General features: G+C 36.4%; 2 protein-coding genes across 2 annotated transcripts in view; both read left to right on the top strand.

Moving 5' to 3' along the window:
• Positions 1 to 4,408: 4,408 nt before the first annotated feature.
• On the top strand, positions 4,409 to 74,987 carry Rsrc1 (arginine and serine rich coiled-coil 1). The gene is made up of 2 exons (XM_051157274.1): positions 4,409 to 4,566; positions 74,805 to 74,987. The coding sequence occupies exons 1-2, from the start codon at positions 4,427 to 4,429 to the stop codon at positions 74,980 to 74,982; spliced, it is 318 nt and encodes a 105-aa protein (XP_051013231.1). The 5' UTR covers positions 4,409 to 4,426; the 3' UTR covers positions 74,983 to 74,987.
• Positions 74,988 to 137,891: 62,904 nt separating this feature from the next.
• Positions 137,892 to 144,179, top strand: part of LOC127199018 (serine/Arginine-related protein 53-like) — a 162,908-nt gene continuing 156,620 nt past the window's right edge. The window contains exons 1-2 of the mRNA XM_051156909.1: positions 137,892 to 138,088; positions 138,892 to 138,928. Of these exons, the coding sequence (XP_051012866.1) occupies positions 137,892 to 138,088; positions 138,892 to 138,928 (234 nt within the window). The remainder of the gene's footprint in view (positions 138,089 to 138,891; positions 138,929 to 144,179) is intronic.

The following is a 144,179-nucleotide window of genomic DNA, read 5'->3' on the forward strand; positions in this document are numbered from 1 at the left end:
TTTGTATAATTTAGATCTGGCTGGCCTCCAACTTGTGGAAATGTTCCTGCTTCTATCTGCCAGTGCTGCATTACAGGCATTCTGCCACCATGCCTGACACTTCAGTATTTTTTTTAAATAAATAACAGTGTAAAATCCTGCCATTTCAGTATTTTCTAAATGAAAAGATCTACTAAAAAGTCATTTTTGTTTAAACACTTGTTTGTGAAAAAGAAAATGTACACCTTTTTTGTTTTGTTATTGAGACACCATTGCACTCTGCAGCCCTGGCTGGCCTGATGGCCTGAAATTTATTATGCAGGCTAGGCTGGTCTTGAACTCACAGAGATCTGCCTGCCTCTGCCTCCTGAGTGTTGGTATTAAAAATGTGTACTACCACACATACCAGCTTTGTGTAAGTTCTTGAGATGAAAACAATACAGAGGGGGAAAAAAAGGAAGAAAAGGCCAAGAAATGGAAAAAAAAATTACTAACACTGAAGTGGATATATATTTCTTATATTTAAAAAATATTTTTCAGGGATATCTGATATAGATTATATATATATATATATACACACACATATATATGCACACACATGGATATTACATACACATGTGCTTGAATATATGTAATATATATATACACACATAGTTTCATAAGCATTTTTGTTTGTTTGTTTTTTGTTTTTCGAGACAGGGTTTCTCTGTGTAGCCTTGACTGTCCTGGACTCACTTTGTAGACCAGGCTGGCCTCGAACTCACAGCGATCTGCCTACCTGTGCCTCCCAAGTGCTGGGATTAAAGGCATGCACCACCACCGCCTGGCCCATAAGTACTATTTTGAAATGGAAAAGCTCATGGTGATTTTTTTTTTTTTTTTTTATTCAGGGCTGGTTTTCAGCTTGAAGGTTGATTAAAGGATATTAGTGGTTTACTGAAAGTTTGAAATCCAAGGTTTCCCAGTGTTTTGTTAAATTACAATATGTTGGACATGGGAACTGAGTGCTTGCTATGAAAGCTTAAGGACTTTGAGTCCCACAGTCCATTCTCCTTTAACCACGAGGGGAAAGTCAAGTCCTCAGAAGTTGCCCTCTGACTTCCACATGTACACCAAGTAAATACTTGGCCACACATATTACAAACATAATACAACGATAATAAAAGAATTTAAAGGAACTGTATTTACAAATCTTTCATTCTGATTCTAGGTAAATTGTTTAACCTTTTGAATTAGTCCTAACAGAAATATTTACACTGAAATTGCCTTGGAGGTCCTGGATCATCTGGTAATTCTAAAAACAAATCGGTAATTTAACACATTATTTTGTTTATAGTCATGATATTTAACTTATTTTGAATAATTACTAAAGAAAGAGGTAACTGTGACATTTGATTTAGATGATTGCACAGGATGAATCCTGTTTTAAGTAACTAGTAAATATTGTATCAAGAAAGCATTGCCATGAGAAACTCTAGGCTACCTTTCTGATTAGCTAATTCCTAAATATCAAAATCTGACATGTTTTTGTTTTTTCCATTTGTATACAGCTGTGACCATAACTATGTAGAAAATCTTCAGAAAAGTTGTGTTTTTTTTAAACAAAATATTTATTTCAATTTCAATTCAGTACTATTACTTACATCTTGGAAAGGAGGGATTAGGAATTCATCTTTCAGATCAATGTAGTGAAAACAAAGTTGAAACTGTTAGTAGTGGCACTTGCCTTTAATACCAACACTTCGAGGCAGGGGCAGGGGCAGGGGCAGGGGCAGGGGCAGGGGCAGGGGCAGAGGCAGAGGGATCTCTGTGAGAGTTGCAGGCTAGTGTGGTCTACCTAATGAGTTGCAAGCACCTTAGGTGACATAGTGGGAAACTGTCTAAAAAAAAAAAAAAGGAGCAAAATGTAGAGTCTGGGCTGTGGAAGTGGCTTTTTTGGGGGCTACCCCCCATGCAGTTTTCATCATGCAGACAGGCAGTTTTGATTGTTGTGATGTTGGGTGGGCACTGGCTTTATAGTTGGGTAGGTCTGTGGTCCCTGGCCAGGTGTGGTTAATTCTCATTAGCCACATGTAGCTATGCTGTTATGCTTGCTTGTGTCTGGCCTGAAAGGAGCTGCTATTTTCTTTTAGAGGGATGCATTCTGAACCATATTGTATTCTGGAAATCTTTTTATAAGGATCTATTTTCTTTTTGGTTTTTTAAGTACTCTTTGCATGTCCATTCTATTTTTATTTCTATGTATGTGTTTTCTTATAGCTTCTCCATAGATATAATAATAGTAATTATAAATAATGATAATAGCAATAATGCTGTAATAAAACTTTCATGAATTTATCTTTTCTTCCTTTTATTCTAAGGGAGGATCACATATCCCAGGCTACCTAGCCTTCAATTCTTATGTCTTTGTGTAGCTGAGGAGGACCTTAAACTTCTTACTCTCTTGCTTCGACCTCCCAAGTGCTGGGATTATTGGCATGCGCCAACACTCTGAGTTTGTGTGGTGCTGGAGAACCTACTGCGTCTTGCATGTAGACAAGCAGTTTTCCAACTAAGCTACATATCAAACCCATGCATTTATCTTGTCCTAATAAAAATTTCACATATATTTCTAGAAGTAGGATTGCACTGTCAAAAAAGCATCAGCATTCTTTTTATTTTTTAAATTAAATTGGTGAATGATTTCTGTAAAACTCATACCAAGCTAGCTGTGTAAAGAGCTGATTGTCTGCCCAGCAACCATCAAGTTTGGCAGTTCAGTTAACATTACTTCCCTCAGTTTCACAGGAGAAATAATAGTGCATTGTTTCACTCATATCTCCATAGTGACTGATGAGGTCTTTCCATTTACATATTAGCACTAAGGGTCTGTAGATATGGCTCAGCAGTGAAGAACACAACTTTTCCAGAGGACCTGGGTTCAATTCCCAGCACCTACGTAACAGTTCACAGCCATTTATAACTCTGGTTCCAGGAAATCTGTTACCATCTTTGGCCCTTATGGGCACTGCATTCATGAGGTGAACAAACACATTCAGGCAAAATTTATACATATAAAATAAAAATAAAATTTCAAAAAAACTTTAAATAATTAGAACTCATCTTGAAAAATATGACTCTAAAGTATCTATCATCTTTAGGGAGTATAAAAATGGAGGTCTAGGGGCTGGAAAGATGGCTCAGAGGTTAAGAGCATTGTGTGCTCTTCTAGAGGTCCTGAGTTCAGTTCCCAACAACCACATGTTGGCTCACAATAATGAGATCTACTGCCCTCTTCTGGCCGGAAGGCAGACATTCAGGAAGAATGTTGTATACATAATAAATAAACAAATAAATAAATAAATCCATCCTTTAAAAATGGAAGACTAATTACTACTAGTTATTACTTAGTAATGGTTAATTACTAAACGATGTTAGACAGTTAATGATAAGAACGACTTAAAATGTCAGAAAATTGATATAATGAATTTTTTTTTTTTTTTTAGGATTGGTGCAAATTTTAAGTTGGTCAGAATGTGTAAAAAAGACATTGATATGATAGAAGATAGTGTTAAAGCTATTTCACTTGGCTAGTTTAAAAAGCTAAGCATGTTTTACTTTGTAAGGTTTTAAGATGTAGCTTGGTACAGTGGTGTGTGCCAGCAGTTCCAACTACTCCAGAGGCTTGGGAGAAAAATCAGTCGGATCCAGGAGTTCACAGCCAACTTGAACATAGTCAATTTTCTTTCTTAAAAAGTTTAAAATTTTGTGTCTTGAATTTCATTTATTGTGTTAGTAAGTTTGGATTTTTTGTTGTTGTTGTTGAACTCTTATAGAGATGGGACGCCGGTCTTCAGACACGGAAGAAGAAAGTAGAAGCAAGAGAAGAAAGAAACACCGGAGACGGTCATCTTCAAGCAGTTCTTCAGATAGCAGGATGTACAGCCGCAGGAAGGGTGGGAGGACGCCAAGGTCTGAGTCATGGTCCTGGTCTAGAGACCGTCGGCCTTGTTCACATTCTTATGAGAGAAGCTTAATGCTCATAATTTTTATGTATACAGTAGTGAGAGTTCAGTTCTTAAGGCTTGGTCTTGTATTTTTAATTTTGTTGGATAAAATAATTTTCTTTTAGTAATTATGTGCTTAAATCTCAACCCAAAGTTGTTTTTGTTGTTTTTCTTCTAGTCAGGCCCAGGGTTTTCATCCTTTGTCTATATCTAGGCAAGTGGATAGACAGTGGTATACTTCTTGCATTATCTGATGATATTTGGAAAGATCAGATACTACTGTGAGCCATGACGTCTTAAATAGGAGCTAGTCCAACTGCAGGTCATCTCTCTGCCTACTGGAGGTCAGTAGTGTTTTATTTATCCTGCCTCCTTTGAGGAAAGAGTGGAACACAAGAATGAGGCTTGGATCTCCCCTCAATGCTCACAACCAAAACGTTTCATGGCAGTGATGCTTGATTATGGTTTGTTTCAGGCGCAGGCACAGGTCAAGCAGCAGCTCCTCCTACGGCTCCAGAAGGAAAAGAAGTCGCAGTCGTTCCAGGGGCCGAGGAAAATCCTATAGAGTTCAAAGGTCTCGGTCAAAAAGCAGAGCCAGAAGGTATGCATCTTAGTGCCCACTGCTGTGTGGCGGACTCCCCACCCAGGGCCTCACAGCAGCAGCTTCTTTTCCCTTGAGTACTACAATTCAGCTTTTGTCACTGGAGACTGCTCATGCAGTTTTCATTATCTGATGGCTTTGTAGGCGCTGGATGGTCCAGTGTAACCTCACTTGTATAGCTTGCATTTATTTCTTGCTATGGCTTCTCATTCTCTGGATGCTGGTGGAAGCATTTGAAGAGGGAAGCACAGGAGTTGCAAACCCTCTAGGTTTAGAACTAACATGCTGTGCTATGGATGGAACATTTATTTATGTCTTTCCAAAATGTGTTAAAGCTTCTACCCTGGTAATGTCTGTTTGTAGATAAGGCTTTTATAGAAGCAATGAAGGTTAAATGAGGTTATTTCGGGGGTCCCTAATCTGATAATGCTGATGGCTCTATAAGAAGAGGAAGTGAGGGGCTGGAGAGATGGCTCAGCAGTTAAAAGTGTAGCTCACTACTACCTGCAACCCCAGAACTGAGATACTTACCCATATGTAGCATATACAAACACAGACACATACACATAAATAAAGATAAAAACATAAATCTTAAAAAGGAAGAGAGAGCTTTCCATTTGTGCTCAGAGGGTGTCATGAGAGGGCACAGTGAAAGGCTGCCATTTTCAAGACAGAGACGAGTTCTCACAGGGAGCTAAACTATGTGGCACTTCAACCTTAAACTTAATAGTATGAAAAACCCAAGACTATACATTTCATGTTTATACTGTGGTACTTTTCTGTGGCAACCTGAGCAGACTAACGTGGAACGCATCGCTCCTGCATTGTCCAGCTTTGCGTAAAGGCTAGTGTAGGGAATAGTGCTTTTAAAAGCTGCCTCTTGTCTCTGCTTAGCTCTCTATGGCAGTTGGCTCTAACTGGGCATTCAAGTTAGCATAATGGGAATGAAGTACATAAGCCTCTTTGCATACAAAGCTTGACTGCAGTAAGTTCTAAATGCTTAGCTTTTCTGGATTCTGTTATTTGACGTTGACCCCCTGTGCTTCTTATTCATTCTGTGTATAAACTGCTCTGTATAATACACTATTGTTTTTTATACATGCCCCAGAGTTTTCAAGGTTTTTTTTTTTTTTTGCATATATTTTTTCCAGTTTTTAGAAAATTTTCATCATCTCTACTTTGAAAATACTTTCTGCTCTTTAATGTTCAGTTTTATATAACTCTTAATTTTCTCTCTATTTTTTATTGATTTCTATCTTTTCTCTCCAGGTCAAATTTAACTCATCCTTTTTTGAACATCACATATAGTTTTTGATTTGCAACAACTATGAAAATTGTGATCTCAGTTTAAATTAAAATGCATGGGTGTTTTCTTGGCTATAACTATCCTGCCCTAGGTATTATACTTGTAATCATAGAGACTTTAAAGCATAATTCTAATTTTGAGTTGGGATAGTCTTCCTTTTCTTTTACCTGTTCTTTTCCAGTGATTACCTGGTTATGTTTCATATGAATATAAATTTGCTATTAACTCACCTATTTCTATTATTATAAAAGTTTGGTGTTATTTTTAGTCAGATTTCATCAAATTTACAAGCTAAGGGCAGTTAACACCTTTCCATCATGCTCAGTTCTATTTTAGAGCACAATCTAGGTTTTATTTAATTATCATAAGGACTGTTTTCCTCATACAACTTTGTGTTTATTTCATGGTAAATTTACCCCAACATAGTTTAACTTGTTACTGCTATTGTACATGGGCTTCTCTGTACATAGCAACCTAACTACTTGTTAGTTTATCTCTGAAGCCTACGCAACTCACATTACTCTTGTATTCCACGCTGCTCAGTCCTTCTATTGTTCTAGTTCACATGTGCGTCTCCAAGGCTTAACTACAAATACAAGTAGTTTTGCTTTTCTAATCCTCATTCTTTTACTTTTTTCTGTTATCTAATTGTATTGCTTTTAACTTCTCGGATAATGTTGAACAGCATTGGAAATGATATACATTTTTTTTCTGTTTCTTTATTGAAGAAGAGTCTTATATTTTTCTAGGCTTATAGCATGTATATTTTGCTGTTTTAAGAGAGTGCTCATCCCCCGCTTTTCCCCACCAGAAATGGGTGCTATGTGTTGATTTTCTTGAAGCATTTTCATCCTGTGTAGAAATGATGCCGCTCCACCCCCACCCCAGTCTTTTGACAAACCAGTGTTGCATTTCTGGAGTAAACCTCAGTTGATTTAGATTTGTTATTTTCTTGGTGTGATATAAGATTCTATTTCCTAATTTTTAAACTTTGTACTTTTATGTTGATATTTATATCTCATATTTGTCTTCTTTATATTGCCCTTATTAAATTTAGTATCTCCATTGTTTTCCATTTTTTCACAAAGAGAACTTAAAAGTATTCCTTCATTTTTAGTGCCCAGGAACAATTTTGGGTTATTGGGACTCTTCTCTTTGAAGCTTTGGTGGATTCATGAAACCCTCTAGGCCCAAGTGCCGTGTATGATAACTTTTGGTTTTTATAACAGGATTTGTATAGCTTGAATATTCTAATTCATATGACTTACTTTTGGTAAACTTTTTTTTTTTTTTTGTCTAGGACATCATCCATTTCATATGGATGTTAAAATAAATGCCTAGAAGGCTACAAAGTATCCTCTAATGACTCCAGGCTTTTCTCTTATTTCGGGGCTTATTTTCCTTTTGTCCTTTATTAACTTACTTATTGTAACATTTTTTCTTACTTAAATTATCTGGCATGTTACCTAGACTTAAAAGAGAAAAATTCCAGGCATGATTAGTACATTGTCCCAGCATAAAGGAGGCAGAGGCAGGAAGGTCAAGAGTTCAAACTCATCTTCAGCTCTAGCAAGTTTGCGATCAGCCTAGGCTACACAGACAGTGCTCCAAAGAAAACGCAGATAAAAAGTAGACTTTGATTAGTTACTGTTGCCTATATTCTAGTTTATAAGTTATTAATTATTGCTTTTGTTCTTATTTCCTATTTGGTACTTTATTTACTTATTTTTCTAAATAAAAATTGATGCGTCTGTCTGTGTGTGGCCACGTTCACCCTGGGGTGTGCGTGTGTGTAGAGGGCAGAGAACAACTTACAGGAGCTGACTGCTTCGTTTCCCTTTATGGCTTCTGGGGACTGAGTGCAGGCTAGCCAGTCAGCACCGGCACCCACTGAGCCATCTTGCCAGCACTTCTGTTTCTTCACTTTTGAGCTGGGAATTTATTTATATTTGTATATGCCACCTCTATTAATAAAAATGATTTAGGTAGCCAGGCATGGTGGCACATGCCTGCACTCGGGGAGGCAGAGGCAGGCAGATCTCTGAGTTTGAGGCTAGCCTGGGCTACAAAGCGAGCCCAGGACAGCTAAGGCTACATGGAGAAACCCTGACTCAAAACAAAACCAAAACCAAAAGACCAAAAACCAACCAACCAAACAAATAAAAACCAAAACCCCAAAAAACCAACAACAAAACAAAAAATAAACAAAATCCCCCAAACCAAACCAAATCAAACAAAACAAAACAAAAGTGTTTAATGCAGGCCAAGCGTGGCGGTGCACAGCTTTTATCCTAGTTCTAGGAAGGCAGAGGCAGATAGATCTATGAGTTCGAGGCCAGCCTGCTCTACAAAGTGAGTTCCAGGACAGCCAGGGCTATTCACAGAAACTGGTGTCATGGAAAAAAACAAAACAAAACAAAAAAAGAAGAGTTAGGTCTACAAATTTTCTTGAAATCACTGCTTCAGTTATATTCAGTGGACTTCCTGCCCCCCAAGATAGCAAAAATTTCAAGTATATAGAAAAATGTATATAATTTTCTATTGAATACTCATCCACTACCTAGACATTTCCGTTAACTCTCTATTTAACACACACCTACTCATTTTTTCTTCTCTGTCCATTAGTTCATTCTAAAGTTTGAATCCATAGTTTCAAACATCTGTGTATATTCCCTTAGTATCTAATCCCAGAGTTCAATATTTTACAAATTTTTTCTTTTGGAAAAAAAACCACTTTAAACATTTTTCTTCTGTGGTAAAATCCATATATATTACAGCATACAATTCTAAGCATACATTTGTGAGCTTGTCAAAGGCATATACCTTTCAAATCAATAGACCATTAGCATTTCCTGATAGTTCACATCTAACTTTTCTTAATTCCTGCTTGCCACTGAACTGAAACCACAGTTTTGGCTTCTTTTTGAGTAGATTGATTTCACATAGCTGTAGTCATAAACCATGTTTGCTTTTGTGAAGGCTTCTAATTAACCATAATATTTTTGAGATTTATCTTATATATGTTGATAATCATGTTCTTGCATTGCTGAGCAATATTTTATACTATGAATCTTATTACATTTTATTGGAGAGTTTTGTGTAAACGTAATCATATAGTAGTAATATTTTACATATACCCTCTACTTAGCTAAATGCTATTAGTTCTATATTAGTACTTGTTTCTTTTTAATTGCTGAATGGTAAATATATCATGGTTTATTTCACACATATACTTATACATACATATTTATTGAAAATGAGGCATTAAAATCTCTGACAGGCTGTCAAGCTAAGATGGCTTACCTTGTAAAGGTTAACTGTCAAGTCTATTGTCAAGCCTGAGGACCCTGAGACCCACATGGTGGAAGGAGAAAACTAACTCCATCCAGCTGTCATCTGACCTCCTCATTTGTACAGTGTCGAGTACATGCCAATACATATTCACACAAAATAAGCAAATAAAAATGTAATACAATCTCTGATATTATTGTTCCTAATATTTTTCATGGCTTCTATGTTAATATTTGTTTCATATATTTGGGTGCGCTGATGTTTAATGAATATATGCTTAAAACTGGTCTACCTTTCTGCTGAATAGGCCAACTTACTATATAATTACCCTTTCCTCTTGTGACAGTCTTTGACTTATAGTCTGTATTGTTTTATTGTTTGATCTAAGTTTTGCCACTTCTTTTTCTTTCTTTCTTTCTTTCTTTCTTTTTTTTTTTTTTTTTTTTTTTTTTCGAGACAGGGTCTTTCTGTATATCCTTGACTGTCCTGGACTTGCTTTGTAGACTAGGCTGGCCTCGAACTCACAGTGATCTGCCTACCTCTGCCTCCCAACTGCTGGGATTAAAGGCGTGTGCTACCACCCCCTGGCTAAGTTTTGCCACTTCTATTCTTTTTTGGTTACCATGTATATTGAATATGTTCCCGTCCTTTGTTCAGTATGTCTTTGTAGTTAAGGCTTATTTTTTTATTTTATTGATTACATTTGTTCTTTGACAATTTTATACTTATGTATAATGCATTCTGTTTCTTCTCACTCCTGCCTTCTATTGTCTTCTTTCTACGTCTGTCATCCTTCCCTTCTCCTTACAAATCTAAGTCCCTTTTCCGTAGTCACATCTTCTTGTTTTTTGACCCATTGATTTTTAACCAGGATTGTTTTTTGTGGCCAGGGGTTTGGAAATATCCACAGGAGCTGGTAGGCTCACAACTGAGTACACAGCTGAAGACAATTCCTGCTGTTCCCTAGGATCTATTAGTAGTAGGTAGTTTGGCACAGACAGGTAAAGTGTCATTAACTCCTTCCAGTCAATGAGTGTCTGCAGACAGGCACAGCTTTGTGACGCCCAGTGTAAGCAACTACAGTGGCGGTGAGATGGTTGTCGTGCTGTGTCATGCTCTGAAGACAGTGTTTTACAGCCGTCCTTCCAATCTTCAGGCGCTCCATCCTCCCTGTTTCCTCTTTTGTGATGTTCCCTGAACATTAGAGGGTGGTATAAAAACCCTGTTATAGCTGACCTTAGGATTGGTGTTTATTCTTTGAACTTTGAGCAGTTATGAGTCACCTGAGTTCATTGCAGTTCAGTGTAAAGAGAGGTGTCTGTGGTTAAGGCTTAGAGTAGCCTTGTGTGCTTATAAACATACATATTTAGAATTCAGTTTGGTTCTGCAGTGGGTGAATGAAAATGGCCCTGTATGCTCATAGGGAGAGGCACTGTTAGGAGGCATGGCCTTGTTGAACTTGCGTGGCCTTGTTGGAGGATGGGCTTGAGGTTTCAGATGCTTAAGCCAGGCCTGGTGTCTCTCTCTCTTCTGCTGGTCCAGATGTAGAATGCTCCTTCTCCTTCTTCTTTTCCAGCACCATGTCTGCCATGCTTCCTGACTTGATGATAATGGACTAAACCTCTAAACTGTAAGCCAGCTCCAATTAATAGTTTTGTTTATAAGAGTTGCCATGGTCATGGTATCTCTTTACAGCAATAGAACACTAAGGTTCCATTTTAATTTATTTAAAATTCTATAATAAGCCCCCATCCCCCAAAGCCTGTGATCTCCCTTCTCATGACTCTCCTTCAATTTCAAGTTGATCACCTCCCCCCTCCACCCCCTTCTATTGGAAATAGACAGCCAGGCCTACACAGAAACCCTATCTTGAAAAAATAAACAACAGAAAAAGATTCTTTTCTCATACAATATATCCTGGTCATACTTATCCCTCTCTTTACTCTTCCCAATTCCTCTTCGCCTCCCCTCCCATCCATGTCCACTCCCCTTCTGTCCTTCTTTAATAAAGAACAGGCTTCTAAGAGCTAATGACAAAATATAACAGAGTAGAATATAACAAGATAATACAAACCCATCACATTGAAGTTGGAGAAGGCAAACCAACCAAGGAAAAGAGCCCAAGAGAAGGGAAAAGAATCAGAGACCCACTCGTTTGTACACTCAGGAGTTTCATAAAAACACTAAGCTAGAAGCTATAATACATAGGCAAAGGAGCAGGTGCAGACCCATGCAAGTCCTGTGCACACTGCCTCAGCCTCTGTGAGTTTACATGAGCTTTGTCCAGTTGATTCATAGGGCCTTGTTCTCCTGGTGTACTCCATCACCTCTGGCTCTTACACTCTTTCTGTCTCTTCTACAGAGTTCCCTAAGCTCTAAGGGGAGGGATTTGGTAAAGACATCCCACTGAGAGCTGTGTGTTGTCAGGTTTCTCTCTCTGTGCAGTGTCTGACTGTGAGTTTCTGTATTTTTTCCCATCTGTAGCAGGAGGAAGCTTCTCAGATGATGGCTGAATAAGGGACTGATCATATTCATCTTTCTGGATATGGGTTACCTCATTCAGGATGAATTTTTCTAGTTCTATCCAATTGCCTGTAAATTTCACGATGCCTTAAAAAAAAAAAACAAAACAGTTAAGTAATACCTCCATTGAGTAAACGTACCACTTTTTTTTTTTATTGTATTCTTCTGTTGAGGGACATCTAGGTTGTTTCCAGTTTCTGGATATTATGAATAGAGTAGCAATGAACATGATTGAGCAAGTGTCCTTGTGATAGGGTAAAGTGTTCTTTTGGTATATACCCAAGAGTGGAATAGCTACCTCTTGAGGTAGATGGATTATGGCTTTCTGGGCAGCCATCACACTGATTGCCATCATGACTGTACAAGTTTGCACTCCCAGCAGCAGTGGAGCCATGGAGGAATGTTCCCCTTACTTCACAGTCTTGGCAACACAAGCTGTCACTTTTTTGTTGCTGTTGTTCATCCTAGCCATTCTGACAGGTGTAAGATGGAATCTCAAAGTAGTTTTGATTTGCATTGCCCTGATGGCTAAGGCTGTTGAACATTGCTTTGTTTCTCAGTCATTTGAGTTTCCTCTAGTGACAATTCTGTGTTTAGATCTATGGGCACACCTTTGTAATCCCAGCCCTTGAGAGGTAGAGCCAGAAGGATCAGAACTATGCAGTGAGGTCAGGGTCAATGTGGACTATTTGAGACCCTGTCTCTTTAAAACAAACAAACAAACAAACAAACAACAACAGAAACCCAACTGGACATGGTGGCGCACGCCTTTAATCCCAATACTCAGGAGGCAGAGGCAGGTGGATCACTGTGAGTTCGAGGTCAGCCTGGTCTACAAAGCAAGACTAGGACAGCCAGTGCTACACAGAGAAACTCTGTCCGGAAAAACAAAAACAAAAACAAAACAAAACAAAAAAATACTGTTGCCAGTTGGTTAATTCTTTCTTGTCTTACTGTATCTTGATCCTCTTGTTTTTTGTCACCATCCTTTGTGTCCATTTTTGGTACTAGTATGCTTTTATTTTTTTCTTATTTCCATTTGTGAGTCTTCTATAGGCACCTTTTCTTGTAACCAGCTTAAAACTCTAGCTCCTCTGTTAGCACCTACGTTTGGTTTTAACATGACAGAAGCCATTTTTGTTTTTAAGTCTCCATTTTGATTATAAAGTCAAATTAAGCTCAGGTTCTCAGACTCGACCTGCCTGGATGCTTGAACAGCCTTTCACTTACAATTCCATACTTGTTGAACGTTCTGCTTGAATTAATGATGTATGTTCTACTTAAGCAAAACCACAATACCCTGCTATGTTCCTTTCTCCCAGGACAGTGGGGAACTGGAAGGTCCGCAAGCCAGTATCCTAGCCAATCAGCTTCAAATGCTTTGCTTAGCTACCTGGATACATTGTACTCAGAAGAAAATCTATTCTTTTTGTGTTTAGCTAATCTGCCCTCCTGCTTTGCTTCCCACCTGGTTACCTGGTGTTTTTTTTTGTTGTTGTTGTTTGTTTTTGTTTTTTTAATTAAAAAACTTGCCTTAGAAGCAGACCAACATCACAGCTTGGCTTTGTGAGTCCACTGTGTCCCTGGCCATAGTCAGTCTTGGAGTGGGGCATTCTAATAAACTATCAGTTTCCCACTGAGATTGGTGCCCGAGAGTTTTGTGTGGTAATTCTTGTATTACAACACTTTCTTTGCAGTTATCATGGAGTGTTTATGAAAGTCGTATAATATTGTAAGCCAAAGCAACATTAGTTGCATACAAATACTTTACTCATAACTGCCTTATCTGTTGAACACAGTCCAAGAATAGAGGTGTGAGAATTCTGAGTGCTTATGAGAAAATTCCAGCAAAACAAGTGTCTTGTGATCTCAGTTTCTTCAAAATACAGAATTGTTCTTAGAATGTGTTTTTCTGTTCCTTCCAGGTGTAGGGATAGGAGTGAGTTTACTTCAGCTGTGTTACTCGTGTGCCTCTATTGAGAAATGTGTTTTTGCCACGAATGGCTTGTCTTTGGGATTGAACACCTTATGCATGTGACTCGTTGTTGTTGTTGTTGTTTTGGTCAGGATATTTGGGACAGGGTTTTTCTGTGTGGCTCTGGCTGACCTGGAACTCATTCTGGAGATCAGACTCACTTCAAATTCACAGAAATCTGCCTGCCTCTGTCTTCTGAGTGCTGGGATCAAAGATGTGCGCTACCACTGCCTGGTTCATGCGATACTTCTTAGCCCTCAGAGTAGAAATTGCCTGATGCTTTGAATAAAGCTTGGCTGTTGTATTCTCATAGTCCACCTCATTTATAGGCCCAGCTCTCCCAGGATAATGCTGCCAACTACAGCAGTAAACACTTATCTCTGCCTTATGCTTTTTATATCACAGTTTACGTATTGTATATGTATCAACGTGGCTTTATACTTACTTGCTTTAGTTTTTATGATTTTTGTCATTGAAATTTTCTGCCAGAACTAAAAGTGCTTTATGAAATGTGGGGATATAGCTCAGTGGTAGAGCTATGTCTAGCATGCAAGAGGCCCTAGGTTCATTTTCCAGAATAAGAAAACAAAACAAAATGCAAAAATATAAAACACCAACAGTACATTTATGTATCATAGTTTTCTAGCATCGTGCTGCTTGACTATTTACATTTCCACTGAGCTTTTTTCCCCCGTATGTTCTTACGTTGTTGTCCATGATTTTCCTGTTTGAACTTGCAGAGCACTTTTAGTATTTCTTGTACTTCAGCTTTTGTTTATTTGAGAAATATTTTCTCTTTTATTTTTACAACACAGTTTGTGTATTTTAGTATATTTAGTTGGCAATTTTGTCTTCTATGAGATGCTTTTTTTTTTTTTCTGTTATACTTAGAAAAAAATGTAGTCATTATTTCTTCAAATAAAGTTTTGTTTTGGTTTTGGTTTTTTGAGACAGGATTCAAGTAAAGTTTTAATCCTTTCTTTTTTTCCCCCTCCCCCCAGAACTCCCAAAGTACATATATTTAACCAGCTAACAATGTATATGCCTTAAATTTTCTTCATTCAGTTTTTTTCTTGCTGTTTAAGTGAGTGACTTAAAAATAACTGTGTCTCACTGTTACTTACTGGCTCTCTGCTGGATCCATTAGTGTTTACCTGCTTTTTGAGTAATCCCCTATAAAGGTCAAATCCTGAATGTATGTCTCATTGTTTCTTCTCCACTATGGTGCTTTCTAGAGCCACTGAGCTGAGGTTTGCTAGCTTGGGGGAGTGGCAGATGCAGTGAAATGGCTTGTGCCTGTTTCAGAGCTTTCTGTATTCATTTTTCACACACCTGGTTTGCTGCCACTTAGCTTTCTCTCCAGTTCTCTAATGGCAGTTTGATTTGCATGTTGCTGTTCTGACAGTGTCTCTGTTCAGCCCCGAGGCCTGGGACTTTTGGCTCTGACATCTTGCTGTCAATCATTGTCAGATTATTACTCTTCTTAAATAGTCATTAAAAAACCCTAATATTAGACTAACCGACAAGTTGCAAAAAATCACACCAAATTTCCATATATCCTTTATATAACCTTACTATAGTTAGGAAGTAGGTTATTAACAATGTAGCAACTAGCCCATACATGTCATTTAAGTCTCATTAAGTTAAATTAAAACACGTTCCCAGCAATGTGTTCTTTGAGTTGCAGAATTCTATCCAGGGTCCTACTTTACAGCTAGGTGTTATCTCTCCTTAGTTTATGACAGTTCCTCAGCCTGCTAATGTTTCATACCTTTTAAAGAATATTCAACTCTTTATTTTGTAAACTGTCCCTCAGTTTGGGTTGTATGAGGTTTTTTGTTTTGTTTTCATGATTAGAATGAGTTATGTGGTTTTGGTAAGAATGTTAACTGGTGATTGTTACTTCATGTATATACCAAGGAGTTCATGATATTGCTGTCATTGGTAGTGTCACCTTATGTGTGTGTGGTGCCAGGCTTTGCCTACAGAACTACCATCTTTCCTTTTGCAGTTGAGAGTTTTTTTTTTTCAGATTGTAAATATGTAACTTTGTAGACATTAGCTTTTGAATTTTTAAAGTATATCTTATCTGAAATAATCGCTTGACATTTGCTTAATGATATTTATAATTTTTGTGGATGGTAGGAGGTAGAGGTTTAGGTTCATTTATTTTAATATTAAGGTCTAATACCATTTTACTAGAATTTTAATTATATTTTTTAATTTTTTATTTTCTATTTTTTTACCTGAATGCATGTATGTGACTGGTGCCTTGAGGGCCAGAAGAGGGCATTGGATCTCTTGGAACTGGAGTTACAGATAGTTGTGAGCCTCTGTGTGGATGCTGGCAACTGAAACCAAATTCTCTGGAAGAGTAACAAATGTTTTTAACCACCAAGCTATTTCTCCAGCTTGAGTTTCACTTTTTTTACTGAATAGCTTGATGTCTTAAAAAAATTAATTGACTGTATGAGTGAGGTTCTATTTTTGCATGGTTGGTTTGGTTCAATTGCTCTATTTTTATATCAGTTTTAGACAGTTTGAATTATTATGTGAGGGGGTCCCTGCAGGTGTCATAAAGGGAAGTGAATTGCACAAAGAGATGAGAATGAAAACCCCGTGCAGATTGACTTCGTCAACCCACATCAGACTTTAAGGAGTCTAATAACAGGCAGTCTATCCCCAGTGTATTTAAGACTTGTATAATTTGGAAAAAGGTCTCCTGATGTATGACAGTCTCCATAGCACAAGGACGTGTAATTACATTGAAGCTCAACTCAGAGTACATGCCATTTCTTCCAATAAGATGGGCCTGGCCTGGTCTTGGTCATAAAAATAGTATGGAGGTCATTTGGGCTATTAGCCACCTCTGGTCCCTGTTGTGGGAGCTTGGGGGAGCCCCTAGCTATAAGGGTCATTTAGATTACTAGCCACCTCCATTCTTGCTTGTAGGAGCTTGATAATATGGCCTGGCCCAACAGATAATGCAGATCACCAGGCTGTTAGTCACTTCCAGTTCTCAGCTTTCTGGATGAAGAACAGTGTTTTCATCTTTCACAGTGGAAAGACAAACCTGTGTGATTAACATTCCTGGTTTCTCTAGAGATCTGTAGGCTCAAGGACCTTCATGCTATGCTTCTAACAATTATGGTAAATTAGGCATTATCGTTTGCATATCCATATGCATTTAGAGTCAGCTTGACAAGTTCTTCAAGCAAGTCTGCTGGAGTTGGGGAGGGTGCAGTTCATTGAGTCAGTAGCGTGGAAGAACTGACATAGTAGTATATTGGGTCTTCAGCCTATGAGCATAGTATGTATCTCTACTCATTTCTTTAGCTTCTTGGAGCAACATAATAAATATTTTTGTTATTTTACTTAGTGCTACTTTGACCAGGTAACTAACAAATGGCTTAAACAACATAAATTTATTTCTCGTGGTTGGTTGTTCTGATGAGGGCTCTTTTTGTGGGTCACAGATGACCATCTACTTTCTTTGATCTTCTTCCTGTAGTGGAGAGTACTGAGAAAGGAAGCAGTCTTTATCTTGTCTCTTTCTTCTCAGGGCAATAATCCCATCGTCAGGATCTCATTCTCTGGAGCTGATCGCTTCCACATTTTTCATGCTGTTGAATGTTGACTATATCTGCTCTTTAATAAACGATATATTCTGGGCATGGTGGCATATACCTATGATTCCAGCACTTGCAAGGTGGAGGCAGGAGGATCAGGAGTCCAAGATCATCCTTGGCTATATAGCAAGAAGTCAGAGGCCTACCTGAGATATAGGAGACACTGCCTCAGAAAATCCACACCAAAAATACAACAAATACAAAAGGATATGGATGTGTGTAGGCATATATATGAATTTATATATTGATAAGAATAAAAAGAAATAAAGGCTGACCTCAAGTACATGGTGAACTTGAGGCCACTTGGCCTGCATGAGACCTTGCCTCAAAACAAATAACAAGAACAACAGCAACAAGATGTTACCAAGCCTGTTACAGTGGCCATCTCTGGCATAGGATTGGAGTTCATATAGGGAAGGATTCATTTCTAAAATGTATTTTTAACAGTAACTTGTAAGAAATGCAAGAGATTATAGTTGTTATTAGTTTGCAATTTTATACATTTTCTACAGTTTATGTGATACTTTTAAAATTATGAAATAAACCAAATCAGTATTAAAAAGAACACTGAACTATTTTCAAATTTACCTTTTCAATTATTCACCAATATGTAGACATACAATTTTTATATTTTATAGTACATATTATATACTTTTTGCATTTTATGTTTTGTGTACTTTCTACTTATTTTATGATGTATATTCTTGCCTCTTTTATTAGGTCCACTAGATTTCTTGAAGTGTCCTTAGGATTTTCTCTGAAAACAGTATTATTGTCTGATAAGTAAGGATTTTATTTCTGTTTGAATTGTTTATTTCCTTTTCTTGGCTCGTTTCTATGTGTAATATGTTCATGTTGATGAGAACTGGTGAGGGTGGGCAGTCCTGAACTTTTCTCTGTCTTAGGGAAATAGCCACTCTTTTACCTTTAAATACAGTGTTAACTATAGTCTTATTTTGTGTTTTTACTGGTTGCCTTTTAAGACTGAAGGAAAATTTTCCATATATCTTACTTGCTGAGAAAAATTTTAAAACATTAATTGATACTGATTTTTGTTAGTCATCTGTTGAAATAAAGTTTAGTTTAGTTTCCAATGTATCTTCATCTTACCTCTTGATGATTTGTCTGATGTTGGTAGTCATTTGTATTTATTGTGGATTAGTTACACAGTTACTTGATTTTCTGTTCTTCATTTTTGAGAAGATGTGTCTCCCTGTTGCCCAGACTGATCTCAAACTCTTGAAGTAAAACTCTTGAAGTGCTCTTGTCTTAGTCTCACGGGTAGTGAGATTACCTTCTGCTTCAATTATAACTTTTTTTATTTAAAATTTGTATCTTATTTATTCAGTGTGTTTGTGTGTGTGTGTGTGTGTGTGTGTGTGTAAAGATAACATAGAGAAATCAGTACTCTTCTTCCACCATATGGAACCTGTTGACTGAACTCAAGTCTTCAAGTGTGGCAGCAAGTACATTTATCCTCTGAGCTATTTGACCAGCCCTGACTTTCCTTTGATTTCCTAATTGAGATAGAGCAATGTTATTACTACATTAATTGCATTAGTAATGCAACTTATTGAATTATATTCAGAAGATACATTATGTGTATGTGTTCTTTCAGGATTTAAATAAATGTATTTTACCATAAACTAGGACCTCCCAGACAGATATTTTCTATTATTCAGTTCCTAAGCTTATTTGCATGAGTCATTTTCTTTATTAGAGGTATATGTTGCTTTTGGAAGTGAGGATAGAGAATTCCCCTTGAACAAGCTGGATAGAGACACTAGGTGGGCTCTGGGTTGACTGATAGATTGTGCACTACTAAAAAAGGTAGAAAGAACAACTATGGAAAGTGAACCCTGACATCAGCTGCTGGCCTCCACATGCATGTCACCCTCCCATATGTCTACATATGCTAACATGTATACCCCACACATCCATGAAAAAGGAGCAAGAAATAAAAATGTATCCTCTAGACTATGCATATAAAAGTTATTAGGGAAAATATTGATTACTATGTACTAGAGAAAGTCCTGAAATGTTTCTTAGTAATATGAGTTAATAGAACAAATAACAAATATTTACTAATTGAAAAGAGTGCAACATATTTTCAGGAAGTGTATTTATTTAAGATATGTTTCAAAAGCACTTTGTAGCTGGGCTTATTGACATATACCTATAATCTTAGCTTTCTGGAAGGTAAGGCTGGAGGGTCACATGTTCAAGGCCAGCCTAAGCTAAATAGGCTGTCTTAAAAAATGATCACTAGCTACCATCACACACACACACACACACACACACACAGTGATTTGTAAGCTGTAAAGCTGCTGTAAATGGGAGATTGTAGTTGTAGTGCTGTTTGCAGTTTTATACATTTTCTCAGTATATATGATACCTTTTAAATTATGAAATAATAAGCTAAATCAATATAAGAAAGAATATTGAAGTATTTTCAATTATTTACCAATATGTAGACATACAATTAATTTTATATTGTATAGCACATATTATATGCCTTTTCTTCCTACCTATTATATTAATGAATTTACTTCTATTTCATTGGGTTTTAGTATTTTAGCAGAATTTAGAGAAGTTCTAATTCTCGTATTCCCCATGTCTTTAAGGAAGAAAGGACAGCATTTCCGATTATCCAATTTTGTCTATATTCTGTTTTGGAATATTACAAAGAAAGATTGGATTACATATTAACAGAATAATCATTGTCTTTTCTTAATTTGAACAATACATTTTTCAATTTAAAATTAGATTAGGTCCTTTAAGATTGTAAGATTATTATTCTACTTCATATGAAACAAATTATTTTTATTCACATAAGCTTTAAGTAAATATCCAGAAATCACAATTTGATATTGGATGATCTTTTCTTGTTTTTGTAATATTTCTTTCATAGTTTTATTGATTTTCCCAATCAGTGAATAAAGTCAAGCCTCTTTTGCATTTTTTTTAAACAACCCATTACTATGTCTAGGAACAAATATCATAGAGGCCCCTTTAGGAACTATCAAGTGTTTAAGATCATGTGCTGATGTCAGCATAGGCAAAGGCTTAAATGTGGATTTTATTCTTGGGAGGCCTTTGGTTTTGAAATGAGTAGAGCTTGAGCTCTGGGATGCACATGTACCTGCAAACAGAAGATGACGTGAGGAGAGAAGTTAAGCGACATTGGACTTTTATATTTATTTCTTCTCATTCCTGCTTAGTTTTTATTTTGAGTATATTTAAATATCCACTTAGATCTTTTCATAGTTTAAAGTACCCCTGGAATAGTTATTAAATTTAAAATAACATTTAAATAAGAATATTTTAACATCTAATTATGAAAATTTTAGAAATGACACAAATGGTTGGTTTCCCAGGTTTATCCTTTTTTAACCTATTGGCTTTTGTTTTGCTTATATCTGAAAATAGAAAAAAATGTGTGATTAGAGAGCAATTATTTTATTTTATTGAGGACATATCTTAAAAGTCACGAAGTGAAGCCGCTTGGTAATGCTATAAATTTGAAACTGTCCTACAGCAAGACACTACGATGCAAATATGACTTAATAAGATCACAAACTGAATTTCAGTGAAACAACCAAGATTTACATTAAATTAGGAATTTTAAAACTGATTTAGTTTGTTTTACTGAGCATTTGCTTAATAACATTTTGCCTTCTTGCAATCTTTTTAAAGACAATAACTCGTCTGTGAAATGCAGGCACATCTTCAGTAGAAAAATTGAAAGTAACAGCTCACTTTCTGAAACCACACATATAGCGATATAAAGAAATATTTCAGCTCTACAAAATTTAATAAATCATCCCATTTCCTAATTTGATCATATTAGATGCTGATGTGGAAGAAGCATTTCAAATACCATCTCCTCATTAATATACATCAGTCTGGGGAATAGAATGGAATACTTATGCAGAGATGTCACAGTTACTGTTTCTTAGTTTACTAAGTGGAACAGGTTGATGTGATACTGGGTGCTATTTGTCAATGTCTTGTTAAAATGGTTTGGGTCGAGTTATGGAGTCCAGAAAGACGGCGGCTGATAAATCAAAAGTGGATTGAGTGGACAGGAGGCAGTGATTGATATTGTGACAGGATATGAAGAAAGGAACCTTGATACAAGCATGCATGATATTGAATATGAGAAAGAAGATGGGCCTTGAGTATGGATATTATTCAAGGAAATGAGAATAATATTATCAGCCTGAAAATATTGCTGGGTGAAGATTAGGATACTTCTTATTAGAGCATAATACTTTCCAGAATGGTAGGGATAAATATGTAAAGATGTATGTGGGAAGAGTGTTAAATTTCTTACTGAAGACTCTTGAATAATTACTTATTTTTAAAAATAGTTTTAGCATTATTTTTATAATTATAGTATATGTAAACCACATGTTTATATATGCTCTAACTCCTGTGAAATTAAAACTTTTTAAAGATTATATTAAAGAGCAATTATCATTACATGTTGATTTCACAATTCTGTAGTATTCACTGGTAAATTATGAGGGTGTATAGACAAATCTGTAGTATTCATTGATAAATTATGAGGGTAAATAGACAAATCTATAGTATTCATTGATTAATTATGAGGGTAAATAGACAAATCTGTAGTATTATTGATAAATTGTGAAGGTAAATAGCTTACTGTCACTCCATTTTCACTCATAAAATTATGTTGTTACTTCCTTCAAGTGAGAAATCTTCATTGTATCGTTTGCAGAATTTTCTTAGATGGTCATTTTGAGCAGGAAGTAGATTGTTGATGGAGCTGTTGCCTAAGGACCAAAAATGTACTGCTGAGTTGTCTTTACTGAACAGTCACTGAAATGTTAGGTGATGTCAAGGAAATCATGGGGATCTGATTAGCCTGACTTTTGTCTTTGACATAGTGTAAACAGAAGAACTTTCTTTGCTCTTACTGGGATTGTTCTGTAAATAACATAGGCAGAATAAACGACTCTTTGAAGGGTATTTAGTTACGTTTTAATCGTCTCTTTGTGGGATCCAGAGAGATACATAGTTGCTAAATAATTGTAGCTATAATATTTCAATTTTATGTTCAGTGCTTTTTTTTCTTCTGAAACTCTTAATTTTTGTTTGGTATGGAAAGTATTTGAAATGAGGCATTATGAAATATTCAGTTAACCTGAATCATTAGTGATGGATTTATGGGTTTATTGACAATGTTTTTCTAGCCATAAAGATTCTGATAATAGTGTGAATAATATTCTTTAATTTTTTAAAGACTAATTTAATAAAAAATATTTGAAAATCCAGGTAAACAACATTTGTTTGTTTGTTAGACAAGTTCTCATTGTGTAGCCCTGGCAGGCCGAAAACTTGCTTTGTAGACCAGAGTATTAAAGTAAGAGCTTGCATTGACTCTGCCTCCTGAGTGCTGGGATTAAAGCTGTGACCCACTGCTCCTTCCTAACATATCTACTCTTAACTGTGCTACTCAGTATAACAGGTCATTTTTCTCTTCCTTCTTTGGTGCTAACATTGCACCTAGGACCCTGTGCATGTTAAGGCAAGCGCTCTACCTCCCTGGCCCTCCCAGATGGTTCTTATGAAGTCCAGATTGGTTTGCTTGTTTGTTTGTTTTTAATAAATATTTAAGACACAAAAACCAGTCATTTCCAAGTTATTCATTTCTTATTTGTCGTTTTCTGGAGTTTCTCCTTTAGTAGTTTAGAAAACAATACAAAATGTAAGGCCAGTGTCCCTGTGTGATGTATCCCCTCCCTTACTTTTCAACCACATCTTCCCACACGCAGGAGTCATAACATGTCATTGTTTTAACAGTTCTTTTGTCTGTCTCAATGGTCCCTGAATGTGGTGTCATTTCTGCTCAAAATTTATTCCCCTCCACTTACATTCTTGTTTATAGTGTATATCTATGTTCATGTTCATGTGTGCATGTGCAAATATTTGTGTATATACACATAGATATGTGTGTCAGATGTCTTCCTCAATTACTCTCATCTTACTGTTTGAGATAGGGTCTCTCCTGAACCTGGAGGTGACCAATTTGGCTAGGCTGGCTGGCTAGAAAGCTCCAGGGATGCAATTGTAGCTGTGTATTGCTGTGCCTGGATTTTACGTGGGTGAAATGATCTCAGGTCTTTATGCTTGCACTGTAAACACTTTACTGACTGAGCCACCTCTCCAGCCCCTACTTACGTCCTACATTCCTCCTTCTCTCTCCCTGTCCCTTTGTTCCCCGCTTAGTTTTTGAGACATGGTCTCCATGTATATCTTAGGCTGATGGTCTTGTGATCCTCCTGCTTCAGCCTCCTATTCTTAAAAGAATGGTGCTTCAGCTAAGCCATCCTCTGAACAATTATTTGCATTGACATTGCCTTCTTAGTGTTGTCCTAGTTCTTTCCTGTTTCTGTGATAAGAGAACTGAGAAAAGCTACTTAAGGGAAAGGATTTGTTATTCACAGCTCAGGGCCGCAGTCTGTCATGGTGGGGACGTCGGGGCAGTGGGAGCCTGAACCGGCTGGACACACCACACCCATAGTCAAGAGCAAAGAGCGGTGCATACCATGGTCAGCTGGCTCCATTATACAGGCCCAGATCCCCGACTTGGAGAAATGGTGCTGCTCACAGTAGTTATCCCTCACAGATGTTTTAGAGTCCTCCCAGCTGAGTCTAGATCTCATCATGTTTACAGTTATCACTCACTATTACAATCAGCTTTTTTTAATAATGGAGATTTCATTTTATTATTCCCTACAGGACAAATATATTTAAGCCATAACCTCTTTTATTTAAGATTTATTTATGTCTGTGCTATGTGAGTGTGTATCATAGGTATATGCGCTCCCATTGAGGCCAGAGGAAGATGTCAGATCCCTTGGAGCTAGAACTAGCAGTGATTGTGAGCCCCCTTACATGGGAGCTGGGAACAGAGCCCAGCTCCAGAGGATGAATAGCTCATGCTCTTAACTGATGAGTCATCTCTTTATTTCCACACAGTCAGCTTTAAGTTAAAATTTAAATAAAACAAAACTCTAAAAAACTCTTGTATTTTATATCCCTATGGCACTGGGGTGTGCATTGAGTTACATGGCTTATGGTTTTATGCATTTGTATATAATGAACAGTTCATATGCAAGTTTTTGTTGGACTCAGTTTATAATTTTCAAACGTGACTGTGGGACCCTGAGTTTGGATACTCAGATTTTAGGTTGGAAGGCTCTTTTAATTTAGAGGCATGAGTAATTTAATGACAGGATAAAATTTTGAGAAATGTATCTTTAGACAAATTTTTATATGGACACTATAGATTGTACTTTCACAAACCTAGGTGGTATAGGTCAGTCAAGAAACCTTTTTTAAAAATAATTAGAAGTACATGTAGCTTAATATAGCATATAGCTTAATAAGCCCATAAAGTTAAACATGGTTGTTATTCCCAGTGTTATGCATTTTGCATATTGCATATTTTCATATTCCATATTTTTCTACTGAATGAACAGCCCACCAGCATTTCTAACACATTGAACTATGAAATTAGAATGGCTATGATAGTAATTTTTCAGCTTTGTTATAATCCTGCATTCAGTTTTTGTTATAAGGGGTAGGTGGTGGTGGTGGTGGTTGCTGTTGATTTGAGACAGGCTTTCTCTGTATACTCTTACCTGTCCTGGACTCACTTTGTAGACCAGGTTGGCCTCGAACTAACAGAGATCTACTTGACTCCGCCTCCCTGAGTGCTGGGATTACAAGCATGTGCCACTGAGCCTGGCTTCAAGTTTGTTATAATCCTATTGTGTTATCTTGTATATACAGTTCATTGCTGACAAAACACCATTATGTGTTCCATGTCTGTTTAAGGTCAGGAGGCTGAGACTGGAGAGGTCAGTGCTGAGATGCCAAGTAGTTGTAGTTGTAACTGAGTGCACTCTTCAGTTGTGTGGTGATGATTTCATACCTGCTCTTTACCAACAGTGAATTTCTTTTCCCTTTTCTTTTTATATCTAGGGTTTTGGTTTGTTTTGTTTTTGTGAGTGAAGGTCACGCAGTGTCATGTTCATAAAGGCCACGAGAGATACCTAGAGGTGAAAGCTGAGAGGCCTTGTTTCTGAATAGGCATCCCGAAAGAGAGCTGTGTGCATTCAGTACAGGAGTTGTCAACTTGAGTTTTAAAAATCTATCCTGTGTCTGTAGATATACTTTTAAATAAAAAGGGTATTTCTATTGTTCTCTGATTTACTTTAGCTAGAGCATGTTTATAAAATTTGCTCAAAATAAAGAAAAAGCTCAGCTGATGGGTCTAGCAGTGTTTTATTAACATTTCCTTGACCAGATCCAGAGGCAGTTTTGCACTGACATTCAAAACAGATGGAGTTTTAATTATTAATCCTATGGAATTAATGAGTTCCATTATAAAGAAGGCTCCTCTCTCTTTACTCCACCTCCTTTCCTATCATGCTGCTTTAATTAGGATTTTCTGGCATATTCTAAACATCCAAATTGGACAAGAGGTAAACTGTTAGATATTAATTCTGAAATCTTCCAGTTCTTAAATAAAAAGGCTTAGGATTTAAGATACTATTTTTCTGAGCAGTATAGCAGGACCTTGCTATGTTGCAAAGGCTGGCCTCAGACTTTGTATCTTTCTCCCTCAGCCTCCTGCGGCAGATTACATGTGTGTCATCATACTTTGCTTAGAGTCAAAGATTTTATATAGACCTGTAGTGTTGAGCTCATAAAATAAATGAACACTATCCGTTTAAAAATCAGTTTTTAGACGGTGTGTGTCTGTGTGTGTTAAGTGTGGTATATGTGGATTATACAGTGTGTAATACAGAGTGTAAGTGTCATACTTGTGTGATGTATACAGTATATATTGAATGTGTGTTGTACGTGTGTGATATATACAGTGTGTGTTGAATGTAAGTGTGGTACTTGTGTGATGCATACAGTGTGTGTATGAGTGTAAGTGTGGTACTTGTGTGATGTATACAGTATATATTGAATGTGTGTTGTACGTGTGTGATGTAAGCAGTGTGTGTTGAATGTAAGTGTGGTACTTGTGTGATGTAAGCAGTGTGTGTATGAGTGTAAGTGTGGTACATGTGTGATGTATACACATGTGTATGCTAACATTCCTGTGGGGAAGTCAGAGGTGCTGCCCTCCCTCTCTGCCTTATTCCCTTAGTGCCTTTCACTGAAACCTGGTAGTCAGCAAGCACAGAAATCCTTTACTCTGCCCTGCCACAGCCCGAGATTGTGGGTGTACATGTGACCGCTCCACCTCTTTATGTGGTGCTGGCATTGGAACTCAGGTCCTCATGCTTGCACAGCAAGTCCTCTTATCCAGTAAGCCATGTCTTCTGCCCCAATATTATGACATGAAAACAAAAAAGTTGTTGATTTGGTCTAATTAATTTGCCTCATTTTCACGAACTATTCAGATTCATAGTTGGCAAGTGTAAATGCTGTATTTATTTCCTAGATGATGGGATGAGATGAGAGTAGTACCTCAGCTTTATGAATACATGGCTTGGGCTGAGCCCGGAACATCTGTATCTAACTATTCCTCTGCGTAGGCGTGGATGTTTCTAGTCTCCATCCAATCTAATCTTCTGCAAACCCGAATCTTGAAGGCTTCAGTTTCCAGCCTCTGTCTGCTAACCTAGGCATAGAGTGTTTTTTGCCTCCAATACTTACTGCTGAATAAATTCAACCTTTTTAGTCCTTCTTAACTCTGGATGGCTGGTTCAGCTCAGCTGCTCTGGCTCAAAACTCCTTTCCAAGATGACTGATTCAAATTGGCTTCTCTGACTTCTCACTGAATTGCTCTCCTTTGAAAAACTGACTCTGAACTCCAGGAACTGCATTGCGCCAACTGTACTATACTGACTACATGCACTCTACTGTATTGCAGTGCTGTACTCTCCTCCTGTGCTGCACTTGCCAAGCTCTACTGCACTTCTCTCTTGTCTGTTGCACTCTCTTTGTGCTGCTCTTAAGTAGCTTCTCTTTCATGTCTGCTCTTGTGAGAGCTGGGCGTAGCCTATCTTTGACTCATTCTGGTAAATCTTTCCCTGATTTGTCACTTAGTCTATTTCTCATTGTTTGGAAGGGTATGTACTAAAGGCAAGTCTGTATTCCAGACAGAGGGATTAAAGGTGTGTACTAAGGGTGTGTCTTATTCCAGAAGGATCACACAGTCCTAGGCCTTTGGATGTGATCCCTTGTCAGAGTAGCCATGTTGCTACATTCAAATTCCTATATAGGCGAGAGAATTAGGTTCTGCAGTGACAGAGTAGATAACTTTACACCAATAATTTCTTTTTAGCTTTTAAACAGTGTTATAATTCTAGTTCCCCAGTAGCTGACTCATATCAGAGCACTTGTGTCCAGCTATGATGAGGGCCCAGATTTCCACACAGGCTACGTCTGGGCCCTGAGCAATCCTGTCTGGAAACCCCTGAATTGATTGACTAGGCCCTTTGACACTAAGCTAAGTTAGGGTTTACTTCTCTGGTTTTAGTTAAGTTTGACTTCTGTGCAGAGGTGAGCCATGTCCCCAAACCACTGAGTTGGATGAGTTGTCCATTTTGATTTTTCATGACTTTTTCCATTGATGTAGAAAGCTTAAAACTGACTGTTGTTTATCCAGATTTTAGTTCTGGTAATAGCTGCTGTCCCTGCCTCTGACTTTTCGAATGAGTGCTGAGGCTTTCATACTAAGGGCATGATTTACCACTGAGCTACACTCTCAGCCCTGTTAGCTGTACTTCCCAGTGTCTGAATTGTGCCTCATTTGTAGCAGAGTGATAGAAAACGGCTGAGCGAATTCTATGTGGATATGTTTCCTTTCCAGATCAGATGTTGCTAGCCAGTCTTGCCATATCATTTTTTTTTTAGATATACAAGTGTGAAGAAGAGAGATCACTGAATGGCTCCATAAATCTTTGTAGTTGCCTAATTCTAGTTTCTGTCATGTAAAGATTTTTAAAATTGTGGGGTGTGTGTGTGTGTGTGTGTGTGTGTGTGTGTGTGTGTGTGTTGTCTGATTGCTTGTCTGCATACCACCTGCATACCGCCTGGTTCACATAGAGACCAGAAGTGGGTGCTGGACCCTCTTGAACTATAGTTACAGATGGTTGTCAATTACCATATGAGTGTGGCCAATTCAAACTGGGCTCTCTGTAAAAGCAGCCAGTGTTCTTAAAAGATCTTCACATTAGTTCTGTTCAGTAAATAATACTCAACAACTGATGACATTTTGTTGCAGTACTTTCTTTCTTTCTTTTTTTTTTTTTTGGTGTGGAGATGGATATCTAGTTTCATAGGTATGTATATCTTGTGGGTACTATTAGCCTACAACTACAACAGTGCAAATAATACTTTTGTAATTATGTATTAAGTTGAGTTTTCCTAATAATGGTAAATTCAGTAGTTCTTTATGTCTCTTTAATACTTGAAATGAATGTTTTATTCACAGGCAATAGACACGAAAAAAAAATCTCTGCCATGTAACTTATTGTGTAGCCAAGGCTGGCCTTGAACTTGGAACAGTCCTCCTGCCTTACTAAATACTGGGGATTACGGTTAACTTTTCTTTTTTAACTTTTAAGTATGGAAAAGACCATTTTAGACTCTTACCTTTTCTCCTCCAGATTTTTGTTAAAATAAAGTTTTTTTTTTCTTATAGGATCATTATAACAAGAGATGAAGAGAGTTTGTTAGAATCGTCTACTCTAGAAATTATTTCCTTTATTTTCTTCTTCAAAATAGAATTCTTAGAGTTTCTGTTGGTTCTAATATTCTATCATTTGTGAAATCACCTATATTTATAGGCTGTTACTACATTTTCTATTAGAAATATTTGCATTTTGTACAAGTTGCCTTTCAGTAGTATTTTCAGGCTGAAAATTCCAGTTTTATAGTTGTCTTTCATATGGAAGGCCTCCACTTACTGTACCTCTTGAGTTATTTGATTTTTACTTGCATATATTGTCTGCCTCTTGTTAAGAAATGCTTATGTCCAAAATGGACACAGGTAGCATTTTCTAGTATGTGCCTCAAGCATGTTTTATGTTAAAGGCCGCTGTTGCAGTTGACCTTTCTGAGTATCAGCATACCGGGCATGTAACTTTTCAGGAAACACTGTGTAATGACTACCAGATCTCTTTCTGCATGACTCTTATTTGATGAGTGTAGTAATTCTTTCTCATTTGTTATTTTGCCTTATTAGAATTTCAGGTGTAATGTAGATTTACTCTTGTACTCTGAATAAGAATCTCTGCTGGACATCTGAGTCTATAATATTTATGTATGTAACTTAATACATATATATGATTAGTGCTTGATACTTTATTCTTGATGCAATATTACTACTTGCTACTTGATTCTCAACCTTTCTTGGATCACATCAGATGTAAAAGTAGGGTTTCAAGCGAAGGATTTAATGTTATGATTTTTCTTTCTAGAAAACTTTATTCATTTATTTATATATATTACATATATTTATTCATATTTGTAAACTTCATATATTCTGTAAGGAGGTTCTCAGAATTGAAATTTCATGGACGCCGTAGATGAGGGCATATTCCAGTATGTGAAATATTCAAACAGCTCATAGAATTTAACTTAAATGACCATGCAAGCATGAATACTGATGGCAGGTCTTTTCCAATAATTATGTACTTAATTTCCTTCTCAATTTAGCCGCATTAGCGCCTACTCTAGCCTCAGCAGCATGTCTTCTCTTAAGTTAAAACACAGTTGAAAAGCATAGCTTATTATCGTAGCGTGGGAAATGCTGTTTGTTGTTGGTTTATATACCTTTATTTTAGAATGCCAGGCATTTTAGGAAGCTTTGTAGACTGTCTTTCAATCACATTAACCATCAGATGGTGAGTTCCTTTGTAAGAATTCTTCTGTGAGGATTTTCAAGAACCTCATTGTGTGTGTATGTGTGTGTGTGTGTGTGTGTGTGTGTTGTCTTAGGGATTAAACCCAGGGTCTTGTTCATGTCAAGCAAATACTCTACCATTGAGCCAATCCTATGAGCTTGATAGTTTGAGGGAAAGTCTTACTACCGCTAAATGAGTTATGTTTGTTTGCATTGCCAATTTTGTTTCTTTGTCCCTTTTCTCTATTTCTCCAACTTTTCTAGCTGTTGTCCTTTACCAGGCTTGGCATTGACCTGTCATCCTCATATTAAAAGACTGCAGTCCTTTGTTTCTAGTTTGGTAAGATGACCATTTTACTATGTTGATTCTATCGATCCATGAATGTGGGAGATCTTTGCATCTTCTGATGTCATCTTCAGTTTCTTTCTTCAAAGACTTGACGTTCTTGTCATATACGTTTTTCATGTGCTTGCGTAGAGATCCATGAAGATGTTTTATATCATTTGAGGCTATTGTGAAAGGTGTTGTTTTCCTGATTTCTTTCTCAGACTGTTTTTTGTATGTAGGAGGGCTACTGTTGTTGTTGCTGTTGTTGTTAACTTTGTTTTCAGCTACTTGCTGAAAGTGCTTATCACCTGTAGGGTTTCCCAATGGAATTTTTAGGGTCACTTTTGGATACTGTCATATGCTATAAATAATGATACTTTGACTTCTTTCTTTCCCATTTGTACCCCTTTGATCTCCTTCAGTTGTTTTGCTCTAGCTAAGACTATAGGTATTGTATTGAATGGATATGGAGAGCGTGGACAACCTTGTCTTGTTCCTGATTTTAGTGGAATTGCTTTGAATTTTTTTCATTTAAGTTAGTGTTGGCCTTGGGCTTGCTGTAAAATGCCTTCCTGATGTTGAGGTATGTACATCATATCCTAAATCTCTCCAATATTTTATCATGAAGGGGTGTAGGATGTTAAGGCTCTTTTCGTCATCTAATGACATGACCATGTGGTTTTTGTCTTTCAGTTTGTTTATATGGTAGATTATATTTATTAATTTACATATGTGAACCATGCCTGGGTCTGTGGGAAGAAGTTGCCAAGCATTTTATTGAGTACTTTTGCATTTATGTTCATAAAGGAAATTGGTTTGTAATTCTCCTTGTTGGGTGTTTATGTGGTTTGGATATCAAGTTAACTGTGGCCTTTTAAAGTGAATTTGGCAACGTTCCTCCTGTTTCTATTTTGTTAAATAATTTGAGGAATATTATCATTAACCTTTTTTGAAAGTCTGGTAGAATTCATTGTTAAAACCATCTGGCCCAAAGTGGTTGTATAAATTTGCATTCCCACCAGCAATGGAGAGGTGTTCTCCTTTCTCCACATCCTTTCCAGCATGCACTGTCATTTGAGTTTTGAGCCATTCTGACCAGTGTAAGATGGAATCTCAGAGTCATTTTGATTTGCATTTCCCTGATGACTAAAGACTTTGAGCATTTCTTTAAGTGCTTCTCAGCCATTTAAGAGTCTTCCATTGAGAACCTGTTTAGCACTCTCTACCCCACCTTTTTGGTTTTTTAAAGAGAGGATTTCTCTGTATAGCCTTGGCTGTACTACACACTTTGTAGACCATGCTGGCCTTGAACTCACAGAGATCTGCCTGTCTCTGCCTCCCTCAGTGCTGGGGTTATAGGCGTGTGCCACTGTACCTGGCTTGTACCTCATTTTTCACTTGGATTATTTTATTTGGAAATTAATCTAGTGCTTTTTCAGAAAATTGGCATTAGCTTTACCTCAAACCCAGCTATACCACTTCTGGCTATATACTCAAAAGATGCTCTACCATACAGCAAGGACACTTGCTCAACTTTGTTCATAGCAGCTTTATTCATAGTAGTCAGAATCCAGAAACAACCTAGATATCCCTCAACTGAAGAATAGATAAAGAAACTGTGGGACATTTACATAATAGAATACTACTCAGGTGTTAAAAACAAAGAAATCATGAAATTTGCAGGCAAATGGATGGAACTAGAAAAGATCATCTTGAGTGAGGTAACCCAGACTCAGAAAGATACACATGGTATGTACTCGCTTATAAGCGGATTTTAGTCATATAGTACAGGATAAACATACTACAATTCACAGGCCCAAAGAAGATAAGTAACAGGGAAGACCCAAGAGACGATGCTTAAATCTCACCCAGAAGGGGAAATAGACAGCAGAAGCAGATGAAGAGAGAGAGAACAAGGTAGGAGAAGGAATGTAGGGAGAAATGAGGGCAGAGATCAGACCTGGGATGAGCAGGGGCAGGGGGTACAAGAGGGCCTGCAGAGAGAACAGAAACCTCAGGTAGAGGCATCTCTGTGACAAGCTGGAAACCTAGGCTTCTGGGAGGATATAGGGGTGTCTCAAGCTTGGATTCCTAGAAGCTGGAGTTATGGAGATTGAAGAGGACACCTTCTAACTAGAGAGGACTCCTAGTGGAGGGAGGGAAACACCAACCCACCCACAAAAACCTTCAATCCAAAATATACTCTGCCTACAAGATGTACAGGGTTAAAGAGAGCAGAGATTGAGGGAATTGTCCAACCAATGCCTGGCCCAACCTGAGACCCACCCAATGGAAGAGAGCCAACCCTTGACACTATTAATAATACTGTTTTGCTTGCAGAAGGGAATCTAGCTGTTCTCTGAGAGGCTACACCCAGGAGAGGATCCAAACAGATGAGGAGACTTACAGCCAAACACTGGGCTAAGCATAGGGAGCCTTGTGGAAAAGTGGGGGAATGGATAGAAGGACTTGGAGGTGACAAGAGCTCCACAAGACCAACAGAGTCAACTAACCAGGGCCAAAGGGGCTAGTGAAGACTGAGGCAGCAACCAAGGCTCATGAGTAGACTGTACCTAGGTACCCTATATAGCTCTAGCAGATGAGCAGCTAAGGCTTCATGTGAGTATACTAGTAAGGAGAGTGAGGGCTGTCTCTGACGTGGACTCAGCTGCCTGCTCTTTGATCACTTTCTTCTGGCAGGGCTGCCTCTCCTTGCCACAGGGGAAGACTGTGAGCTCAGTCCTGATGCCACCTGGTGCTAGAGTGGGTGCATAGGGGTGGCTCCTTTTTTTCTGAGGAATAGGGGAGGGGACGAGGAGGGAAAAGAGAGGGATGGTAGAACCAGAAGGAGAGGAGGGAGGATGTTGTCATCAGGATGTAAAGTGAGTAAATAAAAAATTTAGTTTAATAATAATAAATAAACCTCATCTGGCCCTGGGACTTTTTGTTTGTTGTTTGTTTGTTTGAGAGATTTTTAATGACTGCCTCTATTTCACTAGAGTTTATGTGTCTATTTAAATTGCTTATATGATCTTGATTTAATTTTGGTGTTATATATTGAGAAAAAAATCACAGTTTTTAAAGTATGATCTTATGATTCTCTGGATCTCCTCAGTGCCTGTTGTCCTGTTTCTGTTTTCATTTATAATTTTGTTAATTTGTATGATTGTTTTTCTGCCTTTTAGTTAATTTAGATAAAGATTTGGCAGTCATTTGATTTTCTTAACTCTTTGTTTTATTATTGATTTTTTTTTGGTATTGTTTTTGTTGTTTTGTGTTCTTTCTATTTATTAATTTTAGCCCTGAGTTTGATTACTTCTTGTTTTCTTCTTCTTTTGGATGTGATTTCTGTTGTTTTGTTTTGTTGTTGTTCTAGAACTTTCAGGTGTGCTGTTAAGTTGTTAGTATGAGATATCATCTGTTTCTTTTTGTGGGCACTTAGTGCTACGAACTTGCCTTGTAGAACCTCTTTCATTGTATTTCATAAGTTTGGGTTTGCTGTGCGTTCGTTTTCATTGAAGTATAGAAAATCTTTAATTTCTTTCTTATTTCTTTCTTGACCCATTTTTCATTCAGCAGTTAGTTTTTCAGTTTTCCTGAGTTTCTAAGTTTTAGCTGTTTCTGTTGTTAATATCTAGCTTTAATTTGTTGTGGTGTGATAAGATGCAGGAGTTATTTTAATTTATATCTGTTTTTTATTTTCTTTGTGTCCAAGTATGTGGTCAGTTTTAGAGAATGTTCTATGAGGTGCTCAGAAGAAGGTATATTATTTTGTGCTTGGGTGAAAGATTCTATAAATATCAGTTAAGTACATTTGGATTATAATGTCTGTTTGCTCCAGTATTTCTCTGTTTAATTTGTCTGGATGAGCTGCCCATTGTTTAAGAGTGGGGTATTGAAGTATGTGAGGGTAAGTATGTGATTCTAGCTATAGTAGTGTTTTTGTTGGTGGTGGGTTTTTGTTTGTTTGGTTGTTTTAACAAATTTGGGTGCCCTTGTGTTTGGGGCATAGATGCTAAGAATTGAAATGTAATTTTGAGGATTTTTTTTTCTTTGATGAATATGTAGTGTCCTTCCTTATCTCCTTTGATTAGGTTTTGTTTGAAGTCTATTTTGTTGGATATTAAAATGGCCACACCAACTTGCTTCTTATGTTTATTTGCTTGGGATGTATTTTTCTAATCCTTTACCCTGAGATAATGTCTATCCTTGATGTTAAGATGTGTTTCTTGGATGCAGCAGAAGGATGGATGCTTTTTAAAATACGCATTTTGTTAGTCTTTGTCTTTTTATTGGAGCATTGAGATTGGTGTTGAGAGATATCGTGACCAGTGTTTGTTGATTCCTGTTATTTCGTTTCTGTTATTTTTGTTGTTGTTGTTTTGTATGTTTGCATACATACTTCTTTTGACTATTGGTTGGGATTATTTATTCCCTGTTTTCTTGGATGTTATTAGCCTCTGTAAACTAGAGTTTATCTTCTAGTACCTTTTATTGGCTAGGTTAATTGGTTTTTATCCTGGAATATTGTATTTTCTGTATTTTATGGCAATTGAAAATTAAGCTCAGTACAGTAGTCTGGGTTGGCCTATCTAGTCTTTTAGAGTCTGCAGCATATCTATCCGGGCTCTTTTGTCTTCTAGAGTCTCCATTGAGGAGTCAGGTATAATTCTAATAGGTCTGCCGTTACATGTTACTTGTCCTTTTTCTCTTGCAGATTTCAATTTTCTTTCTTATTATACATTTAGTGTTTTATTATTATGTGCCCAGGGAACTTTCTTTCCTAGTAGAATATGTTTGCTGTTCTGTAAGCTTCTTGTACTTTGATTGGCATCTCCTGCTTTAGGTTAGGGAAATTTTCTTTTACGATTTTGTTGAAGATATTTTCTGAGTGCTGGGTGTGGTGGCGCATGCCTTTAATCCCAGCACTTGAGAGGCAGAGGCAGGTGGATCACTGTGAGTTCGAGGCTAACCTGCTCTACAAAGTTAGTCCAGGACAGCCAAGTCTACACTGAGAAACCATGTCTTAAAAAAAAAAAAAAAAAAAGAAAATATTTTCTGTGCCTTTGACCTGTGTGTCTTCCCCTTCCTCTATTCCTATTAATCATAGATTTGGCCTTTTTTTTTTTTTTTATAATACTATCCCATATTTCCTTAATATTTTGTGTCAGTTGTTTTTTAGATTTAATAAATTTTTGACCAAGGTATCCATTTCTTCTATAGTGTCTTCAATGCCTGAGATTCTGTATTCCATCTTTTGTAATTTTTTTCTTTTTCTTTCTTTCTTTTTTTCTTTTTTTTTTTTGGTCAAGTGTTTCTCAGTTTGGGTTTTATTGATTCTGTTTCCCCTTTCAGGTCTTGAATTGTTTTGTTACTTTCCTTCCACTGATGTGTATTCAGATCTCTTTAAGGGATTTATTCAATTCTTCTTTAAGGACTTCTATCATATATGATTGTTTTAAGGTCTTTTTCTTGTGCTTCAACTATGCTGGAATGCTCAGGGCTTGCTGTGGTAGCTTCCTTGGCCCTAGTGGAGACATATTGTCCTGGCTGTTATTGATTGTCTTTTAATGCTGGCCTCTAGGCATCTGGGTTTGGGAAGATTGCAGTTCTGGGGGCCGATATGGTCTTGTCTTCGTTGGATGGGTGCTTTGTTCCTTGGTTTCTGGTTCTTAGAGTGTAGTGGCTGTGTGTTGCTTGTTAGGAAAATCTTCCTGCATCCTGATAGGCGTGGGCACTGGCAGGGGCTGGGGGTTCCAGCTAAAATATGTTTCTGGACAGCTGAGAGTTACTTATGAGCAATCTTCCTTATACACACTTTTTTTTTTTTTAATCCAGGGTTTTGCAGAGCTTAGGGAGACCTTGAACTTGGTATACAGTGGAGCATGGTCTTAAACTCCTCATCCTTATGCTTCTACCTCCTCCAAGTGCCTATACTGTAGCCCTATGATACCAAGCCCTGTTTTCTCCAGTTGTTGTTGTTTTAAACAAGTTTCTTTCTCCCTGGACCTTCTATGTCTGTGGATCTATAGTTAAAATAATTTGTAGTCATATTTGCATATACACTATGATGTACATACATTGCTACCTCAGGTTCTGAAGTGCTTCTTTAGAGATTGCTTTATCACAGTGATCTCCCGGGATTTCTACTTGGAGAAACTTGAAGGCTCTCTTATCCCAGAGTTATTAATTGAGACAAACATTTGCTCTATTTATTGATTACTTACCAACTATTTTTTGAACTCTTCAAAATTTTCATTCTTAAATAAATCACTAGAAAAAGGCAGTGCTGTCTAGCTCAGCTATAATCTCTAGTATAAAGAATGGCATGGTATGGTAGTGTTTTGCTTTATGATAATGCTGTTATTTGGTGACAGATTTTAAGAGTCTCTTGAGTTTCCTGGAAAGCAGGGGACCAAGACCAAGAAAGGAGTTAAATGAGAGAGGACTTGGTAGTTATGTTCGCTTACTTTTATCGATCTTGCAGTTGTAGGCCAGTTGGCTTTGACTGTAGCTGACTTTTAAGGATGGCTGAATACTGTAAGCTCAATGTTCAGTATATTGACCCTCTACAAAGTTTCGTGAACCCAGATTATCTTTTTGGATGAGGGGCATGTTTTTGAGAACATTTAGAAGGTTCTGGCATCATTAGGCTATAAAACATTAGTTTGAACTATTGCTTATCTACTGTGTAATCTTAGGTAGATTAAAGTTATGCATTAAGAAATCTCAAAGTTGTTATTGTAAGGTTGGGATACATATTTGCAAACTACAGAAACATAGCTTTCCATGCATTTTTCCTTTGTAATTTCTAATCAAGATACCTATTGGCTTTTAAAAAAAATTATTTGACAGTTTGTTTTCTAAGGAGAGAAAAATAAGGTATGGAATTGGATGGGTAGGGTGGGATTTGGGAGGAGATGAGCGAGGGGAAGTTGTGATCAATATATAAGAAAAAGATATTGAGTTATAGTAATCTTAGTGACCATGCATACTAGCTATTCTGTTGCCACTAAGAACTAAAGATTGATGTGCAATGTTTAATGTGTCCTTATTATTTAACAATCCAGTTTGATAAATGTAGAATCACAGTTTACTACTAAAACAACTATATCTTAAGACTATGGAAGATAAGGACACATGTCTGTAAAGATGACGTAGTAGTTAACAGTGCTGACTGTTCTCACAGAGGACCCAAGTTTAGTTACCAGTCTCTCACATGGTGGCTTAGATTCCTTCTGACTTCCTAAGACTCCAGCATGAAGGTGGCATACATCAACACACACACACACACACACACACACACACACACACACACACACACACACACACACACGTCAATCAGTCAGTCTTAAAAAAAGACAAGAACTCAAAACAGTAAGTAAAATGTGACTTTATTTTTTTTAATTTTTTTTATTGAAAAATAAAATAATTCATATTACATCTCATTTTCTATCCCATCCCATACATCCTCCCATTCCTCCCTTCCTCCCACTTTCACCCCAATCCCCCTTCCCTATGACTGTGACCAAGGGGGACCTCCTCCCCCTGAATATGGTGCTAGGGTATCAAGTCCCTTCTTGGTAGTCCGCTATCCTTCCTCCGAGTGCCATTGGACCTCCCCATCAAAGGGACCTGGCCAAATATGGGGCACCAGAGAGCCTGTGAAAGTCAGTCCCCAGTCTCCACTTAACTGTGGAGAATGTTCTGTCCCTTGGTTAGATCTGGGTAGGGGTTTGATGATGGCTGCACGTTTTGTCCTTGGTTGGTGCCTTTGATCAAGCAGAACCCCTGGGCTCAGATCCACCCATCATAATGTTCCTCTTGTAGGTTTCTAGGACCCTCTGGATCCACCTACTTCCCTATCCCCTATATTTTTCTCTCCTAGAGTCTCAATAGGATATTCTCACCTCTATCCCACCCTCCTGGTAGGTGCAGATTTTCATGGGACCTGCCCCTTGGGCCAGTGTCCAGCTATAAGTGAGTATATACCTTTTGAGTCTCTCTGCTTCAGGGTTAGCCCACTCGTTATGATCATTTCTAGTTCAATCCATTTGTCCACAAATTTCAGGAATTCCTGGTTTTTAATAGCTGAGTAGTATTCCATAGTGTATATGTACCACAGTTTCTTTATCCATTCTTCTACTGAGGGACACTTAGGCTGTTTCCATGTTCTGGCTATTATGAATAAGGCTGCTATGAACATGGTTGAGCAAATTTTCTTGTTGTGTGCTGGAGCATCTTCTGGGTATATTCCAAGGAGTGGAATAGCTGGGTCTTGAGGAAGCCCTATTCCCATTTTTCTTAGGTAGCACCAGATAGATTTCCAAAGTGGCTGTACTAGTTTGCATTCCCACCAGCAATGAAGGAGTGTTCCTCTCTCTCCACATACTCGCCAGCATGTGTTGTCACGTGAATGTTGTTTTGATTTGCATTTCTCTGATGACTAGAGATGTTGAGCATTTCTTTAAGTGTTTTTCAGCCATTTGATATTCCTCTGTTGAGAATTCTCTGTTTAATTCTGTGCCCCATTTCTCAATTGGGTTATTTGGTTTGGTGGTGTTTAATTTCTTGAGTTCTTTATAAAGTTTGGATATTAGACCTTTGTCAGATGCAGGGTTGGTGAAGATTAATTCCCAGTCTGTAGGCTGTCGCTTTGTTCTTTTGACAGTGTCTCCTGCCTTACAGAAGCTTCTCAGCCTCATGAGGTCCAATTTATTAATTGTTGTCCTTAAGGCCTGGGCTGTTGGTGTTCTGTTCAGGAAGTTGTCTCCTGTGCCAATGTGTTCCAGGCTCTTCCCCACTTTTTCTTCTAACTGATTTAGTGTCTCTGGTTTTATATTGAGGTCTTTAATCCATTTGGACTTGAGCTTTGTGTATGGTGACAAGTATGGGTCCAATTGCATTTTTCTACATGTAGAAATCCAGTTAGACCAGCACCATTTGTTGAAGATGCTATCCTTTTTCCATTGAATAGATTTGGCTTCTTTGTCAAAAATCAGGTGACTATATGTGTGTGGATTCATCTGGGTCTTCAATTCGATTCCATTGATCAACCAGCCTATTGCTGTGCCAGTACCATGCTGTTTTAATTACTATTGCTCTATAGTACAGCTTGAGATCAGCTATGGAGATTCCTCCTGAGGATCTTTGATTGTATAATATTGTTTTAGCTATTCTGGGTTTTTTGTTTTTCCATATAAAGTTGAGAATTGACTTTTCAATGTCTTTAAAAAATTGTGTAGGTATTTTGATAGGGATTGCATTGAATCTGCAAATTGCTTTTGGTAAAATGGCCATTTTTACTATGTTGATTCTCCCAATCCACGAACAAGGGAGATCCCGCCATCTTCTCAAGTCACCTTCAATCTCTTTCTTTAGGGACTTAAAGTTTTTTTCAAACAAGTCTTTCACTTGCTTGGTTAGCGTTATTCCTAGGTATTTTAAATTGCTTGTGGCTAACATGAAGGGTGTAGATTTCCTAATTTCTTCCTCTGTATGATTGTCATATAGGAAGGCTACTGATTTTTTTGAGTTAATTTTGTAACCAGCCAGTTTGCTGAACGTGCTTATCAACTGAAAGAGTTCTCTGGTGGAATTTTGGGGGTCACTCATGTACACTATCATATCATCTGCAAATAGGGATAGTTTGACTTCTTCCTTTCCCATTTGGATCCCCTTGATCTCCTTGTGTTGTCTTATTGCTCTGGCTAGGACTTCAAGAACTATATTGAAGAGATATGGAGAAAGTGGGCAGCCTTGTCTGGTCCCTGATTTCAGAGGAATTTCCTTGAGTATCTCTCCATTTAATTTGATGTTGGCTATTGGCTTGCTGTATATAGCCCTTATTATGTTTAGATAAGTGTTTTGTATCCCCGATCTCTCCAACACTTTAAACATGAATGGGTGTTGGATTTTGTCAAATGCTTTTTCTGCATCTAAGGAGATGATCATGTGTTTTTTTTTTCTTTAGTTTGTTTATTAGTTTGTTTATATGGTGGATTACATTGATGGATTTCCGTATATTAAACCATCCCTGCATGCCTGGAATGAAGCCTACCTGGTCATGATGAATGATATCTTTGATATGTTCTTGTATTCGTTTTGCGAGTATTTTATTGAGTATCTTTGCATCTATGTTCATAAGTGAAATTGGTCTGAAGTTCTCCCTTTTTGTTGGGTCTTTGTGAAGTTTAGGTATCAATGTGACTGTGGCCTCATAGAAAGAATTTGGTAATGTTCCATCCAATTCTATCTTTTGGAGTAGCTTGAAGAGTATCGGTATTAGCTCCTCTTTGAAGGTCTGATAAAATTCTGCACTGAAACCATCTGGCCCTGGGCTTTTTTTGGTTGGGAGACTACCAATGATTGCTTCTATTTCTATAGGAGAAATAGGCCTATTTAATTTGTTTATCTGATCTTGATTCAATTTTGGCAAGTGGATTCGATCAAGAAAAATGTCCATTTCTCTTAGATTTTCAAATTTTGTGGCATATATGCCTTTAAAGTAGGATCTTATGATTCTTTGTATTTCTTCGGTATCTGTTGTTATGACTCCCTTTTCATTTCTGATTTCGTTGATTTGGATACTGTCCCTCTGCCTTTTAGTTAGTTTGGCTAACGGTTTGTCTATTTTGTTGATTTTCTCAAAAAACCAGCTCTTGGTTTTGTTGATTCTTTGAATTGTTCTTTTTGTTTCTAATTTATTGATTTCAGCCCTGAGTTTGATTATTTCCAGACGTCTACTCCTCTTGGGTGATTCTGCTTCTTTCTTTTCTAGGGCTTCCAGTTGTTTTGTTAAGTTGCTTATGTGGGATGTTTCTAATTTCCTTTTAAAGGCACTTAGTGCTATGAATTTTCCTCTTAGCACTGCTTTCAATGTGTCCCACAAATTTGGGTATGTTGTTCCATCATTTTCATTGAATTTCAGGAAGTCTTTTATTTCTTCCTTTATTTCTTCCATGACCCACATGTCATTAAGTAGAAAGTTGTTTAGTTTCCATGTTTGAGTAGGCTTTTTGTTGTTTCTGTTGTTGTTGAAGTCCAGCCTTAGACCATGGTGATCTGATAAGATACAACGTATTATTTCAATATTCTTGTATCTGTTGAGGCTTGCTTTGTGACCTACTATGTGATCGGTGACTTTGTTTTTTAAAGAGAGTTGTCTTCTTTTTTTAACCCAGGCTATCCTTGAAATAGCTTGGTGGCCAAGGAGGATTCTAATCTTCTGATGTCCTGGTCCTTTCCCTCCCTGGATGCAGGAGTTACACCTATATGCTACTACACTGTTAGTGAGGTTCTGGGGATTGAACCCAGCTGCTACTCCCTTTATGTATGCTAGGTAAGCACTTTACCAATGGAGCTACATCTCCAAAAAATATCCAGACTGTAAAATTTTAATGATAAATTTTAGAATTTCTGGCCTGTGCTTCTTTCTGAAATGCCTCAAAGTTTAGGGTTAGGATAGTCAGTTTAGTGCCTTGTGCCTACGGCTCAGTCTTCACTCAGAAGGAGAAGTGGATCAGGTCAGAACAGATCTTTCTGTTCAGACACCCTGTGGCTCTAAAAGTGTCACGGCTTCTCTGTAGGCTTAATTTTTTTCCTGTGTCTTGAAAACAATTAAAAGCAAGTAATGCATAACTTTTTAAAAAAATTATTATCACCTTGTTTTCACTGATTCTCAGATTGTCCTTATATGCAGAAAAAATAAAGTAAGAACTTGTTCTCTCAGGAACTCAAATCTGTCCTCAGAAAATGAATTTATCAAGTATTTATGAATAGTCTTTTCAGGAGCAAGTTTTGAAATATGTATAGATTCAGGCCTCAAGCTCTACATGAAATCTTTCTTTTGTAGTCTATATGGCAGTCAGTAAGTGCTTGTGAATGAAGTCTGCAGCTGTGCCTTAAAATAATAAACAGTTATATCTCTCTGTCTGTCTGTCTGTCTTGTGTGTGTGGTGTTAGTGATTGAACTCAGGTCCTTGGGCCGACTGAACATGAACTCTCCTACTTGGATAAAACTCCAGCCTCCAAGATATTTTAAAAGCCTTACTCCATTAGACTGTAGTTTAAACATTTCTAAAACTTTTCTTTTCTTTTTCTAAAACTTTTCTTAAGACTGTAAACTATCTGCATTTCTTTCGCAGGGCTTTTTGCCTGCCCCACCCCCGAAATTCACCTTTCTGTGTCTCCTTTGATAAGGGTTGGCATATGAACATTCCTGAGGTGGAGGGATGTATGTGAAAAAATGTCTCACCTTGGTTACTGCTTGAGTCTAACAAGGTACATGGTTAAGATGAAAATAAGAAAGAGCTTCTGGGACTTCTCTAGAATAAACTCTGATAGTTCTCTGGTAATTCTTATGAAAAGATCAATTGGATAGACTAAGGCAACATATAGTAATATAGTAAATTAGCAGCACATAGCCCTGAGGCTATACAGAATGTCTTTGACATACATTTTTGGTTTGTTTCTCATAATATTTGTGGGAGTTTGGATTTGTCCTCATTTTGTGTATAAAGGAGTCAAGTTGTGTTATTGAAGTTCTGGGTGTTTTTTAAGATGGACCATTAGTGAGAATTACCTTGACTTTTGAGGTACATAATAGTATAAAAGTGGCAGGAGAGCCCAGCAAATGATTATTTCATTACTCCCTTAGTATGTAGCTAAATAAGCAAATAGAATACATTTTTAAAGACTTTCAGTTATTCTTTTTGTTGTTAATTTTGGGGAAAAATATCTAGCCCTATCTATACTCTACAAAAGAATCTTGATGAGGTCCTGCCTTGATTTCTGAGTTGGTAAGTTTTCTTTTCTTTTCTCCTTCTTTCTTTTTGGTTTTTGAGACAGTTTCTCTGTGTAGTCTTGGCTGTCCTGAACTCACTTTATAGACCACTCTGGCCTCAAACTCACAGCAATCTGCCTGCCTCTGCCTCCTGAGTGCTAGGATTAAAGGAATGGGTCATTTTTAAGCATGTTTTTATTTATGGCTGAGCAGTTAAAATCAATTTCACAAGACCTCAGTCATCTTTGCTTTGTGCCTCATGTGTGTGCATGTGTTTGTTCAGTTTAGTACGTCTTAGAAATCTTTATCAACATTGCAAACTGGTAATGAACATAGTGATAAAACAACTGGTCTTTAGTTGCATGCACTTACTCTGCATTTGATGGGTAGCCTCTATTTTGTATATTTTGAGTCTAAATAAAAAAACAAAATCTGCTTTGGGAATTTTATATTGGATACAAGAGAGATCCTGCTACAGGTAGTTATTAAAGTGTCCCTTGAAGTCAGTCATGATGAATGATTATGTCTGTACCCTTGACCTTCCCTGAAGCTTCTGTTTTTAAAGGAACCCTTCATTAGCGTAAGCCATCCATCTATTAAACTTTTCAAATAATCTCCTATTAAGTTTTAACTCTACAATCTACCTTCTGAATAACTGAAATAATTTTATAAGTATTATTTGATGAGTACTCCCTAAAGCACAGTGTGAGTATTCAACATTGCTGTGATACCAGCCAGTTGTCGAAAGCCTTGCTGTATTACCAAAGACCTTCATTGGCTTAAGTTTTTTAGGTTTGCTCTTCGGTGCATGTAGAAGAATGAAAAGGAAGAGAAGATTCTTTTAAAATTTTGAATTTTGTTTAGGACACACATACAAACATACGTCTTTAACAATAATCATGGAAGGAAAAGAGACCAGCAACTTGAGAATAGGGAGGCATAGGAGGGGTTTGGATGAAGTTAGCTGGGAGGGCCAGAGTGCGGAAATCGAGGAGCGAAACTGATGTAATTCTATTCTAATTAAAAAACAGATTTAAAATAGTTTGGGTGAGAGAAGTGGTTCGGTGATTAAGATCACTTGTTCTTGTAGAGGACCCAGGTTCAGTTCCCAGTACTTATGTAGTGGCATAAAGCCACCTTTAACTCTAGTGGCAGGGAATCTGATGCCCTCTTCTGACTTACAAGTGCACCAAGCATGCACTTGTACATACATACATACATGCAGGCAAGACACTCATAAACATAAAATAAAAACAAATGTTAAAAAACAATTTAAATATAGAGGATAGAGATACCAATCCTAGTGTTCTCAAAGGTTATTTATGTTCATATTCTCTCTCAAGATTACATACCTGCCTGCCTTTTTTTCTTTCTTTCTTTCTTTCTTTCTTTCTTTCTTTCTTTCTTTCTTTCTTTGTTTGTTTTGTGTTTCAGTTGTGTGTGTGGTCCAATATTACCAAGATTGTGATGTGAAAATGTCTTCTCTCAAGGATCTTTTGGGTTTACTAGGGCATTTATACTGCTGGTACTAAGCATAGTTCCATAGTAATACAGTTGTAACAGTTGAAATTTGTGGCCACAGTGAAGTTATACCTTTACTACCTCTGTAGTAAAAATTAGTAAGATATTCTTACGTTAAAAGAATTAGACTAAGGCTTGGGAAAATGGCTTAGTTAGTATACTACTTGCTGTGCAAGATTGAGCTCCTGAGTTGGTCCCCCAGGGCCCATTAAGAGCTGGATATGGTAGTTCAAGCCTGTAATCCAAGTGCTTAGAGGCAGAGGTTGTGGGATCCCTGGCCTTTGCTGACCTGGGGTCCTGAATTTAGCTGAAGTGAGGTGCTCCATGTTCAGTAAGAACCCGGATCAATACATAAGATGAGGAGTAAGTGAGGAAGATATCTGATTTTTACCTCTGTCTTCCATACACGTTTAAACCTGCGCCCCTCTCTTCCTGTTGGACATGTACACATGAACACACAAAATAGACTCAACCTCACTATGGCAGAACTTATCTGTCTTAGTCACTACAATATCCTAGCACATTCAAACTTAACTGGACTATAAAAGGATCAATGAATGAATGTTGTTATAAAACATGGTATCTTTTCTCATTGTGCATTTCTATCTGTCCTTCTAGCAGATTTTATTTCATAAGCCTCTATTATCAGCACCTTTGTTGAGGGAACATGATGTCACACTGGCGTTATATAAAGCACATTCTAGGAGTCAATTCTGCAGCAACGTGGGCTGGAAAGTACAATGATTATAAATCATTTGAAGAAATGATCTTTTCAGGATTTTGCTTGTAAAATGAATTTTGTTTTTTGTTTCATAAGTAAAACATCTATAGATGTATCTTACTTAGAAAAACACAAGGAGGGAAGATTAATGCACAAATGCAAATTAAAGAGAAGTAGGAGACATCTGTCATGTGGAGCTATAGCTTTATCATTAACTTCTAGGATTACTACACTAATCTGCATTTTAAAAATAAAGAGGTTTATCAAATGTTAAAAATTAGTTTTAAAAAGTATGAATATCTTTGGTTCTTTAACATTACATATACATATATTTTAAATTTTTAAAAAACATAATTCATGTTTATAAAAAGATTATTTGCATAATGTTTGCTTTGAGTCATAACAAGTGTTTTTCTTAAGTACTACATACTTTATAGTACAGACAGATTTCTATTTTTAAAAGCACATATAGACTAGCTGTGCTTCTAAAATAATGTGAGGTATTGCTAATCTTAGGAGATGTGTAAGGTTTTTCTTTGATGGCTGACAATTTACATTGAGTAATTGTTTTATAGTAGCAATTTAGCTAGGTAACCTAATATAAATTTAAATGCATTTGTTTTAATAGCATATTTTATCTCTCTTATTTTCTAATTGAAGGAAGGGGCAAAAGCTAAGTTTGTATGGACTTTAAATCCTCTTGGATATTGTACTTAAGTATATTAGTCAATATTTATCAAAAAAGATGCACTAACATTTTCTTATTAAGGTTTTAAGATTATTGATTAGAAAAGAGTTCAAAAATATCTTTTTGCCCTTATTTCTCTCTGTATAACCTTCTTGAAGTTTCTCCAAATTAGATTTTAAATGCCAATTAGGAGGTTGAGTATATTGAAATAAAAGCAAATGCAACTGAAATGGCCTCACCTTATGGTGAGTTAGGCTTTTGAGGGAATCAGTGGAACCTTTGCTCTGAGCATGGCTTTGAGAAGGATATTCGTCTTAATGAACACATTAATTAGAACCATAACTATTTATAAGATAATTAGAAACGAAGCTTGGTAAACTGAACTTTTCCTGCAATTAATGGAGGATTAATTACTGGAGGTAATGAAGTGGATTTTTAAATGCACTAAGGTGAAGTACAGAGATGAGCAAGGCTTTGTGATAGTTGCATAATTATTTCAGGCTGTTTGAGCATAGCTCATGAGATCGTTAATAAGCATCATTGCATCGTTATGTATGCACTTAAAAAGACTCACCACTAAAATGACTGCCTAATTATTTCTAATTGGCAGGACTCTGTGTAGTCATTGAGCTGTTTGTAGCCATTTTAAGGTTCATTTAACTATCCTTGGGGCCATGTGATAGATGGAAAAAGCTTCAACTACATGCTGGCCTTGGCTGGCGCCGTTAATCAATTTTGGTGGGCTTCAGTTTAAATGCATTTACTCATGCAGAGGTCAAAACCTGAAGTAGTCCAAGCAAAGTTTTTCTCTTTGAAGCCACTTGACTGTATTCATTAGCAATTAGTAAAATAATTGTGTCTGTCACTATATTTGGATTTCCATATGACTTGGTAATCTTTTATCACTGTCCTTTCTTATTCCGTATTTGCTTCACTGGAAAGGAAATATTCTTCCAACAAATCCTTTAGTGACTTCAGTGCAGTGGCATATGTTCCGATATACTACCTTTCTTCATTCATTTGTTAGCTTAAACAGGGTAGGACATCTCAACACTACCATCTAATTTGTTCCTGATTGATTGCTGGTGAAAGTTTCTACCCGAGGATAACATTTTAGGGCTTTTAAGGACATCTCAAAGGAATTAGTCATTAAGTATTAAGAGAGGAAGTAAGAAGTACTCAAATCGAATTCTGACATATACCACAGTTCTGCAGTAGAAGGATCCATATCTGATGTTGAAAGAAAATGTATATACATATATGTCTACCCCCTAGATATAAACGAAATGTGATGCTGGCATGTGTTGTGGGGGTTAAAAATTATGTAATATTGACTATTTTTTAAACTTTCTTAAATAAGTGTATTAGTAACCTAATGTGCTGTACAATTAATTTAAGAATGTTTGAATGTCAATTTTAAATGGTATATCAATCCTTATAATTGATATAAGGTATTTAATCTTATGATATCAGATTTAATGTGACATCTCATTAGCTAAGCATCTGTAAAGGTTTTCAATGAGCTTGTTGTCTTGTTACTCATAACCCTAACCATCTGTGGAAGGTTGCCAAGGTATATGTGCCATTAGACTGCTTCAAGGGAACAGTGGTGAGGCAAATTGTAGACCACTAATACAAAGGTCAGTTATTCCCCCTTTGTTGTGAAAAATGTGGTTTTAATCATTTCCTTAAATCTTAATGTTTAAGATTAAAATAATTTATGCACAATATTTTAAAGTGTTACCAACTTTATTGAAACTAGATATGTGTGCTTAGTTCCTTTAACAGTTTCATTATTCAAGAATTTGGGGGCTTAAATGTCAATCAGGCAGTGCATATTTCTTAGGAACTGACTTAATTAACTATGGATTCGAGTCTGTTTCGCTATTTAGAAACAAAAGGAGTGAACTTCCAAATGCTTAAATAAGTCAACCTGTGCTGTTCTCTGCTAGAATTATGGACTTTTAGGTTTTGGTAAATTTTTTTTTTTAACTAGTTTTGGCATATATGTTAGGAGAAAGTGGAAATAAGATCACTTATTTGTACCAAGTATAAAATTCTACAAACTTGTTAGACTTAATAGGATTCATTTTGCTTATTTTTATTTGGAAATACTAGTTTGTTTTTGAAGTTTAGAATAAAAAAAAAAGATAGGGATAACATCTCATTTTCACGAAATTAGAAATTTACATTTTTTATATTGACTTAAAGCTGCTATGGTTGTTTTATTGAGGCTGTGTATTGAAACCGAAATCTTAGAAATTGGGATTTACTTTATTTGTCTGGTATAATATTTTCTGTACTGAGTTTTAGGGAATTGTCATGAAGCTTCTTGCTAAATGGGAATCATTAAAATGTTAATGTTTCACTTCAGCTAAATTCTTCTAGCTTTTTAGAAGTTTGTCCAGAAGATAATATAATATGTAAAATATTATCTTCTGTACTCCAGGAAATTATGGCAGGACTACGGTGTCATTTGTTGGCTTTATAGCTTCATTTGGAGGTCCATGGCGAAGTATAAAATGCATGAACTTACAACATTACAGGGTTCCTGCGTATTTCAGTTCTTCTACATGGACATTGTAAGTGGGGCTTGTGCCTACTTGTTCCTTTTCCAGTTGAACCATTTTTCTTTGTCATTTACAAGATTTAGAATCTACCCTGAAAGAAATCTTGGGCATAGCCAACTGCTTCTCTTGGCTCACCTAAAGAACCGAGTAGGTTATTTGCTGTTTTGGGGCTGTGGTTGTTTTTATTAGGATACTCGATTGTGATGAGACGATTTTACTTCCGTTGCTCTCTGGGCTGACTGGTAAAATATATGCCTCCTTATCTACAGTAGCCACATAAAATAGTTGCCTGTCCTGTACTTGTCAGGGGATATAATCCACTGCTATGTAGAACCTTTGCCAAGAATTACAGTATTTATGGAGCAACCCTTGAAGGATATATAGTGTGTGTATCTCTTTACCAGTTTAAAGTCCACCCCTTAGTTAAGCACAAGTCTTCAAACTAGGTCTACTCTATTGACCTTTTCTAGAATAGATTTTACGGAGTTGGTTTTTGGCATGTGGCCTATTTAGGAAAGCTTTTGGAAACAAATTCAGTAGAGGGTTCATTTTAAGAATGATCTCAATGTCAGGGATAGTTATACCAGAAATGATTGGCTGGTTAGTTTTTATTATGTGAATGTTATCAAATTGCTTCTTTTGGGATACTTTAAAAAAAAAATTAAAGCCATATTTTTTCTGATCCTAACAAAGATAAATAGTCTTATGTACTATTATGTCTTATTGTACTATCACCTTAATTTCTGCCCCTCCTTCCCTTTCTCACTGTGTGTATATGCATCACACACATGCATCTTTTCTTTGCTTCACTCTAAAAATTTCATATTTATTTCCTGGAATGATATGTGAGGCTATAAATGGGAAGTTATACACACTGAGTACTTTGGATTTCTGGTGCTTGATGCAATGAGCCCACACAGCCTGTTTCCCACTGAATGTCTGCACAGAGTACTAATGGGTTTAGAAAGGAGGGCATGCAGGTTAAGGAAGATAGTCAACACAGAGTGAAGGAGCGCTCTTTGTTGTTTGTTTTATATTTCATCTGGCCCTGCACTCAGAGCAGCCCCGCATGGTTATGGTGGAATTCCTGTTGGTTTTTCTCCCTCTTTTACTGCTTTGTTTGCTCCAAAAGCCATTTAGTCTTGTGGAACCACATGATGGCAACATTGCGGTTAAAACTCTAAGAAAAAGAGATCTAGGAAAAGTTCCTTTTTTGGAGCTTGAAAATATGAGGGAAATTCCAGAAAGGAAGAAACTTGGAATTGGTGATTGTCTGTTCTCAGCATGATGCGTACAAGAACTTGGAGCTGGTGATGGCCTGTTCTCAGCATGACGTCTTCTGTGTTGCTGACCTTTTCTGTGTTGTTGATTTTCCTGTCCAGGCCCTGCATTGAATCCACCTGTTTGTGTGTATTCTCATTCAGGTAACTGATTGTTATTATTACAAAACTTTTGAAATCTCCCCCATTCCAGCATTTTACCTGCTTCAGTGCTTCTGTGTTTGGCATTTGAGTAGTTTGGCATTCTTGAAGGAGACAAAGACAGGATTGATAACTCTTTCTTAATTCCCTGGGGTCGAGGAATGCCCTCTTCAGCCTGGATCTTGGCCTACACATTCTCACTGGTGTCACTGGGCTCCACCTCCAGGGTGATGGTCTTGCTGGTCAGGGTCTTAACGAAGATCCATGGCGCCCCATCAGACGGAGGATCAGGAACAGCATTGAATCTTTCTGGATTTTGTAATCAGAAAGAATGCGGCCAGCTTCCACCTGCTTGCCTGCAAAGATGAGCCTCTGCTGGTCATGGGGGATGCCCTCTTTGTCCTGGATCTTGGCTTTCACATTCTCAGTGCTGTCACTAGCTTCCACCTTGTCTTCATGTTTCTTATGTTGTGATCTCTCCTATTTGGGGGACAGATGATCTCTAGCAGCCCACTCTTGAAGGCTCAATCTACAATACTACTCAGGGTGAGAAGGAAACAAGTTGCTTTGGCAGCAACATTGAACCATACAAGATAAAGAAATGCTCTTTTTTCTTATAGAAATGACTGAAAGAAGCCAGGTGTGGTGGCGCATGCCTGTAATCCCTGCACTCAGGGAGGCAGAAGCAGGTGGATTTCTGTGAGTTTGGGTCCAGCCTGGTCTATGTATTGAGTCCAGGACAGCCTGTCTCAGAAAAAAAAAAAGAAAAGAAAAGAAAAGAAAAACAAAACAAACAAACAAAAAGAAATGACTCAATGTCAGCTACTGCTCACTAATACTTCACTGATGACCACAGAACTGAAAACATACTATAGAGGTAAAAATTACTTAGATAAGAGAATGTGACAGAAATGGAGAGCGAAAGGAAGCATTGTAAACAGATGAAACTAGAAAAAGACTGGAGAAGAATGTTATGAAGGGGACAAAAAAAAAAGAGCAAGTGGTTAGAGAAAAATACAGAAGAAAACAAAAACTTCCTATAGTGAAAATGTTACAAATCAAATTTGAGTATCTGTAGTGAGAGGAATACAAAAGTAAAATCAAAGAATACTTTTTAAAAGCAAATAAGGTTAAGTCAGCATACAGTTACACATAAGGGGTTAAGGAGGAAACACAGGGGACAGAAAAAGAAGCTAAGGAAAAGGACAAATTATGGCTTCAACATGGAAAACATGCCACATCAAAATTAGATGACTGTATAAAAGGGAATAACAAAACAAAATAGTTAAAAATATACTTTATAGTAAAAGTTCTGATGACTATATAAAGGAAAAGGAGGTAGGAAATGCCTCATCTTGAGAAAAAGATGAAGTATTAGACCTGTTCTTTTCAGTGTCTTTGGAAATTGGAGACTGCTGGCTACACACATGGAAGCAAGACGTGGCTGTTCGAAATGTGGACTCTCCCTTCTGTTGGTTTATATTGTTGCTGAGTACATATTGGGCATGTATCTGATGGTTGCTAGAGATGTTGTCATGGTAGCCCCTTTCTTGTGTATTTGGGTTGTCCGCATTCTGTAGGCTGATCATATATATTCTCTTATTTTCCCAAGATGCTACAGTCTTAGGTATCTATTTGGGCTAAGAAGTGTCTCCCCAGTACTTTGGGAGTAGACTAAGCACAGCATTGTGATCTATATAGGGAGAGGTGCTGCTTTTGTGTTGTCAGGGTCTCCTGAGTACTAGTTGTTCTGGGAGGATGCAGTTGCTGGTGTCCTGAATACCCTTGAATTTTCCAGTGATGAGTCCACCTGCTGCCCTGTGTAGGCATGCTGTCTCATATGAATAGACTAATATTTTCACAGGTAAACTCACATAACAAATCTGAAATATTAGGCTGGATATGGGAAAAATGTGAATTTGATGCTAGATAGGAAAAGCTATCCAGTCTGAAGAACATGAGGGGAAAAATAAAGCAAAAACCTCTCAATAATATGTGCAGCTAACCCCCTCATATACTTATAATTAAAATTCTATCAGTAGACAAGAGAATCCAGTGGAAAACATATAAAGAAGTATAGTGGGTAGAAATTTTCAAGAAAGTCACACATTAGGCCAAGATTTATAGTTGCTGCAATACCAATACTGATACTATCTTTTTTTCCTTTTCTAATAGATTTGTTGATACATATTTTGCATGTCATAAAATTAATCCATTTCATGTATTAAACTGGATTACTTTGTATAAAGATACCAATACTGTAACCGCTAACATCCCTCCGCTTTTAGAACATTTACATCCTCCCTGGTGACCCCGCCCATTCATACACTATTAATCGCTAATCTACCTTCTGTCTTTATATGCCTGCTGCCTCTGGGTATCTCACACAAATGCAATAGTAAAGCATGTGGTCTCTTATGCCTAGCTTCTGTTACTTACCACGATTCTTTAAGCTTATCCATGTCACAGTGCCAATGTGTGATATTTGATAGCCTTTAAGGGGTGATTTATTTACTTTTAAAATGACTTGAACTTTCAGATTTAAGGTGAACTGAGTAGTCAAGAAAGCATTACATTTAAAGTTGAACTAGTCCTGGTATCTAGGAAGATATTCCAGAGAGACACATCCCAAACCAGTAAGTTAGGCAAGTGAGTTGTATTTACTTATTTAAAACATTTACACGAAATTTCAGGTAATGGATAAATGTGGGAAGCTTCAAATGATTAGCACAGTGAACACCTCTCAGGCTTCTTCCCTGCCGTCACTCTTCTCATGTTCCCTTCCGTTGCCATTAATACAGTAGACTTATGAAGTGTACAGTGTTTTTCTGATTTAATATAAGATCTTTCTGTGTAAGCTCAGGCTAGCTTCCAACTCATTCCTCTGCCTCATCCTTCTAAATGTTCAGATGACAGCCATGCACCATCATATCTGGCTTTAGTATGTAATCTTTTTTTGTCTTTTTTCATTTGCTCAACATGAGATTCATTTATGTCATGTAGCACTCCTTCAGTATGTTCTGTATTCTGAAGTATAAGTATGACATAGTTTAGCTGCGTGACTAATACTGGGCCTCTGGATTGTTTGCATTTTGTTGTTACTAAGAATGGAACTAAGAGCTTTTTTCCTACGTGTGGGCAAAGTGCTTGCATCCTCTCAATTCACACCAGTGTTGCTTGAGACTTCCCTGTGTCCTACATTCCTATAAGCTTCTGGTGTTGTTATTTTAACTTCAACCATTTTTCTGGGTTTATGATAGATAGTATGCCTTGGGGTCTTAAATGTATATTCTTAGTAACTGGCTAATGAAGTTAAATAATTTTATGTTTATTTTCCCATTTAGATTTTAAAAAATTCATATTTATTTTTATTTAGTGTGCATTGGTGTTTGTCCTGCATGTATGACTGTGTAAGGGAATCTGTCTAATCCACTGGAACTGGAGTTACACACAGTTGCATGCTGGGAATTGAACCCCAGTCCTTTGGAAGAGCAGCCAGTGCTCTTAACTGCTGAGCCATCTCTCCAGCTTTGATTGAAAAAAACAAAAATGAAATACCTGTTTCAGTAAATCTCTAGAGGATAGTTGGGTGGGGGACTAGGGGTGGGGGGATTGCTATTCTAATTTTATACTCACTGGCTTATTTTTTATTTTTTAATTTTTAACTGGCTTATTTCTTAATGATTCATATGAGGTTGCTGTTTGTGGTGGTGGCGGCGGTGTGTGTGTGTGTGTGTGTGTGTGTGTGTGTGTGTGTGTGTGTGTGTGTGTGTGTGTGTTCGAGATAGGTCTCTCTGTGTAGCTTTGTCTGTCCTAGAACTCTGCAGACCTCACTGGCTTTCAACTCACAGAGATCTGCCTGCCTCTGTCTTGAGGGCTGGGATTAAGGGCCTGTGCCATCACTGCCCAGTATTTCGTATGAGTTTCAAAGTTTTAAAAATGTATTCTAATTATAAGTCTTTGGTTAATATTATTTTAGATATCTCATATGGTCTTTTAATTGCCACAGTTTCTTAATTTAAAGCTGTTTTTGCTTAATGTTTCGTAGTGTGTGTGTGTGTGTGTGTGTGTGTGTGTGTGTGTGTGTGTCTGTGTTTATATTTAAGAAGTTATTTCTGACCTCAAGATCATGAAGAGAACCTGTTTAGAAACTTTGTCTCTTTAACTTATAAATCTGGCATCATCATCATTATCATCATCATCATTATTTTATGGGTGAGATATGTGGTTCATTTCTTCTTTTTGAGAGATAGTTTTAGAGACTGAACTCATGCTCAGAAGTCTTAGCTACATAGGGAATTTGAGACCAGTCTGTGCAGTATAAGACCCTGTCTCAAAATACTAAAAAGCAAACCAACCAAACCAGAAAAAGGCGAACTTTTTTATATTTGAGACAGGATCTTGCTAAGTTAATACAGGCTGGTCTGGATCTTTCTGCCTTAGCCTCCTGAGTAGCTGGGACTATAGCTGTACCCCACCAGGTCTGGTGTTTTAGTTATTCTTTTGTTGCTGTAATAAAAGGACTAAAGGCTTTATTTTAGCTTACAGTTTCAGACAGAGAAAGTCCTCATGGCAGGTAAGGCATGGCATGCCATGGTGGCAGGAGCAGGAAGCTGGCTATCATTGGGTTTTCATTGACTCTATAAATATATGTAGAGATAATTGACATTAAAGTTTTGGTTTTTACTGTGTGTTATTAGTTGGAAGTTTGTACAATTAAGTTTTTAGATTTATTTGTTGGATATGTTTTTTTTTTTTCATTCTTTTTTATGTCTATAGATCCTGCTTTAATACTCTTTTTTCTGTTAGTACTTTTTTGAATATTCCTAAAAAATCATGTTAGGTCCTTTAATTTTTTTGTACATTAAGCCATGAATTCATAGGGAATGGTCTCCAGCAGCTCAGACTCTTTTGGTCCTCACAGTGTGTGCTTCTTTGGGTGGAGAAGGCTGGTTCTTCAACTGAACCCAGGTGCTTTCCCCTTTGGCTTCCTATTATTTCTCTTTGTTTTCCTTTATCTACTTTAGGAAGCGGTCTTGGCTCTCAAAGCACAGGCCACACATTCATTCCCTTGGGAGAATCTTACCATAACTGATGCCCGTGGCATGCAGGAGGAAGTGTTTTGCTATGGTAATACATAAGACACATTATTTTTGCATAGTGCCTCATTCCCTTGATGCCTACAGTATCAGCCTTCTTGTAGGTTTGCATGTTTGTGGCCAAAGAAGCAACTCCATGTTTCCTAAAAGGCCTAAAAGACATATATAAGGTGTCCATCCCCTTTCCCTTTGTGCTTGTCATTTTTGGTGAGTTACTGGAAGATCGAAACCACAGCTGAAAGCAAATTTTTATATAAAATTTATTGCATTGTTTACTTAATCTTCTTTGTATTTTGTGTGTGTGTGTTTGTGTGTGTGTGTGGGTACATGCCCCTGTTCATGCACGCATGTGCAAATACCACAGCAATGCAGTGGAAGTCAATTTACAGGAGTCAGTCCTTGATTTCTACCATATTATCCTGGGGATTAACAGCAAAGCACCTTTACCAACCGAGTGATCTTTCAACCCCAATATTGATTAGTCTTTAAAATCTTCCCAAAGTTGTAACTTTTGGTTTCGGTGACCTTTCTCTTATGTTGCTTTAATTGTTCTTTTTGTTGTTGTTTTCTCTTTTGTTTTTCCTAGAGCTAGGTATCAAATCCAGAGTCTTGTGAATGCTGCTAAACTATAGGTTCCACAGTTTTCTTCTTTAAATTTAATTTGTCATACATGTTTAAATGAATTCTTGAAATGAATCCTTACAGCACTGCATTTTAGTGTATGGATGTAGTTTTCTGTCAGGACCATATAGTATCCATGTCCTCTCCATTTCATATATTGTTTTCATTATCATTTGGTTAAGATTACTTTTTAGTCTCCGTTGTGATGTTTTCTTTGACCTATGGGTTACAGAGAAATAAGTACAAGTGCATTTAGAAATTTCTAAACACAAAGTGATTTTTCTTTTTTAATTATCTTTGTCTTTATTGTTTTCTAGCATAATTTAATTCTGTTTTTTGATCAGAGAACATATTCAAGGTACTTTCAGTCCTCTAAAACTTATGAAGAATTCTTCGTTATCTGGAGATGGCCAGTTTTATAATATGATGCCTACATCTTAAAAGATGTACATACTTTTAGTTATTAGTTGAATCTTGTCTAATGCCAGTTTGGTAGGTCAAATTTTAAATTTTTGTTCAATATTTTATCATTTCACTGATATTTAGACTTCTTGTTTTATTAGTTACTGGACTTTGGTTTTAAAAAAATATTTCTTGCTTCATAATCTAGTCTCAGGGTCTTGGATACTTTAGCAGGGTTAGATATGGGTTTCAACTTATTGAGTGGTCCATAAATCCAATTAAAAAAAAAAAATTGGTTACTCCCTTAACATTTGTGCAACTATTGTACCAGTGTATCTTGTAGGCAGGCTTTAGTTGTAGGTTACAGATTTATAGCGAGGTATTGATTACTTGGTCTTCCAGTAATATGCAAAGTACTTTCTAGCACAATAAATGCTGGTCAGTAGGGATGAAGCTTTTAGTTGAGTACCAGCTTGCTATCACCATGTTTGATGACGTAAGTTAGTCGTGTCCTCAGTAATACAGGTTGTGGAGACTAACCAATGTGATGTTAGGGGGTTGGAGGGAGATCTATGGGACCCCTGTGTTTAAGAACTCAACAAGATATAACACATCCCTGGTTCCTCTTCAACTGTATGTATAGTGATATGACATAATAATCCTAATTTGCATTTTGAACACTCTAGTGATGTGGAACATATTTTCTAGTCTATATTTGATATCCATATGTCCTCTAGACAAAATGTTTTCTTTTGTTCATTTTCTTTTTCATAATTTTTAAATTTTTTACATAAACATTTATGTTATTATCCATATATCAAATAAACCACATACAGCATGAAGAACCATGAAACAATCAGGAAATATATTGATGTTACATTCACAGTGTCTTGGCTACTTGTATTTAGCAACCTTGAAGAAAACATTTTCCTATATTGGTGAGTCTAAAATTCTGAATGTCAATCAGTATCTATCATATCTCATCTCTATCCCCTTAAAATATCTATCTAGACCTAAAAACATCTTAACCCCTAAACAACTAAGCTTAATTGTGAAACTAAATTATTTCACCTTCAACCCCATCAGAGACTTGAGAAGGAATAAAATTAATTACCTGAGTAAACAGGAAATGCAGGCTAGCAGCTTCCAAATTAAAAAAAATGACAGAGACAGTTTGCTGCCTGAATAGTCACCCATAACTCTCTGTAACATTGGAGCATCATCTGACAGACATATTTGTGAGGTAGGAACTTTTGAGGACTTGCTTACCCTGTCTTGGCAGAGTTTGGCCATCTACTCTGCCTGCATCAAAGCTTGCCTGTTTTTAGGCAGAATTCTGTCTGTGGCAGAAACGAAGACATTTTGCCCAGTGGCTGGTTTGCCACATTTGAAGCCAACTCCATTAGGAGGTTCTTAGTTGCTCATCATCTTTGAGGTAGGCTGGGTATTGCCGGAAGTTAACCTGTCTTGTTATCAAAGAATCTGTAGAACAAAGATTCTGCCAATCCAGTAAATGAAGCAACTACCTTCCAATTATACTCACCACTGTGACTGCCAGCTTAGAAATCCCAAGGCCCCTCAGCAGATGCCTAAAGGAAAGGTTAAGAAGATAAACAACAAAAACCAGGACAGCATGGCTCCATCAGAAAGCCCAGACAACAACAGATACGCCGAATCTCAGGAAAATGACCTTAAAGCTATGCTTATTCAGTTACTTGAGAATTATAAAGAGGAAATGAATAGATCCTTCCAAGAATTACAGGAAAATACAAACAAATAGGTGCTATCGAGGGAAACAGGAAACCATGATCAAACAGGTGAAGGAAATGAGTAAAGCTGTTCAAGATATGACAATGGAATTAGAAACAATTAAGAAAACACAAATTGAGAAAACCCTCAAAATGGAATAATTAGAGAAGAAATCAGGAATCGAACAGGTAAGTACAACCAACAGAATTCAACACATGGAGGAGAGAATCTCAGGGGCTGAAGATACAATAGAAGAAATTGATACATCTCTCAAAGAATATTAAAATAGAAAAATTTGTGGCTCAAAACATCAAAGAAATAAAGGACACCAGGAGAAGGTGTAATCCCAGGATTATAGGAGTAGATGAAATGGAAGATGCCAGGTTCCAAGGACCAGAAAATATTTTCAAGAAAATCATAGAAGAAAATTTCCCCAACCTAAAGAAAAAGATACCCTTGAACATAAAGAGGCCTACAGAACACCAAATAGGCTAGATCAGAAAAGGAATTCCTCCTGCCACATAATAGTCAAAACACTAAATCTGTAGAACAAGGAAAAGATATTAAAAACAGCAAGGCAAAGAGGTTATGTGACATATAAAGGCAGACCCATCAGAATTATATTTGACTTCTCAACAAAGACTGTGAAAGCCAGAAGGGCCTGGGCTGAGGTCATCCAGACACTAAGAGACCACAAAACTTTCAATCACCATAGATGGAGAAAACAAGATATTCCATGAGAAAACCAAATGTAAACAATATCTACACACCAACCTCTACAGACAATAGTAGAAGAAAACTCCATCACATTGAGGTCAACTACACCCAAGAAAACACAGTAGATAATCTCACAACAGCAAAACCAAAACAGGCACAGCCACACACAATCACCACCAACTCCATAACAAAAGGATCCAGCAATTGTTGGTCATTAATATCTCTCAATATCAATGACCTCAACTCCCCAGTAAAAAGACACAGACTAACAAAATGGATGCAGAAACAAGATCCAACATCCTACTGCATTCAAGAAACACGCCTCAGGAACAAAGATAGACATTACCTGAGAGTAAAGGGCTGGAAAAGGTTTTGTTCATTTTCTAATTGAATTGCTTGAATTTGTTGATTTTTAACAATTTTTAAATTTTTAGTTTTTATTGTTAATATTTCAGGTGTCATTATGTTTCCCAGGAGGGCCTCAAACAACTAGGTTCAAACAGTTCTCCTGTTTTAGCTCTTGAGTAGTTTGACAATACATACAAGCAACCCCACTTTCTAATAGGTAGTTACTGTGTACTTTCTCTCCATTATAGCTTGTCTTTTCATTTTTTTGTGGCATCCTTCCCAGAGAAAAAGTTTTAAATTTTAATAAAGTCTAAATTTCTTAATTTTTCATTTGCATATTATGATTTTGGTGTCATTTATAAGAATTCTTTGCCAAGAGTTGGGTTTTGAAAGTTTGTTTGTTTTGTTTGTTTGTTTGTTTGTTTGTTTTTTCTGTTTTCTTACATCTTTAAGCCTTTGGTTCATTTTGTGCTAATATTTATAGAAAATGTTTAGTCTTTCTCTTTGTCTCTTAGCTCCCCCTCTCTCTTTCTCTGTATGTATATATACATGCAGTTTTGTTTTTGAGACAGGGTGTCACAATATAGCTCTGGCTGGCCTGGAGCTCACTGTATAGAACAGATTGGTCACAAATTCACTGAGATCCACATGCTTTTGCTCCTGAATGTGGAGAGTAAAGGAATGTATCACTGTGTCTGACCCATATTTATATAGTTTTTAAACTCTCTGAGGGCTCAACCAGTTAATTACTAAGATAATTTATGACATTGAAAATTTTTTTAAAATGCTTTCTTTTGCTCTATTGAAAAACATTAGATAGTATAGTCGGGCCTCAGGGGACAAGCGAACAAAATGAACTTGGTATATGTGGCATGTTAGGGATTGTCCTTGGAGCTTTATAGTATATATTGACTTTAGAGTTAAGTGTCGTGGACACATGAGCATAATTTTTGTGGTCTAGGGAAAATTATAGCTTGCAGAGAGAAATAATTCCAGAACTTATAATATGTGACAAATGGCTGTTTGTGCACTAGATCACTCCTTTGCAGTGTGTGTGTGTGTGTGTGTGTGTGTGTGTGTGTGTGTGTGTTTTGAAAATTAGAAAAGAGTTCATTGGGTTCAAATTTACTTTATGAGTTTTCTTGGCTGTTGTTATTATAGCATGTACAATACAGAGCAACCTAAATTTGAACCCCAATAACTTACAGTGTTATAATGTTAGCTGTACTCAGGGTTATTTACTGGTAAGAACAAAGAATGCCATTAGTTTCTGATACACATTAAGTTTTTTTTTCATGGAAAAAGATCAGTTCAATATTTATCTAAATTTATTAAGAAAAAATGATATAACTTTAGACTTTAAGAGGCAGGACAAAAATTGGTAATGTATATGAATTTACTCATTTAAAATGAATGTTTGAGTATCTTTTGTGACAGGCACAGTTCTAGATATTTAGGACACAGTTGTTAAGTGAGAAACTGTCTTGTTGATCTTATTAAAGAAGGTGAACGAAGATAAACAATAAGTTCAACGCAGGAAGCACTGGGTTATGTGACATGCAGTGTAAAAGAAGACAAGGTAGGGACATTGGAAACTGCAGGTCGGGAGAATTCATGCTTCAGTATTAACAAGGTTGGAGTGACAGCTTAATGAGGAAAAGGAATTTTGGCAAGGGCTAGAGGGAGGCTATGGGATCCAAGGAGCCATGCTAGCAGAGTAGGAAGAGCTACCTCAAAGGCTGGAAGGCAAAAAGATGTCAGATGTGTTTGGGCCTTCTGGATTTTATGTTAGTAACAAATCATTTGTGAAGTTCACAGTGTCAAACATAAAACTGACACTTAATGAACACAGCTATAGTAATTTTATGGATCCCCATTTTCAGGTGATAGGGACACTCTCCAGCTGGGGTTCACACTGTCTTTGAGAGGGCCAGAGAGTAAAGCTTTATTTTTTATCCCTTCGTAACTCACTCACCTGCCAGGTTAGACCTCTGAAGTATTTGAGGCATTGTGTGTGTGTCTTTAGGCACTTTCCAGGGCTTGGCATTCTGGGCTCTCTGGCTTACTCAGGACTGAATTTGAGAACTTAGGGCACTATTGGATTTCCAGAGTTAATGTAAGCCAAGTAGTGATGGAAACTAGACCTCTCTGAGAGTTGTGTGGAAACCTTTTCTGCATTAAACCATTTGCCAAGACTGCTTTATACTTAACTGCAAGCACCTTTCCCAGCTGAGCCATCTTGCTGGGCTTACAAAAAGAAATAAATGTCTGTATTTTCAGTGCAAGTTGATCTTATACTAAACTTAAGGCAGTTCATTGTGAGTTTGATTATTCAGTTTGAAAATCTTATTGGTATTTTAAGATGAGAATGCCAGTTGAAAAAAAACATGATTATATTTTTGTATAATTTTGTATTTAAACCACTATCTCCACAAGAAACTCAGGGGGGTAAAAGTAGCTACAGAAAAATAATTTTAGAAACTCCAAATTTGACATTTAAATATGAGTGTAAGTTTTAATGCAAGAATGTTATTGGCTTTATTGTAGGTAATTGTAGGTAATGGATATACATGCTTTGTTTTAATGATATCCCTCTTTGTTGGTTTTTTTCTTTTTGGTTGTTGTTTCCGGTAGTATAAAATCATTTATTTATTTATAATAATAACTTATATTAAAATTTTAATTTAAGATTTCCTTTATTAAGTCTGAAAACGTGTAGGATAAAGATAAGGGATAAGTAAGAAAGAGCATGACTTTGACTTTAATTTTCAATCAATTATTTAGGGCATTTTAAATTTAAGATGCTCATTGTTAAGCCAGGTGTGGTGGTGCACACCTTTTATCCCAGCACTCAGGAGGCAGAGGCAGGACGATCTCTGTGAGTTGGAGGCCAGTTTGGTCTACAAAGCTGTCCAGGGACAGCCAGGGCTACACAGAGAAACCCTGTTGTGAAAAACCACCACCACCACCACCACCACCACCACCAACAAAAGATAATCATTGTTACTTGTCTGAAGTCTGAAGACACTGGCTATGTTTCATTTAAAAAACTGCTATGCTTCCTATTATACATTTTCAAAGAAAAGTTGCAATTGTTTTTAAAGTACTCGTATCAAATCAAAGAATATATGAATGTATGCTCTGATTTCAACTATTGTTTTCTCTTGTATCTAAATGTACAATATACAGAAATACTGTGGTACAGTTTTCATTTATAAAATATGGTGATCTTTGAGGTAGTTCATGCCTAGGTTATCTCATATCTCATATTATTACTATGAAAGTCCTTGTTAACACAACTAAAATATCGACATAAACAATTTAGGACTAATCATAGATTTGGAAGAGAAGCAAAAAACAAACAGAAACTAATTGAAAACCACATCTAAAAATTATGCAGATAGGAATCTGACTTGTAAACTACTTGGTCTGTACTGAATATGTTTTTTCTCACAGATGTTAATTGTGTTTTATAAAGATAAATTTAAAGAAATTTTTAAGTAAAACTTGTTAGTTTCTTCTTTTCTTCTCCTTCTCCTCCACCTCCTTCTTCCTCTTCTTCCTCCTCTTCTTCTTCCTCTTCCTCCTCCCCATCCTCTACTTTTTTAGTTTTTCAAGACAAGTTTTTTTCTGTTTAGTTCTGTCTGTCCTAACTTGCTCTCTAGATCAACCTAGCCTAGAATTCAGAGACTGACCTACTTCTGTTTCTGCAGTGCTGGGATTAAAGGTATATGCTACCACACCCGGGCATATTGCAAGCATCATATCATCAAATTTATAATGACAAAATTCATTTACTGGGAGAGTGATTTTCTTGTTTCTTGTTGACTATGAAGCAATTACTAAAGTCAATTAAAAAATATCGGAGTTTGATTACACAGCTGTATTTATTGTTTCAATTTTTGTTCTGGTTCATGGATTTTATGAATACAAAAATTTCTTTCATAGGCCCGTATTAATTTGATAGTTTTTAGTTTGAACATGAGATAGAACAAAAGTTGGTAATTAAATGCTTAACTTTGCACACATCTCCCTTCTAATTTAAAGAAAGTAGCTCATTATCTTTCCTTTTGACATAAACTAATATCCACTATTTATTTGGGTAAGTGAAGACATAATTAAATTTCAAGGTACTAGTTTAGTTGATAAGCACTCCTGGTTTTCTCTTTCTGTCTTAGACAGTGCAGGAATTTATTGTTGTATTGACTGATAATACTGGAGCTGGCTTCATTACTCCTTTATTTTGGGGAAAATTGTAATTTTCTCCAACAAAAGTTATTACTTTATTAAGAAAGAAAACATTTTGTCATTGAAAAATACTTCCATATTCTTAAAATTAATAACAATAAGTATAGCTACCTGTAGTGAGGTATATATCATCTTAATCTTACAGCAATGTTTTTTGTTTTAAAGTGATTTTGGTGTTATAAAGAAAGTGTGTTCCATTCTCATGGACATCCGTGACAAACTTCACCTGAAAGCCTTAAGGTTTAGACTATAATGTTTAGCAGCTACCAGCTGCTAAAAATTTTCATTTGCTGACTTTATTCCCTTACCTTTTTGGTAATTTAAATGCCTTTATTCAAAGTTTAAGGTAAAAATATTGTAAAGAATGTAGCATTTTGAGATTAAATGATGTCCAGAACATACAGTTCAAGGAGTTAGTCCAGTGTAATTGGAGGAATTATTAAATGACACTGACCTCATTTCCTTTAGAACAATGAAAATTAATAGTTTCACATTTTATTAGGCTGATATTCCAGATGTAGTATACATTTAATTAAGTGTAGTTTCCTTTTAGTTATGGTATGTGTATCTGTTTTTTGTCGTGAATTCTTTCTAGTTTTACAATTTTCCACATGTTTTCTTTCACCATTTATGATTTTTTTCAAAGCAGAGCTATAAGGAGTTAAATCACTTTAGCATGCAGCAAAACAGTTCCCATTCAAACAATAAACGCCGTTTTAAAAAGCCTTTAGATCTTCCGTCACTTCATAAATATAAATGTATAAAAACGTTATGCAGTTGTAGTGCCCACCTGCTAATTAAATGCAGATTTTCTCAAACTTGTTTAAAATCTGTCTATTTGTTTCAACTCTTTCTCTGTTCAGAGTACATATGGCCCTTGTGAAACTAATTATGCTTATGGAGCAGCTGTTAAATTTAGTGCAACTAATTTTATTCAATATTTTACATTTTAATTGATTACCTGTGAAGAAATTAGCAAATTAACACGTATTGTACAGTAACTGAAAGGTCTTTTATGGTTACTTTCAGATTTAACAGGCAAGCTAGGCACTGATACAATAAAGGCTTCTAGGGGGTTTTGGTAGGAAAGTTATTGGTGGACCTTGATTAGCTAGTGTGAAATTTTAGGAAGACTGATGAGTGATGCCAAGCATCTGTGTGTCCTGTATCTTAAACATGAGAAGCAGATTGAAAAGTAATAGCTTTTTCACAGAATTTTGGTAACATATGGGCTTATCCGGATCTAAGAAGTCTTTGAAGATCTTTGAACTTGACTAAATGACTTAACCTTTGGCTGAGTGGGTGGGTTATGTGTTTTTAGTGAGGAAAGCACTAGCATTCTGTGTTTTCTCTTTCTTCCCAGATCTACCCTTTAGCATCTTTCCTTAAAAGTGGAGACAGAGAACAGAGCCCAAAGGTGCTTGGGTGCCCCGCACTCTTTCTTGGGATGGCAGCTGATGTGGACTGTGTCGCGTGCCGGGACTCAGCTCTGCCTGTCTGCTCTTTGTCCCAGATCCCCGTAAGCAGACTGGCAGTGAGAGCCCAAAGCTGCACGGATGTCCCAGTCTTTCTTAAGATGGCGGCTAATGTGGGTTGTCCCCCAGGATTTTTCCGTGGGTAAGCTGGGTGGCCACCGGTCGGACCCACCCATCCTCCACACAATGTGGATCCCCCTCACCTGGGACTCAGCAGCACTGGTGTTGTGTAGATCTCAGCTTGGTCTTTAGGTCGCTGTGCAGTCCTGGTTGTCCTGCTGATCAGTTGCAGTGTGTGATCAGCGCCGCCATCTTGGATTTAAATTGATAATGACGAGATATGATAGATATTGATTTACATTCTGTATTTTAGACACACCAAGATAGGAAAGATGTTTCTTTTAAAGCTGCCAAATACAAATAGCCAAAACACTAAGAATGTAACATTTATATAATTCCTGATTTTTTCATGGTTCTTTTTGCTATAGGTAGTTTATTGTGTATATGTGTAATAATATAAATGTATATGTAAAAAATAAGAAAAATAATTAATAAAAAATTATATATAAAAAATAAGTGGAAACTGGAGAATAGGATCAGGAATTTGGTATTTGAGAATTCCAATACTTACTAAATGGGCCTGTCTGTAAAAAGGAAGGTTAAATCTTCTGGTAATATTTGAGAAATGAGTCTGTATTGTGTCTTATGTATTATATCTTAGGTATCTTAGTTTATCTTGTGTATTTTTAATTTAAAGTAATACCACAGTAGATCTCACAGACACCGTGCAGTAATTAACAGGATATGGACAGACCTGCTTTCAAATTTCAGTTTTATCATAGATTTTCTGTGATCTTTGACTATTTCAGAGTTCAGTTTTCCCCAAACCAAATAAAAACAAAACAATCAACTGTCCCTAATATGAGAGTGTGGTTCATCTTCTAAACACCTAAAAAAGAGGTGATAGCAACCTCTATTTAAGTACTTGGAAGTAGACAGTAACATGAGCACAGCTGACCTATTTCTTAAAAAACTATGCATTATGGCAGAGACCACAGGCCCTGGCCCCTGGCTAAACAAGAACTAGACTAAACATTCATATCATTATGCATATTTTAAAGCATTAGCTATTACAGTACATAAAAATGGTTTTGATTTTTATTAGATTTGAATTCTGATAATAGTAAATGTTGATTTGAAAAATAGGCTTAATAAAGATGTGTGGAATTTTAATGCATAGTTTTTTATTGACCTATTAGTAGGGAATTACATAGCAACACACGGAAAAATGCTATTTACACACTTGATTTATACCACATAGACATTGGAGCTTCTCCTCTTGGTGAAAATAGGTAATGTTAGTCATAGAGATTCAAATATTAGGGAAACCTGTTGATGAAATATGTTTCTTTAAGGTAGATAAAGGTCAGCAAATAACAAGTGCTGAAAATAAGTTGCATTTGTCTTATTTGAGTTCTGTGTGTGTGTGTGTGTGTGTGTGTGTGTGTGTGTGTGTGTGTGTGTGTGTTTACCTACCAGAGGATAATTGCTGCTGCTGTGGATATTTGACCTATTTGGGGTTCTTTCTGAATAGATTTATGTGGTTTGGGCTGAAATATTAGCCATCATGATTTATTTCTTTTTCAGTTGTCTTTTTCCTTCCTCCCTCCATCTTTCTTTCTGGTGTTGAGCTTTGAGCCCAGGACCACGTTGCCCACCTCCATTATGATTTTTGTGGTGAATTTCAAATAGGAGACTTATTAATAAAGTTTTACCTGTTTAACCTTCATATTTGAAAACATTAGGCATTCATTAAAATGACACATAATCTAAGGAACCTTTTTGTAGCTGTGATTTATTGTTATCCTGTAGTTATATTTTACAATCTCAAGTCTTGCTTTCTTGCTTGGTTAAAACATTTACTCTATGATGAATTCAGCTCCAGTGTTGCTGCTCTAGCACTGATGTCCTATGTGAGAACTCTCTTTAATACGGTGAGTGGGAACACTGTTTCTCTTCCACATTGGTATTTGGGGATTTCATTGCTTTCCATTCTATTTTCATCCCGTAGCATTTTACCACATGTATTTACAGACTAGAAGACATCAGGTGACCCTTACTGCAGAGTTTCCTTTCCTCCTGGTTGGTACAACACCTTGCAAAGTCTTGCTATTGGGTCCTTCTTTAAGGCTCCAGAGTCCTTAACTTAGAAGGCCTCCACGTTTTGAGTTTTTGCTTCCTGCCTTGTGGTCTGGAAACAAAGGCTGGAAGAAATAGGGATACTCCAAAGTTCCTTTAGTATATTTATTTTTTTGTGGGCATCTTAGTCTGGTACTGTCTGGCTGAAACAGTTGCTTTGTTTTGTGTGTGTTTTTGTATGTACATCCGGAGGCCAGAGATCAGTATTAAGTGTCATCCTAGGTTACACCCCACCAAATTGTTGAGGCCAGGTCTCACTGAAAGTAGAGCTCCCTGATTTGGCTAGATTGGCTGGTCAGAAACCTGGGATCCTTTTGCCTCTGCCTTCCCAGTGCTGTGTGCTATCACATCTGGCTTCTTTTTTAAGTTATTATTATTTTTCAGAGAGAGACAGAGACAGAGACAGACAGAGAGAGACAGACAGACACTGACTCTGTGTGTGTGTGTGTGTGTGTGTGTGTGTGTGTGTTTGCGCATGCATGCATACACAGTGAATACCTGCAGAGGCTGGAGGCACCAGATGCTTCTGGAGCTGGAGTGACGGTTATGAGCCTTCTGACATGGGTGGTACAGTCTCTGGAAGAGCAAGTACTCTTAGTAGATAGAGCCATCTCTCCAGCTCATGCCTGACCTTTTTTTCTGTTAGTTCTGGGAATTGAACCTCAGGTCCTCAGGTGTACACATTGAACGCCTTACTATCCAGTATCATTGGTCTTTAAAACACTTTTTTCCCCCCTACTTTTTGTACTTTCATTTAATGGCAGTACTTATTATTTCACTGTTTTTGTGTTTTCTCTATCATTTCCACTGAGAGTTTAGCCAACTTAGTTAATCATTTCGAAGAACCAGCTTTTGTCTTTCTTAATCTTGTTTTCTTTTATTTTGGTCTTTTCTTTCCTTTCTCTCCTATTTTGAGTTCAATTTTCTGTCCTTTTCCTAACTTCTCAAGATGGGTGCTTAACCTACTTTCATACTATTCTCTTACATGTGGATTTAGTTGTATAATTTTTCCTCTAACTTTACTTTAGCTGTAACTATATCCTGTATATTGAAATGTCATATTTTCATTTTCACTTATATTTAAAATATTCACTGTGATTACCTTTTTTCCTATGAGTTATATAAACATGTATTAGTTAATTTTCAAGCCTTTGGAAGCTCTGCTGTCTTCTGTTTTCTTTTTAATTCTTTTCCAGTAAAGCATGTCTGTGTTTTAAGTGCACGGAGATGGTGCTTGTGACCTACAATATCATCAGGGATGTACAGTTCTCAAGAACCAGAAAATCATAAAATTCATAAAATATTCAGGTCCTTTCTCTTTCCTTATTGCTCATTTTGTCAGTTGCCTAGAACTCACACTCAAACGTACTCTTAAAATTCTGCCTTTAAGATTTTTAGTGTTACTTTTTATGTTTACTGGCTGTGATATTACATGTTACAAATTCAGACTTTGTATTCTTTTGTTGTGGGTTGAGCTTGCCATCATGAAGTGATGACCTCTCTCTCTCTATGATCCTGCTTTATCGTATGCTGGCACAGTTCAGGAGATTTCTTTTTGCTTATGTCTGCATAATATTTTCCCATACTAAACCTTTCTTTGATTTTACTATTTAGTTTCATTGTGAAAGTTGTCTGTAGTTTTGCTTTTTCAGTCTCATTCTGTTTTAATTTTTGTTTGTATTACTTAGTTGAATTATGCTTACTACTGATATGCTTATTACTAACATACTTAAATTTAAGTCTACTATCTTAGTCTTTATTCTCTGTCCATTGGCATTTTCTCCACTTTTTACTTTATTCTTTTAGATTAGTTTTATCTAATTATCTCTGAGCTTTTAAATTTGCATTCTTTAATTATAGTTTGAATGATCCAGAAATTGTAGTGTAACCTTGACTTGTTAGGGACTAGCAATATTTATCTTATTTTATTTATAGTCTGTTTTCAAAGGGCAGTTTGCTATTTGTTAAATTATGGCTCACATTTCTTCTCCTTTGAGCTCTTCAGGAAAATCAAAGCCATTGTTTTGCTGTGCACTTTTTAGTGGAGAAGGCTGATGCCAGGTTGATTCTTTTTCCTTTTTAGTGACTCATGGTTTCAGAGGTCTCACTACAGCCTTTCAGGGAAGGCATGGCAGAGCAGAGTGGCGGTAACACCACAGCCAGGAGGTTGGGGAAGGAAGCGCCCCCTGAAAGCTGCCTCTCCTTCCTCTTTGTATTTGGTATCCCCTGGTTATGCCCTGAGATTTAGGCCAGTCTTCCCTCCTGAGTTAATCCTTCTGCAAATGTGCTTCCAGATCCAGAGCTACACATGCATCACTGATCTCTGAGGTGATTCTCAAAGTAGGTAGACAATCAGAATTTACTAGGGTAGTGGGTTTTCACATCCCTTGATGTAATGTTGGTTTTGTAAGGTTTGAGTTTTGGCATTATGTTTTCTAGTTTTTCTTTACCACTAACCCACCAATGGACATCTCTTTTCTCACAGTGTACAGAGTGTACATCTTAAAAATTCCCCTTGTTAGGACTTCAATTAGGTTTTGGCAGGGAATGCACATTTTTATAGTGTCATCCTGACATGAAATCTATGCTAGGTTTTATTTAAAATGCAATTATTTAATTGGAATTATAATTTTTTATTTTATAGTAAATGTTATTTTTATTTGTAGCACTCAACTTAAGGACTGTTTGAAGTACTGAAGCTATTTTTGAAAGACAAAATATTAAGGTATCTGTTTTGATTACATGTGTTTAGAACTTATTAGCCAATTAAACTTGAAAAATTGGCTTTTGAGGGCAGTAATTCATTTTATGTAGAGATGTTATGGTTATTCTTCTTATTCTGTAGATATTGAAAGCATTTATCTGGTATAATAGGACATCTTGCTGTCTATTTATTGCTTATATATTGTGTGTTCTAGAGTCCCACATTTTTTACCAAATGGTTCTTTGCTTATAATACATCTCCATATTGGCTTTTGTACTCCAGAGACTTCTAGAGTGATTTATCAGAAACATACTTATTTAAGGAACTGGGGACAAATAACATCTTAAGTGTTAATATAGTTTCCTTTTTCTTTGTTTGGTCAGAGTAGGATATCTTTTTATTCTGATCTATTATTTTTTCTTGATGAGACTCTTCAGATTTGTTAGTAAAGCTACATAAATGCAAACAATTGATCATATATCTAAGATATAAATCTTGTGATAACCAAAAAGTCATTAGCTTAATCCATTTTATTTTGTTTTCAGCTTAATTCTTTTAAAATCTGTGTATGATTTTTATGGTTGTTTAAAACTGTGTTTTATAATTTTACACTTCCTGTAGTTTTTCATTTGTTACCTTTTCTTCTGTGGATATTTCTTTGGAGTATCTTTATTATGTAAAGATAATAAGCAAGTTTAAGAGGCCCGTAGTATGAGGATAAAGATAATGAAAGGAAGAAGATCCTGTAGCATTGTACAGTGTGGTTTTAAAAAATGTATTATTTTATTTAATTTGATGTAATGGATACCTTAATGTATAGATGTGCTTTTGCCACCTTAGTTTAGTATATTACACTAACAACATTGTTAGGAGAATATTCTAGAATGACATGAATTTCTTGAGTATATTTGAGGAATAATGAGGAAGATAAGTTTGAAGAACTGGGCCTAGAGAGATGGCCTAGCCGTTAAAGGCTAGGCTCACAACCGAAAATACAAGTTTGAAGAACTGCAGGCATGTTTTCTACAAAAGTGTTTACGTCAGAGGAAACCACAAGATAGCTTCGAAGCTGACTGAATTTTCTTAATTGACAGGGTAAATTGAGAGTAGCATATTCTCCACAGTTGAGTGGAGAGTGTGATACGACTTTCTCACGTACTCTGGTGCCTCACATTTGACCATGTCCCCTGGAGGGGGAGACCTGGTGGCACTCAGAGGAAGGACAGCAAGTAGCCAAGAAGAGACTTGATACCCTATGAGAATATATAGGGGGAGGTAATCCCCCTCAGGAACAGTCATAGGGGAGGGGAATAATGGGAAAATGGGGGGGGGGGAGGAATGGGAGGATACAAGGGATGGGATAAACATTGAGATGTAACAAGAATAAATTAATAAAAAAAATGCAAAAAAAAAGAGAGTAGCGACTGAGAAGGAAAGTAGTGAGGGAAGACTTGGATAAAATAAAATACTTTGCTAATCACAAATTCTAGCATTGTTCCAGTGATCTGTTTGTCTAGGGGCAGTGTCAGTTGAGCCTTGTTTTCCTTGGATACTGCCTTAGCTCCCAGGTCTGTTTGTTCTCAGTAGGCTTGCCTTGTTGGGTGATAGGGGATAGAGTCTTTGTCTTGAAAGCCAACATGACAGTCATTTATTTTGTTACTGAGGATCACCTATGGAGAAGGCATGATTGTTTTTTGTTTGTTTCCCACTTCAGGTTGTTATTTGCTTTCATGTATAATAGAAATACACTGAAATTTGGGTAAGCTGTATGTTAAATTTAACATCTTAAAGGTTCAAAATCTGAATAGTGTTTTTTGTTTGTTTGTTTGCATGTTTTTATTTGTTTTTCTTCTTTTTTGGTTTTTTTTGAGACAGGGTAGCATTGGCTGTCCTTGAGCCAATTCTGTACATCAGACTAGAGTCAAAATCACAGAGATCCATCTGCCTCTGCCTCCTTAGTGCTGGGATTAGCGAGTGCCACCACTTCCTGACCAGATTACTGTTTTATGGCATTAGCTATGGCACAAGAGAAACATATTTCATAGGCTTCTGGCTCAGGGTTACAAATTCCTATTAGTGCGCCCTCAGTTACTGCCTTCTCATTGCCTCGCTTTTCCTGACTTACGTGGCTGTTAATGCACGATTTATCTAGGTAAATAGTACCTTAAGGTAGTTGGCGGTACTTTCATTTTGCATATGAGGAAATAGGTCCTCAGAAAAGAAATAACTTATTTGAGAAAACCATTGTTTCAAGAAGTCTTTATTTTTAACTTAGTATTATCTAATTTTGAGTACATTGCTAACATGCATATTTAGTTTGGAATACAGTAAAAATTGATTTTGACAAAATGTACACCAGCTATAACTCACAATGTAAACTATTGGTGGCTATATATTTTTCCCAACTGTGTTCTTAGAGGAAAAATAAGCAAATTACAATAAATTATTAGATATTTGTTCAAAATACAAAGCTTGTAAAGCATTTTTAGAGTTTAAAATAGCTTATCTATCTTTAAAATTTTTTTGGTTAGCATGCATATTTCTATATATTATATGCGTATTATATGCCAGTTAACATATAAATTATATGCAAACCCAATTGTTGATATCTATATATTAATATATATTTGTTAATATATAATTCTATATTTTTATTTCATCTATGCATTAGTGTCATGTTTAAAATATGAATTTACATACCAATGTCTTGAAGAGTTCCCTGTTTTTCTCTAATAATTTCAATGTTACTATTTAGTTCTTTGATTCATTTCAAATTGAATTTTGTGCAGGATAAGAGATGGCATCATGTTTTAATCCACTGTGTTTAGATGTCTGCTTTTCTCGCACTACCCTTTATTGGAAGGCTTTCTCCATTCTTCAGTATATATTTCAGTACTTTTGTCAAGAATTATTTGACCTGCAGATGGCTAATTTCAGGGATCAGTATTGCACTCCATTCATCTGAATAGCTGTTGTTATTCAGACCTCACACTGTGTTACTGACTCTTACTGTATAGTGTGGCTGTGTCTTAAACTCAGATATTGTGATAGCTCTAGCTTTGTTTGGCATACTTGGTGCATATTTTATAGCTTTGTTTGTATACAAGGCATACAAAAAACAAAACAAAACAAAAAATCCTATCCTGGGCATGATGAATAGCACACTGGTAATACTATTGTATTCTCCACAGTAATATGATCTCAGCCTTTGTTTTAGCAGGATGTTAACTAGGTCTGAGGCTGTGGAGGTCTTCTGCTTATGGGGATAGCTGATATTTTGGTTTCATGCTTTCATTCTTAGCTCTTTAGAAACTGATGTTGTTAAGATGATTTATGATTTAGCCAGAGCTTTGAAAACAGTTTACGTATAACGTGTGTGAATATCACAAAGCTGGGTAGGTAGCTCAGTGGTAGAGCACTTACCTAGAATTTTTGGATATCACCCTTAACTTTTTCTTTCAGGATTCACCTTTTATTGTCGTGGTTGTCAGATGGTCTTTGATTTTTCTAATCAGAATTTTTTTTTCTGTTGGAGTTCATCTGTTCTGGGTGCACAGTCTTGGGTTTATCTGAAGAATGGAAGCTTATAAAACTGTAACTTTCTCATTCCTGTTTACTTTTTCAAGAATTTGTGTCCTCCCCACCCTACCCCCAGCAAAGTCTTGCTTTTGGCCACTCTCTCCTGTGCCTTAATGAAGTTCTTTTACTTATCTGTAGGCTTATAAGTCTACTAGAGGATGTCCTGTCAGTACTCTGGCCAGGACCTGAATTCATTATGTGTTAGCACATAAAGTATTATACCAAATAAAATGACTCATTTTATATGATTCACTGGCTTAGAGTGGGTAAATGGTCTTACTGACACAATGAGAAAATAGAAATGATAGTGAATAGATAAAAGGAATTCCAAGGAAAACGAAATCCCTTTTTCTAGATATTAAATACATTTGATTTGTTATATTACTTGAGAGACTTAAAACTTTATTTGAACATTTCAGACTTTTTTGTGTTGCTAAATATGATGCTGTTTATCTGTAGTTCTGCATCTCAGGAGGCTGAGGCATGTGCCTGCTAGTGCTTAGAAAGTCAGGAGCAGTCTGAGTAACACAGGGAGGAGCCTCAATTATGAAAAGATCCAACAACAACAAAGCAAACAGCAAAGATTTTACTTGCTAACACTGTGCGTGGGGGGCAGCACACTCACCTGTGTAACCGTGTGTGGAGGCTGGAAGTTGGTGTTAGAATGTCTTCCTCAGTCACTTTCCCACCTTAGTTTTTGAGAGCTAGTCCCTCACTGATTTTGGAGTTCACCACCTTGGCTAAACCCACTAGCAAGCAGGTCCTTAGAATCTGACACAATCTCCCTGTCTCTACGCTCAGTGCTGAAGTTACAGATGCTGGCAACCATGCCCAGCTCTTCGGGTGTGTGGCAGGGTCTGAATTAGGTCCTCATGTTTTCACAACCAGCACTTTATTCCCAGAGCCATCTTCTTATCTTCTAGCATTGTTTGCTTATCATGAAATTAGTTCTATTATAAGTTTTAGGCACACAGCATGTTTTATCTAAAGTCATATGTTGTACATAAAGTAAATGATTAGTGAAATTAATTTATCTATAATCACACATTTCTGTTTTTTCTCTGTCTCCTCCATCCACACACCTGGAGATGCTTCAAATTAACACTGTAGACAGGTAGTATTACTAATTTTAGTATTAAGGTTATATTCTTCTTACTCAGCTTACATGATACTCTTTTATCCTATTATTTGTATCTCAAATTTTCTCCTTTTCTAACATTTAGACTGAGCTTTAATTCCTTCAAAATTGATGCCATCTATATATTTTCATTTAATTTTAAGAGAGTGATTATGTGTAGGGGATCATTTATATACTTACTTTGTACAACTAATGTTGAGGTCTAGAATTGAAACTAAGTACTCTCAAGTAATTTACGTCAATTGCATTTTAAATTCAAAGCAGACTAAATGTATTTAATAAAACCGGTTCGTTGTAGGTCCAGATCGAGACCTCGTCCACGCTCCCATAGTCGAAGCAGTGAAAGATCCAGTCACAGAAGAACTCGCAGTAGGTCCAGGGACAGAGACCGACGTAAAGCCCGGGACAAAGAGAAGAGAGAAAAGGAGAAGGATAAAGGCAAGGACAGAGACGTGCACAGCCTCAAACGCGGGTGAGTTGATGGAAGCCTAGTGCAGTGATGACTCCATGGCACCATGCAAAGTAAGCTCTCTGAGGTGCTTCCTCCTCTACCCTTGTGGGTAAATTCCATTAAGAGTAAAAAAGAAGGTTACCAAGAAGAGACTTGATACCCTATGAGCATATATATACAGGGGGAGGAAATCCCCCTCAGGAACAGTCATAGGGGAGGGGAATAAGGGGAAAAGAGGAGGGAGGGAAGAATGGGAGGATACAAGGGATGGGATAGCCATTGAGATGTAACAAGAATAAATTAATAAAAAAATTTAAAAAGAAGAGTAAAAGAAGGTAAGTGCTTGCCAGTGTCTTACTTATCCTCTAAAAATTATGAAGTTAATTATAGTAATAACTCGTAACTTTTCTCATACCCTTTTCTGTTTTGTTGTTTTGTTTCTATCTAACTTCCAAAAAAAAAAAAAAGATTTAAAAATTTAAGTTATGTGTATGTGTGCATCTGTATGAGGGTGTATGCACATGTCTTCAGGTACCAAGGAGGGCAGAAGAGGTGTGAGGGGACACAGATACCCTTGGAGCTAGATTCACTGGCTTGGTCTTCTAAAAGTTTGAAGTTCTCTTAGCTCCTGAGCCTTTCTCCAACTCCTCTGTGCTTAGCTTTTATGTCACATTTACCACATTTTCTTGAAATATTAACCTTGTGCTAAAAGCTTAAAAGATGAGTAAATTATTATGTAAACATTTTTATTGATTATCCCACAACTATTTTAGGAAAATTCCAAATTCTTGTTCCAGAATGTTATAAGAAAGGAGATAGGAGTTAGATATTCTACCATTTCCCTTTTCATTGCTGTGGCAAAATTCCTGATAAGAGCAACTTCAGGAAGAAAATTTTATTTTGGTTTATAGTTTAAGGGTACAGGCCATTAGTGGAGGAAATCCTGGTGGCCGGATCTTGAGGCAGCTGGTTACAAAGCATCTGTAGTAAAGATGCAAATAGAGATGACTGTTGATTCTCTGTTTCCTTTTTCCTTTTTATTCAGTCTGGGACCCCAGACCATGGAATGGTGCTACCCACATTAAGGGTAGGTCTTCTCACCTCAGTTAACCCAGTCTATAACTTCCTTCATCAACAGGGTTAAAGGTTATCTCCTAAGTGATTCTAGCTTCTGCTAAGTTGACAATCGTATTAACTGTCACATAATAGATTTCACCAGCTACAGTGTAGAAAGGCTGAGTTAGTCAAAGATGAGACTCAGGAAAAGTATGGAGATAATTTCATGGCAAAGGGAAAAAGTTAGTATACTAATGGATTTGACGGGTATGGATGCAGAGTAAATTTCAAAGACTGGGAAACATGGACTAAGAAGATGGCTAACACGTATCAGTCAGAGGACTGCCTTATTGCTTAGCTTTTTGTAAATTATCTTTTCTCATTTAGCTGCTGTTATATAACTGTAGGGAGTATGACCTTGTTTTTTTACTGAATATTAAATATCTTCTTTCCATTTTATCAGGTTTTTTATTTTAAATACATTCTCAGTATCAGGAATTCCGTTAAGCTATTGACATCACTATCTCATTTAACACCTTCATTAAATAGGCACTTTTATTTGCTGTCCTAATTTCTTTTTCTTTTTTTCCTTCTTTCTTTGTTTTTGTTTTGTTTTGTTATTGTTGCTATTTCAAAATACCTGAGAAAATTAATTTAAAGAAGAAAAAGATTTTTTTGGTTCATAGTTTCAGAGGTTTCAACCCATGGATTTCTGGCTCTGTTGCTTTTTAGGCCTATGGGAAGACATACACACATAGTACACTGGTATGGTGAAGGAAATCTCTTGGCATTTTGGAAATAGAGATTGAGAGAAAGGGGAAGGGAGGGAGGAAGAAAGGGGACAAGGGCAAGGCATACTCCCAAAGCTATGTTTCCAGTGACTTTACTCATCTGGGTCATAGCTCCTACTTCCCCCAATCAGTGGTACTCATCAGTGGATTAACCCATTGTCAATTGGTGTCTAATTCAAACTGACTGTCTTCTCAAAGTGCATACTGTCTTCTCTTTTGTAGTGCTTCATAATTACTGATAATGAGAATTAGGGCTTGAGATCATGTGATACACTATTCTTAAACTCTCCTAGAAAATAATTAAGGAGAAGAAAAATAATTTTCTATGTTTTTTTTCTTTCTGTTATAAGTGAAAGATTGTTTCCTTCCTCTTTGTTTCTTTCATCATTTCCCACCTTATTATTTAATCTTTTTATGTAGATTTATACTTAATAATATTCACAAGTAATTTCTACAGCATCACTAAATTTATTTTACTAATGGTTCATTAGCTGTTTTTTTTTCAGATGACTTTTAAAAGTGTATAGGTTAAGAGAGGAAAAAAAATACCCAAAACTAGTATAATTAGGATGGATATATTAGTTCATTCTGGATATACAATCCAATTACAAGTGTATGAACTTCTGCCAACTAACCTAGGTGCTTCTTCATATATGAGAAAATAATCTACATACTTATGTTTCTTCAGGCATAAGAACCTTTGCCTTATCAACTCAGTTTAGAATGTCTAGAATTTACTTAATGAAGCCATATGTTCATAAAACACAAAGCAAAAGAAAATATACCTGTAGCAAAACAAGGTACATCTTTACCTGGAATATTTGAATGATTATAATATGAATTTCTTCTGTGGTATAAGTGCCTTACTCATTTTGTTAGCCTACTTTGCTTATGTGCAGATTTAAGGAATGTGATAGAAACTGGAAGGGTATCAGTTTGTAAGGACTAAAAGATACCTGCTTTTTCTTATAATGTGATATGAATCATTAATAGGAGAAAGCTACTGGTGGTGTCCTGGATTTTAATAAGATTTGAAAGCATTAACTTTAAAAATATAACATTTATAACATTTGGTTTCTGAGAAAAATTTGATTCATATGTAGAAGACATGAAAAGACTTACCACAGCAGGACTCCTGGTCCCCTGGCACTCAGAATCTTCCGTACCCCTCTCTACTTGTAATAGTTGAGTTGCAGCTGTCTCATTTGGGGTTTGGCTCTCTGAATTTCAGCCACTTGTGGATCTCTATAGTAGTCTCCATCTACTGCAGAAAGAAATGTATTCAATGAGGTGTGGAAACTATACTTAATTATAGGGGTATGTATAAATATTTAGAATAACATTAGAAATTATATTAGCTAAAGGATATGGCAGTAATAGGTTCTCTTCTAGGGTCTATGACTTTCCAGCCACAGGTAGTTGACTTGGTTTACAGTACTATGCATATATTCCTTCCCATTGCGCAGGTCTTGAGTTTTAATTAGACACTTGCTAGTTACCCCCAAGGTAAAAGTACCATTATTGCACACTGGGGATATCGTGTCACTTATATCTTAAGCTTACTTAATGGTGTTATTGAAAGGCAGTACTCCGAAATTTGTAACTTCAGGGGCTCTCATACTTGCAACTTGGTGTGATGATGCTGAAGGCCCTGTATCCCAGCAGCATCATTCATGGATTAGTATATTGGGCTTCTTGACCAGCATCTCCCCAGTCCATCAAGATCATGTGTTAGATATTCAGTGATTGGGTATTGTTGGGACATGAAGTCTCTTCAGAGGTGATAAAGCCAAGCAAAGTTTGGTTTATTAAATGGATTAACATTGATATGGCATTGACTTAGTAGATTCCTTTTGAAGTATTTTCTTGATTTGTTTATCTTTCTGTTATGAGATAGTAAAGAAAGCCCTTCTAGAAGCCAGCCATTTATGTTGAGCTACCTGGCCTCCAGGCTGTGTCTCAGTACGTTCCTGTTCATTTTAAATGATCAGGTCTGTGGTTTTCTATTACACTGCACAGAATAGAGCAAACCATTGATTACAATGCTATCATGTTAACTTGAATCAAGTTAGAATTCATGCGAACAGTTAGTTTTCCTAAGCATGACCTGCTCCATGGAGGTGTTCACCGTTGTGTCTTTATTAGTGTCTGAGTAGACAAGACACTGTTCTAGGTTAAACACTAAGGCTTCTAGAATATTTTGCTCGGGCATCTGAGCTTAAGTTTATACATTCTAATGATCTGTTACAACTTTCTGAACTTTATACTTTCTGAGAAAGTTAAGAACTTCTTTCTGGTTATACAGTTGTTTCTTCTGTTAAATGGAGATTTGGTACTTAAAAGCTGTAAATAGAAAAGCAGTGTATAATAAGAACACTATTACAATGTAATAATCGTAACTTAGGGGTATGTTACAGGTCTACCTTGGCAGCCTTCCAGTGTTTGTAACTTTTGAGTTCCATGTATAAATTCCTGTTGATAGCGTATTTTCCCTCTACCTGATGTTTGGCAGAAGATGTTGGAAGTGATTTGGGAAAGCTGGACTCTGAGTTTTGACAGCAGTTGCATACTTAGAAAGCCTGTCATATTTTTTTCTTACCTCTTATTTCTTTATGCAGCAGGAAGTCACTTATGCTAATTTACTCCAATTTGCATATAGGTTATAGAGTTCTGTGGTGCAGAGCATGCTTAGAACTCCTTTTAAGTGTCTGTTTGGATCAAAGCAGGTCTGTGTGATAGCTGTTGTCTGACACCAAGCTGTGTGGTGTTGTTTTCATTAAACATTTATCACACTTCCAATGTGACAGCAGGCAACTTTGCGCCAGGATAACATGTTTTCATGCAAAATTTATTGAAAAAGATGAGATTTTGTAAAGAGATCTTGTTGCCTTTCACCAGTGGCGAAGGGTAAGTGTTTGGTTAGAAAGTAGTACACCTGGAACATGTGTCATTGTAACAAAAAGAAGCTTTGTACTGGCAGTTTGTTAAGCAGGTAAACAAAGCTATCTTTATAGAAATGTATGCACTGGACTCTTTCAAATTAAAGTTTTTGTGATTTTATTGTTTATTGAATTTTACAACTGTGGCTCAATATATTGGGTATATGTTTGCATCGTAATGAAACATCGCCACCCTGATCCCATTATGTAAGTTTGAATGTCAGGGTTAAATCAACTAAAACAACTTGCTAATTTTTTAAAAAGATGAGGTCAAAAAAGGAAACATACCATGACACAAAAGATTAACCAGCAAAATAACAGACAAAAGTTTCATTAGTTCTCCCTTGGGCTTCACCTTTCTCTTATCTTTTTAGTCATTATATCAATGGAGTTTAATTATTACATTGTTTTTCCAGTGGAATTTTATATGGATTCTGCCTGATAAAGGTTTTAATGGCAGTAAGTGTAGGTTTATGTTTTTAAAGGTGCTTGCCTGGCACTACGAAGCCTTAGAGCAGTGGTTCTCAACCTTCCTAATGCTGTGACCTTTTTAATACAGTTCCTCATGTTGTGATGACTCCCAACCATAAAATTATTTCATTGCTACTGCATAACTTTAATTTTGCTACTCTTATGAAACATAATGTAAACATCTGATAGGCAGAGTATTTGATGAGTGACCCCAAAGGTGGAGAACCACTGCCTTAGAATGAGAATATGCTTTTAATTTTTCTTCTGAATGTCATAGGAAGCTAATAAATGAGAAATATATGAAAAACTTAGTTGAAATATACAAATAAAGGCCTGTTGGAATTCTCAGTAACTTCTACTGTGAGAGCTCTAAAAAATTTGGTGAGACTCTTTGCAAGAGGTAGTTCTGAGCTGTAGTGTGATGGAAGACGCCTTGTGTATGCACCTGTAGAACCTACAGCCCGTCAGGCTCTGACTCATTGTGCTTCAGTGCAAAACCATGACTCAGAGATACAGAGGAGGTTTTGCCAAAGGCATTCTGTGACTAATTCATTGATAAGAGAAGCAGTGACATGTCACAAGTAGCTTACATAAATAACAAAGCGAATGCATTTGTGGAACAAGAATTTGGATATGAATTTTCTAACAGATCTGAAACTGCTTTCTTCTGTGTCAGGCAGTGAAATTAGACCTTTGATAGACAAATTTCATTTGCATATTTACCTGTACTCGTATCAATTATCTATAATTTATAGTTTTAAGATATTTCAGAGGGAGAAAATGATCAAAATAGGATATTCACTAATCTGTTCTGATCATTACAATATTTTAGAATCTTTCCTGACAAGGCCCTTAATCTTCCTTCTATTCTTTCCTTCCCTCCCTCCCTCCTTCCTTCCCTTCCTCCCTCCCTCCCTCCCTCCTTCCCTGTCTGCCTACCTGCTTGCCTTTCTGCCTTTCTTTCCTTTTTGACACAAGGCTCTGTTAATATAAACTGCATTTGCTTGGAATTCAGGATCTTTCTTTTTCAACCCTGCCTCAGTGCAGGGATTATAGATATTTTCTACCATGGCTACCTCTTAGTTATTTTCTTTTCAGACCTTAAAGAAATTATTCTTCTATTAGATGGGGATCATGATAAATGAAAATCTATAAATATCAGGTCCAATATTTGTAAGAAGGCCTACTCTGTGTAGTAGGGTCTCAAAAAATGACTTTTTTTTTTTTTTTTTTTAATCTAACTTTACCGAGGCAAGCCTGGGGCTTGTGATTCTCTTGCCTTAGGATGCTGATGTACTGGGATTCTAGATACATATCATCATGCTTGCTTAACAAATGACAGGCTAATGTGATTGGGTCTGTAATTACCAGGTCCTCACTTATATGATAATTGGTTTTATCAACTTGACACAAACTAGAGTCACCTGGGGAGAAACATGCTTAATTGAGAAGTTGCCTCTATCATATTAGCCTGTGGGCATGTCTATAGGGTATTTTTCTTGATTAATGAACATTGTGGAAGGGCTGAGCCCATGGTGGGCAGCGCCACCACTGGGCAGGTGATCCTGGGTTGGTATATAAGAAAGCAAACTGAGTAAGTCATGGGAGCAAGCCAGTAAGCAGTAGTTCCCCACGGTTTGCCTGGAGTTTCTACCTTGTCTTCTCTCAGTCATGGTATGGCAGGAGAAAACCAAAAAACCCTTTCCTTTCCCATATTGGTTTTATTCAGTGTTTATCATAGCAACAGAAAGCAAGCTAGGATTATATTTTTTTCTCACTTCTGTTTCTTCATAAAGGTTGTCTCCTCAGCATGAAATATTTTGTTATCTACCTTTCCTCATTTTCAATTCCTCTTTTAGATGTTATTTCATTCCTAAAGTATTCCTTGCTCTTCAAGAGTAAACTAAGCAACCTTCCTGTTAGCTACTAACAGAATTTATGCCAATTCTGAAGAGAATTTTGTAATTCTGTAACTACAAATTACCTTACAGGTCTTAGTCAACATTGTATTTATTTAGATTATGGTAAGCTTACACTGATATGAGGAATTACAGGTTATTTTAGGTGTTGTTTCTAGGTAAATAGAGTGTTTGAACATTTTTAAATGCTAAGTTGACCACCCTTTAGTGCCACGCCATGCCTGTTTATTAGTACATGTGCAAACCCACATCTTCATAGTGCTTCCAAGTCTTAAGACTATATTAACAACAATTCTATTTGGCTTTCACCATTGCTTTTTATATTTTAAATATTGCCAATCATGGTGTCATTAATTTGTATAGTATTTGTTGTTTAAAAACACTTTTAAGATACATATTTTAGATACTGATTAAAATACTGATTAAAATATTTTCATTGATAATCCTCATGCCTGCCCTAATTTATTTTAGTGTATCTACTCTCTTGACTCACTATATGACTATAGGACAAAATACTAGAGTTAAGTATACTATTCAATAGAGGTCTTAACTAAAAGCCTTACTATTTGCCTTCATCTCATTTATATATGGCTTTGTGAACTGAAGATTCTGCACTGTTGTTATAGGAATGTAAGGAGAATAAACTTGCAGTCTAGCTAAGTCTTTATAAACAAGAAACAAACAGGTCCCCAAACCTAAGGTGCCACTCATGAATCACCCATTGCAGGTCTAATTTATATCTCATTGTACAGTACTTTGATTATCTCAGGTATGAATTATGCTAAACCAAATAAGAGCAGTCTTATCAAGATTTTATAATAGTTCAAATTTATTTATTTCTCTTCGGCTTTCTTTCCATTTTGGTGATCATTAGAGTGACATCTCTAAAATCTAACATAAACCAATGAAGGATCAGTTAGGTTATTGTTGGTCAGCATAGGTAGGAAGTCAGAAGTAGTAGACTTACCAAGGAGTGGTGACACAAGCTTGGTCTTCCTGGCACTGGGAAGAGAGACAGGATGGTCAAGGATGGTCACTGTAAGTTTGAGACCAGCCTGGCCCACATAGCAAGTTTCATACCAGCCAGAGATGTATAATGCCATCCTATCTCAAAACACACACACACACACACACACACAAACACACACACACACAAACACACACACACAGGGTGAGGGAAGGAGGAAGAGAGATAGATACAGAGAGACATAGACAGATTGAAAAGGAGTTGGGGGAAAGAAAGAGAAAAGAGGGAGGGAGAGAGAATATGAACATCAATTACATAAAGAATATAACTTTCTTTGCTAAAGCAGAAGAGGTGTAAATCTGGTATTTTTGTGATATATAGGGCAGTTCATAAGTGACTGGTTTAAATGTTCTTGACATCTTTATAAGCCTTAATGTTACTCACAAAAAAGGTTATCTCTAAGTCATTGGTCATGGTCATGGTCAATGTCAAATCATGGTCATGTCAAATACTAGTCTGATTTAGCATAAGAATATATATCCTAAGTCTAAAGATAGCTATGACTCTATAGATATATAAGGTAAAATAGTTAAATAAGGTCTTCAAATGCCTCAGAGACCCACAGAATATGGCATTTAAAGATGTTTTTATTATTCTAAAGATTCTTTAACAAGACAAGTTAACTCCTGGCAACACCCAGCCAACCTTAAGGAGATGATGAGCCTCAAAGAACCTCCTTATGGAGTTAGCTTCAAATGTGGCAAACAAGCCACTGGGAAAAATGTCCTTGTTTCTGCTACAGACAGAATTCTGCCTAAAAATGGGCAAGCTTAGATGCAGGCAGAGTCGATGGCCGAACTCTGCCAAAACAGGGCAAGCAAGTCCTCAATAGTTCCCGCCTTGTGAATAAGTCTGGCAAAGATATTGGGCTCAAAGGCCAAAGAGGAGGTTTCCACTGTTATAGAGTGTGTTGGGTGACTGTTCAAGCAGTAAACTGTCTCATTCTTTTTTTTTTTTTTTTTTTTTTTTTTTTCATTTTGGAAGCTGCTAACTTGCACTACTGGTTCACTCGGGCATTTAAAGTTTATTCCTTCTCAAGTCTCTGAGGGGGGTTGAAGACGAGATAGTTTAGTTTTACAATCAAGTTTCATTGATTAAGGGATAAGATCTTTTTAGATCAAGATAAATGATTTAAGTTAATAGAGATGAAATATGATAAATATTGAACTTCATTCAAAAATTTGCACCCAACAAGATAGGAAAGATGTTTACTTCAAGTTTGACAAATAGAAATAGCCAAATCAATATGAATGTAACATTTATATAACTCATGATTGTCACATGGTTCTCCCTGCTGTATGTAGCTTGTTTTATTCATGTGTAATAAAATAAATGTATATGTTATAAAAAAAGGAAAAACAAGAAAATGAATGTGCATTTGTGTAAGTGAAAATATGAAAGTACTTGCAATGTAACTACTGATAAAATAATTATACTTGGCCAAAATTTATAAACAACAAATTGGCAACTCACCAGTCAGTTATTTCATCTATTAATTAAGGTGTTTAAATTTAATCTGTTAACTAATTATTGTAGCTTCAATTTTTGCTTTGTTTTTTTGAGACAGGATTTCTCTGTGCAGCCTTGGCTGTCCTTGTAGACCAGGCTGCCCTTGAACTCACAGCGATCTGCCTGCCTCTGCCTCTCCAAGTGCTGAGATTACAGGCATGTGTGCCACAATGTCCAACTTATAACTTCAATATTAGTCAAAAATATTATTAAAGGAAAGAGAGTAACTGATATATTGCCGATAAGTAGTTCTGAAACTGACAAATCAATGTCTGAAGGCAGAAGCAGGCGGATTGCTGTGAGTTCGAGGCCAGCATGGTCTACAAAGTGAGTCCAGGAAGCCAAAGCTAACAGAGAAGAACCCTGTCTTGAAAAACCAGTAAGTAAGTAAGTAAATAAGTAAATAAATAAATAAATAAATAAAGTTTTGGTTAATTTTATTTATTTATTTATTTATTTATTTATTTATTTATTTATTGCTTTGGGTAGTCTCTTACTGTGGCCAAGACTGGCTTTGATTTCTTTTCCCACTTCAGCAGATGAAAATAGATCTTACTTTTTCTTGTCATTCCACTGAAATCACACAGCAGTAGTTTTTGTATAGAGCTCCTTTTACTTAGCACAATGCTTCAGTGATCAGTACAGAGCTTCCAAGTTCATGTAACCATTGTGTGCTCATTTCTTTTTGTATTGTTGAATAGTTCATTTTACAGGAACACCGTCAGCATTCTTTTACTAGTTGGACATTTAGAGGTTACGAAATTGACCTGCTAAACTATTTGAATACAGGTTTTCTTCTATGAACACAACTTTCTATGAACATGTCTATGGGTAAGAACCTATGTGTGGGCTTAATTTTTTAATGGTTAAATATGCACTTATATTTTAAAGCATTTCTAAGTTATATCTTATTCTGTACTGAAGGCCTTTGCTGAGGAACAAGGGAAATGGCTCAGTGTTCACAGTATATACTAGTTACTTGTTTCGCTGCTGTGATAAAATACCCTGACAAAAGGTATCATGGTGGGCGGAAGGGCTTATCCTTTCCCTCACAGTTCAGGTATACAAATCGTTTGGTTTTTTTTTGTCCAGAAGTCATAGTAACAGGAGCCTGAGGCAGCTACTCATGTTGCTTCCACAGTCAGGAAGTTTTCTCTTGTTTTATCTTTTTCAGTCATTCCAGGACTCCAGCCTCTGGAATCCATGGCATGGTACCATCATAGACATCTCATCTAGATATTCTTTCACAAGCATGCGCATAGGCTTGCCTCCTAGGGAATTCTAGGTGTTGTCAGGTGGCATGACACATGGCAAGTACCTATAAATGCAGCACTGAGTAAGTTGAGGCAGGAGAATTATTGAGGCTTCCTTGCAGGCCAAGTTAGCCAAAGTAGTAAGTTCCTAGTTCATTGAGGTATTTTGTTCTAAGAAATGAGATTAAAAACAGCTGAAGAAGATGTCTGACAGTAACCTTTGCCTCCTCTACTTGCTGGTCAGGTTTTGTGTATGTGTATGCGCACACAAATGAACATACATACATATATGGTCCTGTACACACAAACAGACATAAACATGCACATACATAGATGTATGTTGCCTGTTTGACTTGAAAGTCTGAGATTAAGTATTATTTTCTGTATTTATTGTTCATGTATATTTCTCTTGTAAACTGTCCATTCAAATATTTACTCTTTTTTTTTTCATTTGTTTCAGTTTGAATTTTTAATGTATTTTGAATTCAGACCCTTTTGGCATATGTAGTGTGACTTATTTTTAGTCACACCTTATGCTTTAATTTTGTTGTGATTGTACAGATTTTCTCTGTGTAGCACTGGCTTACATTTGTTCAGATGATCTTTCTCTTGTGTTAGTGGGGGCAGTTTTGGGTGGTCAGAGAACTGGCTCATTTAAGTTACAGAGAACTTGTCTTAGTCTTCCTTGTTCATTCTTTGACTGTGTTCTCATATCTTGAAATTCTTTGTAAGTATTGCTAGAGGGCTTGGGTATTCATTGATTTTTTTCTATTCTTTTTATTTGTTTAATAGATTTCTGCTTTTTATTATTTTTCCTTTATCATTTGTCTTGCTACTTAGGTAGGGATTATTGACTTGTCTTTATTATTTTCTAAAGCTGCATTTGATAATGTAAATGTCTTCCTAGGCTCCTCTTTAGCTGCTCCTCCCAAGTCAGCACTAGTTTAGCCACAGCCCAACTGTCCTCGTTGTACCTGTGCGTCATTCCATCTAACATAGCTTTCGGTTTCCTTTGCAAGCTCCTTTTTATTATGTGAGTTATTTAGATGTAGGATATTAGATTTCTAATGTTGTTCAAGTTATATCTTATTATTGGCCTCTAGTTTTACTCCATTATAATAAACAAACTGTATGACTTTAGTTCTTAAACATGACTGCAGGTTCCTTTATGAATCAGGTCATATTCAGTCCCAGTGAACATGCCACATACTTTATGCACTAATTGGGTTATATATTAAATACGTGGCAGATCAAGTCAGGATTTTGGTGTTATTTTCTATTGTTTATAAGTGACTCATTTCTGTGCACTTCTCACAGATGTGTTGAATTCTCTACTTGTCCCTTGTATCTCTTTTATTTTCGTTTAGTTTTAGGTTTTGATAATTGAATTTTTGAGCATTCTGTTTGTTTCAGGGGAAGGGAGGGCATTTGCCTTATATACACTTAAAATTCCATATTCTTAATGGAGGGATTTACCTTGTTCGTGGATCGGGAGAATCAACATAGTAAAAATGGCCATCTTACCAAAAGCAATTTACAGATTCAACGCAATCCCTATCAAAATACCTACAAAATATTTTGAAGATATTGAAAGATCAATTTTCAAATTCATATGGAGAAATAAAAAACCCAGAATAGCAAAAACAATCCTATACAATAAAAGATCCTTCGGAGGAATATCCATACCTGATCTCAAGCTGTACTACAGAGCAACAGTAATTAAAACAGCATGATACTGGCAAAGCAATAGGCTGGTGGATCAATGGAATTGAATCGAAGACCCAGAGATGAATCCACACACATTTGCTCACTTGATTTTTGACAAAGAAGCCAAATCTATTCAATGGAAAAATGATAGCATCTTCAACAAATGGTGCTGGTCTAACTGGATGTCTACATGTAGAAAAATGCAATTAGACCCTTATTTGTCACCATGCACAAAACTCAGGTCCAAGTGGATTAAAGACCTCAACTTAAAACCAGAGACATTAATTCAGTTAGAGGAAAAAGTGGGGAAGAGCCTGGGACACATAGGCACAGGAAACAACTTCCTGAACAGTACACCAACAGCCCAGGCCTTAATGTCAACAATTAATAAATGGGACCTCATGAGGCTGAGAAGCTTCTGTAAGGCAGGAGACACTGTCAGTAGAACAAAGCGACAGCCTACAGACTGGGAAAAGATCTTCACCAACCCTTCATCTGACAAAGGTTTAATATCCAAAATATATAAAGAACTCAAGAAATTAAACACCACAAAACCGAACAACCCAATTGTGAAATGGGGCTTGGAACTTAACAGAGAATTCTCAACAGAGGAATATCAAATGGCCGAGAAACACTTAAAGAAATGCTCGTCCTCGTTAGTCATCAGAGAAATGCAAATCAAAACGACACTGAGATTCCATCTTACACCCATCAGAATGGCTAAGATCAAAAACTCAAATGACACCACATGTTGCTGAGGATGTGGAGAAAGAGGAACACTCCTTCATTGCTGGTGGGAATGCAAACTAGTACAACCACTTTGGAAAGCTATCTGGTGCTTTCTCAGAAAAATGGGAATAGGGCTTCCTCAAGACCCAGCTATCCCACTCCTTGGAATATACCCAGAAAATGCCCTACCACACAACAGGGACATATGCTCAACCATGTTCATAGCTGCTCTATGCATAATAGCCAGAATATGGAAACAGCCTAAGTGTCCCTTAGTAGAAGAATGGACTAAGAAACTGTGGTACATTTACACTATGGAATACTACTCAGCTATTAAAAACAAGGAATTCCCGAAATTTGTGGACAAATAGATTGATCTAGAAATTATCCTAATGAGTGAGTTCACCCAGAAGCAAAAAGTGACAAACGGTATATACTCACTTATATCAAAACACTAGTCCAAGGGATACGTACCATGAAAAACTTTACTTACCAAAAAAGTGGGTCAGAAGAGAGGACATCCTATTGAGACTCTAGGCGAGAGTAGCATGGAAGAAAGAGGAAATAGTAGGACCCACAGGGTCCTGGAAACCTACAAGAAGAACTTTATAACAGGCAGATCTGGGTCCAGGGGTCCTCCTCAAACTAAGGCACCAGCCAAGGAGAATATAGGTAGTAAGCTTCGAACCCCTACCAAGACCTAGCCGACGAACAGGATATTCTCCACCATTGAGTGAAGAGTGAGATCTGACTCTCACACGAACTCTGGTGCCCTCTTTCTGACCACGTCCCCTGGATGGGGAGGCCTGGTGGCACTCAGAGGAAGGATAGCAAGTTACCAAGAAGAGACTCGATATTCTAAGAGCATATATAGGGAGGAGGTCTCTCTCAATCACAGACATAGGGGAAGGGAGAAGGGGGGAAGTGGGAGGGAGGGAAGAATGGGAGGAAACGGGAAGGGCTAACAATCGAGATGTAATATGAATAAAAAAAAATTCCATCTTCTTGGTGGTTTGACTTTTTCATATGCTACATTTGTTTACATTGGAAACCTTGTTGGATAATGTTAATAATTATGAGGTTCTATTGACAAGTGTATTTTAATATTTTAAGAGGTTACACTTTACATTTACCAAGAAATTTTGTTACTTTGAAAAATTTAGTTTTTCTTTTTTTTCACTATTTTTATTACACTTTTCCTCTTGTCCCCTTTCACCTTTTCAAGGCTATTTTTCTGTAGCCTGAAGAGTATGAGTCACTGAGCTCTCTACACAGCCCCTTCTATTATTAAAAGTTGTCTGCATGTGATTACTTATAAGTTGACAGATTTTTAAATTTCAGTTCTTTAAAGAATAACTTTCTTTTTGGTGACTTCATTACTTGAGAACATTATATCAGCATATAGCTACTGCAAAAGTAATTTGATTGTTTTTCTTCATGATAATTCCTTTTAAAAGCTTTAATATATTCTCACATCTTTTGTTTAGTTTTACTCTAATTGTGTATATATTTCTTGCTTTAGCTTTCGGCTTACTTACTTTTTTTTTGGCTAAGCTTCTTTATTGTGTGAGCTGCAATTCACTATTGTTGTTGAGTTATTACTTTCCTGTATTATGGTGTTTTATATTTTTCTTCTTAAATATTTTTCAATTCCAGTGTATCTTATATGTTCTGTTTATGATTTCCTTTTTTCTACCAGTTCTAAATTTCATTGTAATCCTTTTTACCCAATTTAGTTATTTTTTACGAACTGTAATTTCATTGTATATAGCTTCAATAGACTTATTTCTATTGCCTTTGAGTGAAATTTAGCATAATTTTAATCTAGTTTCAGCAGTTAAAGTTATGGGGTTTTTCCTTTTTGCACCATTAATATTTTTCTGTGTGAAAATCTCAAGCTAAAATACTCCAAGCTCTGAGACATTTTGAGTGCTCTCATTGATGCACAGGAAAAAAGTCCTATACCTAACATCATGAAACTAGTGGTAGTCAAGATGAAGATACACTGATAATTTTATATAAAATATGTTCCTATAAGCATGTAAATATTATAAAATAAAAATTTAAGACTACTTCTGCTCAGTAGCACTTTTGATAAGGAATAATCAACCTCCAGCATGTCTTAGTGAGAAAGGGTTGATTCAAATTATATTGCTTAACATTATTACAGTAATGTTCCCATATACCAGGGTAGCAACAGAACACATTTCTTATTCTTTCTATTGTATAAAGTAAATTAAGACACATTTAAAAAAAAGTATTATGTTATTCGTCATGAAACCCTTCCTTTCTCCTTTTTATATTAAGTGTTTCTGATACAGTGCTTCACTTTCTGGTATGGGTAACACATTTCTCACCTCGTGGTCTCTGTCCTTGAGCTCATCGTTTATGTCCACACGAGTCCAAACTGTACATGTTACAGCTAAGAGGGGAAACTCTGCTGGCAGGCAAGGAAGATCTCAAAACTCACACAGTGCAGTAGACCTCACACAAGAGATTTATTGGGAAAGACACATGAGAGTGGCTGCCTCTTCTAAGGCAAGAATCAGTGAAGAACTGAAAAGGAGGCAGGCTTTATGGGATGGTTCCTGAAGTGGGCGTGGCCTAGGATTAGAGGGTTTATATAGCCTGATCTTGGTGGTTTTTTCTCTGTATGGTGGACCCTGCCACTCTCCAGCCTTTAGGGAGTGGTACTTCCATTATGGCCCTTAGGGAAGTGGGGGAGGGGGTAGCTGTTCACACCTTGGGAGGCTTGGAATTTCAGATACCTAAAACAGCTGGCGGTTAAGGGTATCTACAGCCTGAAATGGGAAGAATGTTAGGAATGTCATGTGAGCTGTACTTCAGTAGCATCTGAGTAGTTCCTTTAGATTAGTCATTCTGTTGAGAAGAACTATGCATTTTGTGGCTTGAGCGATGGCTCAAAGAATAAAAGACACTTGTTAAGTTTGATTCCCAGAGGACACTGGTGGAAGGAGAGGAGCCAGTCTTTGTGATCAGTGATCAGCACATACACATCTATGCAATTTATAAATATACAGTATTCAGAAAGATTAGATAGCCTTTTCACACTGTATTATACTATATTTTCTCAAGCTGGACAAACTTGCGTGTATTTACTGTGTTGCTAGATTATAAATTTGTAATAAGTACTACTTACTTGTTTATGAAAATGTCCATGTTGTACATTAATATTGTAGACATAAGCATGAAAGCTAGACCTGATTCTTAACACTAACTTGAGTGTAAATTTGAGCTGCCTATGTAAGACCTCTGGGTTTTATAGTCTTTAAGTGAAAAACAGGAGGGATAGAATGAAAAGTCTTTATGAAGTATATTTTCTTTTGGTAGTGGAAAACTTGTTCACTGGTCTTGAATGAAGAGGGATATGATTGGGATTGGAACAGCAAAGTGGAACCTTAAAGTAACCTTAATCTACAGTTATTATGCTCCTTTCAAGAAACTAATCACCCTACTAAAAGGTTTACTTTTCCATATGCAGAGACATTGGTGAGGGCTGTATAGTTACTGCTACCTAATTGATGCCCTTCTCTTTTGTCACCAGTCTTTAAATATTTATTAAATACTTACTGTCCATACATTTAAACCATGGGAATTTGCTCCATTCTAATCGATAACAGTAATAGTGTCAGGCTATACAGAGATTATGTATGGCCTCATGTATATGTAGGGAAATAGCAATTATGAAACTGTATAAATACATTTACAGTATCAATAGTGGCAAATGAAAAGGATAATTGCATAGTGCTTCAAGCAGTCCAAAAAGAGGATTTGAGTTAGCCAGTGCCAGGAACAAGTTATGTCTAATAGAGTTTGGCCAGTGAGGCCTATGGAAAGCCCCAGTGATAGGCTATTGCAAACTGATGATGAGGCCGGCCCTATTGCTGAAGACAACATTTTTCTCAATGGACACAGAGAAATTGAGGTGTTGCTTAGCTAGAGCCTTTACACCTATAGACTAGAGCTCACAGTACTGAAGGTACTCTGTAGTGCCAGAGGAAAAGGGTAAACACCAACTCAGATATAAACCCTGCAATCTACAGTGGTGACCTCTCTGCGAGATATGCTGGCTTAATAGTTGCACAAAAGTTGTGTGAGTAACTAACCATTCTGATTGGAGATGGAACCTGTGCCTGACATTGCTTGGGTTGCTAAGAACCTGAAAGTAGATAGACCATGAGCCTAAGGGAAAACCAAATTCTACTGTTGTACTAAAGGAACAGACAAAACAAAAAACAAAAAAAGAAAAGAAAAGAAAAAAAGACTCCTAAGAGCCTTCTACTACACCCATTGATCAGTGTCTTGCTCAGTCATCACCAGAGAAGCTTCCATTTGCAGTAAATGGGAGCTAACACAGAGACCCACAGTTGAACAACAGGCAAGGCGTGAGAGATTTTTGAACAGTCGGTCCTAAAAGGGAATGTCTTCATCAAAGCTCAGTGACATGAAGGCAACAAAACTGACACACACACATATATATGTAAAACTCTCAGGACTTTTAGCACTGTACACAGGGCCTGAATGGCTCAAATCACATTGGATCCCATCACTGAAAGGAGGAAGTGGACACTGGCTCTTGTCCCTTACCAAGAAGCTATCTTCAATTGACATCTTCTTGCAAAAGAAAAATTCATTTTCTACAAGAGGTCTTACTGGGTATTCAAACCTCCCTTAAGGGTAGGCCCCCCTGCCCAGCTGTACATGACCAACATAAAACAAACTCTATAGCATTTTTGTATTTTTTGTCTCATATTGTTTCCTGGTCTTTTGCTTATATATTATGGTTTTTGATTTTGTGATATACACCACACACATACACATACACACACACACACACACACACACACACAGGGAGAGGGAAAAAGAGAGAGAGAGAGAGAGAGAGAGAGAGAGAGAGAGAGAGAGAGAGAGAGAGAGAGAGAGAGAATATAGTTAGTTTCACAATTATGCTTAATTGTTTAAGGGTTAAGATGTTTTTAGGTCTAGATAGAAGTTTTAAGTTAATTGAGATGAGATACGATAGATATTGATGTACATTCAGAATTTTACATTTAGACTCACCAAGATAGGAAATGTTTTCTTTAAGGTTGCCAAATACAAATAGCTAAAACACTATGAATGTAACATTAATATAAGTCCTGCTTGTTACATGGTTCTTCTTGCTGTATGTAGTTTATTTTATATATGTGTAAGTAATGTAAATGTATGATATAGATAGAGAGAGAGAGAAAGAGAGAGAGAGAATATAAAGAGAGAGCCAAATTCAGTAAGAGTAAGATAAGAGCAGGAGAGGAAATACTGTCATTAAAAAAAAGGGGGGCCTTGCTGGGATTAGCTGGAGACTAATATGAATAGAGAGTAGAAAGTAATCAAAATGACTCGAACCGAAAGGGGAATCACAGTCTGAAATGAGGTCAGAGAAACAGATAGGACGTACCTCTGCAGGGCCTTGTAAACTAGGTTAAGGATTTTGTTCTCTATCAAGAGTGTAACAGGATACCTTTGAAGTGTTTTAATCTGATGGGTGACATGATCAGATTAGTGTTTTGAAAAGATCACTACAGCTGCAGTATGGAATACGGATTGCGAGAGATAAGAGTGCTTGAAGAGAAGCCAGCCATGCAGCATAGCAATCTGGGAGAGATGTAATAGTATCTTGGCCTAGGGATTCAGCAAAGGACACACACACACACACACACACACACACACACACACACAAACACACACACACACATTCGGATTAGAAACATTAATGGCAGACAGTTGAAGATATTAAAGATAATTGTAAAATTTATGGTCTGCATCACCAGAATGTTAATGTTCTTCCTTGGCTGGATTTATTTTGGAAGAATGCATGATGTAACACAAGATCATACTTTCATCTTTGACATGCTTAATTTCTAGAATTTCTAGAATATTCAAGATGGGAAATAAAATAGGCAGGAAGCTTTATGCATATAAGACTAAGGAGAGTTCTGGTCTGGAGTCTTAGATTTCCAAGTCCTTTTGTTTTTAACTTTTTAGGTATTTTACTTAGAAAAAGTCAATTGTAGAGACTTGCAAAAGGGGATACTACAGTGACCAAAGCAATATTTCCCATATGGCACAATTAAATCACAGTGACTATGGGATCTGATCCATCGGCCACAACAAAGATAAGTGCATTGTGCTATGGATTACTCTGCGTGCTGTTAAAACAAGTCTGGCACTATTGTACTTACTGGAGATTGCAAAGATGAATAAGACACGGTCTTTGATCTTAAGAAACATTCATCTAGTTAGGGTCAGACACACAAATAATGAAACAATATAGTGTAAATACTGTGACGGAGATGTCTGCTATATTAGGGATGTGTGTTGAAGGCACAGACAGCTAACCCAAAGTCAGACAAGCAGGGCAGCTTTTCTTGAAGTGTTCCAAGATACCAGGCTATCTGGAAGAACACAGAAGCACTAGGTAGGAAAAGGAACTAGGAAATGGAAACACAAAAACAAAACTAAGGCGAGAGGGGTCAAGGAGTGTTGCGCAAACATTTTTATAATTCTCTGCTTTACACTTTAGGTGAAATTACCATTTCATTGTTAAATACTAAAACCCCAGAAGATTGCTCTAGAAATAAGAGGGAGACATCAAACACTATTGTTTCCTCACTTTTCCTTTTCTATTTTTTCTCTGTTTCCTCCTCTTCTCTCCGTTCCTTTCTGAGTAAATGAGATACTTACATTATGTTATATAAAAGCATGTGTGCAGTCAAGCCTCATCTGCCAACTCACTTCCCAAGGTCATGTTCCCAAAATGATTCACTTCTTACCCATTCTTCTCAGGGTTCTTTTTATAAAACTATATGCAAATACAAGATATGTTTTAAGGTATACCTTTCTTTTTGAGATCTTCAGTTCATTCTGGTTAAAAAATAAAATAAAAGGAGACTATTAAAGGAAGTGCTACAGGAGTTTTGATTGAGGGATTTTATATTATAGAAGGAGCTCTAAGGAGAGGCGATGGATAGCCCAGAGGTCGCTTACAAGTAAGTAGTGGCAGCTGAGAAGGAAGGAATGTTATCACTTGGCTTTTGATGTGACTTAGCTTTAGAATCTTCCTAGATAATGAATACAGGGTAATAATGTAGAGACAGTGAGGTTGGAGGTTGGAGAACTGTTTAAATGTTATGTAGGAGACAGAATGTAAACCAAGGGCCTTATCCATTAGCTCAGCTTCACATCTTGGTTTAAGGCTCATGCACAGTGTCTGAGAAGCCTGGCTCCATGTTCATTCTTTCATTTACTAGCTGGGTGCTCTCTGTCAGTCTCTCTAAGTGTTGTCTTCCTTCTGGAAAGTGGTCCCAGTAAACAGAGGTACTTCACAGGGTTGTGTAAGTAATAGAGACAATAATGGAGATGGAGGTTTGTGTTGGGAAGTCACTTAATCATTTGAAGGGAGGGAAGGTAGGAGACTTGTAGAGAATGATATAGGTCAGCTTATTTTGATAATTGGCCAGTAGTTGTCTTGTAAAGGCCATTTGAATTAAAGGTTTTCTGCCATATACAGGAGTGTGGACTCAATGATTGCCCAGGTCTTTCCAATTCTGAACTGATGCCAGACCAAGACTCTAAAATTGTATATTTTATAAGGTGGTTATCCCTGGTCATGTTAATTTCCTGATTTATAGTCAGTGTAAGTCAATACCACTTATCTTTATACATATACTTTATTATATACTTAAAGTTTATTTTATTATTACTTTGTTATATATTTCAATGTAATTTTCAGATGACTGTGTCTTTGTATAATTGTGTTGCTGTTTGTACCATGAAAGATACTTATTATTTATTTCTTTTTAAAATGGTTATTTTGTATATTTTGAAAGACTATTGTTTGCCTTGCTCCTTTTAATCTGCCTATAAGGAATTCAAGCTGAATGATAGGGAGCTGTGGAAATCCAGTTAGTGTGAGCTGTAATCTTTTTACTGCTTTAAATAGCTGGCATACCATGCAGACACTCTGCAGATAACTAAGTCAAACTATACAGTAATCATGTAGACATGGGATTCTTCCTTCATTGTGGTAAAACTATAGTAAAAATCACTGACAAACATTTACCTTTTAGAAAAATATTGGTCATGATATCAAATAAATGAGGGTCAAATAAAGGCTGTATTTGCAGGTAGACAACCAAGTGTTTGTGAAAAGCATTGATTTCTGAATATTTGGTCATATGCAGTGTTTGTGACATTCTTTGTTAGAAGAGGGAAAGCAGCATTAGAAAAAGAATATGTTTAATCCTTTAATCTTTCAGTTGTCTTCTACTTGTGATATTAAAAATGGAAAGCAAAAACTATTAATATAATCCAGCTTTTCCACTGTAGTAAAAGATGATAAGCAACACTGCCCTTCTTTTTCTTTTTTTCTTCTTATAAATAAACTGGTTCCCTAATGCAGCTTATTGGACTTCTCAGCAAAATAGTCTCTAATAGCATAGTCAAGTGATACTTTTCTAGATTTGCAAGCTGCTGGGTTTTTGTTTGTTTGATTTTTAGTTAACAGATCTCTCTTTTGTTAGATTTGGCATTAAACTGATGAGGAGCACAGTGAACAGTATGCGGATCCTTCTTCTAATGTCATTAGCCTTCCCTTTTATAATACTGCCATTGATGATATTCCAGGGTAGTTTATAAAATAAAATAGGCTTCCTGTTGAAACCAGTCTCCTAGTTTTGCTGCCATGGTGCATACCATATCAGGAGTTGGTAAGTCATTTAGTCATCCCTGCTGTTCAGCGCCGAGTTCTGAAGCGGACTCCACCATCTTTGTTTTGAAAGAGTAGCAGGGTCCCCTGTAGGACAGAGGCTTCAGACAGTATGTGACTCACTCAGGCTTACTGCTTTACCTTGGGCAGTTTGCAGTTTCAACATGTGGATATACACAGCTAGTTCAAAACCAAAGCCCAGATCCTGAGAACTGTGGTCATTAATCCACATTGTTCATAGTAATTTTTTTTAAAGCCCTTGTTTTATGAAAAAATCAAATATGTTAAAAGTGGTAAAATGAACTTAATTTATCTATTTTTCACTCCATCAATTTCAGTCTTTGACTATGTTACATGTATTATTCATAGATTTTTTTTAAAAAAAACTGCTATTATATTATCTAACATCTCCCTGAAAGGTTCAAAAGCCATTGTTCTTCAGGGAAATTATAAGCTTGGGTGTGCCTTTAAGTTAATACTATAATATAATACAATTGATGGAATGGTATTCTCATTTATCTGATGAAAAAATGTTTTGCAAAATTGCCCAGACTTTTGCAAATAGTATTACCATGATTCTGTCATTTTTGCAATAATGACCTCTACTGTCAGCATCTACTCTAAGATTTCCATCTTAAGAAGTTAAGAAGCTGAGTCTGGGAGGGTGACTGCAATTAATAACAATGAACTCTACACGTGGGATTTCTGACGACTGACTTTACCTTTTTAATCATAAAATGACAGATAGATGACATGATGAACACATCCATTTCCTCAATTAAATTATCTTGATGTATACACATTTTTCTGTACAATGTCAGAATATGTAATTTTTGTCAATTAAAAAAGCACACAAGTCCAACTCTATATATGCCCAGTCTCACATCTGGCTAGTATGTATTCAGTTCATTTCCATTGCCGCCTGCCCTCCCACGTCAGCTACTTTTCCATGCCGTGTTAAAGTGCCTCACCTTACTGAGACCAAATTTTACCTCTTTTCATTGTGTATCTGCGTTTTAGCTTTACTTTTCTCTTGCCCAAATTAATTTCCTTTTTTTTTTCTTATTGATAATGTGTCTTTGTATTATTTTGCTCCACATCTCAGTACTTGCCCAGACTGTACTGTTCCTCACATCACTAAATACTAAGAAACAAGAAATACATCCCTTAACCCTCTGTTGGCTTTTCATATCTCTCAGCATTATTCAATTTCTTTCCTCCCTATTTCAATAGAATTTTGTTGATTTTCTTTCTTTAACCTTTTCATCGCCTATCCATGTTTTAACACAGCTGAAAACTGTTCTGTCAATCAAGTGATCTAGTCTTGTCAGTTGCCTTCTGTTTTATCAAATCCAGGAGACATGTGTTTCTTACTGATTTTTCCACATTGATCCCCTTCCTTGTCTTTCCTCCTTCCTCTTAGTTGACTTGCCTCCGTCCTCTGATTTACACTGCCCTCTTAATGTGCACTCTTCTGGCTCTGGCTTCACTAGGTTTGGAGCTCTGGTAATCCAGTCCACTATATCCTGACTACACTTTGTCTAGGTCTTTTGTACCATCTTTTGCAACCTGATTTTTATGCTAATGCCATCTCTTAAGCACCAGGACTGATGTTCCCTGTTTAAAATCACAGCATTCCTTTTTTTGAAACAAATAATAGCTAAATCCATACTTTTTTTTTCTTTCTCATTTTCTCAGGATAAATATTGTAAATTTTAAAAATTAAAGAGAAAATGTCAAGGCCATCATCACAATACAGGCACAATTTAAAATGAAGAACCAGAAATAAAGAGAGTTCGCATACTTATAATTGATTTTAAAAATGTAAGGTTGTTTTGGTAGGTAAAGGCATCATCTATTCCAAATGGAAACTGCTAAAAAGTAAATGATCTCACCTGTTTATGGACTGTTACTACTTTAAGTTATAAATTATTTTAGTCTATAGCTGTGGATGTGTATGGTCCATCATGTGGCATATAGTAACTTCCAGGGAAGAATATAAAAATGGACTTTAAAAGATTAATGTGTGTTAGAGTGTGTGTGAGCTCATTCTGGAATGTGTGTGTGTGTAGGTCAGAGGACAACCTGCAGGAAGGAGTTTGTTCTTCCCTCCCACAATATGCTTCCCAGTGATCATACTTGGATGGTCAGGCTTCCCAGGTAAGTCACTTTACCCACTGAGCCAGCTTGCTAGCCAAAAACTAACTCTTAATCAGTTAAAAAAAAGGAAAGAAAGAAAGAAAAGAATGACAAATGCTTTAAAATGCTTTAAAGAGAGGTACTTTTTTAAACTGTTAATTCCCACCCCCCCCCCCTTTTCAGGGAAAGGAAATAAAAACTTCCTTAGCTTGACTTATTTGAATTTTTTTCCAATTGTGCTTTGATTTTTAAAAAAATTTTCTTGAGGTTATATTACATCATTTCCTCCTTCCCTGTCCTCTCTCCATCCCCTCCTGTTCAGTCTCTTTCATATTCATTACCTTTTTTTTTTTTAATTGGTACGTGTGTGTGTGTGTGTGTGTGTGTGTGTGTGTGTGTGTGTGTGTGTGTGTATTCCTAAATATATAAATATAACCTGATCAGTTTGTATAGTGTTACTTGTATGTTTCTATTTCCTGGCTGACTATTTGGTATTTATTACATAACCAATTATACTGATCTTCCCTAGGGACTGCTAGTTCTTTTGTTCTCACCATTCCTTGCTTTTCTATAGTTCTTCTTCTGGTGTTGAGGCCTTGTGAGATTTTCTCACTTCCATGTTATCATATCTACAGCTGTTATTTTTCAGGTTGTTTAGGCAGCCATATTGGTGAGAAATTATGGGCATCACTCCTCTGACATTTCTAGGAGACACAATCTCCCAGCAAGCTTCCTGTTCCTCTAGCTCTGACAGTCTGTTTGCCCTGTCTTCCTCAGGGATCCCTGAACCTTAGGTGTAGAAGTTACGTTTTATATGCACCAGTTGGAACTGGGTTCAACAGCTCTACATTTTGATCAGTTGTAGTTTCATTTCTGTATGTTCCAAAAACAGTTTCTTTAATGAGAAATGAGACCTATATTCATCTGCATGTAAAAATTTAGAATGTAGTGAGGGATTATGCTTGTTTAGGAAAATGGCAGATCTGTAACTTCACTAGCCTCTACTAGCTAGCTAAGTTTTCAGTACCAGGAGTGATTTCCTTCTTGTTGAGTGAGCTTTAATATCCAACTAGAGGGCTGTTGGTTATCGCCAAGATATGTATGCCACTATTGTATCTTTAGGGTTACCATATCATGCTGGTAATCTTTATGGCTCATAGGCTTTATAGCTGGGTAAGACTGTTGATTGCTTCCCTCCTTTGGAAATGTGCATCGTGCCTTCTGGTCCCATAAAGGGAGGAGGCTTTTAGTTTGGTTGTTGGGTCCTGTGTCTGAAGTGCAACAGGGACTTAACTGTCTCTTGGGGGGAGGAGTGTGGCAACGAAGGGCAGGAAATAGTCAGTAATATTTTGGGAATCTCTTGGACAGCCCTGACTCCAAAGGGGGCTGGGTGTAGGGGGTTTGTTAGTCTGTGGCTCTTGGAGGGACCATCAACTCAGATGAGAAATTTTCATTTAAGCTGTATATGTATATATAGACTTACATGTATTATTCATATTTTTGGTAGATAAAATAATACTATGATTCCTTATTACTTTTTCTTTCTGTTATTTTGCTTTTATCTCCCTTTCCTAATTAAAGGCCCCTGTTTTTCCAGTTTGACCCTTCAGATCACTTGTAGCCGGCTATTCTAGTCTATTGTCCCTTCTCCCCACAATGTCCCCTTTTTACTTAACTTGTTTCTGCAGTTTTCCAGGTCATATATTCACATACAGGATTTGGATCGCACTTAGTGTGATTTTTTTTTTTTCTGGTTCTATCTCTTTACCTGGAAATTTCTTGATTTTATTTTTCTTTATAGCTGAATATCATTCCATATTGTCTATGTAATACATTTTCATTATTTATTTGTCAGGTTGAAGGACATTTAGACTGTATCAATTTTTAAACTGTTGGGAAAAGAGCAGCAGTGAACTTGACTGAGCTAGTATCTGTGAAATAGGATGTTGAGTCCTGTTATGTTTTAAACTATTTGTCTTTATGTGATTTTTCTAGTCTCTTTCTGCTTACTTTTGTAAAAACCATTTTTAAAAAAAATAGGAATACACAAAATTACAAAAAGGGAAAATGTAGATTGTTATGGAGGATACATAGCTTCAGAGGGCCAGTCTAGCTTTTTCCATTGCAGATAAGTGAACTGAGGACACCAGAGGTTAAATGAAATAGTTTCCCAACATAGCCCACTAAGGGAAGACTCTTGACAAAGACTTCTGTGGAGTTGGGTACTCCTATCTTACTTACGGCAGGGATATTTTCTACATAGAGAGGCTGTGTTTCCACCGTATGACTAATACCTTATAACAAGTAAGTACTCTAGCCAGAAACTGCGTGTTCACCCAAGTGCTGTGTTCTCTGCTAAACTCATTGCTTCTTGGTACTCGATTAGCTTCCATTTCCAGTCATCACTGCTATTTCAGTTATTGCTGCCCAGAGCCAAAGGGTTTCCTTGTGTTAATCAGAAAGATTTACATCCTTTTTGACTCAGAGGCTATTAGAAGGCACAAGGACAGATTATGATAGAATTATTAGAAGTGAGTTAGTGAGTTGTCATAGTATTTGCAGAAATTTTAGAAGTTGTGAGGGAAAATATCTTAATAGGAAAAAATTGGGGTAGAGTACTGAATGTGAGAAAACCCCATAAGAGTTCCTAAAAACACTTAAACTCACTAAAAGTCAACACTAAAAATAACAGCTATAGCTGGCAATATAGTCAGCACTAAAGATGCTTGCTGCCGAACAGTGATAACCTCACAACCTGAGTTTGTTTTCTGAACCACAAAGTTGTTGTTGGACCTCCACACTCACGCTGTGGCACTAGTAATGTCTATACCAAACCCAGTACACACAAATTACAGCTAAGGAGAGTAATAGTTATATTTAAAATAAGAACAGTGTCAGGCTTAAGTCAGACAGGTGTGAACTGCATAGTCCTTTGCTTGTTATAGCCCAATTTATATTTTTAAAAGCATGTAATGTGCAAGGGACTTACATTTAGGAAAAACCATAATTTGACTTTTTTATGTGTTGTAATCATTTCGAAGGTTAGCAGTATGAAGTAGTGTACTCTTATACTCATTGACAATGAGATGCAGTTGCCAGAGAGCTCTTCAAGACATTAAGCACTGAGAGAGTCCAAAGTAGATTTGCCCAAATGTAGGCTCATGGAAATGTTCTGATTTAGTGTGTGATGCTTGGTAGGCTAGGTATATCAAATGCATTTCCGCCTTATATATTCATCTTAGTGATGAGTTTACTTAGATTTAATCCTGTTGTCCAATGAAGACCATCTGTGGTTAATTGAGTAGAGAGAATTTTACATGGAGAATTGACAAGATAGATATAGGCAAATGCTACAGTAGAAAACACATGCAACAGAGCGTCAGAAGGAAACAGATGCCAAGCTTAGGGAAACAAAGAAAGGGGTTGAGGTTATCAAGAGTGCTGCGAGGAAGGGCATACTTGGAACTCAGGCTTCTAAGAAGATGGTATTATTTGGTTATATCAAATGAAGGTAGCTAACAGCCTGTGGGAGGAATGCCATAAAGATAGCACCCAAACCTTCCAGGAAAGTGAACCAGCTGCTAATGTTTTGAGAAAATATAGTTGTTTTCAATTTTGAAAAATGAGACAATTTCAGAAACTGGAAATACTAATGAGTTATTGCCTCTGAATAGTAATTGCTTGAACAACTGACAGAAACAGCAATGTCTTAATTAGGGTTTCTATTGCTGCATTGAAACATCTTGATGAAAAAGCAACTGAGGGAGGAAAGGGTTTATTCAGCTTCACTTCCACATTACTGTTCATCACCAAAGGAAGTCAGGACAGAAACTCAAACAGGACAGAAACCTGGAGTCAGGAGCTGATGCCGTGGCCATAGATGGGTGCTGCTCACTGGCTTGCTTCCCCTGGCTTGCTCAGCCTGCCTTCTTTTAGAACCCAGGACCATCAGCCCAGGGATGGCACCATCCACAATGGGCTGGACCCTCCTCTGTTGACACTAGTTGAGAAAATGCCTTACAGCTGGATCTCATGGAGGCATTTTCTCAACTGAGGCTCCATCCTCTCTGATGCCTCTATAGATTTTGTCAAGTTGATACACAAAACCAGCCAATATAAGCAAGTAGAGAAAGTTTTTCCAAATAACTTTTCTTCTAACAACTTATAAAGATCCTAGTAGAGGGGCTGTCAGAAGAGGAGAGGCATTTGCAAAATCCCTACTTAAGTATGCGGTGGCTGAAGCCATACCTTAGTCATTAGTACAAACATTAATTGCCTGGTTTATCCTTTTTTTTTACTGGACCCCAGTTGATGATTTCTCATAGGATTTAAGAGCTATCAAGTTACATGGCTGAGTAGATCTTTCTCAATCTGTCTGCCTAATGTTTTTTATAGAATATTACTTAAACTTTTACCCTTAGTAATACCATGGTAAAATGCTTGGGTTAGTACTCCTTTCTTGGGATTGGAGCAATGAGTCAGCAGTTAAGACCACTTAGCAGCTCTTCCAGAGGATTTAGGTTTGATTCCCAGCACTCACATGAGAACTCAATACTAGGCTCATCCTAGTTCCAGAGGAGACAGTGGCCTTCTCTGGCCATGGGCATCAGGAATGCAAGTAACGCCTTTATTATAAGTGCTCTGAATCCCACATTTATTTCTTCCTTCCTATCTCTCTTCTCTTTCTGTACTATTTCTGAATACTTAAGGTGTTCATAACATTATTTACTTGTATATATGTGCACAGTAAAGCCAACATAATGATGCCAGTGAAATGTACATATGAATAACTAGATGCTTTTAGGATTTTGTATAAGGAGTCTTAAAGTTTGAGAAACATGACTGACTATGCAGCAGCGATGTCTATTTTTGTTTCTTCATTGTTCACCTCAGGAGAAATTATCAACTTAAAACTATTCATCATTTCAACTGGAAAGATATATACTAAAAAATTCTATTGTTGGCTTGGGGTTAGCTTTGGAAGGCTAAAACCATTGTAATAACTAACACTTCTATTTTCCTCACCAAATTCATTTCCAACATATCCAACTCTGGAGGAGTTATTAGCACTGTAGACAGTAAATGTGCATTGTGAGACTTTGTTTCTAGTCCAGACTTACGGAGTAGAGAATTATTATCAAAGATCACATTATTTTTCTTTCTTCTTCCTATCTTCCAAAGAAATTAGTTGATTTCTAATTTTCTTTTTTTCCTGGCACAAATCAATTATGTATAGTAATAGGTTTCATAAAGACCTTTGATACAAGTAAATCATGTATTTTGATCATATTCATCTCTATGCCAATTTCCTTCCTTCTCATCTCTTCTTCCCAATAGTCTGTGTCTCCAGTCTCACTTCTACTTTCACGTTACATATTAGATGTATCAATTTTTAGGGGTGTGTGCATGCGTGCGTGAGTGCGTGCGTGCGTGTGTGCGTGTGTGTGTGTGTGTATGTATGTATCACGTAAGTATAAGATCTAAGGTTCACAGTGAGAGCAATATGGTATTTGACTTTCTAATTTTGAATTTTATTTAATATGATGATCCTTAGTTGAATCTATTTTCCTGCACAGGACATAATTTCATTCTTATTTATGGCTAAATAGAACTTTTAAAATATATGTGTGTGTGTGTGTATATATATACACACACACACACATATATTTTAAAAGTTCATGTGTTGATTTAGGGTTTCTCTTAGTGTGATAAAATACCATGACCAAAAGCAACTTGGAGGGAAAAGGTTTTATTTGGTCTTATACATCTAGGTACCAGCCCATCATTCAGAGAGGCCAAGGCAGGAACTCAAGCAGGGCAGGAATCTGGAGGCAGGAACTGGTAGAGAGCTCATGGAGGACAGCTCCTTACTGGCTTACTTCTCAAGGCTTGCTCAGCCTGCTTTCTTATAGCATGCATGACCACCAGCATAGGAGTTGCATTGCCCACAGATCTGGGCCTTCCCATATCAATCATCAATCAAGAAAATGAATCACAGGTTAACCCACAAGCCAGACTAGTGGTGGAATTTTCTCAGTTGAGGTTTCTTCTTCCAAAATGACTTTAGCTTGTGTCAAGTTGACATATAGCCATCCAGGACATTAAACTTTTGTCCCATTTGCTTTACCAAATTGCTTCACAATTTGTTTTTCAGAATTGCCTCATTTACTTTTATCACATGTACATAGGTACACACATGCATACAGCATAAGTTTCCTTATTTCCTTACTCCGATATATTTTTGCATACTCATAAATGACATTTTATTTTTTATTTTTTAACTTTTATTTAATGTCTATGATTTACACATCATGCACGAAAATCCCTCTCCTGCCCCCCCCCCCAGTAAAATAAAACAAACAGACAAATAATCTTGTCAGAAAAGCTGTAGTGTATCACATAGTATAGCCTTTTGTCCACCTATGTTTACTTTCAAAATTTCATTGCTAAGAGTCATGGGTCTGGTTGGAAGCCTACACTATCATTACCGGATCCTCGCTGGGACTGCTGTCAGATATCCTGTTGTTGCTGTGTGTCAAGGAGATTCTTAATCTTTGAATCTGCAGATCTGGCCCCTTCATGTATTCTAGCAGGTCATACATGGGGTAGATGTTGGGGTGAGGTTCACTCAGAGCCCTGGATCAGAGCTACTCCTTTGTCCTCAGAGCAAGGCCCCCTCTCCTGCTCCCATGTTGTCATGGCAGGGCTGGCTCACAAGCTCCCATGTCCTCAGGGCAGGGCCCACTCACTCTCCTGCTCCCTTGTCACCAGGGTTGGGCCAACTCACCTGCTCCTGTGTCCTCAGGGCGCCGTCCCCCCTGCTCCTGTGTCCTCAGATCACCACCGGCTCTCCACCTCCCATGTCCTAGGGCAGGGGCCGGTTCTCCCACTTCCGTGTCCTCAGGACAAGGCCAGCTCACCCACTCCCACTTCCTCAGGGCAGAGGCAGCTCTCCATCTTCTGTGTCCTCAAGGCAGGGCCAGTTCTCAAGCTCCCATGTCCCCATCTTCAAGGCCAGATCTCCTGTTCTTGTGTCCCCAGGGTCAGCTCTCCTATTTCCATGACCTCAGGGTCAGCTCTCCTGCTCCCATTCAATTCGCCAGATTGTTGCTGACCGTCAAGGCCTGGATGACCTCCTACTCCTATGGTATCTTGTGGGACATCTAGCAGGTGGCAAGTAGAGGTCCCTCAAAGTCTTCGTTGAGTAGCTCTCAGAAACCATTGATGTTGGCCCAGCTCAGCTTCTTATCCCGGGGAACTTGTGGCTCTGTTGATTCCGCCTCGTGAGTCTCTGGTTCCATCGCGTGCTCCATCTGCCATGGGTCCCCCACTTTGTGCTGCCCCTAGTATCCACCTCTGCGTGATCCAGCTCACAGAGAGGAGGTCCATGAGACCTGTGGTGTGGGTGGTGAGGTCCTCAATTCGAATAGCACCCCCTCCTCGAATGCCATCTCCTTGGCACACTTTTCGCTGGGCCGCAATCAGAAAGGCGGCCTGAGCGTAGTCTCATGGTCCTACTGCGGGAGGGCATGGACGATCCACATGACAGGATTTCCTTCTTTCTGGGAAACACCAACACAGTGTTTTGGAACTCTCTGTGTGGTTCTTTGGTGGCTGTGCAGTCTCTGCTGTTCCGCGGATCAGACATAGTGTGTGATTGACGCCATCTTGCATGATCTCGGATTGTGCATTTCTAATAATACATTGCACTAAGTGTTTCCTCCCAATCAGGGTGCTCTTGGGGGTGAACATTTCTGTGTTGCCCTGAAGTACTATCCTCCTCCTCAGAATGCATTGCGGTCCTCGTCTTTCGAACACCGCGACCAGCGCCCGCCCCGCGGACCCGTGCCCCAGCTATCGTAAATGACATTTTAAAAGTATCAAAATCAGTAAAAGTGACATTTATACAATATTATTATCTACTCAGCCTTGATTACTATCCAGCAATCCATATTTAGGTTTTTTATATGCACAATCATATATGCACCATATCTTAGCTTCTTCTGAGATCCAGTCCAGAATTATGTAATGGACCTGTAGTCATGTCCTTCTACTCTTTTTCAGTGAGAAGGTTTCTTGGGTTTTTTGTTTGTTTGGTGTTCTGCTTTGTTTTCTTGGCCTTTTGTTACCTTAAACATGCACGGGCCAATTGCTTTATATAGTTTATCAAGTTGGATTTGTCTAATACTCCTTCATGTTGATGCAAATTGTGCTGCTTTAGTAAGGCATATACAAGAGAGATGTGCCATCTGAATACATCACATCAAAAATCTTGAAGACAGTTTGCCCTGTTTTAAGTCACTTTGTTTCATCCAGCTGAAATTAGATTCGGCAACATGGAAAGAGGCTCTGCAGTAGTCAGAGTTAGCTTACACATTATTGCCTGAATAAACAACATATATTTTCTACATATGTAGTTTCCTTTTCTCATTTGGGATTCTGAACAAAACAAAATGGTTTTATTTGTTTAACATTGGTGAAGAGAACAAGTATATGAAAAAGTAGCAGATCTCTGTTAATTTATTTGCATTAATTTTAGATTTGTTTTCTATTTACTGTACTTGAAATCCTTTATAATTTTTACAGACCATCTTGTTCAGTGACACTATTTTACAGAGAATTCAAGAGTTATATACTCTTCTGTAAGGTATTTTATTATTTATGTATATGTGTGTGTTGTATGTGTTGGCATGTATTATGTTGTATGTGTACCTATGAAGGCGAGAAGAGGGTGTAAGATCCCTTGTAATTACAGGTAGTTATTTGCCGACTTATGTGGGCTCTGGGAATCAGACTCAGGTCCTCCAGAAGAGCAGCAAATATTTTTAACCATGGGAGGCATCTCTCTTTCCCACTATAATCTTAGTTTTAAAGTTTTAAAAATGTTTTAATACTTTATTTCTTTTATTTATGCAATTCTGAACCCTACTCATGTATATTACTACTGCTTTTATTAGCTGTTTGAAATTAATTCTGGAAAATATCATTATCTACATTCTATCTACATAAACTTTACATTTTGAAACATATACAAAAATATTCTAGAAATATAGTTTCAAAGTAAATTTTACTATAATATGAGGACTGTCTACATTCTTTCCTCTTGAGATATCTGATATAAAATATTTCAGCTGCCTTTAGAAATTTATCCTAGTATTTAACATGCTCTACAAATCCTTTTTGCAGTCATGCTTCTTCTTTAAAGTAGAAATAAAAAATAGTTACCAATCTGCTTAAAGATGGTGCTTGATTATTAAAAGCCTACATTCTACTGAGCAACTTCATCTTGAAAATAGCATTTTCTAGCTTGTAAGCTACATGTGTGACCCACCTGTGGCTACCCCGATACTGTTTAGTTTGAAATTCAGAATGGAGCAAAGTCTATGTGCCTTGTATTTATAGCCTATAGCTTTATTGCCTTTAAAACAACAGAACACTGTATTGACTTTAATCAAAGCAAAACCCAGTCACGTATATTTCTTTTAAATTAAAATGCTACTGAGATTCACTGACAATAGGGGAGTTTTATAAAAAATTGGGCTACGGGGAAAAAAAAGTTTAAAAATTAGTGGTCCCATTTGCCACTTAATTTTCCAATTGTCATTTTTCAAATTATTCAATGCTTTAATAAAAGATGGTAGGAACCCTATGCATAATAGATAACTGAGTGAAAGAACAAAGGAAGTTAAAAAGTGGTAAAATATGCCATGAAAAAATGACTAATTAGAATAGGACAATAAGAGTAAGACTGTTCTTTATCCATACTGTAATAATATCTCTTACTTTTCCATCGTTCTAATTTGTGTTTTGACTTTTAACCCTGATGTTTTTATCTTTGCATGAGCAGAAGGTGCAGTAATTAAATAGCCATCTTTCTGCCTGGTGCAGTGGTACATGCCTGCAATCTCAGCAATCAGGAAGGCAGAGGCAGGCAAATCTCTATGAGTTTGAGTCCAACCTGGTGTGCAATGCAAGTCTAGGACAGCCAAGGCTACACAGAGAAATCCTGTCCAGAAAAACAAAAACAAAAAAAATAGCCATCTCTCTTTATGCCTGTTCTGCTTTGTCATTTTGCAATTGTATCATGTTTCATTTTATTCTTAAAATATTAGTTTAATATCTACTTCCTATATTTTGTTCTTTCAAATCAAATATCTACTTCCTACTTTCTTTCAAAAGGATTATGTACATTCTTAAGATCATCAAAAAGAGAAACAATATAATTTATTAAATTTTAATAATCAGTATAAATAAACTAAGGTTACTAGGTTGTATCATATTTATTAAAAACCATTTTTGGTTTTTTGACAATTCCTTTTTCTTATTATTTTCATTCTACAAAAAATAAACATAATGTGGATATTTTAAATAAGGCTTATTATTTACAAAATTGCTGCTTGTATACCTATAAGTGTGTTGGGGGTGGACAGGTGCTTAGAAAGCTTGGGATTCTACATCAAAGGATGGTGGGTGCTCCAGACATGTGGAGAAGCAAATCCTCCCTTGTTTCACAAACCTTCAGTCAGATTTCCACTTTAGGAATGAAGTCATGTTTGAGCTTACGTCCAAGAAACAAGACACACATAATTTAGGTAATCTTACCCTAAGAAGTGTAAGAGGGGGGGAGCTATCCAAAACTTCATGATACAGCCTTGCAAAATGACCAACTCAGAAACCATATCATCACACTTTCACTTAGAATCTGGGTTCTCAGTGGGGCCTGCACAAACTACTGTACCAACCAAGCACAATGCATGCAGTAAACCTTACCCCCTATTCAGATCTAGCCAATGGACAGCACATTCTCTACAGTTGGAGAGAGGGGACTGACTCTGACATGAACTCTGGTGTCTCCTTTTTGACCACTTCCCTTTTTGGGGGAGGCCTGGTGGCACTCATAGGAAGGGAAAGCAGGCTACCAGGACGAGACATGATAGGCTGTGATCATATTGTGGGGGAGGAGGCCCACTTCCGTCACAGGTCTAGAGGAGGGAATAGGGTGAAAGAAGGAGGGAGGGGGAACAGGAAGATGCAAATGAGGAGATAACAATTCGGATGTAATCCAATTAAATTATTTAGAAAATAAAAGAATCTGGGCTCTATAACTCATGGCTTTATATTCTCAAGTTAGTGGTATGGCAAGGTTTTGCTAACAATGAAAATAGTTTTTCAATATCTCTTTTAAAAAAGCATTGTCTCTTTTATTAGGTATTAGAATGGCTATCCCAGCTTGTTTCTTGTGACCATTTGCTTGGAATATTTTTCCCCAGCTTTTTACTCTGAGGCAATGTCTGTCCTTGTGGTTGAGATGTGTTTCTTGAAGGCAGAAGAATGTTGGGTCATGTTTATGCATCCACTCAGTTAGTCTGTGTCTCTTTATTGGAGAATTGAGACCATTGACATTGAGAGATATTAATGACCAGTGATTGCTAAGTCCCTTCATTTTTGGTATTTGTAATAGTCGAAATTTTGTGAGGTTGTGATTTTGCGATGGTATAGTTACCTATTTCCTATGTAGTTTTGGTTGTAGTTTGACCCATTGGGGTGGAGTTTTCCTTCTAGTAACTACTGTAAAGCCCGATTTGTGGCTAGGTACTGTTTGAATTTGTTTTTGTCATGGAATATCTTGTTTTCTCCGTCAATGGTTATTGATAATTTCGCTGGGTATAGTCATCTTGCCTGGTATCTGTGTTCTCTTAGGGTTTGCAGAACCTCTGTCCAGGCCCTTCTGGCTTTCTTGGTCTCTGTTGAGAAGTCCGGAGTAATTCTGATAGGTTTGCCTTCATATGTTACTCGGCCTTTTTCTCTTGTCACTTTTAATATTTTTTCTTTGTTCTGTATATTTTGTGTTGTTATTATTATGTGGCAGGAAGATTTTCTTTTCAGGTCTATTCTATTTGGTGTTCTGTATGCCTCTCGTATGCTCATATGCATCTCCTTCTTCAAATTGGGGAAATTTTCTTCTATGATTCCATTAAAGATATTTTCTGGGCTGTGGAGTCAGTTGCCTTCTCTTTCCTCTATCCCTATTATGCTCAAGTTTCGTCTTTTCATGGTGTCCTTGATTTCTTGAATGCTCTGTGTCAAGCACTCTTCAGATTTAGAATTTCTCTTGATGGATGTTTCCAGTTCTGCGATTTTTATGGGATTTCTGTGGGTGTGATGAGTGGGTCTTTATTTCCTGTGCCTTTATTGAGCTCTTTTTTGGGGGTCGAATTCTAACGTGTTAGTTTTTGTTTTATATTATTTTGCTCATTTTATATTAGTTTATCGTTAGAGTCTGTTTCTGTTCTGTTGAGATACAGAAAGGGTGTGGATTCATCTAGGAATAGAGATGGGGAGGAACGTGGGAGAGTAGAATCCATTTTCAACAAACACCTAAAACAGTGCCTCCAGCAGAGACAACGCGATTACATGAGCCTCTAGGAGTATTTTATTTTCAAACTGCATTATATATTCTACTACATCCTCAAGCTCAGAATTATCTCAGAGTGCAAGCTACAAACACTCACGCTGCCTCGGAAACACTCAGTAGTGTTCAGAAGTCTAAAATCTCCTCAAAGACTCAAGGCGAGCTTTTACAATGAATTCCCCCATTTTTTTCAAATAACAAATTTGAAGCATAATGACATAAGTATTATTCTCAGAAACAGTGTACTAGAGGTATTAATAAAATATTTGATCACGACGATAATAAAATCCATAAGGGAATCAGAACATTCTCCACAGTTGAGTGGAGAGTGGGGTCTGACTTTCACATGAACTCTGGTGACTCATATTTGACCACGTCCCCTGGAGGGGGAGACCTGGTGGCACTCAGAGGAAGGACAGCAGGTAGCCAAGAAGAGACTTGATACCCTATGAGCATATACAGGGGGAGGAAATCCCCCTCAGGAACAGTCATAGGGGAGGGGAATAAGGGAAAAATGGGAGGGAGGGAAGAATGGGAGGATACAAGGGATGGGATAACCATTGAGATGTAACAAGAATAAATTAATAAAAATTTTTTGCCAGGAAGAGACTTGATACCCTATGAGCATATACAGAGGAAGGTAATCCCCCTCAGGAACAGTCATGTGGGGGAGGGAAGAATGGAAGGACACAAGGGATGGGATAAACATTGAGATGTAACAAGAATAAATTAATAAAAAAATTTAAAAAAAATTTTTTAATCCAAAAAAATAAAAAAGCATTTTTTGAAGTTTGGAGCTTTGTCCTAAATTTCAGCCAAACAATATACTTCTTTTAGCCACTCACTTTGAAGGATAGAGTGATATGGAAAAATATAAGACATAAATAAAATTCACAGATTGTTTCTTTCCCAGTGTTTTTCTTTCATCAAAGAGACTATGACCTTGAAAGGGACATTTCCCACTGACTGTTTTGAGAAAGAAAATGCATGGAGTCCTTTTTAGTATTCTTTTGTCTTCCATGGTGATGTCATGAGCCTTAGAGTAACTAAAGACTTTTCTCGTCCACAAGCCAACCTTTCATGTTGTTCTCATGGTGCCATGATGCTGTTGGTTCAGAATCTTTGCAGTTCCTCATGAATATGTTCTACTGACTGCAGCTAATGTAAGGTAATGGGTCAGAAGCTATAGCCAAGAGCTGACAGTCTGATTGCGAAGAGTAAATTAAGAAAAACATTTTAAATCAACTTTCCTAATAGGATTCCTCTTGATTTTAAGAACTAAATAGAAACATTGCAGTGTCATAATGAAAAGACGCTTACTATTTTGTATTTCAGGTATTTGAATTGAATTCTAAGGCATTTATGTTTCTGAAAACAATGAATTTTCATATTCTTTTCATGGTAACTGCTATATATTTAGAAAAATCAATATGAAAAATTAGCTTTATAGAATTCATGAGGAGAAACATAATAAAATCTTGATATGTTATATACAAGAGACAAATCCCTGGTCATTTGTTTTTATGCATATGACTTTGATTTAGACGTAATTCCGTAACATCGCCATGAATCTCCATCTGTGTAACCTTGATGTTCTTACGCAGCCTGCAGTTATCTCGTGCTCTGGGCTATATTCACTCTGCATGTATGGAAACTGTGACGATCTTAGCACTTGAATGATGATATGAATAACAATTGTTCGTTGATCTTATTCTCTGTCTCCCTGGATAACTTGCTGTCTGCAAAGTCTGAATAAGTGGCAGAGAGCTTTTGTCATCTCTTATCCAAGCTGTACACTTGTAAGGAAGAGCAGGGATAATCGCCTCAATCTAATTAGGGGTTAAAAGAGGCCATGACTGTGATATGGCAGTGAGACACCTTACTGTAGCAATCCTGTTTGCATTAGAAAAATAAGGTTGTCATATTGATTATTCAAATTGGCTTGTATCGGCCAAACCTCAGTTGCCTGTATTGCAGCTGAAGCAGCTAGGGCCCAGCTATTCACAGAAGACCTACGCTACACCATGTAGTATATTGTGGCGTGTTTGCTAATTTGAAGTTGTAAGGATGAAGTCAGAGTTTAGTCAGGATATTTAAAAGTTAAGCTGATGTTTAGAAACTGAAATTCAATGTCTATGTATGATGGCTTTGATTGTATTAATTTTGAATAAGTAATAATCTTGTGATATTTTTGGTCTGTAACTAAAATTTGTATCATATTAAAGTATTATTATAACCATTTTAGCAGTGAGAATGCTTGCGTTGTTGGTTAGATATGACAAAATACAAAGGGAACTAATAGTAATGGTTTAATAATGCAATACAAATGAGACTTTATATAATAAAAATTAAACACAACACCATTGGCCCGCTATAGTTTTATTTCTACATTCCTTTTTGTCTAAGTGTCCAGCTTGTAGGTGGAGGACATTACTTCTTTTCTTTCTTTTTCTGGTTCTAGATCTTTTCCTCTCCTATTTCCTTTTTTTCTTCAGTGTTTCTTCAGTTGGATATTCTGGCCCTTGAATATATTTTTAGTAATGAAAATAATTCATGGTAGGAAGTAGAAACAGTCTGTGAAGATTTCTTATTTGACTAATCTTAAGGCACTTTCATTCAAATGCCCTTTTTAGCCAAATATAACTCCAGCTCAGTAGCTGCACTTGAATGACTTAGCCCTTGCATTCTTCTTTGAAGACTTTATTGCAGGACCAGTTTTTAGAATGGAGAATTAGATTGATACTCCGCAATAGTAGTCATTGCTGACATTTGGCTTGATTTTTGCTTTCTTTTCTATGAGAATCATTTTGAAATGTAGAGTTACTGTTTCCTTAGTACTTTCAAATAATCAGTCATGGTTGCTGTTTCTGTTGTTTAATTTGTAGTATGCTGATGAAGAATCCTCTTCAGATTGCTTCTTCTGTTCCTTTTTTTTTTTTTTTTTTTTTATGTCACTAGTCTAATAATGATTTTCCCCCTCTGGCTCAGTGTAAGATTGAATAATTTTTTTCAGAGTCTGGAATCAGTGACATATCCTAACAATTCCAATTCAGTTTCATCCAAACTGACATTTGAGGAACAAAATACAGAAATACCATTGTTTTATGTCAGAGGACAGCATGAGTAAATGTACTGTGTTTCATTGAATCTAAGATGTGACCAGTTGTAATTTTATGTATTATGATGAAATAAAAGAACTGCCTATTAAAAGTATTACCTAATACTAGATCTAGTCTTTATGTTATATGTTAGAATACCATATAAAATATGCATCTTATCATTTATGAATGATGATGTATTGATTGATGAAAGTTACTACTAAGACTTGAAGATTGATTTTTATATATCTTCTATTTTAATCTGTATTTCTACTAATATTAAAATACTGTATTTGCTTTAGTATACAGTATGCAGAAGATGTTTTCAGTAACCAATAATTTATGCAAAAATATAAAGATAATTTTAAGAAAGAACCTGCTAGCCTGTTAGAAACTTATATGCCTTACCATAAGGATACAAACATAATATTGGGGAAACCACAAATAGAATTAACAAATAGTAGTTGCAGTATGTCAAAGCTACTAGTAATGGCTATTCTCCATTTCATTTAACTTTGACAATATAATTTAATGTTTAGATTACATTTAGTATGTTACATGTGGTTTTAAAAAGGTATGTCTTTTTATTAAATATTTTTTATTTTTTTACATATACATTTGTATTATTACACATATATACTATAAACTACTTACTGCAAGAAGAACCAAGAAACAATCAGGAATTATATAAATGAAAAAGCTATGTCTTTATTGAGATATAATTTACTTGTTGTTAAAAACACAGATCTTATGTCTAGAATTATATAACTTAAAACAAATACAATCATATATTTAGCCTAGTCACATGTATTGTAAATATATCCTGGTCATTCTTTGCAGTCAGTCACTTTCCCCAAGCACTGTCTGACTTTGTTTACAATACAGTACTTTTAGAACATTATGCAATTGATTTGTATACTTATGCTTAGCTTATTTTTAAAATTTATTCATTTTATTGCATGTATTGATAGCTTGTGGTTTTTTGTTTTTGTTTTTGTTTTTACTGATTACAGGTATCCTATTATATGAATAAACCAAAATCCATTTTGTCTTGAAGAATATTTAGGCTGTGTTTGTTGTTTGGTTTTTTTGTTTTTTTTTTTTTAACTTGGAGGCTACTCTAAGAATAATTTTATTGTGGTTTCTCTTCTATAAACCTTTGTGGAGATATGCTTTTTATCTTTCAGATAAATGTCTATGGGAACATTTGGACACTAAGAACAAATATTCTATGTCTCTGGAAGACCTTGTTTTTTTATTTAAAAAATATTATGTGTACATGGGAGGGATGGGGCTATAGTTCTTTATGGTGGAACTTGATATAGGTAAAACCACAAAAGCACTCCCCACACTCATAGAAGAAACATTACGACAGGTAGTATCACTTATTCTTCACAGTTATAGTGGGTGACTTGAATATCCCACATACGTGATAATAAGAAAAAAGCTAAATAGAAACATGCTGAAGTCATGTAATATTATAAATAAAATGGACCAAGCAGACATCTACAGAACATTTCACCAAAACACATAAGAATATAATTTCTTCTGAATCCTGAAACTTTTTGCAGAATAGATCACACACTTGGAGAGATCTTATATTAACTTAGCAACAACTCTGAAAACTCTAAAGTAATACCCCAAAAAGAATACACAGAAAGAAAGAGTCAAACTCAGGGTTGAAATCAATGACATAGAAAAGAAAGAAAGAAAGAAAGAAAGAAAGAAAGAAAGAAAGAAAGAAAGAAAGAAAGAAAGAAAGAAAGGTCAATGAAACAGCTGGTTTTTGTTTGGTTTTTTTGTTTGTTTGGTTTTTTTTTTTTGTTTTTTTTGTTTTTGTTTTTGTTCTTTTTCATCATCATACTTGGATCCTAAAAGAAATGGACAAGTTTCTTGATATATATGACATAACATAATTAAAGCAGGATAAGATAAGCAATTTAATAGACCCCAAACTTCCAGTGAAAGTTTAAAAAAAAAAAAAAAAAGCCCAGGACCTTATGAAGTAAGCACAGAATTTTATTTTACTCTTAAAGAAGAATTAATGCCAACACCGCTCAAATTATTCTGCAAAATAGAAACTGAAGGGACATATTTTGATTCTTTTTATGAGGCCACCATTACTCTGATTCCTAAACCACACAAAGACCCAACAAAGAAAGAGAATTTTAGACCAATATCCCTTAAGTGCATGCAGAAATTCTCAATAAAATACTTATAGGCTGAATCCAAGAACACATCAAAAAGATTAATCTACCAAGATCAAGTTAGCTTCATCTCATAAATATAGGGATGGTTCAACATACGTAAGTAGATAAATATATTTCACCATATAAGCAGATTGAAAGACATAAACCACATGATTATCTCATTAGACATAGGAAAGTCTTTGACAAAATTCAACATTACTTCAAGATAAAGTCTTGGAGAGAGTGGTAATTACGGACATACCTCAGTATAGTCAATTGTGATCTACAGTGAGCGTACAGCCAGTATCAGCCTAAAAAGGTTAGAAATGCAAAGCACTTTTTCCAAAATTAGGAACAAGACAAGTTTTACATTCTTTCTATACCTATTCAATATAGTACTTAATGCCTTAGCTAGAACAAGAAGACAACTGAAGGAGATCAAGAGGAAATCAAATAGGAAGGAGATCAAATAGGGAAAAAAAAAAAAAGAAGTGAACTTTTTATTGGTAGATGATATGATTTCACACATAAATGACCCTTAAAAGTCTGACAGGAATCTTTTACAGTTGATAAATACTTTGAGTAAGGTAGCATGAATAAAAATTAATCCACAAAATATAGAGCCTTCCTTAATACTGAAGACAAACCCAGTGAGAAAGATATCAGAGAAACACTACCTTTTACAATAGCCTCAAAAATAAAATATCTTGGGTAAGCTCTGACAATGAAAGTTAAGACTTGTATAATAAAAACTTTGAGGCATTCAAGAAGACACCAGAAGATGGAAAGATCTATTCTCATGTATCAGTAGGATTAATATTGTGAAACTGGCCACTCTAACGAAAGGAATATACACGTTCAATTCAGTCCCCATCAAACGTCCAACAATTCTTTACAAAAATTGTGAAAACAATTTTCAACATAATGTAGAAATATAAAACCCAATATAGCTAGCATTGTTGTTGTAGTAGCAGTAGCAGCAGCAGGGATTCCAGTGAGAATGTTGACAGTATTTTCAAAAAATGTCCACTATGGCTTTCTCCCCCTGCATAATTATGGCTTGAAGACTGCTCACCTACAGAGAATGCCTGTACTGAGCTTAGCTTCACCTGCCTCCTCCTTCAATTGTATGCAGACTCCACCTCCCTATTCAACTTTGTATAATAAACACGCTGAACTTCTGGCATGTTGTGGTTTCTCCTTCAAGAACCCAGCCCACCTGATCCCAGCTTATCCTTCCATGTGCATCCCTGAACGTATACTGGAGGCAACAAGGCTCAGGCAGATAAATATAACAGTTTCTCTCATGTATGGAATCCTGATGTTTTAAAGAAAATTAGAAAACAGAAAGAAGACTGTCTGGGAAGAATAGGAAAGGGACCAATGAGTATAGTCAACAGAAAGGGATTTAAAAATTCATCAGAGTGCATGATATACATGTATAAAAGTATCATAAACCTATGATTGTACATAATAAATACATACTGCTATAAGATGAAGGAGAAGTGTAAAAATTAATAAAACAAGAAAGTATCCTTTTGAGTTGACTTTCATTTAGACAATAGTTAGCTATGAAAAAACTAGAATGAAATTTTCCTTAAAGACCATTTTGGTTTCCCATCTCTAACAGATGGTTACTTGCTGAATGGTCCAGTAGTTGCTCACTTATAGAACTGGTGAGTTTGTTTAGGGAGTTTACAGTAAAAGGTTGGTGTCTCTATTGCTGGGATATTAATTTTTTTGTGGTAGGTTTTCATCACTGCTGAAATTTCATCTCCTCAAGTTAGAACACTTTGTTTAAATTTGTACATGAGTATAAAAATAGTGTATGTTCCATTACAAAACTGTGTGGAAATTGTAGAACAGTTAAAAGCAAAGGCAATAGAAGGCTTGTTTACATTTTAGTCTTAATAGAATATTGTCTTTGTATTTTTGTAAAATTGATCTTACTCATATCTTACTTAAATATATTGGGAGCCTTTTCCCATGTCACAAAACATGCTATAAAATATATTTCAATGAATGTAGAACATATGGTTATGGATTATCTTTCTTAAGGTATATGCTGAATATAATATTTAGTATTCTTTTTTCTCATTGTGCTAGTAACACCATAGTATGCAGTATTTTTACAAAAATCATTACATATATGTATTATTTTTTATTTTTATAAGTCAGTTGATTAAACTCAGAGTTAGATGTCAGGATATGGTAATCTACACACTCAACAACTTTGTGTGAAGGTATTCATTTCCCCATAACCATCTTGAAAGAATGATATAATTTCAAGGAAAGTTTTACTATTCTAGTAGATATAATAATAATTAAATTGTTTTGGCTTTTATTTCTTAATTCTTAAATATATTAGGATTGAGTGTTTGATAAGTCAAATTACCAGCTATTTATGTTGATGAACTTCCAATTACTTTATTATTTGATGAACTCCTAATTACTTTGTACTTATTATTTATTTATCTTTTTAATTGTACTTTAATTTTTTATGAATATTTTCTAAATTATAGACATTAATGGCTGATTTGTTTTAGGTGTGATTCGGTATTCAGACATGCTTCTAAATGAAATGATAAAATGGTTTCATTAATTTTATTTAAGATTTACTTTATGTGTATAAGTGTTTTGCCTGCAAATATGTATATGTACCACATGTATGTGATGCTCAGGGAGACCAGAAGATGGTGCTGGATATCCCCCACCGCTGAGGTCACAGAGGATTTTGAGCCACCATGTGGGTACTGGGAACCAAGCCCATTCCTCTGCAAGGGCAGAAAGTGCTCTTAACCACACAGCCATCTGTCCAGCCTCAGTTTATGTGTTAAATTAATGTAAATCAATTTATGTTCCAGAGTCTGATGTTTTATCATATTAAATTCTGGAAGCGTTTAAAATGGTCTCTTCTGTGCTTGTTAATTAAGTTTATCCTCCTCTTTCCTTATTTATTTTGTAATGAAGTTTGTTTTCCCTGACTAGTAAGCTTTCTATTTGTTGTTTACGTTGAATAAAAAGATTTATTATTTTATTATCTTAAGGAGTTGCCTTGTGAAATACCTCCTTTTTTTCTTTTGATACTCTGAAGAAGTGAGGACAAGAACAACTACATGTCTTAGTTTTTAGTGTAATATATGAATAATTCTTTCAGCTGAAGAGGTTAAAAGAAACTAGTTTTTGAAAATTTAGTTTATTGTTAAATATTCAGTAATTCAAATAAATGTTTTTTGCTGTAGTAAAAAGTAGCTATATTATGTAGTAGTAGTACTGATAATTGTAATGTTTTATTACATTTATTTAATTGAGATGTAAAATAAAATTTATATCAGAAAAATACTTCCTTGAATAGGTGTTCACATATTATGTTGAAAGATTGTAGAGAACTTTGTTTATTACATTTCAAAAGCAAAGATTTAATTTGCAAATGTATATTTCTACAGCTATAAACTGTAACTGTCGGGGTAGAGGTCTAGCTGCATGGTAGAATTTGTGCTTGCCGTGGATGAGGTCTGCACCATCTTTCCCAAACTATGTACATAAACATGTGATGTGGGGGTTCAGCATACATACATACGTAATTCAGAACATCAGGTTGCTTGGTGTCATCCATGTAACTCTTCATTAGGCTTTCCTGCTAGAGTTTCACTGTTCCTTGAATACCCTTCATTGCTGTTAGAGTAGTTGACGATTAGGTGAAGCTTCCTCCTCCCTGCTTCCTTTGTGTCTTGCTTGTTTAAAGCTAACCCCAGGGATCTAATGAGGAAGAGGCTGCAGCTGGACAGCTGGAAGCTGAGCGATGAGACACTTCTACCTCCTGCGTTAACTATAATCATAAGACCAAACTAACGCCTAGGTTCCCCAATGATAGGTGACCACTCTCTCCCCAGGGTGCCATCTAACTCACAATGGTAAGCTCTAAGAATTGTGGTCTATAGGTAGCTCTGTGTCCACAAAGTTGTGGGTTTTTTTCTTTTTCTTTTCTTTTCTTTCTTTCTTTTTTTTTTTTAGCAATTTCTAGTGTTGTTCCCAATTGGTTTTAAATTACACATTGTAATCATGTGTTTCAGCCATAATTTATTGAGCATACTATACTACTGACTACTTGTATGCTGTATTTAACTTGTTACTGGAAGTACAACATTTGGTGTAATGAGATTTACTGACTGCTACTGTGAGTCTATAACACCATATCATATAAACTTTTCTTAATTTAGTAGATTAAACACTAGACATTTATGTTTTACATTTTTTAGTTTTCAAATAGAGTTTAAATTTTATAAGAGCTTTTTAAAGTATACAGATTTACTATAATTTGTTCACAAGGACACATTTTAGACCAGATATTAATTTAAAATATAAATATAAATAATCAAGTGTATCTAATACTATGAGACTTTTAAAAATCATTTTACTTATTCATTTTACTGTACCTTTTTGTTGTTTTAAGAATAAGGATGGTTTTTACCTTTTGGAGGATTAATGATAAATGAAAGATAATTTGGAAAACTGTAAGAACCTGACTTAATACAGAAAGCTGTCTAATATATTGTTATCTGAATTTTAAAATTTCAGTTCATGCTCTTTTTAGTCATAAATATTCAGTACTGTCGTTTCTTAAATCCTTGGTTATAATATAAACTAATTGATGATTTTATAAGGATTTCTAAAAGCTTGAACTATGAAATTTTAAAATCTGTTTCTATCTCAAAGATGGAAAATGTTGAAAAATATTCAATAAGGAGTATATTGCTGGTTAAATGTTAGAGTTTTTCATAACTACTGATAAAAAGAACTATCAGAGGTTGTAATATACTGGAAATATATGGCAATGCTATTTTCTGAGTTGAGGGAGTGGATGACGGAAGATTGGTGCTATTATTAAGTGGACCTCAATATATGTAGTAATTCTTAGACAGATGGTGCCCATGATTTTATGCTTTGACACTGTGAATTTATAGATTTAGATCAACACAGGAGCAGTTAGGAAAGAGATTTTTAAAAGTTCTTTATTTTCTGTATCCTAGAGAGTAATGTGAAGGCAATCTATTTGTGTATTTGTAATAGGTATGTTTAAGTCTTTAAGCTTTCTGTTTTGGTTATTTTATACATATTTTAATAATATTGAAAAACAACTTATATTCATTGTAACATTTGCTTGTGAAAATAAATTAAACCATGAAATACCAAAACCTTTACAATATTTTTGGTTTTAAAAATCCAAAAAACATTTTTAAATAAGCACTTAACTACAACTCATTTCTCCTGAACTAGGAATGATCTGGAAAGGGGTGCATGCATGTGGTGTGTGTGTGTGTGTTTGTGTGTGTGTGTGTGTGTGTGTTTATGTGTGTATTGTATATGTAAGTAATTATCCTTTTAAAGATAAATACTGTAAATACTGCAGAAGATAAATATGAAAGTTTGAGTACCCAGACTTGACTAAAAGTATAAGATTGCAATATACAAAAGCCATTTGAGTTATCATAAGATAGGAAGAAGGTTGGTTCATATCAGCCTTTTGGATAGAATAGTGTTGAATTTGCATGTCATCATTTTAATAGAGAATTTTTGTTTTGTGCAATTTAAAAGAAACTCGTTTTGCACTTTTCTCATATACCATTTTTTTAAAAAACAGATTAAGGGCCTAAAGGAATAGAGGAAGTGAATGGACACTGATGTTTCAGAATATCTCATTTTTGCCTAAAAGCAAGTACCGGCAGATAAATGCCCATAAAGGGATTTCTTTCTTAAGCCCCATGGATTTTTCCCCCCACAACTTTTTGTGTGAGTTAGAAATGAAAACCATTCATCTAGTGCCCCAAAGAACGGCCTTATTGAATGGAATAACAGTGTAATGTACCATTGAAGGCAGGATTGAAAGTGATTATCTTGTTAACTCTTGACAGTTACCGCCAGCTTGAAATGGAACCGGCAGGCTTGATTTGCAAATGAATTAGAGCTTTTTCATTTTGTGCCAGGATCATCTTTTTATATTCTGATATGACAGATGCTATGTTCCAGGCTTTTGTTTTTCTTCAGTTTTATACTTGCAAATAAAAAACAAAAGATTATGATAGTTGTTTTATTTGCATTTTTCACTTGGAGTTTATTCTTATAGTAGAAGTTTTTAATTTCATATTTTTCAAAGTTTTAAAGGTGGCTATTTTTGCTAGAATTAAATTTAATAAATTTAATCTCTGTAGTAATTGGGTAGAAAGAATATTTTAAAGAATAGGACATTTGTTACATAAAGGAATTTTATTATAAAATTTGAAACTTCGGGCTAACTTTTGTAGAATTGGGTCTTTTTTTTTCTTCTTGAGGGGGTAATTATTTTGACATAGGTTGCAACATGTAGAGATTTTAAACAGCCAGACAAGGAACTGTATACCTGTTCAGATTCATCATCTTGCCCACATTTGTTTCATCATCCCTCATTCTCCCCTCTTTACCATTATTTGTTTTTTTCTAAGCATTAGAGGCAACACTGCAAACTGTTCTAAGTACTAATAAGGGCTTTGCTGTGTGCACGATACAAGAATAGCCTTAATGAGAGGAAACTATATTGGGAAAACTCAGATTGGAAAACGAAAAAATTTTGTGCTTTTTATCCTAGGAAACCAATGTTTAGATTTCTCCATTCTTTGGCTCTTTATTCCTTTTTGGTGCTGGAGAACAAGCCCGGGCAGCTGTCTAAGGACAGTGCGCTTCAGTCCGGCCGCACTGGAAGCCGGGGCAGCTGTCTAAGGACACTGAGCTTCAGCCCCGCCACCCTGGCAAAATGTGCCTGAATGTAGTCTGCAATCATCTAAATTGTACATTGTGATGTTCGAGTATTCTTAATTTGTTAGCTCTAACCTGGAACCACTTTGAATTATTCAAAAATGTTATTGCTTGTTTAATATAGTTAAAGCATGACTATTTCATTTAATAATAAATGTCCAAATTAGTAACATACCCCTAATCTAAGTAATTCAGGTTTTCAATCCAAAAAGACCAAAGAGAGGAAGGAAGAAGGCAAGAAAAATGGTGAGCCTCTGTATCTGCTGGAGATTGGTTCCAGGACACCCAAATTGATGGTGCCCGATGTAAATTAGCTTGAAATAATGGCTGAATGAAGTAGATATATAACTTCCCATATCCTTTAAATCATTCCAGAATACTTGAAATACCTAATACAATGTAGTTGGTGTTCAAATAGTTGGTATACTGTATTGTTTAGCGAATACTTACAAAAGGATGTTCATCCATCTTTAATGCAGATGCAGTTATTGTTTTCCAATATTTTCTGTCTCTGGTTAGTTAAATCTGCCATTTGGAAACCTTTGGATGCTGAAGCCGTGGATATAGAACTTAAAGATAAAACCAGTAAGGTGTGTTTGTGTGTGTGTGTGTGTGTGTGTGTGTGTGTGTGTGTGCGCGCGCGCGCGTGCGCTTGCTTATACATTTTGTTTTTAAGTTATAAAAGTCTTAACTTGTTTCTTTGTTATGGATTTGAAGTTCAAGGTACTGTGAGTCTAGTCTATTTTAATTGTGCTTTTTAATAGTTACTAGGTTTTTCTACTTATTGGCATTTTAAATTTTCATAAAATATATTTTCATCATTCTTTTCTCTCCTTCAGCTCCTTCTAGGTCCTTCTCATGTCCCCCATCCAACTTCTTGTTCTTTCTCTCTTAACAACAAAAATCAAAGCAAACAAAACACCCAAAAGACAAAAATACCAAAACAAAACAGCAACAAAAAGAACACACTAAATATATGGTGTACTGAAAAAGCATGTTAGAGTAGAAGACAGTAAAACAATCAAGACATCTTTGACCTGAACTAGATTTGTATTCCCATTATTTTATCTTATAGGTGTTTGTAGTATTTTACTTCCTAAATATTATTCACATAATAGTGACTTATACCACTAGTATCCATGGATTAGTTGCAAATCACGGGTTTGTGTGACGATTGCATGTCTGCCTACAAGCTCCATGGGACACAGAATCTGTCAGTCAGTACAATCACTGAGGAAGTAATCTCACTAGGTTGCCAAATCCTAGGGGCTTTAGTGGGAAGACACAGAAAGTATTTGAAAATGCTATTTGGGGGTAGGTGGTTGACAAAGCAAAAGTAAAATTTGAGGGAAATAATTACAAGAGAATTAGGAAAGACTAGGCCAGGAATTATAATTGTTGGGGTAGGGTACTGGTAGTTGACATAATAGAGATAACTTGTGCTGCACCATGTCATGATGCCAGACAGGAACAGAATGTCCAGCCAGCCACAGTAAGACATATACACCACAACACACTGTGTTGCTAACCTAGAATGTTTTACTAGTGAGGCATATTAAATATACTTTCAATTCAAGATATATATTTAGTATATATGATGGGCCTATTGCAAAATAACCCACCAGAAGGTAATGAGTCTGTATACTCTCATCTCTCATTCTGCCATTTCTTTACATCTTCACTGAGCTTTTTAGAAAATGTTATGTGGCTGCAGTTTCTTTTTCTTTTTCCTTTGTCTTCTTTTTTTCTTTCCTTTTTTATTTTATTCAGATTACATCTCAATTTTTATCCCCTTACTTGTCTCCTCCCATTCCTTCCTCCCTTCCTCCCGCTTTCACCCTATTCCTCTCCCCTAATTCTATGACAGAAGGGTACCTCCTTCCCCACCATATGGTGACAGCCTATCAAGTCTCATCTTGGTAGCCTTTCTAGCCTTTCTCTGAGTGCTACCAGGCCTCCCCACCAAGGGGAAGTGGTCAAGTATGGGGCACTAGAGCTCATGTCAGAGTCAGTCCCCACTCTCCACACGGCTGTGGATAACATCCTGTCCCTTGGCTAGATCTGAGTAGGGGTTCAATATTTACTGCGTGTATTGTCTTTGGTTGGTTCATTAGCTTAAGCAGAGCCCCCTGGGTCTAGATCCACCCATCATGATGTTCTTCTTGTAGGTTTCTAGGACCCTCTGGATCCTTCCATTTCCCTATTCTCCCATACTTCTCTCAGAGTCCCAAGAGGAGGTCGCCACACCTGTTCCACTCTCTGGTGGCTGGAGTTTAAAGTCATCTCTTTAAATAATATCCTGTATGTATGTAAAATACACATGCACACACACACATATATATATATCCATTTCAAGGAAGAACCTATGAACATTGAAGAAAAATTGTTTTCTTCCTTTACAACTTAAAGCATTTTAATACTCTTAGAATTGTTGGTCTGTGGATACATTTGTCTGTATATCACACTTGAAGACCACACCATTGTCTTTGTTTTACCCTTCTATATGTAGCAAATAACTTTTTAGTAAAAATGTTTGTAAAAGGAACTCATCACATTTTGGTTACAGAGGCTAAAGGATATAATATCAATCATGTTATCATCCTTTGCTTAAAGAAGAGGGTGAGTGCCTTCCAATCTTTCATTTCTGACTCAGTGAATGGTAGTGATACATATGTATAACTGATTTAATTAACCTTTGTAGCTCAAGTTCTAAGAATTTTTATCTTTAATGTATAGATGTGAATGTTAAAATTTGGTTAACATTGCCAATAAAAGGATCTGTGCTTATCCAGTGTTTAATGTGGGCGAGTGCATGATGTAATATGCATCTATGGAAACATCACAGTAGGTAGCATCAATTGGCAAAATTAATGATCAATAGTAAAAATAATAAAAGGATTCATGTCATATAAAACAGAACAATTCCCAAAACATATACCTTGAGGAATAAACACATAGAAACCACTTAAGATTGTGACTTTCATGGTTAGACTTTGGGAAGTTTCTCCCTAAGAACAATGCAATTGATCTTGGAAGAAACAGACTTTTCAAGAGTCTACTGGAGTCTCTTGGTGGATGGTGAGAGTACAAAGTGACACAGAGTCTCAGTTCATGTTCTGTGAGGGTCTCTGCAGGAGGCCCGGCACTTTGCTGATTAACAAGTTCAATGTCTCTTTGGGTTCCATCTAAAGCATTAGATTTCCCCCTTTCTGTATCACCTTATGAAGAGGATGCACTGTCATGAAACCTAACCAGTAAATGTCGAAAAGGAAATGAACATTTAGAGATGTAAGAAACCATCGTGTGTGCAGTAAAAGTAGAAGTATATTTGATTCATGGATGATAAATATGATAAGTTAATGATGGAAAGGGGAAAAGAAGACTATTTTGGGTATTCATATAACTGGGAGGAAAATGAACTGGTTAGAAAAGAGATCCATTGTATATAATAGTAGAAAATTATTAGCTGAAGATAGATTACAGCAAAGGCAGTGACATGATCTTCAAGTCTTAATGGCATTGATTAAGGAGCCCAGTGTAGGAGGAACTTCGCTGTGAAGTAGTAGAAACCAAATCTGATACAAATGGCACAGGGAGGGAAGGTACTTCCACCTTTCCAAACAAATCACTGGAGAGTTCCCTGTTTCTGACAGTCTCATGTATTGTGGCCATGACTACATTATCTCTACTTCAGTTTTCCATCCTCTAACTAAATGTAATTTATCTGTGTCTATATAATCACGTAGCAAATTTAGGAAGATTACATTTGTACTAGACAATGTCGCTGCTATAAAACTGAACAGAAATGTGAATAGGGTCTTTAAATACTGAATGTAATAGGCATGCACATAAATAATTTATGAGAAAGTTTAGCAGTGATGTGGAGAACAGGAAAAATGTGGGTTCAATATAAGCTCAGCCTCATTTTAGTTAATACACCACATTGCATTTCTTTTAGCTTTGGAGTTCTAGCTTGACATCCAGATAGTCTCTGCTATTTCATAAATCTATTTTCTTATTCTAAGCTTCAAATTTATTGTTCACATAATAAAGATAGTGTATTACTCTGAAAGTTGCTATGAGGATTTTGTAATATTTTTATTTTGGATCAACAGTAATGTATTTTCATTGCAAATATTTTATATAAAGAGAAAACAAAAGATTAGAATAAATATAGAAGGAGCTCATAGTGTTTGCATTTTAGCTTATACCTATTTAGATAACAGATAATCCTACTGAACAACACGAATAAATATAACTTTTTAAAACAAATGTAGAATTCTATCATTTTGAAATATTCTTTAAAAATTAATATGCCACAAGAATAGTTTTGTGAAAATATACAATTACATCATCATCTTAATGGTTGTATAAGTCTCTATTATAGTGATATTAATATTTTACTTCCTCAGCACTGGGCATTTGGTTTGTTTTCATTTTGGAAAATTAAATACAACGGGTTTATTACTATATGATTAGATGATTTCCTTAAACTCAGACAGGTAGAACTTTGCCAGGTCAAAGGTTAAATGTGCATTGCTAAGACTTTAAAAAAATGAAAAATAAGTAGAAATGTTTCCTGATCTATGTAAGTAAAATAGAAATTCAAATAAAAAAGAATTTAGATGTATTTGTCCAGTTACCCTCTAGAAAATGTTATTTTTGGTCTAGAGACAGTGTGTGATAGATCTGCATCCTCGAACCTTTGCGCTAAGCAGAGTCATCATTTCTTAGATCTTTGCCTATTTGTTATGTGCAAAATGACTTTCATTTTGATTTTTGCAGATATTTTCTGTACACTATATTCTTTCTTTACATATGTTAGCAGTCTCTTGTGATTTTTCTCTTTTGTCAATATTGGTAAAAATATCATAAATTATAAATGACCAGACACAGCACCTGCAACATGTGATACTATTAAGGAGGGTTATTGTTCTTTTTGAAGCCTTCTCCCCAAACTTAGTTCCAATGACAAAGCAGAAGAGTACTCCAAAGTTTTATTTCACTTTTGAGTTTATTGTTTTTCAAGGTTGATAGTAATAAACTTTACTTTCATTAAAATTCAGGCAGCCTGACTGGGTGTTGTGGCTCACGTCTTTAATCCCAGGACTCGGGAGGCAGAGGCAGGTGGATCAGTGTGAGTTCAAGCCCAGCCTGGTCTACAAAGCGAGTCCAGGACAGCCAAGGAGAGACCCTGTCTCGAAAAACAAAACAAAACAAAATTCAGGCAGCCTGAATTCAAATCTCCCTTTTTCTATCTGAAATGTATATTGTATGACCTATTTAATCTCTCTAAGCTTCATTTGTTTATATATAAATAGAATTATTAACTATTTTTATCTTAGGCCATTAAAGTTTAAATTAGTTAATTAATGCAAAGTACTTATGTGCTTGACAAATATGTTCTATTTTTTTAGATGCTGAATCTCTAAGAAAATCAGTTCACTTAGGCCAGAAGTATGACTACAGCTAAGCATTGCAAAGACTTAAGCAGAACCAAGCAAAACCCAGCAATTAGGGCCAGGGCTATGGCTGAAGTGCGTGTGTGCTGTGCAGGCCTGAGGACTGGAGTTTGGATCCTCACCTTGTAGGTGGGCAGAGCTGTCACCAGCACTCTGCAGGTGGAGATGAAGTCCTCTGGGCAGGTTGGTGAGACAGAATAACCATGTAGGTGGGCTGACTTAATAAAGAAGGCAGAGAGCACTCGAGGAAGACACACATGGAAGCATATACTCATACAGACATGGGGGAAAAAAAAAAAAGACTTCTAAACTGAAGAGTTCAATTTAAGCTTCAGTTTATGGGAGTTTACCAGATTGCTTAAATGGAAGAACAGCAAGTGGAAGAAAGCAGCATCAAAATACATTAAAAATCAAAGAATTGACTGATCACTATTGAATTGCTAAGATTTTTGAAATTACAAGTACTACATTTCCTTTCAATTCTAGCAGCTGAATACAATAGTTTATGTTATATAACTATTTGAGGATTGCTGACACAAGTCATACATTTTGGCAGATAGTACTTTTATGACATTGTTGGAAATATAATAATTCAATGATAGTAAACTTTTTGAAAGTAGAAATTGGATTTAAATGACAGTTACATAAATATAACAAGTGAATATAAATTGTTTAGGTTAAGTAATATGAATATTGATTTATTTTTCTGAAATTTCTTATACCTGGGGCCTCAAAGTAAATTAAAACTACAAAAGTTAATATATTATTTATGGAAATTATGAACTATTTTACAGATCAGTTTTATTTTTAATAAGAATCAGGATCATTTCAAATGTCCAATAAGAAGAAATAAGCCAGTATATTGTTTATAAGTGGACAGAATAGGATAGAAACATTTAAAATCTTACATGTAGAGATATCTTTGATACTTGGGATGTTTACAGTATAATATTAAGTAATAAATTGTTTAATCCACATAATTAAGCCTGATGATCTCATTTGTGTAAGAAAATAATTGTATTTATGTGTTGCATAAAAGCATCTTGAAAAGCTATAACATACTGAAGCTATTATCACTGGCTGGTGATATTCAGGTGCCTTTTATTTTATTCTTAGTTAGAACCAGATGTGATTTTGAATTTCTCTGTACTGAGCATTTATTGTTTGCAAGGTCACTTCTAGCCCATATGGCACTTTGTGTTTGCAGTCCCACCCCAGGATAAACTTACTGGCTAAGAAACGTAGCTTTTAACCTCTACATGCTTTCTAGGCTTGTAAAAAATTTTTGTAATGGACAATACATAGACCTATACATCATGGGCCTGAAAACTTACATAATAAAATTATTTTGTATCAAAGATTTAAATTTATATAATCCTTAGTGCATCTTCTTTGGGCAGATCACTCTCCTTACTTCACCACTTTTCATGCTAAGCCTTCAAGCTTGTTCTCTCATCTGTTTACTTGGTCTACCCAAGCATAATCAGTCCTTCAGGATCCAGCCAGGGTTACCCTTTTCGTTGAAATCTTTCCCAATCTAATACACATGACAAGCTCTTCTTTTTTGAATGTTTCTTAAACTAGGTCAAGGACATAGGCTGAGAAGAGTGATGTGATGGTCAGTGGGTTGCCATCTCACCTGTATCCAGATGACTGGCCATGACTTCTTTTGACAAAGTGTTGAGAAACATAGTGAATTATATGTAACCTCAGGGGTAAAGAGGGTTCATTTCTATGAGGAATGTTTGTCTTTTGTGTAGAAAATAGGTCAGGTAGGTTACAAAACATAGATTTTCCTACCTGGAGTGGACATTAAGGGCTTTACATATTATCTTTGGTTTGACAGTGCAGTTCTAAGTATCTAGATATAGATATCATGTCTCCATATTCCTAATCATTTTGTGTTGTGATTATTAACTCTGTAGAGCATGGTGGTGCTCAATAAGCAACCCTCCCCCGACTGCGTCCCCGGGTGCTTTCTGTTCCAAGTCTCATGTGTTTGAGAACGTTTAAAAATTAGTTCTTTTAGAACATATCTACTAGGAATAAATTCTCTAATTCTCTTAGTTTTTCCTGGGGCATGTAGTTTAGAGTATTAAGTAAGAAATATTGGGGTCCCTTCTCTTGGATGTTTGTGAACTGCACTAAAGTTTGTATTTGTTTCATATTTAAACTAAGAACGGCTTCATTTTCATTAACATTAAGTAGAGATAGATTTCAAGGTGGTGAAAAGAGTTAAAACATATGTAAAGATATGTCTCATTCTGAAAGTGATATACCTAAGATTTGTTTGTCATAGTGTCACTGGTATTTAGCCCATGACTTATACATTATTATATGATGATTATTTTTTCAGTCAGAGATTAGAATTTAAGATGTGAAAATGAGCTGAGATATAACCTAACGAAGATAGTACATTTTAAAATTATAGAGCCAAAATTTGTCAGGTTTTGTTTAGATTTTTGAATTTTCAACTTTTCATTAATAAGATTAGGCATATAATATATATCAATTATTGTTTCAGATAGAAAATCTAGATTTTTTAAATTGGTTGTTTATAAGCTTTTATACACGTTGACAACTATCATGTACAAGAAAACCAAACTGCCCAAAAAGCAAAACAAAACAACCTCTTCATGTAGATTTGGCTTTATGAAAGAGAAAGCACAAAATTAGCTCTGATCGTTGTTTTTCTATCCTTAGAAAGATCTGGATTAACCCTTTAAAATTTAATAGTGTAATTAGTTCATGACAAAAGTGTAATGTAAAATTTTTACTGAGCGGGCCAGGGAGGGAAGCGGGACGGAGAGAGGGGGGATGGTGGGGAAGAGAGAGAGAGAAAATGAATAAATATTATAAGGAATAAATAATATTCCTTATAAGAAGATAGATTAAAACAACAGAACCCAGAAATTCTCAGGCTTTTGTTTAGGTATTGTGTAAGAGGAAACAGGCTTTATCTAGAGTTTCTGGACTTCCAACATATTTCTCTTAGCAAAACAATGAAATTTCTTTGCAACAAAAGTAAAATAACACTTTGCTTTTATTATTTTTTTCCTCCCTGTCATGCCCCTTTCTCTATGATTAAGACAGTGGGTACATGTGGTTTATTCTGGACACCCTCAGCTGCCAGGCTTAGTTCACCATGTCTGCCTCATAATGTAGCGACTGTACTTCCTGCTTTAGGGCCCTGTTCTACCAACATTACTATCTGTGCTGCCTCAACTACAAATTGGATGAACAACTCGTGACACTTTTTCAATATTATTACATTAAACCAAGTGGATTTTGATTGATAACCTAATATTCAACTAATGCAGAACATCAATCATGGCAAGTATATTAATTATTTAATATTGCAGTCTAATTCAGAAATCGATGTGCTGCATGAGGGGAAGGGAAACTCATGGTTCCCAGAAGATTTAAGACAGAGAATGATTAAAAAAAAAAAAAAAAAAAAAAAGACCTGCTGTACTCCTGTGTGTTAGTTCGATACAAATCTTTATTCATTTGCCAATAATCTCTTCCCATTTTCCACTTCAGGACCATTTTATCAGTTTTGAGACCTATAATTGAATTAAGTCTGCTTTCAGCACAGGGCAAAAGGAGTTGCACAAATATTGATGAAGTCATGACAGGGACAACCCAAGAGACAGACCACTAAGAGGACAGGTTTTTATACCATTTGTAGCAAGGCCGCTTTATCGGTGTTTTGGAGTGTCTCTCTCTGTCTGTCCTCCCACCCCCTCTCTCTCGTCATTAAGACTTTTGCAATGACTTTTTAAGTCTTTTGTACTAAATGTCACTTGCCACAACATATTTCTATAGCACCTTATAGTTTATAAAAGACCTTCATAAACATTTTAGTCCATTTTCTTTTTTTAAAAACTTCTGTATCTTAATTATCTTTATATTTTGCTGTGAATTTTCCTTAATTACATATGTGCAGCTTCAGTGGAGATGAATCACTGTATGGAGTGTGGATATTTTATAATAGATTTTAAATTCAAATTTAGATATTCTTTTTCTAGAACCAAGATACTGTATTTATATATACTCATGTTGCATTGTCTGTGTTTTTTAGGGGAGAATTTTAGTATAAAATTTAAAAGAAAACTGAGGATTATATATATATATATATATATATATATATATATATATATATAGTCAGTAAGGCTTCCATTTCTGATTTGTCTTGTCATTTTTTAATACTGTTTTGAAACCTTTCTGTAGTTTTGATCATGTTAGTAACCCACTTTAGAACTTGCTTTTCCTTAATGCTTTTGGAGAAGTGTCTTCTTCCCGGGCAGGTTTAGTCTAGGTTATTTGAAAGCTGAAGTCGTAAGACTGTTGCTGAAGTCCAGCTTCAGTCATTCCCGTCTTCTTTAAAAACACCTTGCATGCCTTTGATCTCAGCACTCCGGAAACAGAGGCAGGCCCTTGGCTGTGAGTTAAGAAAACAAAAACAAAATAACCACTCACTCCACATGTGTTCACACATACACCCAGACGCTTTCACACATACTATCGCAGATAAACTCATCACAAGTGGCAACCCCTGCACTTGGTGTGGCTTGTTATAGGATGTGTACCGGTGATTTTATGTCAGCTTGGCACAATTTAGAGTCATTTGAGAAGAGGGAACCCTAACTGAGAAAATGCCTCCACCAGATTGACTTACAGTCAGTCCTGTGGTACCTTTTCTTAATTATGGATTGATGTGGGAGGGCCCAGTCCATTGTGGGTGGTGGTGTCCCTGGATGAGTGGTCCTGGAGTGTGTAAGAGAGCAGGTGGAGAAGGGTTGGGGAACAAGCCAATTAGCAGCAGCCCTCCATAGCCTCTGCTAGCTGTAAGAGGGAATAAGCCCTTTTCTCCCCAAGTCACTTTTGATCATGGTGTTTACCACCACAATAGAAAATTAACTAAGATTGGGTGGCCAGAGCATGGCTGCTCAGAGACCTAAACTGTAGCTTCCAGATGCTTGGACCTGCCCATGTGCTCCGACTCAGATACTGTGAAGTAGGTGCTGGAATATAAATTACTTTTTTAAAATTTAATGTATTTTGTCAAGGAGTTGTCTTTATAGTGTTTTAATTGGGAAACTAAATGAACACTTGTAGTGACTTATAATAAATTCTGTCATGGGACATGTTCATGTTGTTATAGGGACATTTTGGAATAACTCTATATTGTTGGTAAGAGAGTTTTCTTCCATTGAAACATAGTTTAGGAGTCATGAAAATTTGATTTTCATTTGTTGTTTGTTAGCAAAATAAGAATTGGGTGAGACTAAGAGAAAGGAACATTTGCGGTGTATGTGTGGGGTCAAGTAGTTCATTATGAGTGAAAACTAGATTAGTAGCCTGTCCACCTTGGCTATTACTGTCACTTTCCACGTTATGTAGCTTTAGCAAGATACATGTGTTAAGAAAATACATGTTAGAAACATTTCACTTTGTCGTGGAAGCTACATTGACATTGAACGAGGCAGGAGCCATTGAGATTCATTGAGAAGCTGATGCAGTAATTTTTTTCTATTTTTTAAATTAATATTTTTATTTTTTACATATATATTTATATCATTACATGTATATACAATAAACTACCTATAGCAAGAAGAACCATGACACAGTCAGGAATTATATAAATGTTACATTCTTAGTGTTTTGGCTATTTGTATTTGACAGCCTGAGGAAAACATCTTTCCTCTCTTGGTGCCTCTAAAATTCTGAATGTAGATGAATTTCCATCACATCTTGTCATTATCATCTTAAATCATCTATCTAGACCTAAAAGCATCTTAACCCCTAAACAACTAAGCTTCATTGTGAAACTAAGATACCTGGTCTTCAACCCCATTAGAGATTTGAAAAGGAATAAACTTGATTACCTGAGTATGCCAGAGTGCAGGTTAGTAACTCTGCAAATTAGAGGATGACAGAGATAGTTTTCTACCTGAATAGTCACCCATAACTCACTATTATGTTGTAGCATCAAGAAGCTGTTCATGAGAGGATGATCTCAAATAAGGGACTACCTGTAAAACAGAAAAAACATGTCCTTAGGTGATAATCATTAAGGCTAGCGGATGGCCAAGGCTCTAGTAGATTATATTTCCTTCTGTTTGGTAGTGAACAAAGGGATATGCCAATAGTAATACCTACTTTTCTATCTGATGTGCCATCCAAAATCCATACTTAAAAAGGTATATTGTAGCTGGGTATGGTAAGACAGGCCTTTAATCCCAGCACTCAGGTGGCCGTGGCAGTGGCAGATGGATCTCTGAGTTCGAGGCCAGCCTGGTATATATAGCAAGTTACAGAAAAAGTATCTATCTCTGTCTTACTATCTTTCCAAATCTTCTTGACTTTAATCCTTTAGGCTATGCTGCTTAAAAGCTGACTTAAGGCTTCTAACCTCTACTCTTAATGCCTAATCCAACATACTAAGAGTAAATTAGGACATATGTTGCCTGGCACTTATCTTTACCCATTCTCTTCTGATGCTTCTAGCACTCTTAGTGAAACTGTACATTCAGTATAGAAATGTAAGGGTTAATGAAACCCGTTCTTTAGTTCCTAATGTCAACACAATCCTAATAAGTGGCAAGAATAACTTACTGCAAAGTGTGAGAGGAGAATCTGAATCATTATTTCAAATTTTATTATTATAAGTTTAATGTATTTAATTGAACTGAAATGCAAAGAAATCTTTGTTTTCACAAGGACAGTCAATGATTATTTGTATCACTCAGAATTTCAACTGCTTATAACTCCAGTTCTAGGAGACTTCTATACTATGCAGATACGTGAACTCATATTCGCGTGTACCCTCACACAGACACACACATCTACAACACTTAGCTTTTTTTAGCTTTGTGTGTGTGTGTGTGTGTGTGTGAGTGTGATGCGCATTCTAGTTCAGGTGCCCATGGAGGCCAGAAGAGGACATTAGATCCCCTGGAGTTGGAGTTACAGGTAATGTTGAGCCATTTGGTATAGGTGCTGGGAACCACTCTCAGATCCTTTGCAAGAGCAGCACAGAGTCTTAACTTCTCAGCCATCTCTCCAACCCAAAATAAATCTTTTAAAAAATTGTTAAGACCTGTAATCATCCTGAAACTAAAATATTGCTTGATGAGACTAGGAAAGTCAAAGTCAGTTTGTCACTAATAAACTGATACAGATCATAATCTTCCAAAAATTCCACCTAGAGACTGAAAAGACAGCTCGGCAATTAAGAGTATTTACTAGGTGTTATAGAGACCCAAGTGGCTTACAGATGCCTTTAACTCCAATTTCCAGGGATTCTGACAGTGTCTTCTTGTCTCCCTGAGTACTGACTGCATGCATGTGGTATACATATAATCATATAGGGTCATACACTTTTTAAAAAATTCATTCATATTACATCTCAATTGTTATCCTCCTATTCCTCCCTCCTTCCCACTTTCACCCTATTCCCCTCTCCTATGACTGTGACTGAGGGGGATCTCCTCCCCCTGTATATGATCATAGGGGAAAAGTCTCTTCTTGGTAGCCTGCTATCCTTCCTCTGAGTGTCACCAGGCCTCCCCATCCAGGGGACGTGGTCAAATATGGGGCACCAGAGTTCATGTGAAAGTCAGTCCCCACTCTTCACTCATCTGTGGAAAATGTCCTGTCTATTGGCTAGATCTGGGCAGGGGTTTGATGTTTACAGCACATATTGTCCTTGGTTGGTGCCATAGTTTGAGCAGAACCCCTAGGCCCAGATTTGCCCGTCATAATGTTCTACTTGTAGGTTTCTAGGACCCTCTGGATCCTTCTATTTCCCCATTCTCCCATGGTTCTCTCATCTAGAGTCCCAGTAGAATGTCCTCATATCTATCCCACTTTCCTGGTAGGTGAAGACTTTCATTGGACATGTCCCTTGGGCTAGTGTCTAGTTATAAGTGAGTATATATCATTTGAGTCTTTCTGTTTCTGGGTTAACTCACTCATTATGATCATTTCTAGTTCCATCCATTTGTCCACAGATTTCCAGAATTCCTTGCTTTTAATACTTATCCATAAAAATTTTTTACATATAAACTTCTCCCATGCACTTACACCTTAGGGCCAGAGGCCCCTAATGTGGAACGGAGCTGAATGCCCTGTGCACTAACTTTGTTGGTACCAGAAGGCACCAAGCAAGCTTCCAAAGGAGGGAAACAACCCCCATAGTACTACTCAGCTATGATGCCTATGAGCCACAATAATGACCAGCATGTCACAATAAACACATGGGTGCAGCTGTGGCTAACACATATACCTGGTAGTAACCAACAGGTCTCTAATTAGACTTAGGCCCCACTCAGCAAGAGGGAAATTATGCTTGGTATTGGAAACCTAGCCAACTACCCAGGCAGAGTGAGGTCATGAATCTGGGAGGAGAACCTATAAACCACAACCTTACTAAACCAGTACAGTCCCTAACGACACTCTAAATATTCATCCTTATATCCACAGTTGTTCTCACTGTTCTTTGGGCAGCAGAGAGACACCATTACAGAAAACTGCAGCCAGTCAGCATGTAGAGTTGTAGAACCCAGTCCAAATGGACAAAACTATGTCCACATTAAGGCCCATTGAGCATTGCAGAAGAAAGGGTGGGAATAGTTTAAGAGCCAGAGAATCGGGAGTTTGCAGTGAAACTATGTCTTGTGGTCATGTCGGAAGCTGTGCCCATGAAACCTCACCAACAGGATTACCTAGACGTGAACTGAACAAGCACATTGCCAGACTTGCCAGAGTGGATGGAGAAAGACCCTACCCAAAGAACTATGCGGCACTAGTACTGTGCAGTGCTGAAAGTGGGAGAAATAGTCTTTCACAGGGAAAGCACCCCAAATGGTCAGCTCTGAACACAGACAGACTGAGCAGGATATAGTTAGGAGTATAAATGAATACACATATACATATAAGAATGTAAAACAATTAAAGAAACAAGATCATGAATTTGAAAGTAAGCAAGAAGAGCTGTGTGGCAAGACTGGACAGAGTAAAGGGAAGGAGGAAATGATGTAATTATCAAAATTGAAAAATAAAAGTATTTGTTTAAAATCTACATATTTGCCAGACTTCATCAAATTTCTAAATTGTCTTTACAACTTGTATACCTATTTTAGTTCCATCAGCAGTTTCTTTTATAGTCAAAACCAAGATATTAAGTATATTATGTTTGATTTTTTGTTGATATTTTGTCCATATAATAATTACAGATCTTGATTTATAGTAAAACTAAATAGTATTTTAAAAATCACTTGTCAATGTTTTGTCATATCCCTGTGTACTCAAAAGTATGCAGTTTTGGAGTCCATGTGGGAGGGAGACTTTGCACCTGAACGTTTTCAGATCATAAGGCGACATTGTAAAGAAAGCTCGCCGTGTGAGCGGAACCAAGCATGCCTGGACGTTGTTCTTGTTCTGCACTGACGAAGGAGCACGGGTGTTTTGTCAGCAGAAAGCTTTTAAAGGCAATACTGCTTGGAAAAAAATGTCCTCTGTGGAAACTTTTTCCTTAAAAACAGTTATTATGAACATTAGTAAAGAAAAATTAAAATTGTAAGGATTTATAAGGCATACCCAGGTAAACATAAATTAGAGCAGACAAGGGTTTAGCAGCTATTTAGAACTTTTATTATTCTTTTTTCTAGGGAATCTGGAAACATCAAAGCTGGACTAGAACATCTGGTAAGCGCTAAGTTCCTCTTGAACATTTGCATCGTCTTTGATATCTGCATTCTAAATGAACACTTTTGGATGAGTTTTGAATGCCTTGTATTGAGGAAGTCAGCCATTTCCCAAAGGCCCAGCCTACCGTTATTATGTGAAGGCACTTACCTTTTCATTTATCTTACCATTTCAAGGGAATTAAATTTTTTTAAATTACTTTTTTTGATGTAGAGATGAAATAAAATGAATGACAATCCTTGGATTGATGATTGCTTTAATTAGAAGCAAAATTTGGTGTAGAATTTTTGGGATATCTTGATCTGACGAAAACAAGCACGTGTTTTAAGAAAAGCTCCATCAAATATTGCATGTATAAAGTGGTGTGTTTCAGCCATTTAACAGCTTTGAAAGAAGTGCACAGCTTTGTTTTTCCTAATGTCTTTCTTTATGAATAATGCATTGCTTTAAACTATATTGAGTTTTAGTGTATAAAATAATTGAGATGCACAATTTTGTTTTGAGCAAGCATTTTTAAAGAACAAATGAAACTTAAAGTGATTTAGCATTAAAATCTGTCTATTGATTTTAAAAATTGGAAAATCTCCTTTATAACAATTCCCTGAGTTGACTGGACAAAGTGTTCACAATAGCATTAAGTAGTTCATTTAAACAGAGCCTTATAAACTCATGCTCTGGTTTCTGGTCAAATCCAAATGTTGAATAATTAATGGTAGTGATCTTTTGTAAATACAGTCTAAGTACTTTTAAAACTGAGAAGCTTCATTCATATATCATGCTCTAGCTTTGTTGACTATTAATGTACTTTTGATCTGCTTCCACAAAAGGACAACAGTGGCAAGAGGCGGCTTCATGTTTTAAAATTAATTTTGCTCTTTGACGTGTGTGTGTGTGTGTGTGTGTGTGTGTGTGTGTGTGTGTGTGTGTGTGTGTGTATGTGTGTGTGTAATGCATTCTGGTTACTCTATCCTCACCTGGCAGCTTCATTTTCACTAACAGAAATTTCAGAGTTTGAAAGTCTTTCTTTTACCTACTAAAGGGACCCGAGAAACCCTAGATATTTCAAAATATTCCTAAAGAGATTAATTTTTTAAAAGCTATTTAACTTAATTAGAAAAGCCTTAGCAGTGTCAGAAATAAGTAACTGACCTTGTAATTGTCATCACTGAAGACTGTTTCCAATATTCTATTTATCACCTAATAATGGTATAAGTAATTTAGGACATAAAAAAATCTGAATAAAATGTTCATTGAAACACCTGTTTCTGTATCAATTAGTAGTCCATATCAAAGGGATATATGATATTATAATGTCAAGGTAAACTTTTTAAATTCCCCTTTAATTTATTACTTAATTGAAAATTTTAGGCATGTGGATGGCTCAGTAGGCAAACACAGTACCACAAGTCTTTTGACTCATGCTACCCCAGGAACCCATTTAATGGAAGGAGAGGTCAGACTCCCAATTTTGTTTTTGTTAAGCATAAATGAATGTAATACATAAATTAATAAACCTCCTTGTACTTAATTTTCCATGTTCCTTAGAAAATAACGAGTTTGATTTTTAACATTTAAATGATGTTTTCTTTTCTTATGGGCAGGATCTCGTTTTATTGTGTGTGCTGTGGCAAACGTGTGCAGGTCAGAAAACAACTTTTCTGGAATTGTTTCTCCCTTCCACCTTATGTGCTTTTGGGAACTGAACCCAGGTGGTCAGGCTGTGCAACAAGTGCTTTTACTTACTGAGCCATCTTGCTGACTCATTTTTATGACTTCCTTACTGCTAGGAATTTTCAGTTCATATTATGTAAGATAAGAGCTTGATAGATGTAAAAATTTATATGGAACCTATAAATATGTATTTGTCAAGGGGTTTTGTTTTTGTTTTGTTTTGGTTTTGTTTTTTGTTTTCATTCTTTATCCTTTTCTGGAATATTGGGTTGACAAGAATGTACCACCATGCGTGGAAATATGTGCTTGTACACACACGCATGAGCACGTGCACAAGTACACACACATAGCTTTTTAAAAACATGAGCCATATTAGTACCATTCCATACCACAGAATTTTCATTGTCATTTCCCACATCATCCTTGTATTTCTACTCATGTGCTTAACTGTATGCACGCACATACAATAGTTTCAGAGGTACGGCATACCTGAGTCACAAAACTGCACGAGAACTCAGTATTTGTGCTCAGTTTTCTCCCACTAAGTGCAGTTAATGTTATTCAATTGAACTATAGTTGGGCTCCTTTGTTTTATTTTAAAGGAATCTTCAAGTACCAGTATGTAGTGACAAAGAATGCTAATTTTTATTTTCAAACTCTTAGTTGTTAAATATAAAATTATAAATATATTCAAAAATAAAATAACCACATATGATAACTTTATTAAGAAACATTCTTAAATCAAAAATTGGAAAAGTGTTAAGCTAGAAATTTGTTGGATTGGTAAATGTCAATTTATATTTATTCAAATATTTGATTATATATCTTCTCAGAGACCCCAAACTCTCCCCTGTTGTTCCCCGTTGTTAAGGAACACTTCAGGGCTGGAGATGTAGTTTAGTAGAAAATCCCTGGCCTAGCATGTACAAGACCCTACATTCACATCTGCCAGCCCCCTCCAGTATTCTTTTTATTGGCTTTTTAAAAAATATGGTGTATTTGATCATATTTGTTCCATTCTTCCAAAATTTCCAGATTTTCCCCACTATTCCCTCCCCCTACCTCTGTCTGTCTCTTGAAAAATAGTCAAAACAATTTTTGAAAGATAGTAAATAACAAACAAAGAAAATAACAAAACAAAATGAAAAGCACATTTTAAAAACTGGAGTTTTCTGTTGGCCAACTATTCCTGAGCATAGGGTTTTCCTTCTACCAGCAGGAGTCAATTTCAAATAGCTTTTTAGTTGTAGATGGATCTCTCAGTAAGCTTGAAACAACTGGCAGTAACTTCAGGTAGAGGAGAAATATCTTGCAGTACTCTTTAGCTGGGAAGCAAGAGAATTGGTACATTGCTGCAAAGTTGTTTGAGTAAATCAAAAGGTAACTATTGAAAAGACACCCTTCTTCAAGGAATACTACACACATTTCATTTAGGATTAGAAATCCAGGTTAGACACTGGAATGTACTACTTCCCGTGAACAGACTTTTGACTGCACAAGACCAATCAGTCTCATGGAATCAGCTCTCCTCCTGGATGGTTCTATAATATTACTGAGGGCAGATGGAGCAATGTCACTCCATTTGGAGGCACTCACCTTGTTCAAGCCTGATGTCGAGTTCAATCCCAGGAACCCTGTAAAGGTGCATGAAGGAGAGAACCAATTCCACAGGGACCTCTGCATTACAGTGACACATCAACATGCACACTAAATAATAATAAATGTTTTTTAATTTTATAAATTAAATAAGATTGAATCCAATTATAATTTAATTCACTTTATAAAACTGCTCAGAGCTGCTAATGAAGCACCAAGAAAAAGAAATTTAAAGGGAGGACTCAGGAACTTCCCAAAAGGTCAATCCCTCTTTGGTTTTTAGTGATAAGCCCTCCAGAATGACAGTAGTATTATCTCTGGCATGTGAGTGAAAACAGCCTTTTGTACATTTGACGAGAACATGGCGCAACAGTAATATAAAGAGCCTGTCACGTGGTTTGTAAGGTGGACAAGACCACAGAAGACAAGAGCATTTCTAAACACTCTAAGTGGTATGACCCAAAGCATTATGTACTTTAATATTTACCCATAACATAGTCTAGGGTGTGAGGGATGTAGCTGGGTAGTAGTATTTGGGTAGCAGGCAGGAGGACCCCTATTACTTCCAAAACCAGAGAAACAACCGGTATCAGATGGCATAGCTTTGTCCTTTTAGAAAAGTAAGAGTAAATTTTTCATAACCTTATACTATCAGTTAATATAGCTACTTGGTATAAAAATCAGTTTGTTTCAAGATTTAAAAAAACTAATGAGATATGTATGAATGAAAACTGTTAAAAGGATAGTTATAAGAATACTCAGCTACATGTATATTCCCATTTCAGTCCACATTCATTTAGATACTGATGTAATTCCTGGAACTGAATTGTTTTCAGAATATTTAAAGTGTAGGCAAAAGGGTTCAGGAATAGAATGTGCCTGCTAACAAGAACTGTGTTTGTTTAGTGAGTGAACACTTGAGTAATTAATAACATTTTCTTCAGGATGACAATCAGGTGTTCAAATATCCACAAATAGGAATTATAAAGACCATCAAACGTCTAATTGGACTATTTCTTCCTGTGAACAGACTTTATTACTGACTGCACACAGATAGTCTGTCCATAATAGGTTCCTTTGAACCTCCAGTTTCATGGGGGATGCCCTGTCCTCACTGAGTTGTGATAGCTCAGGAACCCCAAGTGTAGGAGTCTAGGCAGCTGCCCTTTTTTGCTCACAAGAAAGACAAGCTTGTTATTCTACTTACGTAACAAAATGGTCTCTCCAACAGGCGGTCCTCTAATAGTATCTCAGATATTTTAGAGAAAATTGAGAGGAAAAGCTCCTGTAAGATACATGGACGTTTGGGACAGTGGTGTTGTGGAGTAGTGGTGTGCTCACCCTCTCAGCCTGTTGACATGCACCACTACACTCTCTGTTTTCTCTTGTTGGACCAGGACTCCCCTTTCTTGTCTCGCTGTTCTTCCTCCAGTGTGTCCTAACTACTTTGCTAGAACATATTTTATGTACTGCTCCTTTGTGCTCTCATGTTGCTAGCATAGGGTCTAAAATTAGATATAGTGTCTTTAGCTTCAGTTTGCTGCTAGCACCGTGGTTTCCTCTCATTTTGAAGAAACTCATATTCAGGTCCAGGTCTCATGGAAGGCTCCCCCTGAGTACTGCAAGCTAGTTCTTAGAGTCTTACCATTTGAATGACAATTTAGCTTTCTGCAAATCCTGTCTTGCATGGTATTACTCCAACTCTTAAGAATATGATTCTGTATATGAAAAATAGAAACTTTATGTGTTACTTTATGAAACTGAAAAGAGACCCACAAAAATAGAGTGTATGGAAGAAACCTACTTTCAGTAAAATAAAAAAATTAAATGAAAAAAAGAAAGATTATGATTCTATTAATAATATCTTGTTTTATACTATTTTCTTGATGTCTCTTCTACCACCCTTCTTTACTTTTATTCAATGATTTTATTTATTGTTGCCTTGAGATAGTCCCATTTTTCTTTGTTCTTTAATGTCCTCTAT

Source organism: Acomys russatus, chromosome 15, assembly GCF_903995435.1.
Source record: "Acomys russatus chromosome 15, mAcoRus1.1, whole genome shotgun sequence".
Taxonomy (NCBI): Eukaryota; Metazoa; Chordata; class Mammalia; order Rodentia; family Muridae; genus Acomys; species Acomys russatus.

What these genes read in the sequence shown, in the direction of transcription:
- Rsrc1 (XM_051157274.1), top strand. Translation starts at nt 4,427, where the DNA reads ATGGTTTGTTTCAGGCGCAGGCACAGGTCAAGCAGCAGCTCCTCCTAC. An exon ending in TCAAAAAGCAGAGCCAGAAG is followed by an intron (nt 4,567 to 74,804) that starts GTATGCATCTTA and finishes GGTTCGTTGTAG; the next exon opens with GTCCAGATCGAGACCTCGTC.